Source organism: Sebastes fasciatus, chromosome 7 (assembly GCF_043250625.1).
Source record: "Sebastes fasciatus isolate fSebFas1 chromosome 7, fSebFas1.pri, whole genome shotgun sequence".
In the NCBI taxonomy this organism is placed as follows: Eukaryota; Metazoa; Chordata; class Actinopteri; order Perciformes; family Sebastidae; genus Sebastes; species Sebastes fasciatus.
In genome coordinates, this window is record NC_133801.1 from 28,960,388 (window position 1) to 29,104,566 (window position 144,179).

At 41.0% G+C, this 144,179-nt stretch overlaps 2 protein-coding genes across 11 annotated transcripts in view; both read right to left on the minus strand.

The window, feature by feature from the left end:
* Nucleotides 1–335: 335 nt before the first annotated feature.
* Nucleotides 336–105,211, minus strand: phldb1b (pleckstrin homology-like domain, family B, member 1b). 10 transcript variants are annotated; one of them, XM_074640131.1, is made up of 26 exons: nt 104,884–105,211; nt 103,729–103,830; nt 98,800–98,923; nt 96,770–96,940; nt 71,157–71,282; nt 57,512–59,007; nt 36,636–36,941; nt 34,052–34,198; nt 32,941–33,078; nt 30,945–31,073; nt 27,124–27,279; nt 25,497–25,607; nt 25,212–25,301; nt 24,662–24,796; nt 22,649–22,768; nt 21,664–21,825; nt 20,516–20,656; nt 18,218–18,334; nt 17,967–18,069; nt 16,669–16,713; nt 13,932–14,262; nt 11,371–11,461; nt 9,890–10,036; nt 8,679–8,898; nt 5,561–5,646; nt 336–801 (listed from the first exon to the last, which is right to left on the minus strand). In XM_074640131.1, exons 1-26 carry the CDS (start codon nt 104,917–104,919, stop codon nt 661–663), a joined length of 4,971 nt encoding a protein of 1,656 aa, XP_074496232.1. In that variant the 5' UTR covers nt 104,920–105,211; the 3' UTR covers nt 336–660. The 10 variants fall into 10 exon arrangements, with proteins under 10 accessions (XP_074496232.1, XP_074496235.1, XP_074496234.1 ...); XM_074640134.1 differs by lacking the exon at nt 24,662–24,796 and having other exon boundaries at nt 104,884–105,209; XM_074640133.1 differs by lacking the exon at nt 22,649–22,768 and having other exon boundaries at nt 104,884–105,209.
* A 36,616-nt stretch (nt 105,212–141,827) lies between these two features.
* arcn1b (archain 1b) overlaps nt 141,828–144,179 on the minus strand; it is a 12,586-nt gene continuing 10,234 nt past the window's right edge. The window contains exon 10 of the mRNA XM_074640144.1: nt 141,828–143,486. Within this exon, the coding sequence (XP_074496245.1) occupies nt 143,397–143,486 (90 nt within the window). The 3' untranslated portion in view covers nt 141,828–143,396. The remainder of the gene's footprint in view (nt 143,487–144,179) is intronic.

Below are 144,179 nucleotides of genomic sequence, written 5' to 3' on the forward strand. Positions count from 1 at the left end.
GACTTAATGGACTTAGAGGATGCAATGTTTTACTGTGTTTCACTGTTACGGACCAAGTGTGCTGGACTCTTGGATCATCTCCAGTCCCTGTTGACTGATATCTGTTTTTCCTCATATCTCATTCATCCATTTTTGAATAAGATTCTTTCAAATATATTTCTAAATTGATTAAACCTTTGATTGAAGATTCTTTTTAAACTCTTTCGGTCTAAACTGAGCATATAATCATGATGGAACACTCAAACAAAACATTGGCATTATGTCATTTGGCAATTTTCTCTAGAAGTAAAAAAAGAAAGAAAGGAAACAAATAATACAAAAGGTTTCAACAAACAGTGACTACAAGATCTCCATTTGGCAATATAGAAAGGCTTTTTAAAAGTCTTTGACATTTTGGTTTATATACAGATGTGTGTGTGTGTGTGTGTGTCCTCCAAGGGCTCCCTTTTTCAATCCAAACTGAATCACGTAGAAAATGTGGAGGTGAAAACATCTACATAGTAAAATCAAAAGTGTGAGATTAAAAATGAAAAGTAACAAACAAGGCGTTGTGTCCGCTGTGGACCGGAAACAGGAAGGGCCTGTAGAGTCTGTGATGGGAGAGTCCCTGCCGAAACTATCTGCTCGTCACCTGCGCTCTTCTGTTGCTGCATGTCTCTCTCAGTTCATGAACTGTGTGTATCCCTCTGCTCCTGTGACAATCACATCCATCCAGATCCTCATGGCCTCTGCCGCGGGCGCCACCATGTAGTAGAGCCGGTCGTGGGTCTTTACGCAGAAGGTCAGGGAAGGGTTCGGGCTCTGGAAGAAGCGAGAGGTAGAATCAGACCCACTGCCACGTTCACATACCACACCGACTCCCTGCTCTCTCATTGTTCTGGACCCAGAGGTCGATTTCAACCTTTTATAAACCGAAGCACATCACTGTTGTCCTACTCATCCCAACTACACTGTCCTAGCCCTAGTTTGTGCCTCAAAAAATGACGACAAAAACAGATAATTACGCATTGTTTAACAACTCTTACCGCTGTTCTGAAGGTATTTCCAGAATCCTTAAAGCTGCACATTTTTTTAATTTTTTTACTAAGAATAAAACAAATGAATGTGTAATTTGAATGATGTCACTCGTAGTGACGAACAAACGCAGAATTCTCACCGAACTGCAGTCCTACAGAGCGCCAAGACGTCTTTAGCATGTTTTCCAATTTCGGGCCTGCAACTTTACTGTTGTGATTCAGCTTCACCAATCTCATCAAGTGAGCTGGGGAACAAGTGCAGCAATTTTTTGCTAAAAAAAATATGAACTAAATCCATGCTTTGTTTTCAGCTTGTTGTGGTGCTGCCCCCAAGTGGCCAAAATAAATAAAAAAAATAAATGAATGCAGCTTTAACCCCCCCCTGCTATCCCATTCGCCTTTACAGTCTTTCAGAGGCTGTAGCAGGTTCTGATTTAGAGCAAGAGTGAAGGTCCAGATATCATACAAAACTACAAAACCATTGGGAACAAATAAGGAATCCATTGGTTCCAACTATGTCATGCTAACTTGTTGGGAAGGAGGCTAAATAACGCTCTAACGTTAGGCTAAATTTTGGCAAGGAAAAACTGGCATGGCGATTGACCTCTGACCTCAAGATATGGAAATGGAAATGGGTTTTATTTGTACGCACGAGTCTCCCCTTTACAGACATGCTCACTTTATGATAATCACATGCAGCTTGGGGCAAAAACCATGCAGTTCTTTGAAATATAGTATAAATGTGTTATTTTCGCCTATTCTAAAAGGATGTGTTTCTGCATACTGGGGTCCCTAAATTGTCTTGGAATTACATAACTTTGGTATCACTGTAAAGCTGAGACTCTTGTGGATCCAATGAGCTCAACTGTATTCATGTGTGATGATGTTAGTCCCCATAGTAGCCATTTCATTGTATTGAGACCATTTTGTCACTGTATAAAATGACCTGTGGTGACCTCTAGGATAATCACAGCCTCATGGAACTTTACAGCCACAAACTAGAGACCTAGAGCATTCAGAGGATGGATGTCTTTCCAAGGTAGATTGACAATAAGGGGGTTTCTGAGCAGTTTCAAGTGCTCGCCATCCAATCGCAGAAAAATGCAATTCCTGCAGTAATCTCAAAATGTCAAAGGTTTTTGATACCAAATCACAGCATGGCTTTTTCTATGGTGTTCCTCACGGTCTTGGTGTCTTAATGTGGTATTTTGGAGGGATTATTGATCATTTTGATCAATTCTCAAGTGGTAAAAATGGTTAAATTTAGTACCAAATCTATGTAACAAAATGGTATCAACCCAAGTCGCAACTCTGTTTCAAACAAAAATGAGAGCTAGGAATGACAGGTCTTTGCTCAGTTTGTCCGACGGGAACCAAAATGTTAGTTTTTATTATCAATTAAATTCATCTTTGTTTCCTATAGATCAAGAATTTACTTTCAATCTCTACTATATTTCTCAATATTGATGTAACTTTTTAGTATTTCATATTTTTGTTCAAAATAAGACGTTCATATTTTCCTTGTGTCATGTAAAAACAAATAAGGAGATATGCCATTTCTGGTTACCATCCAAGAGAAACAGAGGCGCAACTTGGGGGGAAAGGGTTAAAAATCTTTGATGGTTTAGAAGAGTCTTTGTGGATTCTGGAAATACTTTCAGAGCAGCATGACGTGTTGTTAAACCCCCGTCTGGGTTTTTCATAGATCACCAGGTATTTACTTTTATTTTAGAGAGAGCTGCTTAGCTCTGTGACTGGAATGTAAAGGTAATACATGAGGCACATACTGGGGTTAGTCTGGCCCTAAGAAATACAAAAGGAGATCCTGCAATTTCTTATCTGGAGCTCTAACCCCAAAAATACTGGTACTGTCAATGAATTGGTGTCAAAAACAAAGCAGTTTATCCCCGATCTGCACAGATTCATGAAAATATGGAAATGACGACAGTCCATAATGAAAAACTAAACTTTTACGGTTGTTTTCCCCGTGAAACTGAGCAAAACAACCAGACTACTGTACAATTTATGTCATCTTTACACACATGTTCCGCTCATCTGCATCACTTTTCCTCTTCTAAAAAACATCAGCTTTCTGTCAGCTAAGTGCATCAGACTTTAAAGTTTTTCTTCCTTCTGTTATGTGACATTGGAAGTGACAAGTAAAATCAAAGTTCCAGAGTTGATCAGAGCCACACAGTAAGTCAAGAGTGCGGTGCACTGCGACAGGCCATCAAACACACACACACACTGGAGATGAGGAGGCAGCGGCGGCTCGGCTTTATGTTGGAGATAAAAAACAAAATGACAAGACGTGTAAGGCTCAAGTCAAGCAGCACGCAAGCGTGGATCATAAAGAACAGAAATATGGCCAAAAACAACACCTACGGCTCTACGCAACATCACCACTTCCTCAACAGGGAAGTGTCTTTGAAAATTAGTAAAAGGCGGAGAGAGCTCAAATGGGGGTCGTACTCCTGTCGAGCCTTAAAAATGACTTCACACGACTCGAATCAGTCACGAAGTATTGTCCTTACCTGGCTTTTTTTCCTGCTCAGCCTACATCTAACAAATGAAATGTAATGAGGGTATTTCCTCTGCTTTAAGCAACTTCTAACCACTTGACTGGTTTACACTGGGAACACTGGGATGGGCAGAGGGATCAAGCAGGATCAGCAATTCAAATCACAAACTCACATGAATCAAACCAGTGCACTTGTCTGAGGTCATGAAATACACCATGCATCATCGGCCATCGAGCATGTTACCATCTTCTATTCTCTATCACAACAGAGTGCTACAGGAATGAATCCTAAAACCTGGAAAGGAGTTAGCATTTTAGCACTTCAGGTTCCCTCGTCTGGAAGTCGACGGGTTTTTTTAAATGGGTTTTTTAGTCAGATGCCTGATATAAGGTCTGTGGTTAACACAAGCTGGAGAGATTTTTGTTCTATGACATAAAATTAGGGCTGTCAAAGTTAACGCGATAATAACATGTTAACACAAACTCATTTTAAAGTGAAGATACGGGTATCATATGACACTAAAAAAACCTAAGGATTCCATTGGTACCAACCATGTCATACCAGCTTTTCACGAAGGAGGCTGAATAACGCTCCAAAATTACGCTTAATTATGGCGAGGAAAAACTGGCATGGCCATTTTCGAAAGGGTCCCTTGACCTCTGACCTCAAGATATGTGAATGAAAATGGGTTCACTGGGTACCCACGAGTCTCCCCTTTACAGACATGCCCACTTTATGATAATCACATGCAGTTTGGGGCAAGTCATAGTCAAGTCAGCACACTGACACACTGACAGCTGTTGTTGCCTGTTGGGCTGCAGTTTGCCATGTTATGATTTGAGCATATTTTTTATGCTAAATGCAGTACCTGTGAGGGTTTCTGGACAATATGTGTCATTGTTTTGTGTTGTTAATTGATTTCCAATAATAAATACATACATACATCTGCATAAAGCAATCATATTTGCTCTCTCCCATGTTGATAAGAGTATTAAATACTTGACAAATCTCCCTTTAAGGTACATTTTGAACATAAAATAATAAGATACAAAATGTGCGATTAATTTGCAATTAATTGCGATTAACTATGGACAATTGTGCGAATAATCAAGTTTAAAAATTTAAAACATTTAAAATTTTTTCCCCCAAAATGTATTTATTTTTTTTAATTTTTTGATTCTTATTTTATTCTAACGCTTAACTATTCTATTGTTATTTTTACTGCTTATTTGCACCAACAAACCAAAGCAAATTCCTAGTGTATAGTATAGTATGTGTGTACTGATACACCTGGCAAGAAATAAGATTCAGATTCTGATTAAATATATTAAGTGATTGACAGCCCTACATAAAATACATCAATAAATATCCCACTCGTGAGATTACTAAACATTATAACGCAGACTCTTCCTCCTTTACAGCCTCATTGTGTATACTCACGCTCATGCAACTGTGGTGTAGTTCATTTATAGCCAGGCCCGGTACACACAGGGAACGTCAGGCGCGCGTGGCGGCCGTAACGTTAGCTTTTTACTTCTGACGTTTGCGTTCACATTTCAAAAATCACACAAGTGGTGTTCATTTGTGGAGATTATCTTGTTGAATAAAACATGTAAGTATAATAAACGTTTGTTTTCCACAGAGCTTATTTTCTGCAATAATCCAAAACCCAATGGAAAAATCCCATTGGCTTCTTGTCGAGGGAACCCAGGGCGATGCTAACTTCCTGGTTGGCCTACAAAAATACATCATCCCTGCAGCACTCTATAGACACACAGGGTTCAGTGAGGTAAGATGGGAGAACAGAGAGCGTGATACATACACTGGTCATATTCAAGTTGAAAAATCCCTTCTGTGACAGCAGCCGGCCAAAGCAAAGGCACAAAACGGGGAGAAAAGAAGCAACAGAAATGTGCAGAAGCATGTTTTTAAATGAAACAGAATGCTGGATGAACATAAAAAACTGAAATAGATGAGAGAGAGAGAAGGATCGTTGTCAGTCAGAGTCCAGTCACGACGTACCTTTGTGGCACTGCGGAGGTGATCATAATAGACCTCTTCTATTGCCTGGAAGTAGATCACACCCTTCAGCTTGGTCTCATGTTTGTCTGTGGGAGGGAAAGCAACGTGGGTTCGGTCAAAAAATATATTAACAAAGACAGACGCATCACTTCCATGTCACCGCGAATAAGAAACAGGAGGAACACACGATACGGTCGTTAAAAAAAAACAGAAAGAAGAAATCAAACTTTGATCATGACCAATTTATGGTTTGTGATGATGGATGGAAAAAGACAACCACAGCACTTTTTCTCTGTTTTTAAACCAATGGTGCTCTCATTGTATTTTCAGACTTGACTGCATTCTTACGCTACTCTGGTACATCATTGCAGTTTGTTTCATCAGCTACTGCAGAACTGCAGTAAGGAACCGGTGGGGAACTCAACACCCCTCTCTACCTCCAGGCACAAACACTCCACAACGCCAACTTAAGAGTAGTAGGTAGAGACGCAGAAACGCTTCATTTCGAGGAATAACACTTTCCTTTTAATACGCAGCTATTATCTGCTAATGACCTCTTTAGCATTCAAATAGCCCTGCATTTGCATCTCATTCGACTGCATCTAAATTACCAAAACTCCGGCTGTGGTTGAGGTCGATTGTGAAATTAGCGGCACCCGTGGCTCGCGCTCGTCGCCTCTCATTGTTCCAAGGTCAACAGACAAGGGCAAGCGTTGCATCTCAATCAGCCTCCTCAGAGAGCGCAGCGCTGCGCGCATTCTAACTACCGCCAGAGTAATCTCAGTACACCTCCTCACCCTGGCTCACTTTCAACAAGGTACGCTTTAAGCAGCTTTAAGCAGAACCTTCAGAGGACTTCAAAGGCCTGACAGCGAACAAGTGTCCCAGAGCTCACAGCACAAGATCAAATTACACGACCGTGCACGCTACATACTACATGCGCTGCTGCTCAAGGTCTGGAGGACGCACGTTCTGCCTGTCACTCATCCACGGCGGGAAATTTCTGCCACTTTACATGTTGAATGTTTAAGCTTTTAACAACTGTAACCTCGGATATTTCCATATAGTGTGAGAATGTTTGGCACACAAAATCTCCACAAACTCACACTCACAAGTGTTACACAGCCATAATACAACAGTAAAATACAATTTACACATACATAAGGCATCAGTATTCAATAACATACTGTGAGATATATTATTAAAACACTCCAGGAGCTGTTTTTCCTGCTTTACGAGTGCTTTTAAAAGGTTAACTTCAGTATTATTCAACCCTATTTTCTCATGTATGTTCACTAAAAGTGCTTGTTTCTGCCACTGACAGGCACAGATTGTTGTTATAGGTGTCTGACACCATTGTGGAAAGGACACTACAGAGAAAAAATATGTTTTTCTTTCCCTTTCTGTTTGTTATTGTGTCTAACCAAGTCTCGCTTCAAGGAGAAGTCATCGTTCTGAAATCTCGCGTGACATCCCTGTTGTTTTAAATCATGTAAATACTCAGCTGTGACATTGAAAATCCTTTTAGATAACACTCAGCTACACTTTCTGTACTCCAAAACAACAAACTCTGACAACACCGGAACTCCTCTCTTCAACTCAAACTCACGTTTCCAACGTTGTCTTCTGGCAGCAAGTGACCTACAGTATCGCGAGATTTCAGAACGAGACTTTTTCCTTGAGCGAGACTTGTTTAGACACAATAACAAACAGAAAGGGAAAAGTAAGAAAATGGTTTTATTTTCTCTTTAGGGTCCTTTTCGTCAGACACTTAAAATAACAACCTGAGCCGGTCAGTGGCAAAAACAAGCACTGTTAGTGAACCTTATATTGACGGTGAGGAATTGCCCCGAAAGATTACATTGCAGCCCGTTTAGCGGCTGCCACCTGCAGCGCTCTCCCACCCATTTCAAAAAGTGTTGTTCTCATAAGTCACGTAGACACAAAAACATGGGGAAATATTTAAATCTATTTTGCTGATAATAACTACATACTTTTAATTAAGTGACATTTTCAATGCAGGACTTTACTTAAAAAGGTATCTTTATATTGCAGTACAAAGAGTATAGAAGCAAAGAGATGAAACTGCGGTGCTTTTTTGACAACAGACACTTTTTTCACCTTTGACCCTTCTAGCGGAGGAGGCAGTCTCCTGTTTTGCCAATATTGGTGTCGACTGGCAGTTTTGGACTTGAGAGTTTGAGGTATAAATCTTTCTTTCTGTTATTTTGTGTTATTTGTGGTGCTGGGTGCTTTATGTTTATTGTGTGTTTGTTTTATCTTTACAAAAGACCAGAGACCGAATCATCTGTCAAACAGTCCAGTTACCAGACTAACAGACTGTCATGTTGAAGAGCTAAAACAGAGAAGAGAACATCATTCTGACCTCTTCAGCAGCCTGACAGCTGAGGCCGTGAGGATGTGACTGATGGACACGCTTCACAAAGCTCTGGTTTTCATCCTGCTTCAATATGAATGTATAAGTTTGACTTTTACGAGAGAAAAAGGCTTCAAGAATGGGGACTACGTTCTCCTTAGAATAATTTTATCTCGGGCAAACCTTCCCAGCAGGGCGAGTCTTAAAGGGTTTCTTCAAAAAGACATTTTCCAAAAACAGATGGGGGGTGGGGTGGGGGGGTTTGTATCTTAATCTGGTCTGACAATACGGTACCTAACGTTTTATAAGAATGTCTCCAGAACCTTTGTGAGCTTGAGACATGGGCCTGGCCACATGAACAAAAATGTTCTACACGCTTAGGTGATAACTAGAACCATATAGGATTCTTTGGCTTTTCACCATAGAAGAACCCTTTATGGTTCCTGATAGAACCTTTTATAAAAGGTTCTACCTGAAACCCTTTCCTACCTAAAACCCAACATAAAGCGTTATACCTAGAACAATATGTGAAAGATTTTACACAGATCTTTTAACACCCATGCTTTCAACAATCATTGAAGAACTCATTCTTCCAAAAAGGGTTCTTCAGAAGCAAATGGTTCTGGGAACAAACAAAAGAAGAGCACACAGCAGCTCCCTTATGGCGTAGGGGAACACATCACAGTAACGACCCCCGCAGCACCAAATATTCAAAGAACCTTGTGTCTCAACTCTTCTTACCAACATAGTAGGAGAAGGTCCTTTTGAGGCGGTCGAAGACGAACCAGCGCTTCTTCCAGGACTTGATCTTGCCCCCCATCTTCACCAGGTAGCCCTTACACATCTTCTCTGTGAGGATGACGTGGTAGCAGGTGTCCACGCTGTGGCCCGACGACTCCACGTGGGAGCGCAGGTCGAACTCCTCCTTCCGAATGGGCAGGTAGCGAGTCATAGGACGGGCCTGGACGGAGCAGAGAATCGGACAGGAGGATAAACATATATTCGGTCTCATTTGAATTGCAAGAGTCTAAGGAATATGAATCCATTTTATGTAATTGAAACTATATTACCATGGAGGTTACAATGGAGAAGCAATAAATGTATCCTTGCCTAGTATAAAATCTAAATTTCAAAGGCAATATCATCACTAAAACAAATATCCCATAGATAATGATGCAGCTGAATGTGTTCTACTACTCTCTGACTACAACTGGGACTGTCAATTTGATGAAAAACACTAAAAAGACACCATTTATGATACAATTTATAAAGATATAATCAGATGCTTTCCATGTATACTGTATACATATTGACTTTTTACTGAAGGTTTTACTTCAAAACACTATTTATTTCCATATAGCAATGTTACAAATAATATATCAATTTCCCAAAAACATAAAATAAAATATTTAATCGCAATTAATCGCATAATTGTCCATAATTAATCGCAAATTAACTGCACAATTTATCTGTTTAAAATGTACCTTAAAGGGAGATTTATCAACATTTATCATTGGAAATTGATGGTTATGTTATGTATCAAAAATAAAATCATCCATAACCCTATTTCCACTGACTTAAAATCATCATTTTATTTGATGGCCTTGCTGCCCTGGTATTTGGCCTTTGTGCCCTAAAATGATGATCTATTATTACAGTATTTAAGTTTAAATAATGGAATATTCCGATCAAACTGCACACATAATAATATGAATATGTTTTTTTTTGTCCATGAAGAGGTTTAGTGTCCTGTGATGCTCGTATATGCAGGTTGTAATTCTGAAGGAAAACAGGAAAAAGTGTCACTTTGGTATGAAAATGGTCAAATTTACTGATATTGAATACTGGCACAGAATATTACCAAGCAGAAGCTTCACTGTTAGAGGCGAGTAAGCCGAGTCATTTTCCACTTTTTCCACCATGCAGACTCAATTATGTCTCATTTTACTGACCTGAGAGAAGTTCTTGGACCTCATCTTGACCTCCTTCTCCACGAGCTGCTGCCGGTGGAAAGTTTCATCCTGCAGTCTTTTCTCCGCCTCCTCCCTCCTCCTCCTCTCCTCCTCCAGCATCTGACGGCGAGCCATGCTCTCTCGCTCCTAGAGGAGAGAGAGAGAGAGAGAGAGAGCTTTCATTTAATATGTTTTTGATCTGTGGTGAAGGGCTTTGCAGAGCATGCATGCTCTTTTTTTCAGCTTCACATTCATACATTTATGGTTCTGCTGAGAGCTGCCGGCCACCGTGTAACTCCACCGCAGTGATTGATTCTTTAAACGCAACGCTTTGGGCTATTCGGAATATGTAATAATCAGCAACACACACGCGTTCACATACAATATGTCCATACAGACATGAAGAGACCTGAAAAGAGACAAAAAATGCAGACGCGAGGAAGAGATGCAAGGACGAATGTGAGGAGAGAGGAACTGAGGGAACACGATTTTAGAGAAATTAGATTAGTATTATACTTGAGTTGGTTCTGTTATTTGTCTGTCCACTTTGGTATAAAACTGCAGTATGTTGCGACGTGTTAACAGAGCAGTTGGATCAGCTGTCAGTCTGGTAAAAGACTTCAGTGAGTGACAGTCTTGCTCATGTCTCCTCAGACATCCCTCCTCACTCCTCAGAGCACAAATAAGAGCATTGGAACCTTCATGATGGAGGACCGTAACGATTTCCGGGTACCCCCAGTTGGAAGTTTTGATTCGACAGCCTTATAAATAAGACTTTCTGGTGTGCATGAGCTTTGTTGTAACTTCAAACAATCCTAAACGTTGAAGGGGCTGTCAATCGATTATAATATTTAATCAAGATTAATCGCATGAGTGGGAGTGGGCAAATATGCTTGCCTTATGCAAATGTATGTATTGGAAATCAATTAACAACACAAAACAATGACAAATATTGTCCAGAAACCCTCACAGGTACTGCATTTAGCATAAAGAATAAGCTCAAATCACAACATGGCAAACTCAAGCCCAACAGGCAACAACAGCAGTCAGTGTGTCAGTGGGCTGACTTGACTATGACTTGCCCCAAACTGCATGTGGTTATCATAAAGTGGGCATGTCTGTAAAGAGGAGACTCGTGGGTACCCATAGAACCCATTTTCATTCACATATCTTGAGGTCAGAGGTCAAAAGAGGATTGACGGACGCTCAGTGACGAGATCTACAGCCACAAGAGAAATGTGGGAGAAGACCCAGACAATTGATTTTGTATTTCAGTCTGAGCTTCTTCATCGGGAAACACAAAGAGATGAAGACGTTTGAGGCCAATAAAATTGAACGAAAGCCTCGAGTTGCTGTCCCGTACCTTTATTTTTTTCAAAATCACGATCAATATCGAGCCATCGACAGAATCACCGCAAGAACCCTCCATCCATCACGCGGCACGGATTCTGAATAATCAAGTTTCTCGAGTTGTTTCTTACCCGCGATTCAATGAGCCTGGCTTTCTCCATCTGCGCCTCCTTCAGCATTTTCTCCATCTCCTCGATCTTCAGCGCGTCCACTCCCATGACACTGAGGTCAAACACAACAAACAAGGTGTTAACGTTCATAATCACAGAGTGATTCAGAGACAGTACACGCTGAGCAACAACTCCTACATCTAACAGCTACATGATTGCATATCAACTCAGTTAACCTTTCACTTCAAAGTAGGGTTCAAACAATATCTGTAGGGCAAATTTGTAGACAGTCTTTGTGAATTCATTTCCCTACAGATCCAAGGGAGGCCTAGTTCTTCAGTGTTTACTCCAGATGTGTGTAAAAGCCTCTAAAAAAGCATCAAGGCGAGACATTACAGAAAAAAACATTGTTTTTCATGCACTAATCAATTGTTAGATTTTGGGCTACTTTGCTTGTCTTCTTTCAGACGAGTGGAAAGAAAACATCCAAAATACACATTTAGGTGTTTATTTTACTACACTTTGTCTATTTGTGTCACTAAATTCCTCATAAATTCAACCAAACAATACCTCTGTATCATGATACGTATCGCCAGATTATTGCCAGTGCACAGCCTCAACAGCTACTATACGAAACTACAGAAAGCCCTACAGTTCAAAACCGTATGCAGTATTTCATAACAGGCTCATAAACATGTGTACGTTCTATGGGGTGGCTTTGTAAACCACATGTAGTTATTATTTCATTTCACACAGAGTGAAACATTTTAACATATGGGAGCAAATGGGAGCAATAAGGGGAGGAGGGTGAATATTTAATATCTCTATTGTTGGGAAGTGGAACAACAACTAATTAAAAAATCATAACAAAAAGCAGCCAGAGTTACTGATCCGCTGCTGAGAAACAGTCAGAGCGCTGGCTGCTTTACCATTCTCTCCCTCCCTCCCTCCTGTCTCCACTGTGCACTCTTCATTACACAAGTCCCATTAAAGTCCGCTCAAAAAACATTACTAACGCCTTTTTTAGGGGGGAAATTTGACTCCAGAGAGCTATAAAAAGGTATGTGAACAGTAGGTGCAGCTGTGGTGAACACTGTTTTAATGCAGCATTAACAGACGGTCTACAGATTAGACGACCTGTGTGACAAAGACATTACCTGGTGGGACCAGCCCAGCTGTCTGTGTGTGTTTAAATTTAGTCTTTAGTCTTGTGTCAAAAAGTCATTTTTAGTTTTTATCATATAGTCAACCTCATCCTTTTTTTTAATCTAGTTTTGGTTGACTAAAAGTCTTCCAAGCCCCGTTGTTGTCAATAACTATGTTTAAATGGACAAAATATTCAGTTTTCTGCCCTTATTCCGAAAAGACAATATTCCCAATAAGTGTTTTACATGGCTAATGAAAATGAATATTCCACTAATATTCCCGTTTACAGGTAGCCGTGCACGTACTCCAAATAACGTAACCGGTAGCGGACTCTATTATTAAATCCATTGCTGTGGCATGCTTCACTAATTCTGCTATTTGCCACATAAGATAAGATAATAAGATAATATAATAATAATAATTAATAGTTATGTTACTGTTAACAAACCATCAATTATAATTAATAATGTTTTCTTATTATTAGTAATGCTATACTTTGCTATTTTAACAGTTTATTGTTGCACACATTATAACATTGTATAAACTATACTAAGTATTTGTTAATTATTACAAAATTATTTGTAAAACATCTATATAAACATTACATAAACAGATATTTGTAACACTTTGCTAATGGTTAATAATTGGTTTGTAAACCGTCTATAAACATTATTTGGATGGCTATTATAAAGTTGCAACTGATAATTATAATACCTTGTTAAATGGTTAATAAATACTTTGTAAAGCGTCTATAAACATTATTTAGATAGATAATCAATACTTTGTCAATGGTTAATAATTGGTTTCTGGTCCATCTATCTATGTAATGTTTATGGATGTTTTACAAACAATTTCTAAAAAGTTTAAATCGTTTAATTATTAATAATGAATACTTAATTTAGTATATCAAATGTTATAATGTGTACAACAGTAAACTGTTAATAAATACTTTTACTAATGTAACCAGAAGGTAATTGTTATCGTCTTTTATCAGCTATGATACAATATATAATTTATAAACTAATTATTTTATATTTCACAAACTAATGATAAAATAACAGAAATTATAGAATTACTAATAATTAGTAAATATTATTGATTATTATTGTATTGTTTTTTGTCAGTAAAATAACTGTTAACTAAGTTTAATTAACTATCAATTTACCATTTATAAATGATGGTTATTATAAAGTGTTACCAGAAAGAAACTCCTCAGTAAAGAAATTCAACAAGCTACGGATTATTAGGAACCTAATGGTGAAGACAATATGATGATTATACAATAGAACACAAGAGTACAAAAACTACTAAAACTCCTCCTCAAGAGAATCTGGCCTTGACTGTGTGTGTGTGTGTGTGTGTGTGTGTGTGTGTGTGTGTGTGTGTGTGTGTGTGTGTGTGTGTGTCTGCGCGCGCGCGCGCGCGCTTGTGCGTACCTGGCCATGTTATCCGGTGAGCAGGCAGAGTTGTTCCCCGTGGACACGCTGGTGTCCATGCTGTCGGAGCTTTCCAGGCTCAGGGTGTCGTAGGGCTGCTCCCCGGCTGACGGGGGCTGGTGGTGCAGGATGGAGTGATGAACCAGAGGGGGGGGGCCTACAGAGCTGTGGCCGTAGGACATGATCGGGGAGTAGGAGGGCGACGGGGAGGACGAAGTCATGAGGTGGGACTGGGAGCCGTGGAGCGCCTCCCACTGACACTGAGCCTCCACCGCCGCTCTCTGTTTGAGCTCGGCCAGACGGCGCCGCTGCTCTTCGATCACCTGATGACCTGGAGGGAGGAAAGGGGGTGGGGGAGGGTCTGATCAGTGAGTGCTCTGATCTTGAACCGAGGCGGAAGACGGAACAACGACTGAACTTTCAGCAGCTCGATCAACAAGTCAGCAGAGGTCCAGTTGAGTCCTACAGATCACCACAGTTAAACCAACATGCTACTGTAGCTACAGTGGAGGTCAACCCAAGCATCCCCAACTGAAGAACCACTTTATGCAACAACCATCACCAGCACCAGCCCACAAACTACCATACCATAAACCATGCAACACACATACAAATACACTATGTGCACTCTCATGAGGCTTTCACATCAGGGACCCGGGCCCGGATCGGAGTACACTTGACCCCAAAGTCCAGTTGGTTTGATTAGTGTATACGCTGCGAACCGGTTCGTCGATCCGTACTCAATCGGTGCATCCCTAGGTGATAAAGCAGGAAGGCAGGCGAGAGGTTCCTTAAAATATAGACAATAGTAGGCATTGGGGTTGGGCGATGTTTGTTATTTTATTTAGCTAATTTAATGGTCTGCCTCCGAAGAACAAGAGCCGCTCAGCAGGCAGAGAGCGGTGGGGGGGAAACAGAGTGCAGAGTCGGCATATTTTCACATCAAACTCTGTGAAATAAGGGTTTATTATTTTTATTATAGTGATTGTTGGAAAGGCTAACGACGACGGTTTCGGTGAGTTTCATTTTTGCTTCTGTCAAGTTTGAATGAAGTGGTTTGCGATGCTCCGCCATTAGAAACAGCTGATCTCAACATAAACAAATACACGTGGATGATGACTCAAGTGTACTAATGTGAAAGCTGAGCGGCTGGGGAGTGGAGAGAGGGGGTACAACCGGACTCAGGCACAGTACGAATCAGTCGTACCGAATATGAAAACAGTAACACAAGCTTGAGGATGATCCCGTCCTGTCACCACAAAGTTCACTATCTATCCAACTTCTCACATCTCAAATCCATGCTGCTGTGCACCTGATAACGGGCACACACACACACACACACACACACACACACACACACACACACACACACGAACATCTGGAAACAAGTGGCCAGGTCGATAACTCAAAAAGGAGGAGCTCGATGAATGCTGCACATGCAAGATTTATTCTCCACCAGCAGGAACATTCATAGAAGATTGATGGAAGAAGAAAGAGCGTTCGATGTTACAGACAAAGGAAAAGATGAAAAGAAAATGTTGGAGGGGAGAGAGGAGTTAATGACACACCAGAGATGGAGGAGACGGAGAGAGGAGGATGAAGAGAGGAGCGTTAGGCGAAGACAGGGTCTGAAATTAACAGCTGCCAAGTGTCAAGTTCTGGTAAACGTTACCTTTGATGGAGAAATCAATAAAAGGAACCTGCCAGACTGGCTTTAATTTTGGATAAGACTGGAATTTTTTAGGTACGTACAGTCTCCGGTTCCTGATTGGCTGCCTGCGATGCTCTCTGCAAAGTACTGCCATCTAATTCTCTGCTTCTCTTTTGTCTGGATGGCTAATCAGCAACATGGTAGTTTAAACGTCACTTATCTGAATGATGAATAAACACATCTAGTTTAATGAACAGGTAGAGTGACACTTTATAATAACCATCATTTATAAAAGGTAAATTTATAGTTCATTAATTTATTAAATAGTTATTTTACTGTTAAACAATGAAATGATAATTAATAATGTTTAATAATTATTAGTTATAGCTGTTTTATCATCAGTTTGTGTAATGTGAAATAATTAGTTTATGAATTATATACTGTATCATAGCTGATAAGAGACGATAAAAATTACATTCCGATTTCATTAGTACACTATTAACGGTTTATTGTTGCACAAATTATAACATTTTATATACTATATTAAGTATTTGTTAATGATTATCAAATAATTTGTAAACCTTTAAGAAATCATTTGTAAGACATTTATAAACATTACATAGATGGACCAGAAACCAATTATTACCCATTGTCAAAATATATAATAAACTAATAATAAAATAAATAATAAACAACAAATATCTGGCCAATCCATCTATGGAATGTTTATAGATGTTTTACAAACAATTTATTAAAAGTTTACAAATAACATCTTAATCATTAACAGATACTTATATATATATATATAGTATATAGAATGTTATAAAATAACTATTAACTAAGTTTAATTAACTATCAATTTACCATTTATAAATGATAGTTATTATAAAATGTAACCGACATTTGATCTAGAGATCTTTCTCTGCAGTTTTTGTGTTGGCCTTCGGCAGGAGAGTTAATTTCAGACTCTGCATGTGACGTATGGAGAGACGGTAGATAAACAAACAGGATGAATCCCACTGAACAAAAAAGAAGATAAAGCTTTAAGAAATCATCAACTCCTCCTGGACGCAGTGATCCATCTACCTGCTGAGCTTCCCTCTACGGTGATCTGTCTGGAGGTCTGGGACTCTGTGGTGCAGCAGCACAGTCAGTAAGAGACAAGTCCACAGACAGAGACAGACAGATATGAAGACAACTGGGAAGTGAAGACGCTGATAAATGTGACTAACTCAGGTTCCAACCTGAGCTAAAAACACCAGAGTGCTTTCCTCTGATCCATCGAGTCAAACAACACTAAAGCGTGAGGAAGACCACTCTCTCTACATCACAGTGATGTCACACACATACTGTACATACAGCTCCACGAGGAAGAGCAGGCAACACTTAACAATAACCAACACTAACAAGTTCATGTGCAGCACTGAAGGCGAGCACACTAATTACTACTGAATATATATGAATCAGTGTGTCTACTACAGTGTTTACGCATCATTAGAAAATGCTATAACATTGTTTTATCTACTTTATCATTAAATCTAATCATTTCTCACATGTGAGTATAATAAACGCAAATTTGTTTTAAAGCCACTAATTTCTTTAACGCATTAACACAACTTGCGATTTTTAGATTGTAGCAGTTTTAAAACTAGAGTGAAGATACTGGTATCATATGAAACTAGAAAAACCTAAAGAACCCATTGGTACCAACCATGTCATACTAGCTTGTCCAAAAGGAGGCTAAATAACGCTCCAAATTTACGCAAAATTTTGGCGAGGAAAAACTGGCATGGCCATTTTCAAAGGTGTCCCTTGACCTCTGACCTCCAGATATGTGAATGAAAATGGGTTCTATGGGTACCCACGAGTCTCCCCTTTACAGACATGCCCACTTTATGATAATCACATGCAGTTTGGGGCAAGTCATAGTCAAGTCAGCACACTGACACACTGACAGCTGTTGTTTCCTGTTGGGCTGCAGTTTGCCATTTTATGACTTGAGAATATTTTTCATGCTAAATGCAGTACCTGTGAGGGTTTCTGGACAATATCTGTCATTGTTTTGTGTTGGTAATTGATTTCCAATGATGAATATATAGAAACATTTGCATAAAGCAGCACATTTGCCCATTCCTATGTTGATAAGAGTGTTAAATACTTGACAAATCTCCCTTTAAGGTACATTTTGAACAGTGCATTTGATTAATCGTGATTACATATTTTAATCGATTGAAAGCCCTATTTACGACAAATCATTTCCCATTAATGTGTAAACAATGTAGAGTTCAGTTAGTTGTTACTGAATCATTAAATGGAAAAATGATTACTGTTTTCAGTGTTGGTTTTTTGTAAAGTGAAGCTCAGGGGCTTTCCACGTCAGTTACCTTTCTGCTGCAGAGCGAGCTGTCTCTTGATCTCAATGTCCTGCATGGTGGCAGCCAGGTTCCTGGGCAGACTGCCAGTATTGTTGGCCACCAGCAGGGGGCTCTGCCGGGTCACAGGGAACAGAAAAATATGGGGTTTAAATCATTAGCTGGGGGGGGGGTTGTGTATACGTTCTCAAAGGAGGATGTAGTATAAATTAGAGGTTGATGGCTACATCATCACACCTGTTGAGAATGAACAAACTGTCTACCTTTGAGCTTGCGTTGCGTCCCAGTGTTGCTGCTCCGTGCTGCATAGGGGATGCAGAGCCTGATTTGGGTTGATGAAGACACAGGCCTGGATCACTGTCCAGCTTAGAGCGGAACACCTGAGGGAGGACGCACACAAAGAGCATGAAGGGGTCACTTTAGATTAGGAAGTGCTGATAATATCCGGTTGTGAAGGCAGATGGAGCGCGTTACAACGATGTTAGAGGTACAAGTGAAATCCACCATGGATGACTTGCAAGCACCTGCTGGGAAACAATGGTTAAAAGCACGATTAGCATTATTCTGTGAGTGTGAGTGGTACTGAACACGGACGGTGTTAAAATAAAACGCTGGAATTAATATATCAAAGGTTCAATCAGTAGGATAAATTTCACTATCAAAGACTGGCAAAAAAAAAATATCAAAGAGCCTAAAGACAATTCACGAGTTAGGCTGCAGTTTACCGCGCACACACACACACACACACACCTGGAACAAGCACCTCGTCCCTTTCATTGAATAGCTCTTTGATCAGGCCCACTTACGTTAATGCTGCGTTCATGTACTGCGGGAGTATCTGTGTGTAATGACTTGATGTTCAAAGCAATGACTTGAAAGTGTGCACCCATTCTAACTTTATCTAAGTGGTGATTGAAGTGTTCTGTGGACTTCTTCTGCTACGGGCGATAACACTCAGCTTTATTCCAAACTTAGAACACATTAAACTGACTTCATGTTTTACAACCAAAGCAACAAAAAGACCCAGCATGCAGCTGTGTTCTGCCGTTTGTTTTCATTTGTCAGAATGAAATGAAGTTACCCTTTTTATACCTAATGGCAGTTTCTTTTTTAGTCGGAGTTGTTCATCATCTCAAAACAGAGGTGAACTGGATTTTGTAGTAGTTTCCAAGAGGCTTCAAGGGGGAAGAGTGTATTTTGATTTTAATGTGAATGCAGCTTTATTAAACACCTGATGTGTTAACATCTACAAATATTAAAACAAAATACTTATTTGGAATATTGAGTATAGCTGCGAGAAAAGCAATTACTAAGAAATGGCTTAAACCAGATAACCAAACATTAGAGAACTGGTATGATGTAATTTATGAAATATTTGTAATGGAAAGAATTACTTTCCCAATGGGGCTTCAGGAAACTAAATTTGAGGAAATTTGGAAGAAGTGAAAAAGGTATATTTCCCCAAAACGCCCTTCTTTTGTTTAATTTTTATTTTTTTTTCTAACTGTAAATTATTTGTAATATTATTTCATGTTCATGTTTTATTTTTGTGTTCTATAATTTCTTTGTGAAAAGTTGGTTTACTTTATATTTGTATCTAACTAAGTATGTTTATGTAAATATCTGTTTGAGTAAAACCAAATAAAAGGAAAAGCAAAATGAAAAAATAAATAAATAAATAAGTAAGAACCTGATGTGTCAAGACTATGGCTGTCAATCGATTAAATAATTGAATCGCGATTAATCACGATTGTTCATAGTTAATCGTGATTAATCGCATATTAATTGCACATATTTTATCTGCTCATCTGTTCAGATTTGTCAATTATTTAATACTCTTATCAACATGGGAGTGGGCAAATATGCTTGCTTTTGCAAATGTGTGTATATATTTATTATTGTAAATCAATTAACAACACAAAACAATGACAAATATTGTCCAGAAACCCTCACAGGTACTACATTTAGGATAAAAAATATGCTCAAATCATGACATGGCAAACTGCAGCCCAACAGGCAACAACAGCTGTCAGTGTGTCAGTGTGCTGACTTGACTATGACTTGCCCCAAACTGCATGTATTTATCATAAAGTGGGCATGTCTTTAAAGGGGAGACTCGTGGGTACCCATAGAACCCATTTTCATTCACATATCTTGAGGTCAGAGGTCAAGGGACCCCTTTGAAAATGGCAATGCCAGTTCTTCCTTGCCAAAATTTAGCATTGTTTGGAGCTTCATTTGGCCACCTTCACGACAAGCTAGTATGACATGGTTGGTACCAATGGATTCTTTAGGTTTTCATATGATACCAGTAGCTTCACTCTAGCTTTAAAACTGCTACAATCTAAAAATCGCAAGTTGTGTTAATGCGTTAAAGAAATTAGCTGCGTTAAAACAAATTTTGCGTTGTTATCACGTTAACTTTGACAGCCCTAGTTAAGACTTTTTTTCCATTCCTTAAACACACACAGTTGAAGCAAAGGTTGAAGGTTGGCAGAGGAACGACAGCACACACAGACAGCAGAAGAATGAGTGGGAAAGAAGAAAGAAAGGCCCTCTACCTGCAGCACATGCCTGCGGCCCGACAGTGACTTGGCCGGCAGAGGGGGAGGACAGAGCTGGCCGGAGCCAGACATCAGCTCCTGGTACCACTGCTCTAAATCTAGCTTGGGAAGGTGAGGCATACCGGCATCACACTGGTACTGGAGGAAAGCACACCGAGCAGCGGCAAAGAGAGAGAGAAGAGGAGAAAGGAAACAAAGACAGGAGATTAGAAAGCATTCAAAGACAGTACGAAGAAGGTAGAAACATTTGTTTTATACACCCTCAAAAGCTATAATTAAGTTTTTTTTATACTTTGAAAATTATTCTTAAATATCTTCAACACATTCTTGTTGTCAGCTGCATTATGCTTTACAGCCTCCAGCTCCTGCATCCCTATTTTATCTCTATTGTAATTCTATGTGCCTGCTGCAATGACCCAGTTTCTCACAAGAACGTTTAAGTTTTCATCTCATCTCTTATGTTTTACTTCACTTCAGGTGTCCTTGGAGCCAAATGCATACAGTATCTCTACAGTAAAATCTGAAAGAATAACACTAGATGTAGTTTGGTTTTCTTGTTGCCATTAATGTCGAGGGTTTTTAATACCACGGTTACAAACACCCACTGTGTTCCGTCTGAAAAAAAACATTTTAAACAGCTGATTGAGACATGCTGCTTACCTGTGTTTTATGCCCGTTTTATTTTATTTTAGCTTGTATTAACTTTCTATTCTCTTGGACTTTATTTCTTGTTTCTAATTGTATTGAAACGTCCTTTTATAATACGTTTCTTTTGCACTTTGTCTCAATGCTTTTGATGTTTTAAGTAAAGCACTTTGAATTGTATTGAGGCTGAAATGTGCTTTATAAACTTGCCTTGCCTAACATGACTATCATGCAGCTAATAGCCACGTTAAATAGATCTGTTTTGGTTTTAAGTGAAATGAAAATTTATGTTTATTTATTTAGATTTTTCTCTCATGTTTTTTTTTTCTGTTTCACAAATTTACTGGATAATTTTATTACTAAATATCTTCAAATAAAACAAGGGGAAGAAAACAAGCAGTTTTTTTGGTTGAACTGGTGACAGCTGGTACACAAATGCAGCCAAAAAGGAAGGAACGAACGAAGGAAAGAAGGAAGGAGGGAAGGAAGCCAGCACACACCTCCACAGAGAGAGAGAGGGAGGAGCCGTGAGGAGAGGGGTGGCAGGAGAAGGCGGGGTCTACGGCTCCAGACTGCAGGGGCTGGCGAAGCGGGGAAGTAGGGGACGACTCCACTTTTGGCATCCCATACATCTGATTTAACTGGCCCACTGTCACATACTCCTTCACAAAGGCAACACACACACACACACACACACACACAGACAGACAGACGGGAGAAGGGAGAGGAGAAAGACAGGAGCGAAGACATACACGTCAGCAAGACAAGCAGCAGAAGTAGTAGTCACCTTCTGCATCGTGAAGGTGTAAGGGGAGGAGGGTCATTACAACACACAACACAGGGCAACACGATTCATATCAATCACCACTACTATGCTGCCATTAACATGTTTATTCTCTAGACAAGAATACATTTCCTAAAAATTAAATAATTTCCTGTCATGTTTCTACTTTCAGCTTTCAAATACAGACAGGTTTCATCAAATATCTTGTTTTGGTACCAGTACCAAAGCTCAGGTATTGTATTGACACTGATATAAAAAAAATCCTAGCTCTACATGTAATACAACAAACGTTTTGTTTTTCAGAATAAAGTTAATAAACTAGAAGTAAAAAGTAATTTTACAGTTGCAGTTATTAATACAAAATACCAGCTTTCGGTTGCTTTAAAGCAAACCTGCATTAATCAGTCCAACCCAGAATAAACCCCTGTGTATTGCTGAAGTGATGCAGCCATAGTGTCTAAGTGTCTACTGTAAGTGAACACTGCCTTGCAGCCACAGAGGGGGGGTGAGTACAAGAAGCTGACACCAAAGGCTCATGTAGCAGAGAGCAAAGCCACCAGTACAGTCAGTTTGATTAACAGTGAACCAGCAGAGGGAGCAACATGACATGGGAATGGAAGGATGGAGAGAGACAGATGGAGGAGGAGAGTCAAGCCTGAAAGTAATCAGGAAAGAAAGAGACAGACAGGAAGTGATGGTACCTCGCGGGCGCCAGCTAATGCAGCATCTACGGCAAACGAGCGGCCGTGAGAGGCGGGCTTGCGGTTTTCATGGAGGCTGCCGCCGTACATCTTATAGACATCGGACAGCTTCATGTACTCCTGAGCACCAGCCAACAATGGTCAGACAGGATGAGAAGCCATGAGGACAACAATGCACTGTATCTCTTATGTACAGTATATGAACACACACACACACACACACACACACACAAGCACAGAGCCCATAGAGATTATGTGTTGAGAAACAAAAACAGGCCCGTGTTCAACCCGACTGTTCAAGCGCTGGTATTACAGCTGAAAGGTGCACGGTGACGACAGACACACAGGAACACACCAAGCAACAGGAAGCTCAGCTTTAGCATCACAACTGGCTGACACACAGGACGTCAGACGCGGGCACTTCGGTTGGCTGTTCCAACAACCAGTGACGTAGTGGTAAATAAGAAGATTGTGACCTCTAACCATCATAAGGTATAAACAACCTCTAAAAGGCATCGTATCATTTAGGGCTGTACCGAATAGTTGGAAGCTTCATTCATTGCGTAGGATTGTTTCCGACTCGTGTGATCCAAACATTTCCAATAACTCCAGAGCGTTTTAAAGTCCAAAAGTCAATATTTATCGAAAAATGATAGATGCTTTTTTTTCCAAAATGATCTTATGAAATATTTTGCTTTAAATCCATATTTGTTGATGTTCAGCCTTTCAGAAACAATTCAATCAATCATTTGGAGCAAGAGTCTGCAGTAGTGATCGATCCAGCGGTGGAGCCACTGTATTGAGGTCCCGCCCATACACCCTCCTGAACCAATCGTGAGCCGAGCATGGCCGCAGCTCGTTAGTGAGAAAGAATCACAGCTGTCAATCATGATGTCACACCCAATTTTTAAAGCATCAGATAACTAATTAACAGTAGCGCTGTCAATCGACTAAAACATTTAACTGCGATTAATCGCATGATTGTCCATAGTTGATCGTCTTTAGTTATTTATCTGTTCAAAATGTACCTTAAAGGGAGATTTGTCAAGTATTTAATACTCTTATCAACATGGGAGTGGGCAAATATTTAGTTATTTATTTTAGTCAATATGGTACCAATGGTTTCCTTAGGATTTCTAGTTTTATATGATGCCAGTTTCTTCAATTTAGCTTTAAAAACAACAGGCTACAACCTAAAAATCGCAAGTTGCGTTAATTCGTTGAAGAAATGAATGCCATTAAAATAGATTTGTATTAACGCGTTATTATCAACTTTGAAAGCCCTAATTAAAACCAAACTTATCAGAAAAATGATCACTTCAACAAACATCAGCGTGATAAGAACTACCTAAAATGACAGAAACCATCTTTGGGGAAAGTGTTGTATTTGACGTGTACTTTGATTTAGTTTGGCTCATGTTCCAGCCAGTAACACGGAGGAGGCGGGTCTTATGACCTATACTGCAGCCAGCCACCAGGGGGCGATCGAGATGTTCTGGCTTCACTTTTGGGGAGCTGTCATGTCGTCCATCTTTATATACAGTCTATGGTATTAATGGGGTGATCTTGCAGCAGTCTAACAGCATATTGGATTAGCCTGCTGACTACGTGCATTTATGTTGACGAAACTGACTTAATCTGACAAATTACTTTCATTCAAATTGAGGATTTTGTTGACATTCAAAGCCTCCTTCGAAAACCTCAATAGAAGCTTTGAATATAAAATAAATGCCATTCGGTACAGCCCTAATATCATTATATACTCGCCTGTCTTCCACTACATCCCTGGGCTTGGAACAGACCCAGCTTGAACTGAAAGCTACTGTGCTGGCTCCTCTTTTTAACATAGCTGTTGTAAACCCGGGCAAGCACAGTAATAAGTCACAGGTGCAATTAGAGTTCAAGTGTGACCAGGACACTAACAGTTCAATGGGTGACCTTTGAGGTGAGTTGCACAGACAGCAGGGGGGGGGGAAGCAGTGGGCTTCATGCAGGGATCATTAGTCTGGTTACCTCTGTAGGGCTGCTGGGGTACAACTGACAGAGAGGGGAGGGATGTAAGTAGGAAGGAGAGGCTCGACAGAGGGAACGCTGGGAGGAGTAGACATCCTCCAACAACAGGTCAGCCTCGCTGATATGGAGCGCTTCCTGTTTTAACAATTCAGGAATAAGTGCTTTTAATGCCTACAGAAAACAGTACGGGACACAGATACAACATCTGGTCTCCACTCAATAATGTGTGAAACAGATGTTCTGTCAATTGCACCTTCCTGTTAAAGCATCAGCTGATGTCCAATGACAACATGTCACAGTTAAACACTTAGGTAGCCCACTAATAGAGTGACCATTCAAAGATTAGTTTGCTCTACACACTAATCATCAACAACTCCACATTATAAACACACACAAAACCACCATACATCTTCACATTAGTCTGATTATGAGTTTAAGAGTTAAAGGGGTAAATGTGGTGAGGAATCAGTTATGAGTCATGAAATCTCCCTTTTTGTTGTTCAGGACAGGAGCCCTGAGTGTAAGTGTGGATTTTCAGTAGTGCTCTCACCTCTCTCATTGCAGTGGAGGACTTGGGGAAGCTCTTTCCACCCGTCAGGCAGTGGTATCTCTTCTCCAGGGCCGACAGCCTCTCCTTCTCCTGGAACATAAAGACATATGTCAGTTGTTGTCTTTAAATCTAGGCCTAAATATCAGTATTATTGTAAACTGCTCGTTTTTTTTAAATAAAGACAAAACCCAGACTCTGCAATTATCTGTATTTTTCCTTCAAAAATCACGCTTTGGGTGAAACATTATTCACTCACAGTATGAGTTTGGACTGGTTGCTAAGTACCTTATGGAGCATTTGCAGTGTGAAGGTCCGGTCTTTGGCCAGTCGCTCGCACTCCTGAGATGCCTGCAGGCTGAGCTGGTGGGCCTGGTTCTCCAGAACAGACACCTTTTCCTAAAGAAGACGATACGGAAATAATTCAATCTTCAATGCAAGCTGTGCTACGGAAGCCCTGAGAAGCAAGTGAGAAAAAACATAAATCCTGTGATCCATTTTCTAAGTCTGATCTAAATTGTTTTTCTCTCCTGCGTTTATGACTTAAAGGTCCTCTATTCGATATCCACAGCATTCATATAGCAGCAAACAAGTATTAGCTATGTAGATAAGATATAGAGGAGTAATGTCTACCCGAGCAGAGAATGAAGTCACTCTCCTTCTGAGTGTGTGTTGTAATCAGAGCTTCTTCTCGCTTTGTTTTCATAGCCGGGCCGGCCACATGTGCTTTTAGTGCATGTTCGTGCATGTTACAGCCGATACCGAACCGTCACCATGTTGAGAGCTGTGCAGAGGCAATAAAAAATGTTCCCAATCTCGCATTTAGTAGCTTTAAGAACAGGTGAAAAAAGTTTTGTCAGGATCATTTTCGTTTTTTTTTTTCTTTTTCATCTGTGAATAGGTGATTTTTTTTTTGGGGTCAGGATCATTTTTCTAGGTGTTTGTTGTTTTAATACTCATTTCGGCCACAAGAGGCTGAAGTGCACCACTACCCCATGTTCTAAATAGGACTAAAGGCATTCATGTTTTCATGCATGTGAGACTTAATTTCTCCATGCACTCTAAACACAAGGTACATATATTGTGTTTTAGCAAGTTATGTGAATTAAAACTCACCTGGTAGAAATCATGAATGCGCTTAGTACCTGTCAAAACTTTTTTTTCACCTGTTTCATTGATGAAAATTTTCCCAGCAAAACCTTTTTCTCACAACAATTTAGATCAGAAAAGGGATCGCCGGATTTTTTTTCTCAATTGCCTCTTGGGGCTTCCGTACTGGACTGTGACAATAGCACAGAAAGTACTGTATACGAGAGTGTAAGGATGAGGCAGCGGTGCAAAATGAATGCATGACTAAAATGACTGAAACTCTACAGACTTTAAAACCTCCATGTGGTAACAGCAAATCTGTGGCGGTATTTTGATGGTGTAAATAAAAGTATAAATACTGAATTTATGCCATGACGTCGCCTCTGCAGTGAGAAAATAAATAAGCAAACTGTCTCCAGATGGTTGAGGCTTGTTTGGCTGCTACCTCTCTGCCTGATGTGAGTGGTCACTGCATTATCTTTACACAGGATTCAGAAGCTCTACGTTGCTTACACAAAGTGTATACTGTAACGTATTTACCTAAGCAGAGTGCATTCCAAATGTGCTAAACATAAATGAGCAAACAAACTAACCCCACAAGACTTAATAGAAATGGTTCTCCTGCTAGTTCAGAGGTCGCACGAGTGCAACTAAAGGGAAACAAAACTACTTTTTAATTCTTAAGATTTTTGGTATGAGCACGGTCAAACTAAATAGATTCTGAATATCTGCAGGAATAATTGCCATTGGCTACTTCAACTCTTCCACAGAAACCCCATACTCTACAAACCATAAGGATATTCTGGTATCAAAGACGTTTCCTCACCTTCCTCTTGGTCACGTTGCCGTGGTACTCTGCTCTCTCCTGGAGCAGCTGCTGGCTGATGGTTTCTCTTTCCTCCTCCAGGCTGCTTTCTCTCTCCAGCTGCTGAAACTCCAAGTCCTCAAACTTTTTGGTTCCTGTTTCCAACGCCTCTCCGTCCTGATGGAGGCCCACATACAACATCAGCGGTTACATCATAAACAGAAAAAAAAAACACTATATACATTGCTCATTTGAAAGCCATCCACTATTCTCAGACGAGCGTAGTTGCTACAGTAAAGCGAAAAAAACACCTTGAGTTTTATATTTGAAATAGTTTCAAACAATTTCCCAGCATGGGTGAAGCTCTCTTTTGGGGACAAGAACAAGCACATCTTGCTCAGTCAAGCAGACAGTCATGAAGAACATGCTTCTACTGCAGGCCAGCTACTGGTGTGCGTGGTAGTTAGATGTACTGTAATATACAGGAGGCAAGGGACGGTCATTTACATAAATAAAAAAAAATCCGCACCGGAAGATTCGTGGTCAGATTTTTTTAACTTAACATTTAATTCTTCCCACATCTCTTTCACTCTGCTCTTCTACTTAAACTGCTACAGAATAAAAACCTACAATATGGGCTACTAAAATTATAGTACACATACCACATGGGAAAAACATCTATGTATATATCTGTAATCTATTTATAAAATATATGTAAATTAGGGCTGTCAAAGTTAACGCCAAAGTTTATTTTAACGCCACTAATTCCTTTAATGCATTAATGCAACTTCAGTTTTTTGGGTTGAGTGAAGATACCGTTATCATATGAAACTAGATCCCTAAGGAATCCATTGGTACCAACCATGTCATACTAGCTTATCGCGAAGGAGGATAAATAACGCTCCAAAACGTATGCTAAATTTAGGCGAGGAAAAACTGGAATGGCCATTTTCAAAGGGGTCCATTGACCTCTGACCTCCAGATATATGAATGAAAATGGGTTCTATGGGTACCCACGAGTCTCCCCTTTACAGACATGCCCACTTTATGATAATCACATGCAGTTTGGGGCAAGTCATAGTCAAGTCAGCACACTGACAACTGTTGTTGCCTGTTGGGCTGCAGTTTGCCATGTTATGATTTGAGCATATTTTTTATGCCAAATGCAGTACTTGTGAGGGTTTCTGGACAATATTTGTCATTGTTTTTTTGTTAATTTATTTTCGTATATCTGCATAAAGCAAGCATATTTGCCCACTCCCATGTTGATAAGTGTATTAAATACTTGACATATCTCCCTTTAAGGTACATTTTGAACAGATAAAAAATGCGCGATTGATCGCGATTAAATATTTAAATCAATTGACAGCCCTACTGTAAATATAAGATACTGATAAGGAAGGACCAGACAGCCTTGAACAAAGAAGTCAAAATGTCAAACACCTACAGTAGGCATTAAAGGTGTAATGTATAAGATCTGGCCAGAATTGAACTTTAAAACATTCAAAAAATTAACCAACATTATCAACAGAATGTGAAGAGGTTACAGTGTTGATGTTATCTTAAAGACATCTATGTATTGTGTTGCAGAGATATCTTCTGAAATGTGCATGCTAACCAGCTAGCCCCGGCCCATCCTGTCTTGTACTTTAGAGAGGCGACAGTGAGTCACTGTAGCATCCAGAATCTCAACAGGTTGGCTGAATTTTCTTGCCCTGCTGTTGGATTTTTTAAAAACTTTTGACTCTAAATTTAGATTGTATGGACCCAGTTGTAGAGGTGAAATGCTGCCCATTATTTGTTTAGAGCATGTGGCCAGGAATTACACATTGCACCTTTAAAAAAAGTCTTACACCATGTACCATGGGAGCAACTTGTTTAGATGTCACACCCTACCTAACCCAACAAATACATGTAGCCTAGAATAACTAACATTCTAACTAGTAAAAATGATTCATCTCTTTTCTTCAAACGGCAACATTCATTTGTATAAGAGAAGTCACAGGATGAGAGCGAGGTAAGACAGAGAATGGATCTAGTCAGGGCCTATGTTAATTGATTAGTGAGCAGTTATACAAATTATGCGAGCCATGAAAAATCACAGAAGAGATGCAGATCAGATTCACACATGCAGTGCAGCGCGATCATATCACATGGCACACATTTTACCAAAATGCATCACTGGCAGCTGAAGTGACCAGGAGCCACGTGCGTGCTCCTGGGTCGACCTGGAGGTTTCAGTAGCATGTAGGTGTGGTGTGGAGGATGGGGGAATTCCTGCAGCTTGTGGCAAAAGCACGTCTGTGAGGGACACTGAGGGAGCTTCTCATAAATACACTGAGTGTACGTGTGTGTCTGTAAAACCGTATGTAGTGGGCCCCTGCTAAAGGGTTAAAGGTGCCTTTAGCACTATATGCGATGGCATGTGCTGAGGCCTGGCACAAATACTGCACTACTGAGACAGAGAGCAGTAACTACAGAACCATTGTATGGAGGACAGATCCTGCTAAAATAAAAAATAAATGAATAAATAAATGACTCTATAAATAAATACATATGTCATTAAATGTGGCAAAAATAATATAAAAAATAAAAGCAGCCATTACTAAATTGATAAAATGTGACGTAAATTGATTTATTTATTTATCTTTGTTTTAATTCCCTTATTTATTTACTCTTCTGCTTAATTTTCCCTTTTATTTATGTATTTATATTTAACGTTTTACTTTTATTTTTCATTTTATTTATTTATTTTTGCATTTATTTTTTATTTATTTTATAGTTACTTTAAATGTACTGTAGGTTTTTATGCGATTATTTATTTCTCCAAGACTTTCCCTTTGCATTTCACCTTTTACCACTTTCACCACTTATTTATTTCTGTATTCTTTTCTTTACACATTTCTTTTTACATTTCTTTATGTATTTCTGTCTCATGTTTTCATATTAAGTGTTCAGGCTGGCTGGGAAACTGTGTGACGGATAGAAAGGTTGTAATTAGGGCCTTACCAAATGTCTTATTCTTTTTACATTCGAAGCTTCATTTTTGTGCGGGGGTTTATTTCACAACAATGGCCGGCCCGCTGTACATTATTCCTTACTTAACGTTTTGTTCTATGATATGAAATATGTCAGTAAATATCCCACTCGTGAATTTTGAAGCCTTTACGTTTCTTTAAAAAGGTGGTCGCTAACAAGTGGCTAAATGAGACTACTAAACGTCATCACGCCGACTCGTCCCCCTTTACAGCCTCGTTGTGTTTATACTCGCGCTCATGCGACCGTGTTGTAGTTTGTTTATAGCCTAACGTTAGCTTTTTACATCTGGCGATTGCATTTACTCGTGTAAGTATCATAAATGGAAAACATTTTACGCAATAATCCAAAACCCAATGGAAAAATCCCGTTGACTTTTTGTCGAGGAAACCAGGGCGATGCTAACTTCCTGGTTGGCCTACAAAAATACGTCATCCCTGCAGCACTCTATAGCCCTGTTGCTAGCTGTCTATTTGGCCTTTTATCTATCGCATACATTTACAAATTCTAAATGTTTAACGGGTGGTGTTGTACTACCAAATATTGCTTCTTCTTCTTTGAGCCAGGCCGAAGCACTTCCTCTGCAGTTTAACGCCGTGCCTGGAGGCTTGAAGGAACTGGGTTGATGCTACTCACTAAAGGGTTGGATGATGACCGTGGGGAGGTGTGTGTGTGATGATATATTGGGTCAGCTTTTGTAGTTTCAAAGGGGCAGGCTACTGCAGACTGAAGTCCGTAGGTGTGGTGGGGGGGGGGGTTTGGGAGGGAGGGGGGGTCTAGGTGCTTCTGCTGGACTGACGACCCACCCTTTTGAGCTGTTCTTGCAACTGTTCCCGCAGGGACTCGGGACAGTTATGAAGCTGGTTCTCCAACTCAGCGTAGCCCTCCTGGAGGCTCTGCAGGGCCCGGCGCTCGGCCTCAACATTAGCCCTCTCCTAGAAAGACACAACACACACCCACACACAGGATGGATGGACGAGTGGAGAGAAAGAGAGAGAGAGAGAGAGAGAGAAACACACTGCTCAAAATCCACGCCATGCAAATAAAAAGCTGTAAGATGTTAGCAACAGACATGTCGTGACAGATCTTTAGGGCTTGGCAGGGCACAGGACGTAAGTGCTGAATTGTCAAGATGTAACAACTGGCAGTCTGGGATTCACAGATGGGATTTTAAAATAGCCAGAAAAGATCATTCCAACTCTCAAGTTTTCCTAAAAACAATTCAATTAATGTAATTTTAAATAATAGATATTTGCATTCTGCGTCACTGACAAATAAATATCCTGAAAGAACCCATATATCTTCCAACAAATAAAACTTCAATAAGCTGTGAGAAAATTGGCCCTTAATTTATTCTCAGTTGCTCTTCAGTTAAAGTACAGAAACATCAAGTGTCTTTGGTGCTGCTGCAGTTCCAAGTTGAGGAATACCATCTTCACTTTGATGAGTAAAACTGAAGAGGTATTGAGAGGAGTTTTTGCTCTGAGGTAAAAGGCAGGATTCTGTCTTATGTCTTCAGAGTCGAGGAGAAGCTTTGAACAGTTCTAAGAGACACCAATGACTTATTTTTATACCGTAACGGCAAAAACCTCATTGTCAGTAGTAGAACCGCAGGTTCAGGGAGAATTTATCCTCTAATTTTTAAATAACACCCGGGGTTCCCCAACATTTCCATGCCAGATCTTGATCCAATTTCGTGAGAAGGATTTTCACATAAGATAACTCTCTGACATAATTGGGCACAAAATTCCACGACAGGTTTATAGTGTAGGAGGGGAGGAAGCACTGAGACATCGGATCAAAGCTAACTCAATGATTTATCCTCCAATAAAACAATCACAAGTGACACCTTTACATTTTGTTTGGAACTCCGTGGGACCCTCACAGAGACAGTTGGGAAACAGACAAAAACCTTTTTTGTAACAATAATTTAACAACCAAAAGTTTAAGAAACTAAGCTGGTAAATGTGCTTTCTCTTTCTTTCTTGCTACAGCTGAAGGCCCTGTCTAAATGTGTACAGATGTTTTTAAAAACGAATATAACCGTTTTTTTAAATATCTGTATACATTTAAACAGGGCCTTCAACTGTAGGGCCAAAGTGTGGTGGGTGCAGGTAAAAAGAAAACAACTATAGAGAACATGCTAGAAGTTTCCCCCGTCCACTACCAGAACCCTTATTCAAAGTCTCTTGCAGAACCCGTGCACTACAGAACCAAAGACTACAGAGCCCAAACAGCCATTGGAGGGCAGGTTTCCTGGCCCCACAGGGTCTGTCATGCAGACGGTGAAGAAACAGGTGAGCGCAGAGGATCAGAGGTACAGTAACTGTGAGTGCTGAAGAAGCAGAGAAAAGGATTAGGGGTTAATGGATTTCGGTTAGTTAGCGGAGTCCAGCTAAGGAGAACACAGACGAGACCTAAGAGCAAACCACTAAGGTGAAAACATGCAAAAGAGAATACCCAAAGAGGTAAATCTAATCCTTTATAGCCCTTTACATGGGCTTGTCTGTACCAAGCATTCTTGACTTGAAGAATTGAAAGTGTTGCACAGACAGGAATGCCGACTTATGGGAGGACACCGAACCAGTAGAGACCAGAGAAGAGTGTTTAGGAGACTGTAAAAGCACAGGCAGTGAGTGTATGTGTGTGTTTTCTCTCTTTTTTTAAGAATGTACATAACCTCAGCAAATATTTGAATCCCGTATACTTGAATATAATTTGGTGGATTCAAATAGAGCATTTAAAACGTGAGCTGTATTTATGTCCGCCCCACCCACACCCTTTGTCCACAGCTGTCTGTACCTTGTCTTTCTCCCTCTGGATGGCGTTCTCCAGCTCGTCCAGCTTGTGCTGCAGCTGATTGATGATGTCCGTTTCAGCCTCTATCTGGTCGAACTCCGCCTGCCTCTCGCCCTGCAGCAAGGCACGCTCCATCTCCGCCTGGAAGAGTGGGCCGAGACAAAGTCAGTCAGTGTTACAGGTGAGCTACCGCAGAGTAACCTGTATAGTAATGATGCTGTGATCATGAAATGATTTCTACGGAAGCCCTGAGAGGGAAGTGAGAAAAAAGAAAAATCTATTTTCTAAGTCTGATCTAAGTTGATTTTCTCTCCTGTGTTTATGACGTAAGAACAGGTGGAAAAAAAAGTGTTTTGCCAAGAAAATCCATTTAAATTATATTATTTTATTTTATGGGAAACCGATAGAGAAAAAAAAACCGTTTGCCAGGTGAAAAAAAAAGTTTGTGTTTGTTGTTTTAATAATCATTTCGGCCACCAGAGGCTGAAGTGTACCACTACCCCATGTTCTAAACAGCACTGAAAGCATTCATGTTTTCTTCCAGATTACTTTTAATTTCTCCATGCACTCTAGACACAAGGTACATATATATTGTGTGTCAGTAAGTTATGTAACATTACTGTCATGTCTTTCTTTTGGCTAGAAATGTATTTTAATTGTCGCTAATCTGCCGCCGTTACGGAAAACATGAATGCTTTCAGTCCTATTTAGAAGTAGTGGTGCACTTCAGCCTCTTGTGGCTGAAGTGAGTATTACAACAACAAACACTTAGAAAACTGATCCTGACAAAAAATAAATTCACCTGCCAAAACTTTTTTTTCCTCACCTGTTTCAGATTATTTTTTTCTTTAAGCAACTTTAAAAAAAGACTATCCTGGCAAAACTTTTTTTCACCCGTTCTTGAGTCATAAACACAGGAGAGAAATGATTTAGACATTTTTTATTTCCACTTGCTTCTAAGGGCTTCCGTAGTATTCAGCTTGTACTGCTGCTGTGGAAACTTCTCTCGCATACAGAAGTTTTAGTTGAATAAAAATGTTTTTCTTGAGTCCAGGCTGGATTTAGACTGAAGTCAAATAACATTCCAACAGTCAGCATCCACTTTCTGTACTACCTCTTGTTTGGACTCCTGGAGTTGTTGCTCCAGCTCCGTCAGCCGGCTTTTGAGCTCATCGATCCGAGAGAGAACGCGAACCCGCTCGTCTTCCAGGTAACCCAGCTCCAGACGCCCTGCGCTGCCCGAACTGGATGAGTCCTCATGCTGCAGGGAGAGAGAGAGAGAGAGAGAGAGAACATCAGGCTGTTAAGAAAGGAAGTGAAGCCAGGGGAGGAATGGAGAGACAGATGTACACACCTTTCATTACATGTCAGATACTCTATCAGTCTCTTGGACAGTGTTGTACATAATATAAAGTCTTATGGCGCATTCACACCAAGAGTGAAGCAAACTTTTCGCAAAGGGACGAATAGACTTATATTCACACTGGACAACGCAGGAGTTGAAATATTTCTTCTTAGCGAAAAATTTGTGTGACGCTGTGTCGCGAAAGCCTAACAGCGTTGAGATTCTCCTCCTGTCGTCAGAAATGGAGGAAAAAATATTGTATCTGTCTGTGGTCACCCAGAGCTACGATAGTACATCATATCTGTTCAAAGACCGGACCAAACTGTGTGTCTAAATGTATGTGTATAAACCACAGACTGTCTAAGGACGGAACAACAACGTCGCTGCCGTATTTATGCCCAGATGACTTTATGTTGAGTGTTGATGGAGCAGCTGCATAGCCTGGCACTCATCCATCCAAACTCCATTTAGAAAACTAGCATTTCAAAAGTTGTTTGCTTGTCGTCTTGCAGACAGACCTGTCAAAACATGAATTCAGACTTTTTACAAATCGGCACCATTATGTAGTTATTTCGGCATCCTTTTGATCCGTTTATCGCAATTAAATCACAGCAGAGCCTGTTTATTTCGGGTTCTTACCGCAGTAGCGACGTGTGTCTTGATAGATACAGTCAGTGCAGTGGGACTGTATGTGAATACAGCTCGCCGCCGGGTGACGTTATGAACCCAGACATGACAGCTTTGGTTTTCTGATATATCTGGGACTTCCACCACATGTACAAAGCAGCAACAGTGGTTATTTCTTCCATGGTTGATGGTGGAAATGTCAGAAAGAAAAGTTGTTGGTATCTATGGAGACAAGCATCTTCTCCTCTCCGGCGTCGCCGTTCGCTTCGCTCTCGGTGTGAATGCAACATTAGACTTATACTTGCTGTACTGTGACATTCTCATCAGATTCCACACCAGCATTCACAAATGTATTCTATGATTACCGTTATTACTTTTATACTGTTCTGTGGTTCACAGGGGAATAATTAGAGTCTCAGGTCTAAACGCAGTTTGATTTTCCCAAATGCAAAACTCTATTGTTATAAAAATGATCAGTTCTAATAATTTAAAAATGACCGGATAATGGCACAATATAGCACAGAGCAGTCTATTGGCAACTTAAATAAAAACATGCCGGCATTAAGAAACCCTTATTTGTCACAACAAACAGAGCAAGACAGAAGAAACGGACATGAGGGAGCAAACAGAAAGGAGGTGATTGATAAATGAGGGTCATGCAGGAGCCACTGTAAAAACAGAAGTCTTATTACTTAAAGGTAGCCTGTAAGCCTCCCACAGACAGCCCAAAACACCACTAAATGGGAACTTAAAAAGAGAGAAAGTAAACCGACTGTAGCTCTGTGTAGCTTTATGTATTCTACTGCAGACTTTTCCCACAAATGCAAGAAATATTTACAGGACAGTAAATGTACTGTCGAGTCATTTGTTGAGTCATGCAGCTTCATGCTTTAACCAATGTTGTCAGCCTATGTGCAGACATTACTAAACAGATTGTACAGCTTCTTCTTCTTCTTCTTCTTCTTCACCCCCGGAAGCTTGTTTTCTCGTAGGCTATCTGAGTTCAGCATTACATAACAAGCATGATGATCACATCATGTTCACATCCACGTGAAACAGTATTCTAGATAATAACAGATGTGCACCCTGACGATAGAGCGGTGCAGGGATGACGTATTTTTGTGGACCGACCAGGAAGCTAGCATCGCCCTGGGTTCCCTCCACAAAAAGACAACGGGATTGTTCCATTGGATTTGGATTATTGCAGATAATAAGCTCTGTGGCAAACAAACATTTATGATACTTACATGTTTTGTTCAGCAAGATAATCTTTACAAATGATTTTTGAAAAAGCTAACGTTAGGCTATAAACAACAATATAAAACGATATTTAGCCACTTTTTAGCAACTGACTTTTTGAAGACACATAAAGGCTTCAAAATTCACAAGTGGGATATTTATTGATGTATTTTATGTCGGAGAACAAAACGTTAAAATCTCTTAAACCCATTGACTTTCAGACAAGGGAACCTGAGGTGCTAAGATGCTAACTCATTTCCAGGTTTTTCGGACTGATTCCTGCAGCACTCTATACGGGCGATGATGAGTAGTGAACACATTCTGGTAAATTGAAACGTTCCCTTTCCTCCGGAGCCTCCTGAAGGTCCCTGAACCCCACTTTAAGAACCACTGATTTAGCAAAGCCAAGCACATTATTTGCACATGCTGGTTCCACAGTGGCATGCAGAGGGGCGTCTTTGCTGGGGAAATAAGCATTCCCTCTGACCTGTCTGTCTCCATTGTGCAGCGCTGATGCTGTGCTGAGAGCAGGAGACGTCCTCACCTCCTGATGAGTGCTCTCTGTGCTACTACACTCCTCCTTCAGGTTCTCCTCGTCGCTCTCTCTCTGTCTCTGCAGCAGGCGCAGCGCGGCCGAGGACGCCGTCCCTCCTAGGACGTTCTCCATGGACGGCCCCCGCCCCGAGCCATCTGGGAAACCCATCCTCCCTGAGCCCAGGGGGTCCAGGCCGGGGCTATCTCCTTTGTTGTATTCAGCACAGAGGTTTAGGATGGTCTCTAGTCGCTGTCGCTCCTGTGGAAACAGACACACAACCAAAGAGGGACATCAGATGAGGGTTTACTTTCCTCTTAGCAACAGAATTTGGGTCTAAAAACACACCTTCACATACTGTGATTTATAATGGATTCCAACTAGGGCTGCCAAAGTTAACGCAATAATAACGCGTTAAAGAAATTAGTGGCGTTAAAACTAATTTGCATTAACGCAACTTGCTATTTTTAGGTTATAACAAGCTCAGTTTTAAAGCTAGAGTGAAGATACAGACATCATATGAAACTAGAAAAACCTAAGGAATCCATTGGTACCAACCATGTCTTACTAGCTTACCGGCATGGCCATTTTCAAAGGGGTCCCTTGACCTCTGACCTCTAGATATGTGAATGAAAATGGGTTCTATGGGTACCCACGAGTCTCCCCTTTACAGACATGCCCACTTTATGATAATCACATGCAGTTTTGGGCAAGTCATAGTCAAGTCAGCACACTGACACACTGACAGCTGTTGTTGCCTGTTGGGCTGCAGTTTGCCATCTTATGATTTAGGCATTTGTTTTATGCTAAATGCAGTACCTGTGAGGGTTTCTGGACAATATTTGTCATCGTTTTGTGTTGTTAATTGATTTCCAATAATAGATATATACATACATTTCCATAAAGCAGCACATTTGCCCACTCCCATGTTAATAAGAGTATTAAATACTTGAGAAATCTCCCTTTAAGGAGCATTTTGAACAGATAAAAAAATGTGAGATCAATCGTGATTAACTATGGATAATCATGCGATTAATTGCGAATAAATATATTAATCGATTGACAGCCCTAATTTCAACCTGAGCCGATGTTTGAACATGTCATGTATGTGAGGACTGGAGACTCACAGGATGCTTAGATCCACAATTTAAAACAGTAAAAATCTGACTGACTAGCTGTATCCATGTTTTAATAAAGGGGCAATATTGGCTTTATATTGTAACACAATGGCATCAGATTAAATCCAGCCATGTTAGGGAATATGCCCCCTGCTATCTCATTTCCTGTCTGTGTGCTGAGCCAGTGACTGATGACAATCTGAAGGTGGCCAGCTCCGACAGAGGAGCAGAAAGCAGGCCTGATGCTGAAAGAAAACTGTTCTATATTTGAGTGAAAGAAGTACGACTGCCATCTCCCAAATATTCTATTTGACTGAGCTGAAATCAATCAGACTGATGAGAGATGAGACTAATATTGTACACATCAACATTACTGACTGAATGTATGAAACCCAATCTGGTGAATTAAGTGAGTAAAGTCTGTCTCAGTTTCAGTGAGAGCAGACATGAAGCTTGTCATGACTTCTCTCACCCCTGAAACAACGCATGCTGCATGGGAGTCAGACTCTGTGACTGGTTGTCCAGCTGTCACTATGAGGGGTCAGCCCACCTATGGGGTCCCTGGCAGAGCAGACCACCAGGGTGGCCTCTGAACTCTAAATGTCAGCTGCTGTCTGCTGCTGTACCCCTCCGCTGCAGACACAGCGTCTCGGACGACAGTTACACAGCTCTGTGAGCCTTAAAGGCACATACCAGTGTTTGGGAGATGGTCTGAGATGTTTAGTGAAAAAAAGACATCAAATTCATAAATCATTCCGTGCTCAGACTATAAATTGAATTTATAGGCCGACAGTAATATTTTAAAAAGTAAGAAAATAAGATTTGTATCTACTAGGGCTGTCAATCGATTAAAATAGTTAATCACATCTTATCGCAAATTAATCACCCATTTTTTTCTGTTCAAAATGCTCCTTAAAAGGGAGATTTGTCAAGTAATTAATACTCTTATCAACATGGGAGTGGGCAAATATGCTGCTTTATGCAAATGTATGTATATATTTATTATTGGAAATCAATTAACAACACAAAACAATGACAGATATTGTCCAGAAACCCTCACAGGTACTGCATTTAGCATAAAAAATATGCTCAAATCATAACATGGCAAACTGCAGCCCAACAGACAACAACAGCTGTCAGTGTGTCAGTGAGCTGATTTCACTATGACTTGCCCCAAACTGCATGTGATTATCATAAAGTAGGCATGTCTGTAAAGGGGAGTCTCGTGGGTACCCATAGAACCCCATTACATTCACATATCATGAGGTCAGAAGTCAAGGGACCCCTTTGAAACTGGCCATGACAGGTTTTCCTCGACAAAATTTGGCGTAACTTTGGAGCGTTATTTAGCCTCCTTCTGGACAAGCTAGTATGACATGGCTTTAAAACCCACTACAACCTAAAAATCGCAAGTTGCGTTAATGCGTTTAAAGAAATTAGTGGCGTTAAAACAAATTTGCGTTAACGCGTTATTATCATGTTAACTTTGACAGCCCTAATTTGATGGTAAAATTTCAACAAACTGAATGCTCACACGACTGGCAATTCAAACCAAATAATATCAGTCAGCTTTGAAAAACATATTGCTTGTTGTTAAAGGACAAGATATTGGAGCCAAAGAAGCACTGTGCTACTTTATGCTCTCTTTCAGGCCTGATCGGTTTCCTGTCATGTCGGAACCCTTGGCAGCAAAATTGATCCCACCCACAAATAAATGCCCTGGTGTATCTTCTCCCTCAGACTGCACCAGTGAGCACAGCTTTTCTTCTGTGGGAGCATCTGCATGATGACGAGCTACAACCCCACCATTATCTTCAACCTGTAATCTGGGACCAGTTAGCTTTCAACTGAGTGGGTGGGAGTAAAAGACCCCCTTTGGGCCGTGGAATAGTGCTGTATATATTCAAGAGAAAAGAGTCAAACTTCAAACATTTCCTGGCAGGTCTACAACTACTCATGAGCCCTCCCACTCAACATCTGCTTGAACATACATTCAGATTAGACCACTCGGCGTTCTGACGCCTGTCTCGTTTTTTTGTCAAGAAAATAGATTGAAAGCCGCCGCTATCATTGTCTCATTTGACTGCCAGACAGCCTTTAGGCTACCAAACCTGTAGGATGGATGAGTAGCAGGATCACAGACAGATTTCATACCATGAAATGTGTTTGGCCTCAACATAAATCAACTTGAAGCAGCGTCAAATTTGACGCCCGACATTCCCAAACTGTGCTCAAATTATGCTCCTAATCAACGGGAGATTTTTGCGTAGATCCCATATTTTTCAGTTTTTTTCTCATGTGGGACTTTTAAATGCCAGAGGAGTTTTTTATGTTCAAAGGTTGTTGCTGCCACAGGCATTAAAAGTCCTTGGTTTATAAGTCTCTTTAGGAGGTCTCTCTGCAGAGAGCAGGTCCCGTAGAGCTCTGAGAACTGACTGAACAACGTCAAGGTGTTAATCCAAACCTTTTTACTAGATGCCAAGCTTCCATGTGCCAGAAACAGTGAGGTTTTGGCTTGAGCAACATAATTCCACAATAGGTAAATGCAAAAAATACAAGCTTCTCTGGTTTGCCCTGGTAAATAACTAAGAAATATTTCCTAAAATATAGTGAATAGCGTCTTTCTTTTTTTTAACTAAGCCTATAAAACAGCCTATAAACATTAACCTAAAATCTGTTATCAAATATTCACTTGGACTCTGGAATAAAGAATGAAAATCTGGGTTTACTCACTCTCATGATGGACACTGTGAGAAGTTACAGCTCAAACCTTGAAATGAAGCACACGTTCGAGCCAAGACAGCTTGGCAAAAAGACAGATGGACAAATACTGGCCTTTAAAAAAGGCAGTACCACCCCCCCACCCCCTCCATGACACCACCGACACAACAAACCCCCATCCTTCAGGAGGACAACAGTGAGATAATGACAGAGCTCCACGGCAACATTCAATCATCTGCTGTTTAGAGAAGCTTCTCACACCCAAATCAATGGCTTAGTATTGATTCGTATCTGAGCTGTTTTCATGGTTAGAATACGGCAGGTGGGCAGAACAAGACACTGCTATCGTCACTTGAGCTAAACCAACAGATTTTCAAACATATGTATAACATATGTTATTTTTGTCTATTCTAAAATGATGTATTTCTTTGTATTTGAATCCATGTATCATAATATGTATCGTATCACCAGATTTTTGCCAATACACAGCCCTACTGTCGACAGTACCAGTCCGGCACGTTTTAGCTCCAGCTCTCCTGTCCTTGTCCACCTTATCATCAAATACATTGTTTGTGTCTAAAAGAAGCTGATCTGTATTATATTATTATATCAGTTGAAACAGCCTCAGTGAGCCCTGCTGTGTCATCAGGACATAAAGAGAAAAGCCAAATCACAATTCAGAAACCGCCAAGAATGTGATACACACATATAAAGCTCGGTTTAGCCGTGTTTGCTAAACGCCTCCTGGAAAGCAGCGTAGTCACACACTGTAGTAATATTTGATAACCATCTGTGAACACACACATAAACTTCCCTTTTGATGATTCACCACTAATGTCAGCTTTTTGTACACACTTTAAATAGCACCAACTGACTAGGTGCCTTCCTTGTATGTACGTACACAACAAATTAACAATGAACATTTCATATTTTCAAATAAAAGTGTGTCCTAAAAATGTTTGTTTTTTTGCTTCAAAAAGTAAAGCAATGAAACGGTAGGTAGGTTATTCTAGTTAGATTGTGTAAATCCCGTACACGGGGGTGAAAGTTCCCTAGACTCAATGTCTATCACAGGGGAGGGAGTCAAACTTCCAGACAACCGCGAGTTGGTGGAGGAATGCCTGGTTCCCAGAGTTCTCCAAGCTCCTGCCTGCATCCACCCCTAGACACCAGTTCACACATTCCACAGCCCTCCACGTCTCACCTACTGGGTGGCTCTCATACACCACTGGGTTTGATATAAAGACAGATGAAGCAGCTGCTGCTGATGGGTCTTTCAATATTTAGCTATTTCATGCCAACAAATATCAACTGAAATTCAAAATTGGTGACACAATTATAAAACTATGACTTGTGACTTGTAAAGTGAGAGTACTGTATGTAACAACAATGAAATATACAGGTCACAGCGGTCAACATATGAAAGACAGTTGTAACACCTATTAAATAGGCGTCATCAGTCGCCATAAGCCCCATAGATGTGGGTCAATAGGGGCCTACTACACCCACTAGTAGGTTTTATCATCTCATCAGGGATGAAAACACAAAACACAGGGCTTTCACCTGGTAGAACAACAATGTAGTTGTCTTTGTGTTCGTAGCTATTTCAACCCAAAACACAATGTTTTTCCATAAACCTAAAGTGTCAGTTGGCAGTATATTTTTGGCATCATTGGGCAAAAATTCCATAATAACCTTTCAGCATATTGTTATTCAAGTGTTCTGAGAGAAAACTAGACTTCTGCACCTCCTCATGGCTCTGTTTTCAGACTTTAAAAAATCTAGCCCGTGACGGGAGACTTTGACCAATCACAGGTCATGTTCCTATTGGCTGTGCTCCGGTCATGTGACCGGAACTTGGCGTTCCATCGCCAGATTTCACAATGGCGGTGGCGTCCCAAACTTTCTCATTTTACAGCTAAACCGTGCACTACAAGATGTTTCTGAAAACTTTTGAGGAGAGAAATAGGCATTAACGTAACATAATATTGATTCATATTTGATCAGCGCTGCCTAGTTTGACCGTTTGGTCGGAGTTTGCGAGTGATCGACAGCCGGCTCTCATAGACGGCAGATGGACAGCAGACCTCAGGTCAGCTCTGACTCCAGTCTGTGAAATCTTGCAGATGCCATTAGGAGCACCGGAGGACACAGAGGCGCATTATTTTTTTCAGATTACCTGTTTCATGTACTACTGTCAGGATATAGCGACCGTTTTATAAAAATAACTTTTTTAAATCATATTTGCTCCAATCTCGCCTACTTCAGCTTTAACTGTTTTTTTTTTTTTTTGTAGAGCCGTGCCGTACCATGCAGTGGATAAAGGCATTAAAGGTGTTTTATACGATATCCAGAGCGGAAGTGTAGCACCCACCCTCCAGTCCCCCCCAGGTTTACACTGTTTTACACTGCGCTGTTAGCACCGTTAGCTACGAGCTGCCGGCTCAGCTTGTCACCATGTTGAGAGCTGTGCGGAGTCAATATAAATGCTCCCAATCTCACATTTAGCACCTTTAAGTTTGCTAACAGATGCTAACATTAGCCAGACCAAGTAAGGCTTTAGTACTATAAAAGGCTGGAGTGTATTTAATAGGGAAATGGTGCGTTTAATTGCTTGTGAATTCAACATTGAATATGTAAGACGAAGATTATGCTATTTCATCTTTGAAAAGTTACATAGCGTTGCTTTAAACTCATAAATTATGGAGTATTATTTAGTCAATTGCTATCTCATTTTTGTACTGTTTTGATGGATGCAACGATGTAGCTTTATTAAACAAAATGTACTACAATAACTTTGCAGCAATTAGGAATAATCCCATTCATTCATTCCCATGTGGGCTGTAGATAGTTTTCTAATGTGACATCTCAATCTGTAAGTTTTTCCTCAGTCAGTATGGTCTCCTCACTTTACTCATTACACTTTCCTTATTTTCATCCTCCCAGCAGTCAGCATCTCTTCCTCATGTCTCCCTCTCTCCCCTGAGAAAAAGTGTCTCCTGTTTTCTCTCATGCCCTTTAATGTTTCTCCCTCCTCTTCCCCTCCTCCTCCCCTCCCCGAGCGCCCCGGGGCCATTCCCCGCCTGTGTACCTTTGATCAGAGCGGTTACTTTATAAGTGTACAGCCATATTCTTCTTTGCCGTGATCACCTACGTCACAGGCGTAAACAGAAAATCTCACACGCATAGTATTCCGAGAGTAAACCGGGAAAGTTCAACAAAGCCTTATTCTTTACATATATCTGCAGGGGCTTCGTAACCGTCTGCAAAACAAACCCCATTCACGATCAGACTCTGATCCTTGGAGAGTTCATCGTGTTCAGGTCCCAGAGGAGGAACAAACAGACGATGCTAACAAGAGATATTTTCTATTTCATTTTCTGCTGCTGCTTCTTCTTTTTTCCTCCCCCTGTGGAACACATAAGCATCAAAGCCAGGCAGGGGGAATAGGACAAGCTGACTCTCCGCGGCAGCCAACCTCTGAATAATAAGCTGGTGGTCCTCCGTGTTGATGTCACTGGCACGGATTTCAAGATGAAACTATGGAGTTGTTGCTCCCGGTGGGGGCGGCTGGCATTTAAACCGCTGAAGCTTCCTCTTCAACTGGGATCCAAGCCCTGGGGACGTCTCTCAAAGTGAGGATTGGGTTCCAATTATCACGTCAAACACTTCCAGCGTAGAGACGAGAGCATCAAAGACTAGATACAGTGATTAAAGGCTAGATGGGAGTCGTATATTCACATTCTCTAAACACTGCTGCCGATAATAAGCAGGCTTATGGCTTGATTATTGTTATAGGATAGAGATAAGACCAAGTGTGTAAGATCTGCAGTCAGTTGCATCAGCTTTGTTAAGTTAAACAATTTGCTGTGCACAAGAAATTATGAGATTAAATATCAATATCCCCCCCCCCCAAAAAAACTATAAGTCAATAGCAGCTGGTTGGTACAGTAGTGAACCGCCGTACTGTATATATCCACGTGAGACTGTTTAGCCAGAGGAGATTCAGAGAGCATAGCAGCCAGAGTAAACAGCAGTACCAAGTAAACAGTTGTCCAGCTGTCACACTGCAGGATGCACACAGCCGCCTGGAGCTCAACAGCCAGGTTACTATCCAACGAGTTCTATTTAAATTATGATGTATGTATATTATTAGTAAAACTGACTGCAAATAGCTAATTTGACTAGGGATGATAATTTTTTTCTAACCGATAACCGACCCTTGTTAACCGATTATTAACCGTTAACCGACGAGATTAGTGCGTTGCGTGCAATGGTGCTATTTTTAGTGCCTAGTAACAAGCCGCCCAGCTGCAACAGTAAGCGGATGCACAAACAGGTTAAATCCATCATTTATCGCCAGCTGCAGTGTATAAGCACAACAGACAATCGAGTCCCCAGTTCACCCGTCCGGGAGAGTTACTGTAGCAGCCATGACGCTGGGTGAATTGTCCCAGTAAGTCGCCACCGCATTATTTAGTTGAGCTGCGAGGTTGTCAGTGGTGTGTCTGCCTGGCTACTCTGTCTGCCCGGCATAGCAGGTGTCCAACAAACCGTGTGTGTTTGTGCTACGTTCACAGCTGTAGCGTTGCTGCTGGCTTTGTGTTCGCTGTTGTCAAACACGTACGGTCTGTCAGCGCTGCGTAATGTTAGCAAGTGTCCGACAGACCGTGTGTGTGTGTGGTGGCAGTGGTGAGTGTGGGGTTGTCGGTGGCGTTATGGCTGTGAACGTAGCAGTGCAATGTGTGTATTTGTCGGTGAATAAATGCTACAACTCCTCCAAGCCAACTTCCTGTATCTTACAACAGCGACTCAGACTCACTTAAGGTTGGGCTGTTAAGGTGGACCAGCTTTTCTCCTTCAATTGACAAGACACTCATAGAGCTTTTTAGCTATTTTTAAATATTTCTTTTAACCCTTTAACCGATAGCATTAATTAATTAATAACGTTTTGTTATACGACATAAAATACATAAATAAATACCCCACTCGTGAATTTTGAAGCCTTTACGTGTCTTAAAAAAGGCGAATGTTAACAAGTGGCTAAATGAGACAACTAAACGTCATGACGCCGACTCGTCCGCCTTTACGGCTGCGTTGTGATGAAGTGGTGTTCATTTGTGAAGAATATGTTGCTGAACAAAACGTGTTTGCCACAGATCTTATTTTCCGCAATAATCCAAAACCCAATGGAACAATCCCATTGGCTTCTTGTCGAGGGAACCCAGAGCGATGCTAACTTCCTGGTTGGCCTACAAAAATACGTCATCCCTGGAGCGCTCTATTGGACCTGACGATGGTGCGAGATGAAAAGTCAGGGGATCACCAAAGTTATTACAACGTATCCTGAGGGGGATATGAATGTGCGTACAAAGTTCATACAACACCATCCAATAGTTGTTGAGTTGTTTCAGTCTCAGAGGTGGACCGACCGACAGACTAACATTGCCATTCATAGAGCCGCTAGCGTGGCTAAAAATGCCAAACATTCACTGGTTTCTGCTTCTCCGATGTGATTGTCCAAAATAAGCTAAATGGAGACATCTACTTGATCTACTTGAGATGGGATTTTTTTTTTTTTTTTACTATATTCTTAGCCTGTTATACCATACTCAATTCAGTTTATCCTCATCTGACTCTCATTGTACCGTTTGCAGCATTTTGAAACTGAAACCAAAGACTTGGCTCTGACTTAAGTTTCTCCTTTCAGTTCAACCTCGTCCTCTCTTTCCCAAACAAACATATTTCTGCCTCTTTCCTCTAAAACCATCTCTGGTATCCATCATCATTATAATCACATGCCACTCCTCTGCTCCATGTCAATCTACTGCCTCAGTGAAGCCACAGCATGACTGGGTGACCTCTTGACCCCTCTCTGCAATAAGCTCAATTTTTGATAAATCATTCTGACACAGATTACCTATTTCTGTCATGTCTTCATGTCCGACAAATACATGTATTCGAGTATTCAGATAAATGTCAAACTAATTAACCAACACGGTGTTTCAGAGGATTTATTAGCTTGATAGCTTTGTTATTACCTTTTGGAGTTCAGTGGAAACAGCAGGTCCTTCTGATCATAATAACATACTTTCTGGATAATTTATACGTTTATAAAAGTCTATAAATAAAACTATTTAAAAAAATATTTTTTTGTTCTACTTAGTAGCAAAATCTAACAAAATATTCTGCTTCAATCCATATTTGTTGGCGTTTAGCCTTTCAAAAGCAACATTTTCACTCGTCAAAAACATATTTGTTCTCCCACTTGACGCACATAAAGGGTGCAAGCCACTCTAACAACACCATAAATTACACTTATTTAACCACAATAACAAAAAGTCTATTTTGGCTCCAACCCTACTATAGTAAATTAATTAATTTATTACAAAATCAGATCATATTATGCATCTGTATTCACTTGGTGAATCCTTCAAGAGGTCATCACTTTATTTAAGTTGATGAAACTGACGAGTTTTATTCATTAAAGAAAGTTGATTTAAAGAAAAAATACTAACTTATTGAATACACTGAATCAATTTATTCAAATTGAGTATTTTGTTCGAGGATTTGTATTTTTTTTAGAGTGATGACGTCGGGGGGGGGGATCAGCTTTTCTTAGATACAAGTAGGGGGGGCTTCAAGGAAAACAGGTTGGGAACAACTGGCTTAGATACCATCCTGACATTCCTAACATGTTAACTGTACTTGATGTGTTTTCACATTTATTATATATTGCAGGATTGTACTGACTTGGTTATGTCACTTTTGAATGCACCTACACAGCAAGTTTCTACCTGCCCCTCAGGTTTACTGTAGAACTGAAATTTCCATTTCACCTGCCACAATGTGAATACATGTAACAGATTTCTCAAGCTCGACTCGTAAAGCGTCCCAAGCAGGAAAGCAGTCCGAGGACCTGAAAGCTCCCCTTTGTTATTAGAGACCGACCCGGCAGAGAGCTCGTACTGTAACCGCAGCATCACATGTAGGCGACGGGCCTTTAAAAACACAGTGTGTGTATTATCTGAATCAAACCCCAAGGCCCCATCACAGGAACATCCTCCGTCTATTTAAATCCAGTCAGAGAGCAACAACTGCCAGACAGAGCTTTGTTAATATTAGCAGCAGCATCAGTTACCTTCATGAGCGCTGCCACGCTGTTGAGAAGGACCGGCTTCTCTTTAGCCAGAGCGAGCAGATATACCACGGCCTGCTCCTTGCTCGGACCTCGTCTCAGCACCGGTACAGTCCTGCTGCCACCCAGCACATGATACCGGTCCATGACACACACACACACACACACACCACAGCTCTGTAACAGGACTGGAGGATGTTGCTGCTCCCTGCGCTTCCACACAGCTCCTCCTGTACTGTAAAGTGATTTCACAACTGGCTGTGCTACTTTGGGACGGATGGAGAACAGCCTACCTCAGACCCCCCCTACCCCCCTTTCAAGGTCTTGTGAGAGGAGGTGAGGAATCTGTGTGAACAGGGGCGGAGCTAGGGATCATAATGTGCAGGGGGACTTCCTCAAGTGGGAGGCGGCTTGCTGGTTGGTTCTCAGAAAAGCAGAGGGGCTAACTTTATATACAGTACCAAGTAGAACTTTACACTGTATGCATTGCGTGCTCTTTATTCCAAATAGGCTGGTACATATAATAATAACATTTGTTTCAGCTGTTCAATTCAGAAAACTTAACACAACAGGTTTGAAAAAGGCTTTGAAGTACTTTTAGCTTCAAGTTCGGCTAAATGTGCTGCATATTTGCACATAATCTGACTTCCTGTAATTATTTCTCTTTTGACTGTTTAATAATGCAGAGAATAAGGGCGACTCTTTGAAGTGGTTTGTGACGCATTTAACATTGCTCTGCAGACAATTATATTTAATTCAATCATATCAGGGGTTTCCAGTAGTCAGTGTGAGACGAAGGTGTTACATAGCAGGAGGGAGGCCACTGAAAAAGGTCTTACCGGGATCTTTTCCTAAGTCGTTTTTGTCACGTAACTTCCGTACTTAAGTTACAGCATTTCTGGTGTTATTTATTTAGCCTAACTAAGTTTATTGCCTAACCATGTCGATCTATTCCTAAACTTAACTAAAGTAGTTTTATTTTGAAAAGACTGGAGAGGAAATTGACACGTGCGTCGTTGGACATTCGTAGGAAAACGCACAAAAAATATGTTGAATGAAAGTCGTGCTGAGCATCGTGAAAAAAAAAGGGAAATTCGTGTCTATGTACACGAATCAAGTAGATTCAATTTCGTGACTATTTCACGAACTGCCGTGAGACTGTGTTGAACATTAAGATATGACCCTTAAGTCGTAAGGAAGGATTGGAATAAAGCAGGTCAGATAATATGGTTTTGTTAGTTGTGGGTTAGAAGAAAAGACAAAGACCGTGCCTTCGTAGCGTTGTAGGACGACACTGGAAGACCGCATCATTTCACTAAGGTTTCTGTTTGTTTATGTACATACTACTATTACTACTATTACTACTACTACTACTACTACTGTTGTGAGTACTGATCCCAACTAATGTATTTATGAATTTCCTTATTATGACAAATATTGTGATGGTGTTATTAAGAATATTTAGTTTTCTCTCTAGGGAAGTACAGAAAGAATGAAAAAGTATATAAATATATTGGAGCTGCACCGATGAGAATTAATCATCACCTATTTTGATAGTCGATAAATTTTTCAAGCAAAAATGCAAAACATTCTCCAAATGTTAAATCAATTTATCGAGAAAACCAATAATGACAATAACCATTCAGATGTGTAAAGCATAAGCTTTGGCATTACAATACATTTTTTAATACCCTCAAGTTTTGTTTTTTTATTTTATGCTCCCATTAGGTATATTCTTAAAATGTGCATCTAGTGTTTCACTTCGTTCTGTGGAGACTTTAAATAAATAAATATGAAATAAGTGAAATAAATAATACATTCAGACATAATATATAGTTTAACCCTGAAATTGTGAAATAACACAAACAAATGTTGCAACTCAGCTCATTATTATGAAATGTTATTTAATCCTGCTTCTTTTTCACAATAACAGGTTTTTGGTTCATGCACTGTTTAATACCATTAAACAGTTAGACGACCCCCTCTAGTGGAGAGGTCACAACACAGCACACTGCACTACTGCACAGATTTACAGTATGAACAAAACAAGTGAGTGATTGCTTCCTCTGCTGTTTAGTATATACTCTGATGATCAATCAAACATTATGGAGGGAATAAAAGCGACACTGCATCAGTGGCACATGATGCGTTCCTAATCTGGAACTTGTTTTCAGTGGAGAAAATCCAAACGTGACATATTTGTTGGTGCCGTCTCAAGACTGGATTACTGCAGCTTTCCTTTGGGACGGGCGGGGAAACAGATTTATCGCTGTCCCAGATTAGGAGTCGACTGTCTTATGTGTTCGAGCCCGTTCAGTTTAACAGTAAAAATCAAAGCAGTCTGCCTCATGATGAAATGAAAATGGGCATTTTGATCCTGTACTCGAAACATTTATTGCTGTGTGCTTTTTTTCCTCGACAGAAAATTACAGAAAACTGTGTGCAACTCTGCAAAAACTCCCCTCCAGCGTGAATAAAGTTCCACCCGACCCGCTGGTCAGTGGGTTTGCACGGCACTCTGTATCAGTGTAGGTGCAGGGTATATTTGGCAGCCTAGGTGGGCAGTCTGGTGTCCTACAGTAGCTGGAAGATATTTGGTCGTGCTTTGTTAACCCTCTAAGACCCACAATAGACCCGTTTTTGTCTTTTTTAGGGGGGTACAGGGGGTATTTAAGGGGAGATAGCAGGTCAACAGTAGATGTCACACAGAAGTGGTGTACATCATCTGAAAGCTGAGAACCTGGAGATTAATCTGAGATGCAGCTCAGCACTGTGTGTCAAGTTGTTCTAGTCAGGGAATGGAATTCATTCATTCATTAAAATAAATTGTGAAAAGTGTTTAAGGGGCTAAGAACATTATGATGTAAGTTTGTGATGGTCATTCCCATGCTCCATTACAGTATGTCTCCTAAATTGTTGCAGCAATTTTGGGGTTGATACCATTTGTTACACAGATTTGGTGCTAAATTTAACCATTTTTTATCGCTCAAGAATTGATAAAAAATGATCAATAATCCCTCCAAAATACCACATTAAGACACCAAGACCTTGAGGAACACCATAGAAAAGCCATGCTGTGATTTGGTATCAAAACTTTTGACATTTGGAGATTTCTGCACGAAATGCATTTTTCGGTGATTAGATGGCGAGCACTTCTGTTCTGGAAACTGCTCAGAAACCCTCTTATTGTCAATCTACCTAGGACAGCCATCCATCCTCTGAATGCTCTAGGTCTTTAGTTTGTGGTTGTAAAGTTTCATGAGGCTGTGATTATCCTAGAGGTCATCACAGGTCATATTATACAGTGACAATTAGGCAATTCCAAGACTGTTTAGGGACCCCAGTATCATAAAGTGGGCATGTCTGTAAAGGGGAGACTCATGGGTATCCATAGAACCCATTTTCCTTCAAAGATTTAGCGTAAATTTGGAGCGTTATTTAGCCTCCTTCCTGACAACTATGACATGGTTGTTGGCAATGGATTCCTTAGGTTTTCTAGTTTCATATGATATCTGTACCTTCCCTCTAAAACTGCTCTAAAACGATCCTCGTTGGACAGTAGCAAGAGAGACATTTCTCCGTGTCACGCAACAGCCGACATCTGTGACATCCTGCTGGGCTGGAAAATGACAAAGCAACGCAGACACAAAGACAGACGAGGGAGGAGAGGAAAAAGAAAGATAGAGGAGACAGGGCAGAGGGGTTCAGGTTGTCGGTGGCGGCCTGCCGGATGATGATGATAAGCGCCAGAGTTGAACTTCTTTTTAAAATGCCACGAAATCAAATATCTGCCTAAGGCGAAATATTCAGAACTGAAGCCACATCCCTGATATTTCAAGGGCAATTCCACAAAAGAAACTGACTTGAGTCCAAAGATGCTCGAGTGTCTGGAGAAAGGCCTCATGTAGGCCTTTATTAAAGATGCATTAAGCAATCTGTGACCTTTCCCAACCTCCAGCAGCAGCCAGTAGCGACTGCAACAACAGATCTCCTCCTCCACAGGACTCTGCCCCCCCTCCGAGCCATCGCTACACAATCAAGCCAAGATAGCTAATTAGAGTGGAAATCAAATAGGAGTTCTTCACAAAGAGATCACTGTGTAAAATAAACTCAAAAACCCAAGTCAAAATAGTATTTTAGCTTCTTTGTCATTTGCTATTATGAGTTGAGATAGAAGCTCCCTGTAGGCCTCTTCAAAGTAATAGCAGACAAATACTGGTCTGATCCAATAAGATACAGAAAAAGAGACAAGGGAACCTACGGTGTGCTCATTCAAAAACAATGGTGTTATCCCAACTAACGTCACAGGAAAGATGAGGTCATCTTTAGCGGACAGAAGAACGGCGCGCGGGTCTTGCCACGGACGAAGCACGCTGCGACTCGGCTCATATGCCAAGTGTGTGTTTGCCAGGACAGAGCGTCAGTCAGACGGCCATGTGGAGAGAGCTGTGCCAGGCTGGACAGCTTGGATCAGATGGACACAGGACAGCAGTGTTCCCTGCAGACTGCTCTTTAGAGAGGGCTCACCTCCAGGGTCCAACAGGAAAATGTAATGAAGCAGAATTAAATCCTGTTTATGGAGTTTTCCCCTGTTGTTTAACACTGCTATTACTTAACTGAGATGGGTGTTAATGATATTGCCCACAGCTGATATTGTGATGCACATTTTTTGCACACCACCTTACCCGTGACTAAAGTATTCAGTGTTTTACATGTTGCTTTTTTCTTGTCGGGGAGGAAAAGTCTCCGCTCAAACACCGTGGGAAACGAAAACACTCAGCAGGATAATGATATAATGTGGAATCACAATGTTGCATGAGAATCTGCTCGGGTTAAAGGGACACTCCAGTGATTTAGTATAGAACTTCTGTAAAGTTAAAGACACAGAATTAAAACGTATAGATTCCCTGACCCCAGGTCTCTGCCTCAACACTGTCAAATAAAGATAAAAAAAATTATGAAAATGCTAATATAATATATGAATAAATAAAGTAGGGCTGTCGATCGATTAAAATATTTTATCGTGATTAATCGCAATTTTTTTTTTTCTGTTCAAAATGTACCTTGAAGGGAGATTTGTCGAGTATTTATTTCTCTTATCAACATGGGAGTGGGCAAAAATGCTTGCTTTATGCAAATGTATGTATACATTTATTACTGGTAATCAATTAATCTAAACTATAATCATCTTGCGATGTGATCACACCAGCCGCAACGCCAAATCGGGCCAGTGGCTTAAAGTGGGAGGGCCAATGATCCCTTCCCCACTCCCTACCCCCCTACTTCCAGCGCCCTTGCTTAGACAACACCCATCTTTGAACTTCATTTCGATCTCAAATATACCCCTGTAGAGCTTTGTGACTGTATCTTGCACAATTGCGACGCTATCGCACTGACAAAAGGTGAAAAAAATACCATTGTCACTGTCGCACCAGTGATATCTGACGTGTGTAAGGAGGCCTTCAACGTCAATATCTTGTCTGATATATCGGTGTACTGTTGCAGCACACACACATTTTATACATCATCATAAAATGTGCACTTGACATGCCAGGTACACACAAAATCAACCAACCCCTCAGTGGAGTAAATGGACAACAGTGTAAAGAGCCCAGAGGACTGTCTATAGGACTAGCTGCATCCTTCCAGCATACAGAACATCAGCACCACTGTGCACCTCGAGCATGCTGGAGTCAAAGTTAATTTCATGCACATTGTGCTGAAGACAAAACGTGAATAAAAATTGCATCACAGAAAACTTCCAATAGGAGTCAAAGCAGGAGCCAAGGACGCGTGTCGGCCGATTAGTAACAAGAAATTGCAGTGCAGAAATGCCAAACTAGGTTAGAGGTCATTTAGAGATAGTGTCACCATTACATACTTTAGCACTGACAAGATGATTTTTACACAGTAAATAGTCATGTTTAGTATGTATCCACAAAATTAAAATAATTAAAAAATAAATCTAAAGGATCGAAACAAGATTGATTGCTTACATTATGTGTTTTCTTTCTTTTCATTACTATCGGCTAATATATTGGAGTTTGATTTTTGAGAATTATCAGCCACAAAAATCAAGTATCGGTCGGCCCAACCACATCTTCATCACGTCAAACAGCCATAAACCATCCTCGAACAGATGGGGGTTACAATCTCCTCTCAATATACAACCACCTGTTATTATGTTACCAAAGTTATGTTGGTTTTTTTTTAAATAGAATAGAAATAACTATTAAATGGACAGGGTTTGACCTATATGGGGTTTCAAACTTTGACAATTATACCAATATAATTGGACTGAGACTGCCAATATAAATTTCTCTGCTTATATATTCAATATCTTGAAATCATATTTCATAAAAAGTACGGCTGTCAATCGATTAAAATATTTAATCGCACATTTTTTTATCTGTTGAAAATGTACCTTTAAGGGAGATTTGTCAAGTATTTAATACTAGTATCAACATGGAAGTGGACAAATATGCTGCTTCATTCAAATGTATATATACTGTATATTTATTATTGGAAATTAATTAACAACACAAAACAATGTCAAATATTGTCCAGAAACCCTCACAGGTACTGCATTTAGCATAAAAAATATGATCAAATCATAACATGGCAAATTGCAGCCCAACAGGCAACAACAGCTGTCAGTGTGTCAGTGTGCTGATTTGACTATGACTTGCCCCAAACTGCATGTGATTATCATAAAGTGGGCATGTCTGTTAAGAGGAGACTCGTGGGTACCCATAGAACCCATTTTCATTCACATATGGTGAGGTCAGAGGTCAAGGGACCCCTTTGAAAATGGCCAGGACAGTTTCCCCTCGCCAAAATTTAGCGCAAGTTTGGAGCGTTATTTAGCCTCCTTTCCGACAAACTGAGCCAGCTACAACCTAAAAATCGCAAGCTGCGTTGATGCTTTAAAGAAATTAGTAGCATTAATTACACGTTATTACTTCATTAACTTTGACAGCCCTAATAAAAAGTATTCAGTATTTCCCAAAGATTTCCATTAATTAGTTTGAAAAAGTCCAAATGCCACACTATACATATTTCACATTAAGCACTACACAGCAGATGGGGTATTCATCAATTATACAATGTAATTAAACTGCATATAAAACAACACCAACAGGACTAAACCCATTCCAAGTCCAACATCAGCCTGGTACACATCAGTGTATCGGTGTAGCTGTAGTCTCCCAGCAGCCTCCTCGCTGCCTCTGAGCTGTGTACTCCTGTTGATTTCACAATAACACTCTTTTCCCTGAATAAACTTCTTCCGAGACTCACTGTTCACATAACTTTGTTTTTTGGTAATCAGTTGTGTGAATGAGTAGCAGGATGTGTGTGAAGTGATGTAAATGCAGGCGCTCTGGGGCAAGAGAAATCTGTCATGACAGTGAATCAGCTGTGACTAATTACAGGCCCCGCAGCTCCAACGCCCTGCTGCCTTAAAAAGCTGTGAGTTTCTGCGTTGGAATAATACAATAACATAACACGCTGCTGAGGAATCCTGCCTCTGTGTCTCAGGCAGCCCTCGCTCGTCCCTGTATGCCTTATTTACTGGACGTGACCGTGTGTACCATGAGCTATTTGCACATATCTAAAGTCAATATTTCTCTTTGTGTGGCTGTAAGTCGTACTGGTCCAAAGGTGGTTGTGGCTTCCAATGAGAACAAAAGGTTTAAGGTTTGACTGATTTGAGTATGTGAAGGCTAATATGGGCAGTAGACGTGCAAACAGCCTGCATTATACATCACACAGAGAAATCACAACTTATTTTACAGGTGTTATTGTTGGAAGAGTGGAAAAGATTATAGATCATAATAAGTGACTTTTTACTGAACCCATCCTAATGACATTCCTTTAGGTTAGTTGTCAGTGTAACCCACCACCCACATTCACTAGTTGGGGTAGAAGTTACTGGCTTTAAATGAACAGTTAAAGGGCCAGTGTGTAGGATTTTAGAGGGATCTATTAGCCGAAATGGAATATAATATTCATAACTATGTTTTAACTAGTGTATAATCACCTGAAACTGAGGCTACATCCACGCTAATACATTTTTGTTTTAAAACGCATAACCTTTGCTACATTTATGCAGAGCGTCCACACTACTCCGGCAGTTTCGAGCCCCTAAAGCGGAGACATTTAAAAAAGTTACTGACCCCGTTTTAGAAAATGCGTCACGTGTCTTCAGGTGCTAGCGAACGAAGCCATGAAGCCGACATCTGATTACAAAGCACCCGCAACATCAGGGCGAAACAAAGTGGTATTAACATGAATCAAATTAAAATGTGTTTCTGTTTATCACTACCAAACAGGTCTGAAGTATTGAGGTTGGAAAGTTTTAGAATACAAATAGTTCCAATAGCATCTAAGAGTACAAATGGTAGTAAGCATATGTTTAATCCTGTTACCATTATGAGGGGGTGCTTGAAAATGTTTCTCCTGTGTAAAGGGTCCCTGGCCCCAAAAAGTTTCAGGACCCCTGGACTAGATGACTAGCATCTTATAAATAACAAAACATGCCAATAACTGCTGATGTCTGAGGAAACAAAACAACCGTGTTATTAATTTTGATCTACAGACCTTCCTGTCTTGATAATACCAGTAACTTGAGCAGGTCTCTCTCTCTCTGGCCTTGTAGCATTTAGCACAGCCCACTACACTGTTAAGGGTTAAACACAGTCTCATTGTATTGATCTGGCGCTGTACGCAGTGTTTTACTGCCATGCCTCTATAGGAGGTACCAGAACATGACCTGGTACACAGAGAGAGAAGGCTTGTCCTCTCAGTCTATCCAACTGAGCTGCCTTCACTCAGCCTCACACTTTAAAAAACACCCATTTTGTAATTACAAGCAGGGCAGACAAACGCCTTCTCTCAGGCAGTTACAAACACATATAAAGGCTTTTTAAAAGGACTTTGTCCCAGTAGCTTCATTCAGACTGGCAGACAAGTTCAAGATGTCTAGCGCCGCTCCCTCCCCCCCTCCCTCTGTTCAGTTTAGGAAACAACAAACAATGCGGTTGCTATGGGCTCATATGGGCGCCCCGATACCGCATGTCAGCAGCAGTTTAGACAGCCGACAGCCAAGTTACAGACAGTTCAGTGGGACGGTTTACGGGCCTGGTTGGTTGCTCCTCCTTTTCCAAACAAACATGGAGATACTGCAATTGTCCCGCTCCTCCAGGAGGACATACAAATTCAAGTTAGACCAAGCCTCTGCAATGTTTTTGAAACATTTCATGGAAAACTCTTCTAGTGATAATCATACTAATGGCATTCTTTTAGATGGTTACAAGGTGCTTGAGATACGTTTCTGACATTCCTGAAGATCCTCATTACAATCCTCCCACATCACACTGAATATGTCTTTTGTCTAACTAAATATAAAATCATATCTATGCTGACTTTTGCACTGATTTCAACCGACTCGTTCCAACAAGAAAAAACAACCAACAAACACCAAACGCCAACACTCGCGTTCCCTGAGAGTGAGTGACTGAACATATTCAGAAAAACTTGTATTTTCTTCAGCAATTGTTAAAAAAACAAGTCAACAAAAATTGCTGGCCAGTGTTAGCTAACGTGTTCCGACAATTATTCTGCCTCCACTTACGCTCCGCCCACAGAAATACGTCATCGTGTTGACTAACAGAAAAGGGGTCCATTCCCAAGATTGGTTTGGAAACTGTGTTCAGGGATGAACCTTTACGACCTGCGACATATCAAGTACCTCTGCTTCAACCTTTACGTTAAAATGGTCTAACAAGTACGTGAATGAAATGTGTTGTGTTTTTGTAAAGTAAATAACCTGGTGACGTGTGTTCCTGACTCACCAGTCTCTCCATTTCCTGCTCTCGAAGCCTCTCCTCTCTCTGTCGTCGGTGGTACTCCAGCAGCTCGTCCTCGTTGTCGCTGATCTCTGTGATGCTGTTCTTTCTCTCCCTCATCCCAGGGTGGGGTCTCCCTGCGGACATCTTCCTATGGCTCCTAGGACTGGCTACGGGGGACGAGCCCGGCAGGGAGCCCAGACTGTAAGCAGGTGACAGGGAATTCCCAAAGCTCGCCTTCCGTGCTCCCGTACCGCCGCCACCCTCCATCATCATAGAGGTAGGCGACGGACTGCGGGCTCGGATTCCCCTGTTGCAGCTCGGCTCCTCGGATGTAGATCCGGCCCTGCGCCGGAGCCTGGGACTCTCTGGGATATGCTTGCCCAGACTTGAGGGGCTCTCTGGAGTCCTCAAGGTGGGGATTGTCCCTGGGAGCGCCCCTGGGAGTACCGGCACCCCTCTCCGAGCCATGGAGGGGCTAAGAGGTGGCAGCTCTCTCATACTGCTGCTCCCTCCACTGCCGCCGTTCAGCTCCATGTTTCTCCTGGCCATGCGAGGGCTTTCAGGGGGCTGCAGCGAACGTGGATGCTGCTGGAGCGGCGACCCTTGGATAATGTGGACGATGGGGTCCAGGGGAGGCTGGAAGGCTCTGGTGGGTTGGGAAAGCTGCCTGGAGGGGCTGGAGGCTAGGAAATCAGCTAGACTGGTCTGCTCTCTGAAAGGGCTTTCAGGCCTTTCCTGGAGCACTGTGGTTGTCTTGGTCCTGGGACTGGAGGGAGACGGGGATGGACAGGTAGGGAATTTGGGAGTGAGTCTGGGGCTACTTGGCACAATGTTTCTACTACTGAGAGATTCATTAGAGGACAGAAGAGTCTGTCGGGGGCTCTCAGAACCATCTTGGCCGAGTCCTCTACGGCTTGGCTTTGGGCTTGGCGGAGCCTCTGTTAAGACCTTCCTTTGCAGCCTAGGGCTTTCCAGAACCTTCTGGCCCGCCCCAGCGCTGCTGAAGTTAGGCAGTATGGTCCGTGGCTGGGGTACAGGCGGAGGCTGGGCGGTGAAGTTGTAGCTAGAGGAGCGTACAGGCACTGGCGGCAGAGAAGAACTCTGGTCCTGGGGTCCTCCACTAGGAGACGGGCTTGTGAAGCTCCCACTACTGGCCGCTGAGGGGGAGGACAAGGGAGAGAAGGGAGGGGATGTGTTCTCATAGCTGGACCCCACGGACATAGCCCCGGGGCTGGTAGGAGGGGACAGCAGAAACCGGCCCCCTCCATTGACCATGGGCGACAGGGGGGAGTGGGTAATGGGCTGGCCTCCAGGAGACCTTTTGCCCTCCGAGGAAGAAGGCTGGGGGTCATCCATGACTAGGGAGTCCATGATATCCTGGAGGTCCTTCTCGATAGAGCTGACAATCGCACTGTGTTCAGACTGGACTCTCTCTCCAGGAGCTGGGGGAGACTGGGCTGGACCGGCCCGGTGATTCCCATTGACGAAGCTCTCCGTGTCTGAGGGAAAGAAGACAAGAAACAGCTGTCATCGGGCTTTGTTTTATAAAACAAATAATACAATGGGTAGAAAATAGAACTCAGTTCTGTTTAATCTCTTGTGCACCAGAGTCTGAATTGGGAGTCTAAATTATCCTCAAACTGAAGAATTCAAACAAACGCTTGTTGAACCAGTGTTCCGAGTCATTAAATGTCACACAGTTTACTAAACCTCAGCCTAGCAATATGTCGGAATGGCCTTTCCTTAATCCGAAGAAAATGCAGATTAGGAGTGGGTCAACAAATGTAGCCTCCTTCATATCAAGAGAGCAATCCATCGGCGGTGGGGGTCTTGATGCTGAGAGCTCAGTTGGCCCTAGCAATGAAAATGCAACATCATCTGGCAAGAAACTGCATTGGTCACTCAAATATGTAGCAGCCCACATGTCTGGTAGATTACTTGTAACGTGTGACAGTTTCATTCTACTGTTTACCTGGAAATTGTCAGATGAAGGATGAACCGATTGTTTGCGTGATAACTCTCCAGAGAAAATACTGTCTCGCAGCATTATAAAGCACTTAGTAGTGCTTGACAATGTCATTGTTTGTCTTTCTCACAGTTCTCTTTATCACTGATCTTAACACAAGTACCTCCATGACTCTCACTCTGAGAGTGTAGTACCATATTATCTATGAATTACCCATTATCTATGATAAGGTCTACTGCAAATCTGCTGAATGACCTAACCTTACTCGTCTTTCCCTGACCGATAAAGGTAGTCAAGAAGGTGATAAAACAGGCAATACAGTGCAGTGAAAATTCCACGCATTTTCAAGACTTTTTCGTATTTGACCATGTTTTTCCTTACAGAGGTGCCCACCTTGATGACTTTCCAGAACTAATTTGGGGTGCTATCATGACCGCAACAGGTCATTTATTTCTCGGTTTGGTTTGATACAAACTTTTTTGATCCCCGAGCACAATGTTGTTATTTTTACACATTACACACACAGGCCCGAAATACATACACACATGCACAAACAGGACCTATACACATGCATTAATGGAGAGACATGGACGAGCGAGGGGGCTGCCCATGGACAGGTGCCTGGCCTTTGCCCTACCAGTCCACTATCTGTACTTGGTCCATGCGGGGACTTGAACCAGCGACCCTCCGGTTCCCAAGCCAAGTCCCAAAAATGGTTAGGTTGTGGTTGTTAGGCTGGGTTATAGGTTGTTTCCATGTAGAAAATATCTTAAGAGGTTACTAGTCTGGGTTCCTGTCCAGTAAGGCTGAACAACATCTGATGCATTTGTACGACAATTCAGAAAATACATCGCAAAAGTCCCTGACCTCTCCAGAGAATGTAGTAAATTTCCTTAAACTTCATGATATTTCAGATCCTCCATGTCCAGTCGCAACCTCTTCACCCCTATATTAGATATGAGGTATGTTCAAAATCATCATAAATCCACGTTTTCCAGCCCAGTGTAGAAGCCGTGCAGACAGGTATAAGCATGAGGATGCATGAGGAGGGATTAGTGGTGAGGAAAGAAGGAAGGGAAGGATACAGCCGAGGAGATGAACAGACAGACAGGCCTGTGCATTGGATAGGGATCAGGAGAAAATGTGCCTACATAACCCAATTACTGTGTGGCCCGAAAGCAACATAGGACACGGGCCGTGTAATCTAATCTTAACCGTCCCTCTCTAATGTCAGTATAGTAGATTATTACAACAGAAACGCACGGCCACGTGGGAGATTCACCAGCATGGCCTTGAGGCAGGGATCAGAGCACAGATCGGGTTTTTATTAATGCTAAATGAAATCTGTTTAAATTGACGTGTTGTCTGTTCAAATGGAAACATGAAGATAATTGTAGCGTGGAGTCATCAGTGCAAACACTGAGAGGTAATAGAAGACATCAGAAGAATAGAGCTGTCATGTCCAATAGTGATGTAATAACATTAGAGACCATACAAGATGACTGTGGGATGGAGCAAACCATAAGACAAACATAGAACAGATCAGAATAACATAGAAGTCTCTTAGTAAAGATGATGTCAGAGGGAGATGTCCCAATAGCAAAAACTGCTCTGAAATATAGAAGCTTCACAAATAATGCATTAGCTGTGCTTGTTCAACAGAGATGGGAGCAGCTTCCTGCCTGCTCCCCTACAATATAATGACTCTGCCATTCAATGAAGCTCTGCCTTAATGACAGACTGACCACCAATTAAATCTGCTTATATTTGCATGCAGATTTGACAGCATTTAGGTCTGCAGACTGTCACAACAATTAATTGTAGCAACGCATGAATGTCACATCGTGTCTCACAGACAACAAACCGGCTTGATTGTTATGTACAGTCACAAAACGACGGGGGGTGGGGTGACAAAAATAAAAGCAACCGTTTGCTGAGGGAAAGCCCATGCAATGATGTCATAGGATACAGACTAGCGCCTCGAGAGCACCACGCCAAACTTCATTCAAAAATCTGGCAATTTAATGTTAGCTTAACTGCCGGTAAAAAACTGCGTGTCTAATATAATGTCTTATGACATTTTGTTACACGTGAGGTCCTCTACAATTCGGCATAATTCTATCGTAAATATCGTTTTAGATACTTAAATAATACGCTTGTTTCGTCTGACATCCCCTAAATGTCCCCTCATCAGAACACACAGTGATACTGTGATCCAAGCGAAACAAAATGCGATTATTCTTCTTCTGAATAACATATTTATTGATCACATGAATGCCGAATGCCGACTGTCATCCTAATAAATCGCATTAGGTATGTATTGATGCCATTCGCTGTGTGCACCTTTCCAAAAAAGCAAGTGAACGTAAAACCGACAGATTTTTTAATGGAGTTTGGCGTGTATCACTTCAGCAGTCGGGTTACTCACATGAAGGAATAAAACTGCGACCCCGGTCAGGTTTCAGTGCGGTTCACCTGCTAATATGACAACACACTGAGGCCCACATCCTCCGGACACCGGGTACAGACCGGGTAGTGTGACGGAGCCGTGCCGTGCCTGGCTCCACACACACACCGAGGGAGAGGTGATGTCTCAGCCGGGTGTTGGGGTGCTCGGCACCGCTGCTGCTGCCTACAGGACCACCGTTGTCAAGCTACTCAACACGTAACAACGCTTTTCCGGTCATATACCTTCAAAGTAAAACCATAATATAGACTCATGTTGTGACACACATAAAGTATTGATTAAACAGCCTATTTGCAACAGTGTTCTACACTGGCTTTCTGCACTATACATGTACTGTAGGCTACATTAAAAAATGATGCAAACTTGCTCAGAATAGCTCATTTAAAACACGCCGCTCTCCTCAAATGAGAAATGTTATTTTATTTTGAAGTTGAATTCGTCTCACTTCCGTTGCCATGGCTACCTTGACGCGGCTCTTCCATCTCCAGGGTGATGTGAACTACTGCGAGATTTACAGCTCTGTTTTAAAGAGTCACAGCAGTGGGTTTATGGCTTGTCATTGTTATTGTCTATAAATGTAGATTCTGTCAGTTTTATATGAGACAGGGGAGGCAAACAGCAACAAATGATCCATCTGGATAAAACAAACTGTGGCACTTTGCTCATATTTTACTGGCATGAAAAACTACATTTAGTGGATGAATTGGGAGTATATCCTACCATCATCAAAACAATACAGACTGGTGTCATTCTGTGAGCTTTTGGTGATTAGGTCTGATTACCATAGCAACACGAACAGGAACAGCATCCAGGAGGATGTGGAAAATGTTTTAAGAGTGGAAGTGGATTCCTTTAACCTAAATCAGGGGTCAGCAACCTGCGGCTCTGGAGCCACATGAGGCTCTTCAGCCTCTCTCCAGTGGCTCCCTGTGGGTTTATAAAAATGGAAATGAATAACTGTTTCTTGTTTACATTTTGATTTGTATTTATAATTGTTGTAGGTATCAAAGTACGACGGTACAACGGAGTATTAGGGCCACATTGAGGAAAAAAAAAAAATCTGAAATTTCAAGAAGAAAGTCGTAGTATTACGAAAAAAAGTCGTAATATGAAAATAAAGTCAGAAGTTTAAGTGAAAAAAAGTCGTAGTATTATGAGAATAAAGTCATAATATAAAGTAGTAATTTTATGTCTTATTTTCTTTTTTTCTCGTAAAGTTATGACTTTATCTCTTAATATTACGACTTTTTTCTCGTTAAGTTATGACTTTATTCTCGTAAAGTTATGACTTTATTCTCGTAAAGTTATGACTTTATTCTCGTAAAGTTATGACTTTATTCTCGTAAAGTTATGACTTTATTCTCTTAATATTACAGACTTTATTCTCGTAATGTTACGACTTTTTTCTTAATATGATGAATTTATTCTGGAAATCTCCAATTTGTTTTCCCTCAATGTGGTCCTAATACTAGATACTGTAAGACTTACAGTATATACTATATACTTAGACTATAAGCTTTATAAGCTGTATAATGTTTTGCGGCTCCAGACAGATTTTTTTTTGCTGACCCCTGGCCTAAATAATAGGCCTTTGCATACATAGGCTACAATAGCAATTGAAGCTGCAAACATATTTCATTTCACCATAAACGTCTTTTGAACTGCAAGAGATCAAGCTTTTGCAGCATTCAAAACCCATTACGACACATTTCAAAACCAGTGGTGGAGGAAGTATTCAGATCCTTGGTAACAATACTGCAATATAGTAATACCCCATGCAAGTAGCCCTCCAATGAAAGTGTCACTTAAGTATAAAGTATTTTTAGCAAAATGTACTTAAAGTATCAAAAGTAAAGAAAGGTGAAGTAAAAGTATTCACAAAGCAGAAAAATGTTAGATATATTATATTATTGGATTATTATGGGTGTGTGTGTGTGAGCAGCATTGTACTGTGGTAGGTCTAGTTGGTCAAGGATAAGCTATTCTTTAATTATTTTATATACTTAAAGCAGCAGTAGGCAGATTGGAGAAAATATGATTAAAAAAAGTATTTTTTATAAAACGGTCACTATATCCAGTAGTGCATGAGACAGATAATCTGAAAAAAATCATGTGCCTCTGTGTCCTCCGGTGCTCTTAATGGCATTTACAAGATTTCACAGACCGGAGGTAAACAACCAATCAGAGCCGAGCTGGAGCCTTAGCGTCTCTGATCAGCTGTCAATCATTTGCGAACTCCGATCAAACGGTCAAACTAGTCAGCGCTGATCAGTTCGCGAATGATTGACAGCTGCCTCCGTTGAACGAACAGCCAATAGGAACGCTCTCTCTGAAATGACCTGTGATTGGCCAAAGTTTCCCGTCACGGGCTAGATTTTTTTAAAGCCTGAAAACAGAGCCATGAGGAGGTGCAGAAGTCTAGTTTTCTCTCAGAACACTTGAAGTACAATATGCTGAAAGGTTATTATGGAATTTTTGCCCAATGATGAAAAAAATATACTGCCTACTGCCGCTTTAATCTGCAAAGTAACTACTGTATATTGGTCATGTAAATGTAGCCTAGTGCAGTAAAAAGTAAAATAGTTCCTTCTTAATTGTAGTGTGCAGTAGAAGTAACTTAGCATGAAATCAAAATGCATACAAGGAATTTATGTGTGTAACTTTTCCATACGAAATACTGAGTAGAGGCCTCATTGATCCAATGTGGTGAAATCTTCAGCGAAAACAGATTTTCCTCAGGGATGGAAATGTGGGTTTTAACTGGTTTGGAAATGGAAATGAAGGGGCAGGAAAGAGGTGCCGACTGCTTTCACTGGCAGAAACATTCTGTTTGTTGTCCAAAATTGTCCAGTCCTATTTTATTGATGGACACTTGTTTTCATTGCATAATATTAAAAACATCAGAGATTCCATACTGCAACCATAATAATTGCATCACACGCATTCAGCCATGCCTTTAGCACTGCTTTTTGCAGACTGTCGAGCAGCCCAGTGACAGATACAACAGCCAAATCGCAGGCAGATAAAGGCCTTTTATTCAAAAGCCAGGCTAACACACAGAGGGACGGTGGGTGGGTGCAGGAAGGGACTGGAGGTAGGAAACCCAGGGAGGGAGGGTGCAGAGATGGCAGACAGTAGAATGGAACTGGAGGTTTATAAATAGTCTCTGAAAAAGATACTGTAACTCCAGCCGTCGACCACTTTAAGTAAGCAGCTCAGAGCCACAAAGCCGTCTGCTGGTCAGGCTGAGAGGCGCAGGAAATGTCCAATCAGTGAAGAGGTGGTAGCTGAAAGATGGCTGGCTAAAGACAGCTGGTCAGTGGACCGTCACTGACCTGGCAAAGCTCGCCAAAATGAAATAACAGACAGGTGAGTGTAACCAGCATCATAAAGATACAGTAGCACTGCGGTGTTTCACATGCTCAAAAACAGAAACACAGGACGAGGACATTTAATACTGAAAACATTTTGCACAAATGTACCATAACAGGCCCATAGTGTGTCTTCAGATGAATACCTTTTAGGGATGTCAATCGATTAAATATTTAATCACAATTAATCGCATGATTGTCAATAGTTAAACGCGATTGGTCGCAAATTAATCACCTTTTGTATCTGTTCAAAATGTACCTTTAAGGGAGATTTTAAGTATTTAATACTCTTATCGACATGGGAGTGGGCAAATATGCTTGCTTTATGCAAATGTATGTTTATATTTATTACTGGAAATCAATTAACAACACAAAACAATGACAAATATTGTCCAGAAACCCTCACAGGTACTGCATTTAACATAAAAAAAATATGCTCAAATCATAACATGGCAAACTCAAGCCCACCTTTATTATTACTTGCCCAAAACTGCATGTGATTATCATAAAGGGGGCATGTCTGTAAAGGGAAGCCTCGTGGGTACCCATAGAACCCATTTTCATTCACATATCTTGAGGTCAGAGGTCAAGGGACCCCTTTGAAAATGGCCACGCCAGTTTTTCCTCGCCAATATTTAGCGCAAGTTTGGAGCGTTATTCAGCCTCCTTCGCAACAAGCTAGCATGACATGGTTGGTACCAATGGATTCTTTAGGTTTTCTAGTTTTATATGATACCAGTATCTTCACTGAGCCCGCTACAACTTGAAAATTGCAAGTTGCGTTAATGCGTTCAAGAAATTAGTGGCAAATTTGTGTTAACGCGTTATTATCGACTTAACTTTGACATCCCTGGGACCTTTATATATGCCGTGAAGATAGAAAATCTGATCCTGACAAATTCAACCTGAATGAATAAAAATGACTAAAGTCAGTGAAGGCAGCTCACTGACTGAGGTGTCAATCCAGTGGGAAGCCAGGGAGGGATCAGGTCTTTGTTAAGGTACTAGGGACCTACTGGCTGGTCCGTCTCCACTGTCCGTTCCATCTCCTCCCCAGGCCGAGACTGGGCATTGGTCATTTCAAATTGTGAGAACAGGGGGAAAATCCACCAATAAATACAGGTACATAGGTCCAGTTTCTCATTCCCATCCCCAAAAATCTGCATTGGAACATAGGGTACTGAGTTATACTTTTATAGTGTATTGCTCAAGCCCCAAAACACAGAGCTGGGCCAACATTTTGAACTGTATGTCCAATAAAATTAAAAAGACTAGAAGACCCACATGAGTGAATTATCTTTGTTCCATTATGTGTGGGGAGCCAGCCGGCTCTGCCAGAGAAGGACTCTTGTGTGCATGCTCTATGCGCCAAATCCAGAAGCTGAAAAACTCTTTTCTCTTTTTTGCCCAGTGAGCAACTTTCATTGGAACATGTTCATGGACTAATATGGTGTCCAGCTCGCTTCATCCATCCATGGTACTATCGCAGTGACAAGCTTTTATACTCCCAGCTATTTTAAGGGGTCAAGGAGTCAACATCAAAGAACTAGCGGCGATGGAGGCCGACTGTTGCGTCGCCTCCTGCCGCCTTTGTCTCGGCCAAAAAGTTGCATTCGAACACACTGCAAAGACTACAGCCAAGGGCCAGTTAGCACGTACGTTCTGCGCCTGCGTGAGAGGAAATAACTCTCCACACCAGCAGGCGGGGGTAGCCTGTATTCATCATTCAAAAAGGGAAACCAGAAGACAGAGGACGGCGGATATACGAGCCTTTGTTTTGATACGTACATGAAACAAACGGCGTTTGACGACCATTTTCACACCACTCTCACTCAACCCCTTAGCTTCATCCCAGACGACCATGTTGTGAAAATATCCGTGTATTGGAACGATCAGATGAGATGAAGATGAAAAATGACCCCTCTGTCTTTCCTCACTCCCTTTCTCTTCTCATGCACTAATTTGTTTAAGCTGAGCAGCCTAGATTGAATATCCTACTGCGAGGTCCGGTAGCAGTTGCGCTGGGAAGGTCTGATGACATTATTCTGCATAATAAGCAGCCATGTGCTTCTGTTTACAGCTGTGTGTGTCTGTGCCGGACGGAACACGTCGTGGATAGCAAAAAAAAAAAATATCAAACATGCTAGGCTTTCTGTCGGGACGTCGTGAGGCGTCCCAGACATGGCGTCAGTTGTCGTGTACTATGACACACTACATGAGTTAAAACGCTAGATTTTCGCACACGACACTCATTTGTCATTCCCGAACCAAGTCGATACCCCACGACGGCCAGGTCGGGCTTTAATCGGGCTGATGTCATGTAGTCTGAACCGGGCATTAAGGTTTTACGGCCTTATATCACCAACTGACCATAATACTGCATATCAGCAGCGTTCAGCCTCGATGTACATGTGCTATAAATTGATATCATTGTTTTATTTCAGACAGAAAAGCTGGAAAATTGATATCCTTATAAAAAAAAGTAGGTCAATTGGATTTAGCTGGGTTTGCCCTCCATAATAGCCCCGGCACTGTAATTCATACACAGATAAGAAGTGTAATTTCAAAGTGCTTCCAAGTAGATGTGACAGATATCCCCAGATTATCATGGGAGTGGTATAAACAGATTCCATCTGAAAGGCAACTCGGGAATGCATAATTGAGGGAAATGATACGTTTCTAAACAACGGAAAGCTTTTCATTACTGGCTCGGGAGGTCCACAGCAGAACAGCGTGCCTGTGTGCTATACTTATCCCCTGGTGGCAGGCAGCGTCAACAGCAAACGGAGGAAATAACAAGACGCTATGACAGATCCCTGGTAGTAGAGCTGGCCAAGGAAAGGTACGCTTACAGTTGTGTGGCTGCCAAGAGGAGCGCTCAGAACACACACATATACACACACACCCCAGCAGCTGAAAACTCTGCCTGGAGACGCCAAGAAATGAGATGCTCATAAAACATGCATGGCGTGAACTCCGGCACCAGGTCTCAGCTGGGCACCACTCAGGCTGCAGGGTTCAACGGGTACTGCATTTTAAAGGCTGATACATGACAACAACGCTGTTGTAACAGAGCTGCAAACAGGCATAACAGGCAGTTCATGCCTTCATGTAATCTAGTCATGTTCAAATATGACCTAAAGCGATGAGAAGTTTCTATTTCACAAGAAAATTAAGACACAACATGCTGAACTCACAATTAGACCTTGAAGAGTGGGTGCTGGATCCAAACGGAGAGACTATAGGACAGCATTCTAAGACTTTTAATATTGCCACAGACATTTTGGGCAAGTCGCTCTTCTTCAGCGTGTATTCTGGCAATTTCAAAATCAATATAGGCCTACACAGGTGGGGTTAATTATAGGTGACCGCAACCAGCACAGCCAATACATCCCACCACCTTTCCAGACAGAGTTACATGATGTAGAACAGTGGTTCCCAACCTGGGGTCCAGCCAAAGATCACAGGGAGTGTGCGTGGATTTGTCTGCTAATGTATAACTAAAATTATAATAACACACTTATAATAATAATTTATACAAAAGTCTGTATATAAAATTATTTAAAAAGATATATTTTTTGCTACTAAGTAGGTCACATTCTGTTTAAACTCTGTATTTCTGCACAGTGCCAGATAAAGATCAGGCTACACTAATATTATTAGAATTATACTATTTGTAGAATTCGATTCCAGTGGTGGTTGCGTAAGATTGTTTCCAACTCCTGTGAGCCAATCATTTCCAATAACTTCAGAGTTGTAAAGTCCAAAAGAGAAAAAAAATAGATGTAGTCAAATATTCTACTTTGATCCATAATTGTTGGCGTTTAGCCTTTCAAAAACATAATTTTCACTACGGTTTAAAAACTGCTCACACACTGACGAGTTATGTTCATTAAAGAAAGTTGATTTATTAAAAAGTCTAACTCATTTAATACACTGAAGCACTTTATTCAATTGGAGGATTTTGTTCGAGGATTTGTAATTTTTTTAGGGTGATGACGCCAGAAGTTATGAGGGGGGTATTCAGCTTTTCTTAGTTACGAGTAGGGGGGGCTTCAAGGAAAATAGGTTGGGAACCACTAATGTAGAATACTCAAATGTGAAAAAAAATGAAAACCGCACAAATTATATTCACTTCAAAAGAAACAAGAAAATGAAATGCTCCTCTTCCCATTGGGAATGAGGGTATCAAGGAAGTGTATCAAACACCTCCCTCTGAAGAAGGATTTTGTGGCATCTTCCCTGTCTCTATACCCATGTAGTGTTCATTCAAGCAGTGGTTCTGACTATTAAAGTGCTGAGCCACCGATGATTGATCATCATGGTTACGAATAGCAACACACTTTGACAGATCCTGGTTTTTAACTCTCATTTTGTTTTCCCAACATAATACAAATCAAATGGGTATTTGAACAGGTAGACCACAAATTTAGGGTTACTGTGATTCTGCCCCGACCTTTATGTCAACACCAGATTTCGGATGTGTGAATTGATTTAACCCGACACATCAGATGGTTTGTTACACAGAGCCATCTGAGAATCCGTCATTGAAAGCGGTTTGGAAAAGGGCAGGCATTTTCAAAAAATACTTGGCAGGTGATCGGATGAACCATCTGTCAATCAAACTCTTGCTGAAGCCAGTCGGGAGAAGAACGAAAACATCGTTTCCATTGAGAAAAGCATCCAAAAAGTGTTGTTCTTTGCTCTTCTTTCAATACAGAAATACTCTCCAGTTCTGATAGAACTGATGCTATCTATGCTGACCTCTTCAGAAGCCGCCATTGTTGTTTAGAACAGTTGTCAGTCGCCTCTCCGTGTGGTCACACATATACCTAAGCCACGCCCAGAGCTGCCAGTGATTGGCCCATGCTCTAGTTTGCTAGACACAAACACATTACTTGAAGCCTGACAATATGGATTTTCGTGTGATATGTGATCCCGGGATTCTCGTGTGATCTTGTGACATTACGAGAATCCAGCTGGTAAGAATCAATTACCTGTAATCATAGAATAGCAGTGTATACAATTATGACATGGAAAATTCCCACTAGTGATCTGAGACAGAAAATTATCGGGTTTCTTAGGCAAATCTGACTTTACTAGGTAATCACGGAAGTTGGAAGACCTCTTATAAAAGTAAGTAAGTAAATGAACTTGCAATGTGAGGGTCACTTTTCATTGTTTCTATTTCACAAGTAATATTTCTTTTGTCAGAGTGTAAAAGTCATTGAAACCAACTTGGTACATTCTTTACATGTAGGTGGTTTTACAGCTCTTACAGCAGTAGTAGTGGAAACGTATTGTCTTTAAAGCAAGAACTAATTTCTGAAAAAACAATGAATAACCAAAAGAAAATGTAATTGCATTGCAGGTAAACAGACTATTGTTAGAGCCATGTTTTGGCACAGTATTATATACCACCAAATTAATATACTGTTCTATTCCCAGCAAGCTGCCTTGTGCTTCTACACTTCCTCCACCCTTGACAGGCTATAAAAGAGGAAAAATACCAGGGGGTTTACTGCTGTGCAAACATCCACCTGTAAAATAGACTGCCCTGCTGCTCCACTTCACCGCCCGTCTGTTGGGCTCTGCAACAATCCGGCCCATTCATTCACACAGGCCAAGCTGAAACTGAAACTCCAGGAGGGAAATTGCCTTTTTAGGCTTTATTTTTCATGTGACAAAAAGGTCAGTGTGTTTTTATTCACACTGGGCCCATGTTTGTGGAAGAAGGAAACCCTGACATGATGTTAAAGATAGCACTGCTGAGTGAAAACAGGCTGCAAATACAGTACAATGCTGAATGGGTGTGTAATATGAGTATGCATGATCATACAGTACCTGGACATAGTCTGTAGTCCCCGGAGGAGATGCTTCCTCCCTGGGGCACCATGCTCTTCATCCTGAAGGCTTCTTCAGGGTGGTTGAAGCGGAAGAAGGCTGACTGGCCAAAACACAGCATACAGCCTGGAAAAACAGCAAATACATAATTTGTGTTAGCACAGGAACTTACAAAAAAGACAGCTTCAAGGAAGTAACCAAGTTTTGTGAGATTCATTGAAAGTGTATGAGTCAGTTTATCTTAAAGAGGACCTATTATGCTCATTTTCAGGTGCATACTTGTATTCTGGGTTTCTAGTAGAACATGTTTGCGTGGTTTAATGTTAAAAAAAAACACTTAATTTCTCTCATACCGGTTGTGCTGCAGCTTCTTTTTTCACTTTCTGTCTGAAACGCTCTGTTTGAGCTAATGCCCCGCCCTCTCGAAAAGCCTGCTCTGATTGGTCAGGTGGCCCATTCTGTTGTGACTTGTCAAACAAGTAAGACTTTTCGGACTCCGCTTCAGCTCCGCTCTAACTAGCTTTGCTTTAGGGCGTGTCAAACTAGCCACTAGGCAGGTATTATGCAAATGTATTACTTGGTGACATCACCGTGTTACAGAAGAAAAGGAAGGATTTCAAGCAAAGTGTTTCAGGCAGTTCAGGAGCAGTGTTTCTGTGGGGGAGAATAAGTCCTTTTGGCGTGGACTTTGGGCTTTGTAACTTTGCAGACTATTTACATGCACAAAAAACTATATAACACACTAAAGGAAAGGGGGAAAAGCATAATAGGTCCTTTTTAAAACTCAAAGAAATTTGGACCACTATCGCCCCGGTGAACTTCTGAGCACATGCTGATAATTTGTAGTTTGACATTATGGGAAATATTGCTTTCTTGCCGAGGGTTAGATGATAAGATTTGACACTACTTTAATGTCTGTATGCTAAATATGAAGCAAAAGAATCGCATTTTACAGAATGTCAAATTATTCCTTTAAGTTGACAAATGGAGCAATCATCCAAAAACAGAGACACAGAAGACTGTCGTAGTAGTCAACAGAAAGGTAAGTAGGGTGAAGAACAGGCATCAGAGTTGTTCTGACAGCATCAGGGGTGAAAGCAGTGCAAAGCACTCAAACAGGAACCAACAAGACATCGAGGCTGTGCTGACTCAGACGACACTGTGTTCACCGTCATCAACACGGTTGTACACACAAAAAAACAAAGCATGAGGGCACAGGTCACTGTATAAATGTGATGATGTTTGACACTTTGAGATGATAAACCGAGATGAGGAAAATTGCAGCCAATGTAGAAGACAAGAGAGGAGAAAAGATCTTTTAAGTATCATAAAAGTTTGGGCTTTGCACCAAAATGAGATATTCATAATTTCCACAAAAACACACATTTGTATTTGCATTTCAAAAACTAAAGATTTTTTTTCCTTTCTGGGAAGCAGGAAGCTGCATCAGAAGTGCAAATCACTTTTTAAATTAGTAAAATACCCCCCAACATCAAATGAGCCTGTCTTCTCTGGCTAAATGAAATGCCATCGGTTTACACGGATGAACTATCTGATGTGCCTCGCCCAGACATCCTGCGTCTACAGGAAATTCATCCAATTAAGGAGATAAGATGCTCTAAAAATGCTGTTTCGGGATGTATTTAAGCCCACAGTAAACAAAGTGATGACAGAGCAAATCATCTATGTAAAGGATATTCAGTTTGTTGGATGTTTCGTTAGCTATAAGGCCAGTCCATTCAGTCATAACCCATTTTAGGTTCTCAGCTGCACAGTGATCTCACTGCTATCATCTATGCCATATACTACGTACACTCCGCTGCACAATTGACCAAATGCAGAAGTTCCTCGGTTTGGTTGCTAATGAAAGGATTCTGCGATTGTCACGTTGAAGATGATGTCGCAGCAGTTTCACACCGCCTACACTGAGGGGGGTACTATCAGCAGTGGAAAACATAATACAGAAAAGGACCTCGTACCTAAAGTGAGTTGAGTCGAGCCGAACCATGCAGTGGAAATGAGGCAATAGTGGACCGTTTAGCGGCTAAAGGGCCACATATTTCCCTCAGGAGTCGGTGGCGACCAAAAACAGAGCTAAAAGGAGAGTGATTATTGGACTTAATTCATCAGGTGGACACAAACACGACTCCATATGAATGTTGCCTCCTCTCTGCTGGATGTTTAAATAAGCAACTGTTTGGCATATCTACTTTAGTTAGTGATAATATGTGAGTTTTGTGTTAATAGCTCGTTTCCGCTGCCCCAAAGGGGCTGAAAAAATCCATTATTGGTGCCAAATTTAAGTTGCTCAATGCTGCTTTGAAATGTTCCATACAGAGCAAGGTGCTCTACTGATAAAGCGCTCACAACTCTTCCAATGATTCACTATTATTCAAAGTAAAACACACATTGCGCTTGTGTGGGGATGTCCGCCCTGTCAAGAATAAAAATAAACTGCTAATGTTGTCTGTGAAGCAGCAGGCGCAGCATATTACTATAGCCATTAGTCAGGAACCGTCAGTGTTGATCCTCACACTGTTCAGGCCTGTATTCACATGACACAACCCAACCCAACAAACACTCGGTCTCTATGGCACCACCAATCGCATCCACTTACCATCCTGGTTTGAAATGTCAAAACACATAACGCACATAACTAATTCATCCCCCTTCATGTTGCCACGAGCTCGATAACAGATAAGCAATCTCACGTTTATTGCTTTCTCAATATAGCCCCATTGTCCTGCTGTGATTACGAGGGAAAGGTCTTCCGGCCCCGGGCAGAGATAAGATCCCTCCTGTCGTCAGTGGAGAACACGAGGCACAAGGTAAAGACGGAAACTTCTCCATTACACAAGAGGCTGCGGTGATGTACAACAAAGCCAGATGCCCTTTTATTTTGGACAGACACACACTGACAGCTTGGGAAGAAACCGCCTGATTACATCATGAGCTTTGGGCAAGAACACAACTGAGCGACAACGATGGAAAATAGGTGTTTGTTCAGTTTGGACAAGCGGTGTTTATATGCGGCCCATAGACTAGTTTGTCAAGTAAATATATTCCTTTCCATTTCTGCTGTTGTACTATAATATTACCCTGTACCCTGTGCACACAGTTGTGTATTCGGCACATAAATTAAGACTTCATCCGCTTGCGAAGATTTGCTGACTAGTACAGTGGTGGGGCTAAATAGCAGTTAAATTGATACTTTTTATTGGTACAATAAATGCCACATGCCCCACAGTACTTTGCTTATTTGCATTAGTATTTCTTTTTCACCATCAGTATCTGTATGTGGAATGAAGAGGCCAGTTTTTTAAATTTCCATCAGCGTTCCCGTCGGTGGTTACGACACCATCCACAACATAATTTTGGTTGGTATTTTCCGCAGTTGAAATTGTTTCTGTCGATATTTGGAAGTCTCATCAGACGGAAAATGAGTGAACCATCAGTCTGGTCATGAAAGGAAAAAATAAAAAAGATGCTGAATAGGATATTTGAAAGCAGTCATCAGGATGTTAATACCGCGGTCTGCAGAACCACGTCAGCTCAGCCACCGTGTCTTCATGCTCTCCACTTCAGCAGTCATCCGACTCCCCTCACCTAGCTCCTGTTTCCTCTGGATCCTGGCAGCAGCGCTCTGCTTCCCTCCGCCTGCCTGACTCACACTCCTACGTCTGACTTGCACTAACACGATCTCCCCCGCTGAAGATCAATTCAGCCACTTCCAAGGAAAATTCTGGTTAACAGAACGTAGCTTGAAGCGGTGTGTGAATCTGACACAGTCGTGACAAACTCGTCTCACGCTCTGAGATCTGGAGGGGTTTGGTGACAGCTCGTGGCACACTGCGTCACTTTTACTCAGCAGTTCTGTCAAACAGTGAACGTGTCTGTTAGAGGGTTTGGGGGAAACAGGTCATATTACAGGTGCAGTGATGAACCTTTCATCACTGCACCTGTAATATGACCTGTGTCAATATGAGCCTGTTATTAGGATCAAATAAAGATCATTTGTCAAGTTTTAGCATAGAAGCCTACTGTACACAATATACTGTATGCTTCCATCATCACTTGATGAATTCTGTGGACATCAATTGCTACACCCAGTTGAAGATGAATGGCTCCAGGCTCGGCCTGGGTCTCATTCACATAAACGGAGGACAGGAAATAACTCTGTATTCAGCTAATAGTGCATTTTACAACTTTTAGGACCTAATGATTTAAATAAGACGTCTCTTTTCCAATGTAAGTATATGGGGAAAAGTCTTTTTGGGCCCCAATGGCATCACGTGACCGACACGGAAGTTGCAGTGCCACCGTTTGGCCACTACAAAAATTTGCTTCAGCGCCCGGCGCTCTTCCTGGGGGCTTGGTCGTCATCTACACGCTTTACGCTACGGCGAGCATAAAGCGGATCGATTTGATTTTAAGCGGAGACAGCGCGACCGTGGCTGAAATAGACGAAAAGTTCAATGAGCGCTGTTTTCTTTGGTTGCTACAGTCTCCAAGTCTTTTCCAGCCTATACACCTATGTAGTTTTTCTGTCAACGATGCGTTCGATGTTAACATAACTCACGGGGGAGTGCAAAATGTCGCCACACCGGCGACTTCAGGGAAGCAGGAAGATATTCCAGTTCTGTTGTTTCGCTGTTTCGGTGTCTAAAATGTGCAGCTACAGGCTACCGGTAAGATACGTTGAAGTGTTGTATTTGAGCTGCAGAACACCGGTGAGATGTTGTGTCGTCTTTGAAGTGTTGTCATTTTTTTATTTCTTTGGATGCAAGCAAGTAGGCAAGGATGGAGAGAAAAATAATAAACACCGATCCTGCATTCAAAATCGGAAGCTAATTTCGATCCATTTTCGATTTAATATCTAAATCGTGACACCCCTACAATGTATTGTGGTGGTGTTTCCTTTTTGTAGTGACTGATGCTCCAGGGAGGTGCATTCATGTGCTACATAAAGACTTGACTAACAACTTCCATACACTGAGTATCTGAGAGTTACTCCCACCCAGCACCGACAGCATTGTTCAGCGTGGTGTTACTGTGTGTGTGTGTGTGTGTGTGTGTGTGTGTGTGCGTGTGTGGACATGCAGGCCACAGTGGTGCAGAGGCAAGCTGATGGATTAGGGGAGACATTTCTCCTCCTCTACACTGTTCTCTCAGCACAAACTGCTGCTGGCAGCTGACACTCACTCACTGACTGAGTCCTCCGCTGGCCCCGAGGGAGCCTGACCCTACACATCAGCAGCCTGCGGGGCCCCGGGTGTGTGTGTGGTCACTGACAGCAGAGAGCCCACCATGGGATCAGCACATGATGAGTCAGCAAAACAGAGAGCACATACTGTATATACACACAAACACATGCTGACTCTAAAAACAGTGGCAAGTGTGTACCATTATACACCGTGGTACTGTTTAGTCCTCTGACACAAAATAATGGCCCACTCAAAAACGTTCACCCAACTTTTTTACATGCAAAATAGATTTTACAACATTTTTAGGAGGTACATTTTTTTTTTTTTAAATAAATAAATGTAATATTGCTGCCCAGTGAAAACCATGCATCTCTAAATATGGTGATTTTTTTTAAACAGAAAAACTAAGGGATTGAATGTTTCTTAATAGTTTGAGAGAATTCTACTTCTTAAGCAAAATTAACTTGAAAAAATGAAAAATGAAATTATTATTTTTTTTAGTTTTGGAGATACAAATCTACAAGACTGTAGTTTTGATGCAAATTTAGCCGAGTTTGGTTTATTCTGACGGTCTATGCAGTGCTGGGCAGTATGGTTGACCTCAATATCATATTGAATATTGATAAGAACATATTTCTGTTATTCATATTTATTGCAATTATGGTAAAGCTATGCAAAATTTATATTCAATTCAATCAACTACTGTATGTCTCACTGTTATGCATTGTATCAGACAAAAGTCATCACTATAAATGAAACGCTTAGTCTATAAAATGTCAACAAGTGCTGGTAAAATACCCATCAATATTTCCCAAATCCCAAATTACGTCTCGTTTTGTCCTACCAAAAGTCCAAAACACAAAGAAAAAAGTCAGTTAAAGTTGCAAAGGTATAAAACAGAGGAAAGCAGCTCGCATTTGTGAAGCTGGAATCAGTGAAAGTTTGGAGTTTTTGCTACTATAATACTATAGTTCTAGTTGGCTAAGTAATTGTTTCAGCTCTAATGTTGACGGTTGTTAGCCTCGAGAGGATCACCGACAGGAGGTTCGGCTGAGCAAAATTGCTGAAACCAATATATTTCCCAATATTAATGAGAACATTTTTGTGATATTGGCATACAATATACGGTATCACAGTATGGTAAATAAGAGGTAAATTCCAATTGCCTCCCTGGAAAGCCTCACTGTTTACTGTTCACTCTCCTAACACCTCATTGGAACTGCTTTAAATTACTGCTGACCAAACTGAGCATTTCTTACTACGGCTGCTCCACATTTAAAGCACTCAACAAATCAACCAGGACTGAATTCTTAAGGATTGCAACTATAAAGTCAATATGTTTGCATAACCTCAGGGGTGATGCCATTTATATTGCTCCTATTTTTCTTTTCTTTATGAGCTCCAATCCTAAAATATATCTCAGCATCTAACATTCTTGATTATTTGCCCATTTACTGAGAGCAATAACTCACACATCACGGTGACATTTTCAAGGAAAACAGGCAGTAAATATAAAAAAACTGACCTTTAAAAGAGGTTTTCAATAAAAAAAACTAATTTATGGTTGAATCGCAAAGCAAAGCCGATGTCATTAGCATCAATTCATGGGCTGCATTTTCCTAATCAATCCATCTGGTTTAAGCTTTCAGTGAAACGATGTCGCTGAAGTCCATTACTGGCAGTCTCTTGATGCCAATTAGCACTCATCAATTCAGCCATTACAACAGCACACGGCTACTTATCATGATGGATCCTCCTGCAGCGAGGAGACACACTTCAGGGAGTGTCAGACAATAGATCTCGACAAAAAAAAGTGTGAATTTATGGTCCTGTGAGACACGGAGTATTTATCCAGGTCCCTGGAAGGGGTTCAGGATTATGGAGACGCTCTAAACGGGCCATGTATCACACTCAGTGAGGAGGGTTGGGATCATAAATCATGTAGTTATTCATTATAGAGCACCCACGCAGTGTTGATACAGAGAAACTGCACTGCTTCATTTCACAATTACAGGAATGAAACGTAATTAAATGGACGCACGTGGTGTAAAGTCAATAAACGGGATATGACCGATGAATGAAGAGAGAGAGAGAGGTCTGCTGGGACACTTCCATCTTGAACAAGATCACCAAATAAAAATGTTCTAGATTAGAAGGAGCCGACAGGACAGGAGCATGTCGATAGCTTATCTCGACCGTTTATGGAAGCAACGTCTGTTTCTGGTCTCAAACAGCAGTCTCCACCCAAACAACGGCGGGGTTTTCCCACCTTATCTCCGGCACTGAACAGATCTGCTGCAGACGTGCCACTCTCATATTAAACAGACTGCCGGGCGGGGGCGGTTAATGAGACCAGAGAGATGCCGAACCATAAACCACGCAGAGAAATTAACCACACCTCAAACCACTAAGTCCTTTATTTAGACTGGAAGGGCTCAAAGTGAAAGATGTTTGGGATGAGTCTATTTAACTGGCACGTCTGAATGTTGCTCAACACATTTAGAACTTTATTTTCCAGGACTCAACAGAGAGACGAAGACCCGCCTCTTCCAGTGTCCCCCATGGGCCCTTATCCCATGGTCCCATGGTAGTCCACCGGAAGGTGAGTGACTCTGCCTCTCTTTATTTGTCAGTTATCTACCCCCTTAGCTGTCCAGACATCACCTAGTTAGCGGTGACTCATGGTGATGACGTACAATACTGTACAAAGCATAACACCAACATACATTCTTTCCCGATACCGTATCAAGCACACGTCTCCCTAGGTGGCCATGGGAGAAACTCTGGTTTTAACTCGTGAGGCCTCGTCTTTAAAAGGTCACGTTGTCTCTACGGTGATCAGTCATCATGGGAGCTAATCAGCTAAGGTGACGGGGAAAGTGAACCCAGGGGTGATGGAGGTTGAGCTCTCTGGGGATCAACTTTCCCCACAGCAGAGAGGGTGGTCCTCTTTGACATTTGGAAATTAAGTTTCATAACTCGCTGTAAACCATGGTTTCAATGAAGGGAATGCAAAGCTACTTTGGGGTAAAATGAAGGACAAATGTTGAAGCGTGCGCTCTGGGTTTGATTTAGATAGAACACCACTGAATGGGCAGATCCAGATCTGCATGTTTCAGCTGTTTCTATTCAGTTTTTTAATGCTGGAACTCACAATTCTGGTCTCTGCGGGTACACAGATTTACTAAAAGCACAGGCTTATTTCTCCTCCCCATCAGCACGGTGAAAAATTAAGATCTTGGTTGTTCTGCGTATCCAGATAAAGCAGCATTAATTAATGAATTATACAACAGCGCACATATTGACTACATTATTCTAGACATCCATCAGGCTTTTTAAAGTCCCAATGAAGTGAAACACTTTGTCACTTTATGAGCTACTTTGCTGTGGTATTATGTGTACGACTATTTCTCAAGTAATGTAAAAGTAGCTACAAAATTCATTTACATCAAAGTCCAATTACTTTTACTGACAATCTGTCCTTAATCTGATGGGTACCACATGGTGCAGTTGGAGGCATAAATACAAATTCCAACCAATAAAACCAGGATTTTTGAGAGAACCTGCCCGTCCAAATAATTCAAACTGTATACTCTCCCTATATTACATCTGATTTACTGTACCTATACCATTATATAGAGAACTAAAAGGGGTACTGCAGGGATTTCTTGTATTGTGATGTGAAGGTTGTTACTGTAATAGGGGGTGTAACGATTCATCTACTACATCGATGTATTGATTTATATTCCTACGATCCAACTACATCGATAGGTACTCGGCGATAGGTACTTGTCCCAAACTGTTTGATCACTATCAGCGGTTGATCACTGTATTATTGATCTACCGTTTATATTGAAAATGAGGACAGAAGCAGCGGGTTAAACCACTGTTCATTTAACTTGAATGGAAGTTGGTTTATTCTATTTTGTGTTAAATATTGCACTGCCTTGTATTTTGAGAACTGAATCAGCGGGTCCTGCAGTTGCACTTTTTTTATTATTTGCATGTGCAGCGGTAAAACATCAGCTCAGCATTTGGCCTAACTTGGTTGGCTTTAGCTATTTAAAAACACACACACACACACACACACACACACACACACACACACACACACACACACACACACACACACACACACACACACACACACACACACACACACACACACACACACCGGTATATTCTTCTTCATCTCTTCCTTCACTCCTTCATAAGAACCCTCTGACCTGGAATAAGCACGTCAGGATTCTTCCACAAACCAGCGGTTCGGGATTAGCTTGCTCCGAGGCCGAGCTCAGCAAAACCAGCCGCGGTAGAAACTGAGATCCGTTTAATCAACGGCTGTGCTTCTGACGGGAAAATATGACACATTGCCATTTTCATAATTATAACGATGTCATATAGGAAAGGACAGGAAGTGCTGGTGAGAGGGATTGGCTTCGCAGAGAGGAGGACTGGGAGTGTGTGTGTGTGTGTGTGTGCTGTGAAATCCCCCCAAGGTAATCAGTTAGATTGATTCCCTGACCGGAGAGAGAGAGAGAGAGAGAACAATTTCTCCTCAACACTCCAGGAATGATTCGTCTAATCACAGCCTTCATCACAGTGAGTGCACTCTGAGTATCACTGCAAGAACAGCATCTCTCAGACCCACACTGGGCTCCAGAGTGAACAAGAAACAGCCAAAACCAGGAAAACCAGTATGCTTTAAAAGGTGCTACAGTAAATCATTTATTATGTCACGTTATCGACCCTTCTATCTATTAAGAGCTTTCCATATGACGCATCTTCAGGACTGAGGACACACACTGTAAAGAGCATCACTGCCTTCCCACAAGGACGCTATAACCTCATTCTCTAATGAAACTGCAGGAACACCTAAGTGGATTAGAGAGCCCATACTGTAATGCAAACAAGAAGGATTGATACAGATTGAGTCAAGGTGAAAAACTATTTATAGTACTTGTCAGTCAGCAAAATAAAAAATACACAATATGCGTCATTGTGCAGCGTAACTGTCGGAGCATCTATAAGAGGAATCGATAGTCATGGAAGCCACTGCCAAGAATTTACCTGCATTTGGCGGGTAATTTCAGACCCTGATACTAGGGTTGTAAGTTAACGCAATAACAACGCGTTAACAGAAATTTCTTCTAACGCATTAAAGCAACTTGCGATTTTTAGGTTGTAACGGGCTCAAAATGAAGATACCGGCATCATATGAAACTAAATAAACCTAAGGAATCCATTGGTACCAACCATGTCAAACTAGCTTGTCGAGAAGCAGGTCCCTTGACCTCTGACCTCATGATATGTGAATGAAAATGGGTTCTATGGGTACCCACGAGTCTCCCCTTTACATACATGCCCACTTTATGATAATCACATGCAGTTTGGGGCAAGTCATAGTCAAGTCAGCACACTGACACACTGACAGCTGTTGTTGCCTGTTGGGCTGCAGTTTGCCATGTTATGATTTGCAGTGACAGCCCTAATTTATATGATGTATATATTTGAGAAGCTGGAACCAGGCATGATTTATTGGCATTTTTACTTGATAGATTACTTCAACAATACATTGATTATCAATCTGCTGGGGGTTAATTAACTGCCACTCAACCAATCAATTAATTGATTCAGCACTGAACATCAACACAAAGAAACGCATTGCATTTTTTCAGATATCAGAAATCAGAAATTTTAAACTATAATTTTGGTAATTTTATATTAATATTTTATTATTTTAAAACTGATAATTGTATTTTATTTAGGCAAAGTTTTAACTGTGTTATTATTCACGGATTCACTGGAGAAGTTTGGAATTATGTACTCTTACTCAAAGCACTGTCATGTAAAGGACCAGTGTGTAGGATTTCGGGAGTTCTATTAGCAGAAATGGAATATAATACTCATAACTATGTTTTCATTAGTGTTTAATCACCTGAAACTAAGAATCGTTGTGTTTTCGTTAGCTTAGAATGAGCCATTTACATCTACATAGGGAGCGGATCTTCTTCATAGAGTGCGCCATGTTTCTACAGTAGCCCAGAACGGACAAACCAAACACTAGCTCTAGAGAGAGCCTTTCACGTTTTTACGTTACCTGAAGGCCACCGTAGTTCTCTGACATTGGAAAGGGAGGAGTGAGCGGAGGTACATTCAGTTGGTTGCATCTGCAACCTCACCGCTAGATGCCACTAAATCCTACAGACTGTACCTTTAAATTAAAGTATCTCTGTGGTATCAGTACTGAAATGTGGGTACGGTATTTACACCAGTGCAGAACAATTTCAAACCTCTTGATCTTGGCTCTCATTAAATGATCACTGAAATCCATCCAGTCAATTCACTTTAGAGCATTTAAACTGGAAAGCCTCCACTCAGCAGGTTTACCTATTCAATAATTAACTAATTAAAAAGTGCCTTTGTCAGCTAAATAGGTTCTAGTAACTCTTCTGTATGTGAGATTTAAGTCTTCAAATTAATTCAATAAATAAGAATTGTTTCTTTAAAATACTTAAAAGGTGAGATTTTTCTAAGCCTAGAGGTCTAGATTACACAAATAATAAAATAATGAGAAGTGAAAAAGACGGGACCTTAATGAGAAAGCATCTATTAAATCTATTTACTTAATACCAGAGCCAACCCTTGGGAGTATTCTTATGGGACCACTCAAACAGTGTTAATGCCAAATCATGCCTCAAGGGCACCGTGGCATTAAGACGAGTAGTGGTTAGCAGCCTCAACCTATCTGACATGTGTCTGCGGACCAAATATTCCATCATTTCTCTAATAACATCTCTGCGCTTTTTTTTTCCCTTCATTCTGGTATGACCACATGAAATCTTTCCAGTGTGTCGGCTTAGCCTCAAGTACATTTCCCAGAAGATTAGATCAGAGGAACCAGAGGTGGTCAGAGCGAGAACGCTTCACATGCTACCAGAGTGAGTTCATGCAGAGTCGGGACAGTTTGTTAAAGTGTTGCTTACACTTGTGATGATATGACAAAGAAATGCTGTTATATAAATACACGCTGGTAAACGGTGGCTCGGCCCTGCGGAGCAGCGCATCGTGGCCGCGTCTTCCAATCCGGCCCATGACTGCTGTCACATGTTATTCCCTCTGCACCATGCGGCCTGTCAGACGCTGTGAAAACACATTTCCTCTCATGCAACGCATGTTGACAGGACTCGTTTCATCCAGACACCAGAGCAAAAAGACCATGCAGAAAGGAAAGAAATGGGAAGAATATTGGTATTTAAGTACTGTATGCAGTACTGGGATTGTTCTTTGATATGGTTTAGCACTCTTTTCTCTTTCTGTTCAAGTATAACAGTTATCATTATCATCATGCCAACTATCTAGTCCTTCTGTTTATTCCAAGCTAACCACAATCGTGAACCGCTCCAACATTTCTGTGTACCATTTCTTGTTTTTCCGGAGAAAATCTACCAGATTCTGAGGGTTGTGGCCAGCGAAGGGATAATGGTTTGAATCTGTTTTGTTGGAGCAACTAGTGCACTAACTTGCTGTTTGTTATTTCCATGTCTTAAAGAGTGGAAAGCTGCCAGCAGAGATCCTCTTAGGTAGCCTGGTTCTAGACCACATCAGCTAGCGACGGACTTGGAGAAGTTGGAGGAAGTATACACGTGTGACTTCGTCAGGTTTTCAAAATAAGGTGTTAACAAAGGGAACTGTATATACAAAATACATATATGGAAATAAGATTGATTGGATTATATTCACCAGAAGTATAAAAAATGTAACATGTCCCTTATAAATTAGAAGGCAAATACAACTAAATTGAAAGGGAAATGTCTTTATTCTTTGATTTTGTTTTTTGGTTGCTGTGAAAAAATTAAATAAACAATTACTCACAATGACAGATTTGTTTTAATTCTCTGACTACATACTTGCTGAAATTACCGTATTCATTGAGATATTTTCCAAAGTAAAAGTCCCTAGAGGTGTATGATTCAACTTGTTCCCATGGTTTAGTGTTAAAAAACGGAACAAAAATTGCAATAAATCGTAATATCGAATCGCAATACTTAAAAATGGTAATACATATTGAATCGGCACCCAATTATCAAGACACAATAAGCTATACTGGTCATACCAGTCCAAGTCAGGCTGTAGCAGCACAACCTCCGAGAGTATTGAATTGAGCAAGGGTTCATTTTATTTCTTATGATTCAACTTTTCATTTAGTGGAGGAAGAAGGTGCAATTCCTTCTTTCAAAAGTTACACAGACTGGCTTTAAAGTGTCTTTAAATCCCACACCGAGTAGGGCCTTAACTAAAAAAAGAGCTTATAATGTATGTCCAAAGTTATTTACAGCACACAGTACAGTCTGCTCTTCTAAAAGAGCTTAGAGAAAATCTAAAAGGTGCAGTTAAAGCTTTCCATTTGATGCTATGATGAGAGCGCTACGCATACCAGCAGCAGCAGCGGAGGAAATCCTCCTTCCTACGTCCCGACTGTGATTCACAGCAGAAAATCACCGTATTATACTCTGAAGCTATGTATTTATGAAGCTTCGCTACACTTCAATCCACTCATCCTGTCAGCCAGACTGCATTCTCCTCGCCAAGTCTCTGTAGCTACTGCTACGTGTTATTTACTATCAGCTAACTGTGGAGAAACTTTGGGTCATCTTGAGACTTTACCGTTGTGCGCAACAAACAAAAGGCGTCGCCACTAAACCACCAGCCTTGGACGTCACTAAAGCGCAGAGGAGCCGCAGACAAAAGAGATGCCCAAAACTATGGCTGACGGTTGCTATGGAAAGCTGATGGTTTACAGCCTCGGCTAAGGCCAGAGTCAAACCCACCAGTTAATCAATGACTGCCTTTCGCCGAGCCAGGGGCCATCAAACACAACACGCACATACCAGAGGAAGATATGGGACTGGTTTGAAAGGAGCACACAGGGGAGGAGGAAGAGGAGGAAGAGGAGGAAGAGGAGGAGAGGTCTAACCCTACATTCCCATCATGTGGGAATAACCGTCTGAACAAATAAAAAAGGTTGGAAGAAATGACTTGGAAGAAGTGATCACATGTTCGAACCAGTCTGACGCCAGCGAGATGCCACGATGGAAGATATCTGGAGACAGCGGTTGCTTCTGGGCAGCTGCTTCACACACACATGCTTTTTGAGTTTATGTTGTGCAGCAAATTCAGTTAGAATGTGGGTCACATATAAAAAATCCAATAAATAGGTTGTGTCCTTATACTGTCCTGTCAAAGTTTTACAAACTGTGATCATAACATTTTATATGGAATAAATATATGCTTCGTGTGTGGGGTGGTTTTAAAATAATCATTCCTGATACTGGGAATATATATTTTTTGTCAGTTGCATTTTTTGTAAATTTACCAAATCACCAGCAAACCCTGAGGTCCCAAGTAACACTCACCACATCAATGCTGAGAGGGTTCAGAGGTATTTACAACGAAGCTCACATTTACGATCCCAGAAAGTGCAGTTTCATATGTAAGAGCTGTTAATAGTACTACAAAGAGTTAAACATGCATGTAGTTAACATGAAAGCAACGTGACACATGCGTTTAAAAAGCATGTGGCAAATTATTTGTGATGAAAGTATTCCAAGTGTTCTGCAACTCGAACCAACCTTAACAGGGAAAGATTTTATTAATCCAAATCAACTCTTTAAAAATCAGATTTCCAGAGAGTTAAAGTGACACTTTATAATAACCATCATTAATAAATGTCCTATTGATAGTTAATTAAACTTAGTTAATAGATATTTTACTGTTAAACAATCAAATGATAATTAATAATGTACACTATAATTATAAATATTAGCAATGCTATAATTTCTGTTTTATCATTATTTTGTGTAATATGACAATTAATTTATATATTATTTATTGTATCATAGCTAATAAGAGGCGATAACAATTACATTCTGATTACATTAGTAAACTATTTATTAACAGTTTATTGTTGTACACATTATAACATTTGATATACTTTATTTAGTATTCATTAATGGTTACCAAATGATTTGTAAACTTTTACAAAATCGATTTTAAAACATCTATAAACATTAAATAGACAAATAGACCAGGAACCAATTATTAAACATTGACAAAGTATTAACTATCTATCTAAATAACAATTATAGATGCTTTACACATTATTTATTAACCATTAACAAAGTGTTTCAAATATCTATGTATCTAATATTTATAGATGTTTTACAAACAATTTCTTAAAAGGTTTACAAAGCATTTTGTAATCATTAACAAATACTTACAAAATATAGTATATAAAATCTTATGCGTGCAACAATAAACTGTAAAATAATATAAATCATAGCATTACTAATAATTAGTTTAAATTATTAATTATAGTTTCATGGTTTGAATAACTATCAACTAAATTTGAATAGCTATCAATTTACCATTTATAAATGATGGTTAAACCCAGATTTTAAAAAGAATGGTCAAAATCAAAGCAGCAGAAGCTGATATATTCTGACTTTTAGCCTCTAGTATGAGTCAAGCTTTCAATTCCCCCTGAATCCTACATTTCCCATGATGCAACCGGTTACTTTATGTCAATGAGCTTCCTTCAGAGCCACAGGAGACATCATGAAGCTATTTTCACAGTCTGAGAAGTACCCCCTCCTGACGAGTACACTGAACGTCATGTGTAAAATCTGCGGAGTGCCCCTTTAAAACACTTAATCAGATCCCGCATGCTCACAGCATCCACATCAGACCAGATGCAGTATCCGGCAAGCTGTCAGCTGCTGTCTCTAGTGGACGCTCATCACAGTAACGTGTCGGAGGCTGGTTACCGCTTGTCCGAACAGATGTTCCCTGCCCCCCACACCCCTACACCCCCTCTCCTCCCTTTGTCAGAACAACTAAAGCCAATCTCCTGCTGTTAAACATGCTCCCAGAGGCAGATGGCTGAAGGCCGAGCATCAATAAATATTAAACCAAACTATGTGATCTACACGTGGTTTAGAGGTGCACTGTTGCTCAAAGCAGCCTAATTAATATTCTGTATGCATACAGTGTATGGATTGTGTCCTGTCCTGGGAAAATCACAAACCCAAGCCTGTCACTTACTGACTTTAAGCAGGTTTTTTTTTTTTAAATCCCTTCATTGACATGTGTTACCTATAGCTGCACATATAATACCCAAATAATAATCATAGCTTCCGCAATTCATTAAACTTGATCAGGTGTGATATTATTGTTTCCCATTTAGATTGGCTGCTCTGGTGCTTCACATCAAGGTGCTCCTTTTTCACAGGTATAGTCTCGCGTATAGACAGTATATATAGACGGGCGAGTATAGACAGGCAATGTCCCGCCCCCTTCCGCCGGACCACCATGGGACCTCATTTTTAGAAAAAGACAAATATTCTTTTGATCCCGTTTGAATTGCGCCGTGAATCACACACATGATGTTTGTCAATGTAAAAGATCATTTTGCAAGTCAAGGAAGTCTCAGTTTGTTGTAAAACTGTTGAAGTATCAGTCTGTGAAAATACATAATTAAGACTACACACCCAAAAGTCACATAAGTGACGTCTCTCTCGCTAAAGCTACGATGCCTGTGTGTTTTGTACTAGGATGTACTCACACGATCAACATGTTTCCCTGGTTCTTTCGCTTCCCGGCTGATAAAAAGACGTGTATTGTGCAAGACGAGAGATGTAGTTCACCGAGCGGTTTCACACAAAACTAAATGATACTACGACAAACTGAGACTTTCTTGACTTGCAAAATTATCTTTTAAATTGACAAACACGAACGGGATCAAAAAATGATTTGTCTCTCGCCGATGGCTACCGTACATATTTTTTTCCGAAATAAGGTCCCATGGGGTCCACCGGAAGGGGCGGGGCTTCGCCTCTCTATACTCTCCGATCAATTGTTTCGGTTATAAGCAGTTATCTGGTTAGCTTTCCCTTCTTCCTTGGTCTTTTGTTACATACAAGCTCGTCCTGTCATACATGGGCTCCATTCATGAATACATATTAACCATTAATAAAACAAATCAGGTATTGTAAGCAGTGTGGAATTCAGTACAAAGATCCTCAGTGTGAACACAACGCTGGTCCGCTAGAGACACCGGGCTATATATTTGTAGTGTTTAACCACGGCCTCATCTGGACACATTGCCGTGACCTCAGTGTAGTCGGAGGATGTACGGTCAAAGACTGTGTCAACATCAACATGCAGGAACACACACACACACACACACGGACCCGGCGTATGCACGCCAGCTGCTACCGGCTCCTTTCCTCTCTCTCTGCACCGAGATGCCCCCGTTGTCCCACGCTAACTGACCTGTGCTCTAGGCCCGCTGGGAGAACCACATCACATTCACAGCAGCCTGATGACTGTTTGCAGAGGGACCTTCTCTCTGACTCCTCACATCCTTTTTGGACAATGGGGTCAACGCAATGTGTCAGAGATGACAGATGTTGACGAGGTGTGGTGGAGGAGGAGAGAATGACCACACTTGTAGAGTAATGTGGTAGAGAACAATGGCTCAGGGAGAAGGTCCTGGTTTCGTACTGCCCATATGGCTGACTGGGACCCGCAGTACAATCTGGAAATCTATAGCAATACTCCACCTATCCGTCAAAGAGGATGAGAACTCATGGACCCAGGAGGCCTCGGAATAAGCAGAATGCATGAAAGGAAAGCTCAATTCTATTCCAGTTACCGGCCCTGGTTAGGTCACATTGGCAACCAGGAATAGCAGTGTAACAGTAGACAGACACAGTGAGGTCTGGTCATGCCAGGCTGCATGGGGGGTATCTGCAAATCTGGCAGACTTGTATATGTTTGTAGTCTATAAACAGAACTCACATGGAGGCAGTGGGTTGAAGTTAGAACTGAGTGGCTGGAGACAGCAACGTTAGAGCAGGTGTTCATGTTGCATGTGGTGACACACCAGACTCCGTTGAAAAATCCTGCAGTTTAAGGTGTTCTTGCATGTAGGCAAAATGTCCTCGCATTAAGGTGTGTTTTAAACAACTAAATAGCGTCTGAAGGATATTTCTAAACAATCGGCATTAAAAAAACGAAATTTAATCCTTAATGTAAATAAAATGTGATGTTTCTGTAATTTGCTAACACCGCTAGCTACCAACCCACTAGGGTAAACTTCACTGGACGAGTGACGAGTAAGACTACAATAAAAGTAGAATTTTTAAAAGCTGGAGTAAGTAATGTTTGGTATATGTATGCCGAATTACGTAGAACCACTTATTAACTCGCGTAAAGCCGTACATAATGTTATACTACATGTAATTTAACGATATGAGAGCACAATGTTACAATTGTAAGCTTTCTAAACGGAGTTTGGCGAAAGTGTGCGTTTTGACTGAAAACAACTCAAAATGGAACAAAAGCAATGCAAGAATATGTGTTTTCCAACATTATCAGTTAGTGGCCACAATATGAGACTAGCTAGTCACAAAAACTGAGCCTCAAGAAGCACAATGTTACTCTGTTAGCCTACTTTCCCAACCACACAGTGAGTAACTCCATCCACCGGCTCCAACTAATCACAAGTGCTGAAAGCAAACACCACAAGCACCGACATGCAACCACTGAATACCTTATTTCACTAACACACAGTAAAAACAACTTACTTTAACTCCAGTGAATGAAACTCCTCTCTCCCTCCGGTGTTTTCATCGCCTCTGCTCCTTTAAATAAAAGCCACGTGTTTCTTTTCCTCCGTTTCTTGCTCGTTATTGCTGAACAACAGTCTGAACAACAGTCTGAGCGTTTATGGGGTTTTGTCCTGACGCTCTTTTGTTATGATAATCCTAAAAGCCCCATAGACTAATATATTCTGCAGATATCTGAGTGTTCACAAAGGGGAGCTGTCTGTTTGCCCACTTGTTAAAAACACCGGTTCATCCACTGATGCGTTGGTTTATATATCCCAGTTCATTCAAACGAGCCAGTCAGTGCGGGAGTTTACAGTCATTGTTGTCTCCATTGTCTCCCTCCTCCTGCTATAGTCCCGCAGTAAAGACGCTATCTCTCAGTACTGCTCCTGGATCTCAAACAGCTGGCTCACAGTCATCTCTCAGCCCGCAGAGAGAGAGAGTCAGCCGGGCTGTCAGAGAGCAAGAAACCGGAGAGGAGGAGGAGGAGGAGGAGGAGGAGGAAAAGAAGGTGGAGATCCTGAGTCAGAGCTGTGCAATGAGAGAGAGAGACTGGAGGAGGGGGGTCTCTGGACCACGGAAGTGAACCACTGGGACACATCTTAATCCACAATTTAACTGATCAATACAAAAAAATGATTTATGGATTATGTTAATGTCAGATTGTGACCTATAGTCTACATTGTTTTGATAACATCCACTATATGCTTTAATCTGCCATGTCAATAAAGCTTTCTAACAGAGCCAGAGTGAGGGGGCATGCCAAGGTGTGTCTCTCTCTCTCTCTCTCTCTCTCTCTCTCTCACATCCCTCTTTTATCACTCTATAAAAGAACAAAGGTGAAGTATTGCCAGACATATTTGAAAGCCATAAAACACACACATTAAAGGGAGTATTCAGGATAAGTGTTCCCTCGAGGCACATTATAGCTTCCGCAGTAAATATTATGATAGTGTGATCATTTGGTTATGATAATATTTATCTTTCCCACTGACTTGAAATAGAGTCAGTGCTTTCCTACTGAAACAACAAACATATAGTGTAATAAACAAAAAGTCAGGTATGGGCTGCATGAGGTCTGTGGTGCTTTACTTAAAGGTGCAGTGTGTAGGATTTGGCACTATCTAGCGGTGAGGTTGCAGATTGCAACCAACTGAAACTTCTCCCGTGTGGCCGAGTGTGTAGGAGAACTATACGGTGGCCGACGCGAAAACGTGAAAATGCAAACGGCTCTCTCAAATCCCAGTGTTTTGTTTTTTTTCCGGTCTGGGCTACTGTAGAAAGATGGACCCGAAACACAACGATTCTTAGTTTCAGGTGATTATACACTCAAGAAAATATGAATATTATATTCCATTTCTGCCAATAAATCTCCCTAAATGCTATACACAATGTTCCATTAAGCAAAAGTAGCAGTACAACATTGTACAAATACTCTGTTCAAAGTAAAAGTCAGGCATTCTAAATGTAACTTAAAAGAAGAAAAGTATTATTGGCAAAAAAGTGTCAAAAGTACACCTTTAAAATAAAAATAGTGATGTAAAGAGTACAATATAATATTAATAGTAAATATAATGGAGTATAAGTATGAATAACATTCACGTGTCATTTGTTACAGTTAGGTTTAAAAAACAATTTAAGAAACAACATGACATGTTAGGTTATGCATAACTACGGAAAACACGTCACAAACATCACTAAAACACACGTGGCAAATTGTGGCATTCATAAGTTTTTGTGCGAGCGGGCTGGGGGACCAGTATGAGACGGTTACTATTGTAAGATACAAGTTGGTATAGAATAATGTTACTATATCGTACAGCAGAAAGTCAAACCTATGATTGACCCTGTTAAAGGAGCACTCAGGTGATTTATTACAAAACCATAAAGTAGGGAATCACAAGAGACAGATGGAGGTTTAAATCAAAGCAGCAGAGGTTGAGATATCCTGATTTTTAATCTTTTGTATGTATCAAGCTCCAAAAACCCTGAATCCCACATTTCCCATAATGCAACTCAATATCATATTTTTCTTAGACCCATCTTGCCCGGTAAATACTCAACGTATCGAGTTTATATCACTTTCTGTCAAGAGTTCTCGACACCAAGCCCACGCTGATATAACCCTGATGACATCACTATGATCTTCATCAGGGTCATTTTCACATGGGCTTGATAAAGCTCCTCCACGGCAACAGAAATCGTTTTTCAAAGGCTGAGTAGTCCCCCTAGTGACTAGTAACCGAATCTGATGTGGAAAAATTGGTGGAGTGCACCTTTAAACTTTTTGAATTATTCAAAAATAATCAATGAGTTATACATGTTTTTCCCATTTAGAGTACCTCCTACACAAACTGTATGTCTGCAAGATATTTTAGTTACAAATGTTAAATACTTGGTATCCATCATGTCATCGGTTATTACTCTGTTCACGGTGTAAACGGGTTTAGAAGTTTAGCCAGAAACTAGCTCGTCTTAATGTCCTCCTCAATTAATGTAGAGATTTTCGTCCGTGCCTCCTCTCCCTCTCGTGGACCCTCTGATAGGCTGAATCACGCCGACCAACCTTTATCCCTTTAACACATCAGATCATCCTGCTTTGAACAAACTGGCTTAGTTTTGACATGCCCTTTCATTGTTGGGATTTCCCTCCACCGGCTCTTCTGATTTATGTTGTAAATCCAAGCAGATTACAGCTAAATGCGTGTTGTTTTCATTTTGCAACAATACTGACTTGTTGCTGCTTGACTTTCTATAAATTGTAACGCTGACAAGTCGAAGCCATCACATTGCTATTTATTTTCACAGTAAAACAACAGAGTACAGATAGCATTATCTGTGATGATCTAATGTCTGATATCTTACTATGATGCATCCTCTAGGCCCTAATTCATGTGAACATTTAAGTATACTGCAATGTATTACTCATATAATAGTAGGCCTACATAGCTCATGGGAGTGGTAAATGAAATGGTGTGTAACCCATAATGTCTGATCCACTTCCTGCTGTAAAATTAGATCGGCATCACCCTGGGAAGCGATACCGCCTTGTCAACAACCAACTTCCATTACTGCGTCAGCTCTTCCAACTGTCACTCCAACTGTTCCGGGCCCCGGACAGTGAACTCAGGTTTACCCTCACAATCATTCTTCAACCTGAAACCCCCTCTGGGGCTAAAGTGGGATCTGTCTGGGGTAGGGTGGGGGGGGGCTGTATAAATAGCCCTTGGTCCCCGCTCAGGTTACCCAGCCACAGTCCAGGTTGAAATACCAAAAGACAGAGGGACACACTGACAGACAACACACATGTTCTTCTACACGTACATCACAAAGAAATGCAGATTTTATTCCATGCAGTATGTACTGTTGGTGCTATTAGCATATTGATTTGTCTACATAGACACGAATTTCACAATTTTTTGTGGTCAGCACGAAACCGGGAAGTATAGAGAGCAGCGAACGCCATATAGGGACGAGGTCAGGGTGGATGGGTGGGTCAAAAACACAGGACTTTCACCCAGGTGACCGGTGTTCATGTCCCGTGTGAAACCACAAGTCAGAGCTGATTTATTTGTCACGGAACCTCCGTACTTAAGTTCCGTCACTTCCAGAGTTATTTTAATCCAAACTACGAACTTTTCCTAAACCTAAGTAAGTAGTTTTTGTCAAGTAACTTACGTACTTACGTTACGCCACTTCTGGAGTTATTGATACCCAAACCGCAACCTTTTCTTAAACCTAACTTAGTAGCTCGTTGCCTAAGCCTAACCAAGTCGATCTCTACCTAAACCTAACTAAGTAGTTTTATTTTGAAAAGACTGATCACGTGATGCTGGACCTTCGTAGGAAAACGCACAAAAAATAAGTTTTTGAAAGTCGTGCTGAGCGTCATGAAAAAAAAGGGAAATTCATTCTGAAATGAGTACTTTCACTTTTGGTACGTTAAGTATATTCTGACTTTTGTACTTTTACTTAAGATAAGCAAAGAGATTTTGAATGCAGGACTTTTACTTGTAACAGAGTATTTCTACGCTGTGGTATTGCTACTTTTGCTTGAGTAAAAGATCTGAGTACTTCTTCCACCACTGCTCAGCAGCAGAGTCGGGGGGGGGTTCACATCCTGTGTGCAGTGTGAGTAATGCTGAGTAGTGTGCCTTTACCTCATTCTCATAACACAATGTGCTCCCTCTGAGGTATACTTCTATGAATTTCCATGACTAAATCGAAACCGTTACGTGGTCTATAGTTTTACTTCCTCTCTGATTTGTTTAAGCAGCACTGGACAGGATTGATCCCACCTTCCTAACTGATACAACATTTACAGTATTTGTCTCATATGAAGGGTTTTGTTCTGGTGTTGGTGTATTAGGAAAACTCTGCTCTGTCCCAAACTCTGTGGGGAGTAAAGCATGATACAGTGGAGAAAACAATGGTGTCCATTAAAGTTATGACCCAAACTGAGTTACATTTTAAAGGATAAGTTTAAAAAAAAATTAAAGTCGGTCTTAAAACAAATATCGGGTGTCTATACACTAAAAATATATATATAATCATATTAGGGCTGTCAAAGTTAACGTGATAATAACACGTTAATGCAAATGTGTTTTAACACCACTAATTTCTTTAACGCATTAACGCAACTTGCTATTTTTAGGTTGTTTTAGGTTATACCATGTCAAACTAGCTTGTCGAGAAGGAGGCTAAATTACACTCCAAACTTATGCTACATTTTGGCGAGGAAAAACTGGCATGGCCATTTTCAAAGGGGTCCCTTGACCTCTGACCTCAAGATATGTGAATGAAAATGGGTTCTATGGGTACCCACGAGTCTCCCCTTTACAGACATGCCCACTTTATGATAATCACATGTAGTTTGGGGAAAATCATAGTCAAGTCAGCACACTGACACACTGACAGTTGTTGTTACCTGTTGGGCTGCAGTTTGCCATGTTATGATTTGAGCATATTTATGATAAATGCAGTACCTGTCGGGGTTTCTGGACAATATTTGTCATTGTTTCGTGTTGTTAATTGATTTCCAAAAATATATTTGCATACCGCAAGCATAATTTCCCACTGCCATGTTGATAAGAGTATTAAATACAAATCTCCCTTTAAGGTACATTTTGAACAGATAAAAAAAATGTGTGATTAATTTCCGATTAATCGCGATTGACTATGGACAATCATGCAATTATTCAGCCCTAAATCATACATTATAATCACCAACTGCACTGTCAAAATAATTACCGTTGATGATTTTAATGTCCGACGTGTGCCTCTAAATAACTTGGTCCAGAATACGGGGTTAAACTGGGGATTTGTTTAAACCTGTCTGAATATTTGATTACTTGTATTGCTTCCCCTAATGGACTCCATTGTTAAGATGATGCCATGTCGGAGAGACGCCAGATCGGTGAGTAAAATGTTAAGAATGACAGCCAAAACTATTATTTCCTGTAGCTTCTGAAAGTGTGAATGCATCACATCACTTTTGTGCTTCAGCTCAGACGTGTCATAAAGCTTTGAACCGTCCAGGTTCTACCCCCGCTCGTCTGAAAACCAGCACTTAATGCAATGAGTGTGACAGCCAATGTAGATCTTACGTTCTGCTGCATTTTTGTAAAGTGACACATGCAGCACACCTCTCTTTCAAAATTCCATAATCAGAAAAATCTAAAATCTCAATCAATATATTGTTTTTTTTAAAAATCCATAAATCAGAGAGATCCTTGCAGCCACATTGTCTTGTGACTTTCTACTTTGTGGGTTTGTGTTTCTGTGTCGAGGCTCCCAGTTAACCTCCTTACTTTACCTTTAAAGCAACCCTTTACCTTTAAACTGCCGATCCCAGGGGATCATTTTAGTAAAATTCTCCACAGCGTTCGATCTAAGACCCACCCAGGCTGTAGCAGATTGAAAATCGATTCATCTCTCCCTCCGGTTTCTTTAATATCTGCACGCCTGAGCACAGCAAAGCTCACTCTGTTAACTAATTAACGCAGGAACCTCGGGCTGTTCCTAAATCAATGGCTATTTAAAAGCACAGACTGTGCATTTCATTGAACAGACCTGCTGGCTCATAGGCTGCATTTTCACTGACCAGGCAGAGAGCTCTCACAGAAACCATCATATCAATCATACAGATCAGTCCGCAGGTGAAATAAAAGTGAGCATGGCTCACATACCCCCGCTCACCGCTTGACCTCTACCAAAGTAGGGCCAAAGGTTTTGCCCTTTTGGAACTAATGGGATCAATGGGCATTAACTAATTAACTAATGGACACCCTGGACTTCTAATCCCCAAAAGGCACAACTATAGACCACACTGTCAACCACCATGCCAAATCTGAAGTTCCTAAATTAAATAGTTTACGAGTTCTGCTCTGGAAACGAATGTGTGACACACGAACGGACGGAAGGACGGACAAACGGTCCATGTTGTCTCGGGGGTATAATGATCCTTTAACGTCTGCTCATTGGTTTCTTGTAATGTCTGTTCTACACTGGAGAAAATGGAAATCCATACAAAGTAGAAGCAATAAAGTTATAAAATAAACTGAACTGCTGGTTTTAATGTCGCTGACAATCTGGTCTCCTGGACAGAAGTTACCTGAAGTTGACTGAAGTCTCTGGACTACCACCGCACTTCAGGTAAAGTGCTACCAAAGATGCAGAGACAGAAACCATCCACAGCAGAGTGCATTATGGGCCAGATGTTTGAGCCGATTCCTACCTTGTGACAGGCGGACGGGCTGTGTGACCTGGAGCCCGTCAATGGCGCAGAGGTTCCCACAGGGGTGCAGCGTGATGACCCCCGACCTGTTCTCTATGTAGCAGTGCTGGGCAGCCACTCCGGGGCCCTGGATGTTGACGTCCATGTTACCATGGCCCAGCGTGGTCCGGCCTGGGGGGGGATGGAAGAAATGTTGGAATAACATCTGAAGTGATGCAGTAAGTGTGGTCCACCTCTGATAATGTATATCAGTGATTCTCAAAGTGGGATTCAGGGACCCCCAGGGGTCGGTGTCACTCTGTCAGGGGGTCCGCGAAATTATTTTCTACGAATTATAAAATTATGCTGTATCATTTAAAAAGTGCAAATCTACAGATAGGGACTATTTGCAGCAATAAAACAAGCATATTGTGTCCTTTACTCCCACCCACGGTAGCTTTGGGCCAACAGAAACTCTGATATGATTGTGACACACAGCAAGAAGTCCATTCTTTTTAAGTTGAAGCACTTACTGACAGTCAGCTACTGACTGGTAAATTTAAATATCTGGATTTATTAGGACTATGCCAGTCTTGCTATACTGAAAGCTTTTAGGATCAATTACTTGAAGTGTGGGCTACAAATGCTGTCAAGTCCAAATAGAATTTGAATAAAATCCCCCTCTGTTTAAAAGATATATAAGTAGTATTAAAATTCAATAACATTGCAAATGTCTCCGCTGTGGGACTAATAAAGGATCATCTCATCTTATTTTATCTTAACATGATTCAAATTGAAATGTGATTCTGTTTATCACTATAAAACAGGTCTTAAGTATTTAGGTTGAAGAGTTTTAGAATACAAATAGTCTTGATGTAATGTAAGAGCACAAATGGTAGTAGAATACATTTAATCGGTGTTACGATTAAGAGGGGGTCCTTGGAAAATGTTCTCCCCTGTAAGGGGAGTCCCTGGCCCCAAACAGTTTGAGAACCCCTGCTGTAGATAACACAAAAAAGCCAATAAGGAGTTAAGATAAAATTGATTATTGTGCTTTCTTTCCATAATAAAGGTAAAATGCTATGTACACCTCTGTATTGTAATCCTACTTAAATAATTTCCTTTATAGATATCTGACACTTTTTGATGGATAATCTTTACTACAAACTTTACTTGAGCGCACTGTTTTAACCAAAGGCGACTCATGTGAGTTATCAGCATTTTAATCTTCGGTCAGAGGACGATGTTCAGACAGACTTTAACGCCCCACCGCCCCCGCCCTTGAGCAGCAGTAACAATAGTAGTGGTAATGCCCTCCAGGGCCCAGAAAAATGTCATAGGCAAGGGTAAGAAACTTTCACACACACACATAATGACTCACACACACACACACTATCCTTGCCTGGACATAACCTCTGGAATCTCCCTGCATACCAGCCTACAGAGGCACAGACAGAGACAGGAAGACCAGCAGACACACAGGTACTGATAGACTGACAGACAGACAGAAAGGGCATCATGCATGACGACAAAGAGACAGACAAGGACGAAAGATAGATATAGAGGTGATAACAGGGTCAGGTCACCAGAGATTTACTCTAAGTGTGTGTGTGTGTGTGTGTGTGTGTGTGTGTTGTTGTGTTCCTTTGTAAAAGCCTATAAATGTGATAAATCATTTTAAAATAAGGTGATTGATTGAGTCTTAACTTATAAATACCTGTTTGTTTTACAAGAAGGCAATCTGTCTGTCATATCGAGTGTCTCAAGTCAGATTTCTATTACTGGAAACTAGGGCTGTCAATCGATTAAAATGTTTAATTGCGATTAATTGCATGAGTGTGCATAGTTTTTTATTTTAGTATTTAATACTCTTATCAACATGGGAGTGGACAAATATGCTTGCTTTATTCAAATGTATGTATATATTTATTATTGGAAATCAATTAACAACACAAAACCCTTTGTATTCTGCAACACTGACATCAGTTGTTGCATCTATAGGTCCTTCTCTGAAGCTAACTGGTGTGTCGGTGCTACAGAGGATGTCTCACCCTCAGGCAGGGGCAGCAGGGTGATGGCTGTACTCAGTCGTCCACTACCCAGGCTGACCAGGTGGGGGCGCTCTGCCTGGAACTTCAGGCCCTTTCCGGTCTCAATCAGGTCCAAAGGAGTGCTCTAAAAAGGAGGTCAAAGGTCATAAATAAACTGTAAATTTACATTTATCCTGAGTTTGTGGTTTGGATAAATGAGCCTTTTTTTAACAACAGTTTGGTCGGGATACTACGCTCATTTTCAAAATTCATACTTGTCATGTTATTCTCATGGTCTAAGACTGTCCAAAAATATTAGGAAACATGAACAACTCTCTCCCAAATCCAAAAAGTGGTTAAAGAGCGTTAAAACTCAAACTTGTGATTTCATCAAGTATAAAGACTGGAACTGCTCCACAGACAATATCAAGTTTGAGACTTACTTCTCTGGTTTCTGGCTTTGAGAGAGTAACTCATGTTCACAAATATTGATTGAACTTTCCGAAGCCACGGAAATAACATATTGGAATTCTTCATGGTGGTGTTCCTCTTTAATGTACTGTTCAGATTGACAAGTGATTATAGGCCTTTTCTTTTCTTTTGCCAGGAAAATAAAAACAGTTGTGGAATATGTGGTATAATCATTATCACAGAAGGGGATTTTCCCTTTTATAGCAGTTCTACTATAAAACATAAAGTAAATTGCATAGGTATCGCACTTTTTTTTTTTACGATTTAAGAAATTGATTATTTAATGCCAGAATTGATATATTTGCTTAATTTTAGTCTATGTCTAGGTAGAAGGAAGTTACCACTTTTATTGTTGTAGTATTAGTAACGTAACGTCATATCCGTTCCGTATCTGTCACCAAAACAAACCGCAGCCGGCCAAAACGAGGAAGTAGAAAACGGCCGAGGGTCGGCGTGGATACGACCTGCACCCTCACATTTTAAATCCAAAGTGGTAAACACTACACATCCAGTAAAGTATGGAAACACTTTGGGTTTCACACATTGCAGGAAAAGCAGCGCTAGACATCATGGCTGGTCAAATCGTCCGACAGCTATAGTGCACTCATATACTGGCGTTTATGTTAAATGCATTCAAACGGCCCCGATGGAGCTGACCATGGATGTATAAAGAGAACGGAGCTGACGGGGAGAGCTGGAGACAGACTTGGAGAAGTTAGAGGAAGTATACACATGTGACAACATCCGGTTTTCAAAATAAGGTGTTAACAAAGGGAACTGTATATACAAAATATATATATGGAAATAAGACTGATTGGATTATATTCACCAGAAGTATTAAACATTACAAGTCCCTTATAAATTAAAAAGAAAATGCCACAAAGACTCCACAAAGAACACGTCAATCACAGCTTTGCAGACATTGCAACATACTGTATGTGTAGTCTACACCCCTAAACGTAAAGAGGTCACATCCTCCGTCTCTATTTGCACAACTCTGTCTGAATCGATGGCACGCGGTGAATGGGACCTAATCAGCAATCATTTCCTGTCCATTAGCGGCTCTAATTGGTTGTGCCTGACACAAACAATGTGAATATGTATTACAGGGGAGTCACAGAGGAGAGATAACACTCATATTTCTGTCCAGCACAGACTGCAGTTTTACTGCTCCACTAATGCATCAGACCTACAGAGAGAGGTTGATCCTCCACTCTGGGGATGAGAAGAGGAGTCTGAATGTCTTCACTATGGGAGGTCATTTCCATAGCTGGCTGCTCTGGCTGTTTACATATCCCTCTACACACTGAGGCAAGTGTGTGTGTGTGTGTGTGTGTGTGTGTGTGTGTGGACCCCCCCTCTCCCCCTCGTAGCTCTGCCTAAAGCACCACCGTGTGCTCTCAGCACAGCAAGGGGGAAGGGATGTCGCCATAGCAACAGCACTCCGCAATTAAGAAACATGAAGCTCCTGGAGGGCGTTCAACGAGCTAACTTGTGATGAACACTTTGCAGCACGGCGATGCCTGAACATAAAGACAATTCTGCTTTTTAGTCATCTCCTTAATGTGAAATTATACTGCCGGTGTAGAGGAGAGTTCTGGCTGCGATGCAGCAAAAATGTTTTTCTCTTTGTCTCTGCAGCTTTACCTCCCAGGGTTTGACATAAGGAAACAAATTACTTCTCCTGTTGAGTAGCATCCATTATTCCAAAGAGAGAAAAGAAAAAAAAATATTTTTGCATATCAAAGAGGAATATACACCAGGACAGCCCTCAGGACTGATGTTCCCTTCCAGCTGGGAAATATTTAAATTGAGTGATTTTGCCATGTTGACATGTTTTTAGGTCCCAGAATTTGAAAGATGAAGTTGGGAGTTGTAAAGTATTGCTTATTTTTGTATCTTATTTGGATCATATAGAATATACAGAATATTTAAACCCTGCTTGGTTGATTAAAAATACATCAAAATTAATAAATATTTCAGTCTCACAGGAACCATTTATAATTGCTTCATAGTTCAATGATTTCAATGACATTTTAATGATTTAACATCCATCAGCATACTGTGCCAGTGACAGTTGATCATTTAGCTAACTAGCTCTGTGCCTGGTGAAGTGTTAAATGATGGCTGAGGAGTCACTCGCTGGCATTTGCATTTTAAAACCTGCTGCGACTGCATCTTTTTGTCCCACTTTTGAGCCTTTACATTCCTTTATTTACTACCTGTACGCAATCATTGACTCAGCCTCTCGGCTGGTTAGCTGGCCGTGTGCGTCCTAATAGGATTATGTGATTGTGGTCGTCGCCGTCGGTGGAGTGGGGTCAAGCCTAAGAGGATTTCTGAGATAGAGACTGGCTGGGAGGCACTGGGAGGCTTACTGGGAGTGATGGGTGGAGAGGGGAGGTGCCAGTGGGGCAACACTGCAGGACTCATACTGCCTCATCTGCTGTGTGCTGCTGCTCCCATGTGGTGCACACAGCAACAGCCTGCTCCTCCGTCTGTCTGTGCATGCAGTCTGATACAGAACAGACCATTTAATGTAATGCACTGCTCCGAATTCAAATACTATTTGTCTTCAAATATATTGTATTTGATTTTTATGGTACAACTTTGAACTGATAATTTTTGTGCACTATGTATCAGAATACTTAAAGCAAAATAATTGACAACAACGCTTAAATAGATAGTAGACATGGAAAAAAAAATCTGCAACGTCCCAGTTTCCCTAAAGGAATCATTAAAGTTTAATCTCGTCTGGTTTTATCTTCCATTTCTTGCTCCCTCTAACTCCCATACGTGCAGTAGAAAACAAACACACGCTCAGCCCTCCCCTTAATGCCTGATGGGATTGTCAGACTCAGCAGGTGGGAAACTCAGACATCCAATCTCCGGGGTCTGTCTAATTACTGACTCTGGCTGAAGATTCCTGCTTTACAGCATACTGACATATGCTGTCAGGACGCGTCCCAGCTGTGCCCGACCTGACCTGCCGCCTCTTCAGTTGGGCCTTCAGCTGTATTCATCACCCATGGAGAGCTACGGTGCCAACAATCTGTCAGAGCAGCCAAATGTGGTGACATTTAACATCAGTGGATGCTGTTAGCAGAAGAAGAGAGAGCTTACTGTGTGTGTGAATGCTTCCACACTGGAAATATGGAACAAAACTGACACACTGATAACATATGACTATGTTTTTTCCTGTGATGGTCGCCATCTCAGGCTCTCTCTTTCTGATTCTTTTGTCTCTGTTTTCTCCCTCTCCATCTCCTCTCCCATCTGGGGATGCACCGATACCGGATCGGATATCGGGCCAGTACTGCCTCAAATAGCCGGATCCGGTATCGGTGACAATGGAGCTGATCTATTCAATTCAATTCAATTCTATGTTTATACACTATATGCATTTTATACTGGAATTAATTAGTTAATTTTGAAGATTCTTTTACCAAGTTGCTGGTATACGATTTATTATTTTAATAATAAATAACAATTCAATAAATATATATCTATGCATTTATTTGTTAGGAAAGCAGTATTTAAGTCAAGCCTGACATTGCCTTACACATGATCCCAGTCACTTCCACACAGCGAGGCATACAGTTTATTAATTAAACACAGGTATCGCAACGGTACCCAAAGCCCAGGTATTGCTATCGGTATCGGGACTGAAAAAGTTGGATCAGCACATACTCCCATCCACCCCCGAGGCTGAAAAATTAAGCCAACGTGGAAGTGCCAAAAACTGCAGTTCATCAAGTGGCCACTTGAGGCTGGCTCCAAAAGGGAGTCAATCCACATAGACTCCCATGTTAAAATGCCCAACGTTACAGCAGAAATAAACATGTTTACAGCCTGGTACAAATAAACGGTTTTGGTCTCTATGGGGAATTTACGCATTCATGACAACTGTACGGGGGTTGAGTTTTTATATATAACTCACCCATTTAAATTTTATTAAGGCTTAAAATTATGCATAATTAAGGGTGTGGCCACTTTGAGTGACAGGTGGGTGCCGTTACAGCCAGGAAATAACTCTGGATTCAGCTATTAGTGCGTTTTACAACTTTTAATGATTTAAATAAGGGCTATTAGAGTGTTCGTACTGGGGGGTTTATTACCTAAAAAAAAATGTCCCCAATGTAAGTCTATGGGAAAAAGTATTTTTGGGCCCAATGGCATCACATGACGAACACTGAAGTTGCAGTACCACCGTTTGGCCACTACAAAGGTTGGGATCAACGACTGGCGCTCTTCCTGGTGGTTTGGCCCCGCCGGGCATTGCTGTTCCCCAGCTCCAACTTCTATAGTCCAAGCATCACTTCACACAAAAACAAGCTGGCTACGGCCAAAATGCCAATCTCAAGGCTTGAAAACGATAGTCCACATAATCCACTTCTTACATTAAGCCTATGCTAACATCCCCCACATCCCAAAAACACACACACACACACTCACACACACACACACACTCACACTCACCTGTAACACCTGGTGGGTTTGCCGTCCAAACTCAGGCATGTTCCTGTTCAGGCGGTCCATGTCCACTGAGCTGTCCCCGGCTCCCTGCGACACATGAAGATCCTGAAGGAGGAAATGAGAGCATGGTGTTAGCCAGACATTGAGTAACAAAAGTCGTCATGGGTGACTTCATCTCTGCAGGACAACAACGGTTAGTTACAGTATCGAAATCTTGTGTGTTTCATGTCGTCGTGGTCAAAAACGTAACCATATTTAGTGGGATTTCCCCTCCTCCCCACTCCGCCTCCCCACTCTGCCTCCACACTAACGTGTCAAAGTGTGATTCATGCTGTCAGCGCACACACACACAACAGATGGTAGACAGTGTTTAGCAACACGCTCTGAGGAAGTAACACACTTAAAACACGCACACGCACTGAAATCCCTTGGTAGTTGACACATTCACTGGAAATCAGCCACCTTGGCTGCTCTCTTGTCTCTCAGTCTCTATGAAAACACACACACACACACTGTGTCCAAATCCCACAAATTCCTCCCTTCTTACTCAGTCATTTTGGGGTATTTCCATCAAGTCAGCACTGAACAAACGGCTATAAATAAATCCCCTGTCTATATTGGTTTGTGTGTTAAATGGCCAGATTCTGCATAAGGGTGAATATGTACATGTGAGAAGTCATTATATGAGATGTGAGAAGCTTGCGGTTGCGAGGAAGCACAGAAAAACCACACGGTAAGGTTAGAAAACACATAATTATAGCAATCACAGAGAAATCAGAGTGTACCCGGAGTCATTTGCATGCCTAAAATGTTGTGCAGCAGGGATGGAAAATATGTTTCTGATGTGCTCTGCCCTCCGGATAGCAAAACACTGCTGCGATATCATCATATTTGCTCTTCTGACAGACCCATGAAATGATATTCAGAGGAGTCGGCCTCGGGGAAGCCTCAAACAGTTAATCACAAAACAGCCCAGAAAATAAAAACAAATGTTGGAAACGCTTTTGTGCAATAAGAAACTCTGAGCCGGAAGGAGAAAACTTCAAAATTCTGCAAACTACAAAGTGCTTCCCCCCCTCAGGTTTTATGCTCATGTGAAATTTCCACCAACTTTTTAGTGTTAACCTGTCCTTTGTTGTCTCTAAATATAATAATTACCTTCCTCCAGTTGTCCAGCACATGCATAGCCGCCATGGCAAAGAGCTGCTCCTGGCTACTGACTCAATCCTATCAGTGTGAACTTGATTGACCAGGACACCTTTAAGACTGCAGAGTGAACTCAACACAGTTTTCCTTCAATGCGCTTCTCTCCATGAAACACAGATTGTCTCTTTGTCTTGATCTCAGCTCTTTGTCTAAAGGTACCAGTGCAGTGTCCTCCACAAAAACTCCCATTCAGGAGGTGGACCTGTTGCTGCTTGCTCCACTAAACTAAGACCTACATTCCTGACTGGCAGCAAAGTCCCAGATAACAGAGACATGTGTGTGTGTTAGTGTTTGTAAGCAGTGATCAAAAGAGTGAGGAAGAAGAAGAAAAGAGGAAGCGAGGAAGGAAGAGAGAGTGATGACTGAAGTGATTTGATAATAAATAAAGCTCAGAATAAAGTGGTGAACAAGGAGGAAGGAGGAGTTCTGTAAATACACACATGTATCCCCAATGCCTGACTGAGCAAACCACTATGAATAAACCATGAATAGTAGAATACAATATGTTTTCTATGCTGATATGTTTAATTCCAGCAGAGAGACGAAAAAAGCTGAACAGATTAAAAGCTTACTGATGCATTACACCATCGATCAACAGTCTTACTGCAGCTTAAACATTTCAATTGAGTTGCTGTGGGCTGAGTTTCAGGAAGGAAAAACTGCAACAGCAAATTTCAAAAGTCCCTTGACCTCTGACCTCAAGATATGTGAATGAAAATGGGTTCTCTGGGTACCCATGAGTCTCCACTTTACAGACATGCCCACTTTATGATAATCACATGCAGTTTTGTGTGTTATTTTCACCCATACATGTGTGATGATGTTAGTCCCCATAGTAGCAATTTCATTGTAGTGAGACCTTTTTTAAAATTTGACCTCACTGTATAAAATGACCTGTGGTGACCTCGAGGATAACCACAGCCTCATGAAACTTTACAGTCACAAACTAGAGACCTAGGGCATTCAGAAGATGGATGGCTTTTCTAGGTATACTGACAATAAGGGGGTTTCTGAGCAGTTTCAGTACAGAAGTGCTCGCCATCTAATCACCGAAAAATGCAATTCTTGCAGAAAATCTCCAAATGTCAAAAGTTTTTGATACCAAATCACAGCATGGCTTTTTCTATGGTGTTCCTCACGTTTTTTGTGTCTTAATGTGGTATTTTGGGATGGATTATCGATCATTTTTGATCAATTCTTGAATGGTAAAAAATTGTTAAAATTTAGCACCAAATCTGTGTAACAAATGGTATCAACCCCAAAACTGCTGCAACAACTTGTGAGACATAACAGAGCATGGGGATGACCATCATTTACTTTTATCATAATGTTCTAAACCCTTCTTTCACAATTTATTTCTATGAGTAAATTAATGATGATTAACTATTTCTGATTTATAACTAGAACAACTTGACACACAGTGCTGATCTGCATCTCAAATTATTGTTCAGGTTCCCAGCTTTCAGATGATGTTCACCACTTCTATGTGACATCTACTGTTGACCTGCTATCTCCCCCCAAAGAGCCCCTTAACCCCCCTAAAAAAAGACAAAAATGGGTCTATTGTGGGTCTCAGAGGGTTAACATTTGAACTGTATGATGATTTACTACCTTACTAATTATTAATAATTGTGCTAAATGTATAAGATGGTATAAAACATAGATGGATTGATATTAAAAACAAGGTGTAAGTCGGGCCTAAAACTTCAAATCTAGTAAATTGTCGACTCAAACTCACTCGCCAAATGTCAGGCGTGCAGAATCACATTAGTTTGTTCAGCCTAAACCAAATTCACGTGATTCAATTGTCAAATGGGCCTTGCCAGTAGCGAGAGTGGAGATGTTGCATATCATGAAGATAACAAATAAACAAAATTATGTTTCCATACCTCGGGTGATTTATTTTCCCAGAGGAAACAAACATTATCCCATGTAGACATCTATGATTATGCTGAACCTTCAGCTGAAACTCATGACTTTGTAAAACTCAGGATGACAGGATTTGTTTTGGACAGTTTCCGTTTGGTGTGTAACAGGATGTGACAGGGATGGGAAGCTGAGCCTCGTATCCAACTATTCACTTTGAGAAATGCACCTGCAACAAATGCAACATTAGGACGACACCACAGCTGGGCCTGAGAGGTAGCCTTTTTATCATGTTTACATTTCATGCTGGAACTGCATTGCTATTATAACTGGCCACACATTTAAATTTTGGCGATCAAAGGGGTCCCTTGACCTCTGACCTCAAGATATGTGAATGCCTTGATGCTTTTTTTCAGAGGCTTTTACACACGTCTAGAGTAAACTATGAAGAACTAGGCTTCCCTTGGATCTATAGGGAAATTAATTCACAAAGACTGTCTACAAATTTGCCCTACAGATATTGTTTGAACCCTACTTTGAAGTGAAAGGTTAACTGAGTTGATATGCAATCATGTAGCTGTTAGATGTAGGAGTTGTTGCTACTAGCGTGTACTGTCTCTGAATCACTCTATGATTATAAACCGTGTTGTTGTGTTTGACATCAGTGTCGGAGGAGTGGACGCGCTGAAGATCGAGGAGATGGAGAAAATGCTGAAGGAGGCGCAGCTGGAGAAAGCCAGACTCATTGCATCGCGGGTAAGAAACAACTCGAGAAACTTGATTATTCAGAATCCGTGCCGCGTGATGGATGGAGGGTTCTTGCGGTGATTCTGTCGATGGCTCGATATTGATCGTGATTTTAAAAAAAATAAAGGTTCGGGACAGCAACTCGAGGCTTTCGTTCAATTTTATTGGCCTCCATGTTTCAAATGTCTTCATCTCTTTGTGTTTCCCGATGAAGAAGCTCAGACTGAAATACAAAATCAATTGTCTGGTTTTCTCCCACATTTCTCCTGTGGCTGTAGTCCTCGTCACTGAGCATCCGTCAATCCTCTTTTGACCTCTGAGCTCAAGATATGTGAATGAAAATGGGTTCTATGGGTACCCACGAGTCTCCTCTTTACAGACATGCCCTCTTTATGATAATCACATGCAGTTTGGGTCAAGTCATAGTCAAGTCAGCACACTGAGACACTGACAGCTGTTGTTGCCTGTTGGGCTGCAGTTTGCCATGTTATGATTTGAGCATATTTTTTATGCTAAATGCAGTACCTGAGAGGGTTTCTGGACAATATTTGTCATTGTTTTGTGTTGTTAATTGATTTCCAATAATAAGTATATACATGCATTAGCATAAAGCAGCATATTTGTCCACTCCCATGTTGATAAGAGTATTAAATACTTGACAAATCTCCCTTTAAGGTACATTTTGAACAGATAAAAATGTGCGATAATTTGAGATTAATCGTGTTTAACTATGGATAATTATGTGATTAAATATTTTAATCGGTGGACAGCCCTAACTGATACTCAGAATCAAAACCTGCTTGGAGCCATTTCATTTTCAAGCATTTTAAAGTAACATCTCAAATTGCACCAATCAGAAATGAGACAGAGCCATGAAACTGGTAGCTAGCTAGCTAGTGTGCCGTTTCTCAGAGTTTTCAAAATACCACAGCAAGGAAAGGATAAATAGAAGTTATTGTCATTTATATTTCTCTTTATAGTTCCTTGTTTTCTGTCAAATTAAATTTTCTAAACCTCCATACTGCATGTTTGTTCCCACCACATCAAAGCCCATTTCTGTCAGACTGTGGGAGAACATCAGCAGCCTTTTCTTTCAGATCCAGAAACTCACTGGACACAAAGAAGTCTATTTCTTTCTTTCCCTCTCTCTCCCCCTCATGCCAGGGCAGAATGGCTGGCATTGTTTCCTGTTGAGCAGGCATGGATCTCTCCTCACACATGAGAGAATCCTTCTTCTTTTTTTTTCTTTTTTTTGAAGGGGTTATGAAAGCGAAGGAGGGAGGGAGGCTCACCATTTAGCTGGAATGCAAAAATGTAGAAGCAGGGAGGGAAGCCAGACAGCCTGCCAACTAGATGGTGAATAAAAATGTAGATGGGATGAATAATAGCGATGATGGAAAGAGAAAAAAAAAAAAAGTGAAATGAAATGCAGCTGCAGACAGGTTGTTTTTCAAACGGTTAACTTTTTCAGGGAACCAATCAATAGAATTGAAAACCTCAATTTTGGTCAAATGCTCATAAACATTTTAATCTTACCTGCATAACCCTCTTTTTAATATCTGCTGAAAACACACTTTAAGATCTTTAGTTGAATAAAAAAAAAAAAAAACAATACACTCAATATTTTACTTGATACTTCAAAACTTTGTCCCGTCAGGAAAGGCTGCGAAGTGATTAGAATTAACCCTCTGAGCCCACAATAGACCCATTTTAGTCTTTTTTTAGGGTGGTACATACAGGGGGTCTTTAGGGGGAGATAGCAGGTCAACAGTAGATGTCACATAGAAGTGGTGTACTTCATCTGAAAGCTGGGAACATAAATATTAATTTGAGATGCAGCTCAGCACTGTGTTTCAAGTTGGCTACATGATAGCCCTCTATGCTCTATTATGTCTCATAAGTTGCTGCAGCAATTTTGTGGTTGACACCATTTGTTACACAGATTTGGTGCTAAAGTTAACCACATTTTACCACTCAAGAATTGATAAAAAATGACCAATAATCCCTCCAAAATACCACATTAAGACACCAAGCCCTTTAGGAACACCATAGAAAAAGCCATGCTGTGATTTGGTATAAAAAAACTTTTGACATTTGGAGATTTCTGTCCTCGGTCTTTAGTTTGTGGCTGTAAAGTTTCATGAGGCTGTGATTATCCTAGATGTCACCACAGGTCATTTTATACAGTTAGGTTAAAATAAATGGTCTCAGTACAATGAAATGGCTACTATGGCGACTAACATCATCACACAGGAATACAGTTGGGCTCACTGGATCCACAAGAGTCTTAGCTTTACAGTGATACCCAATGTATGCAATTCTAAGACTGTTTAGGGACCCCAGTATGCAGAAATATTCAAACACAACATTTTAGAATAGGGTCTGTTTGGCTATATTGTAGCCAGTCATTTACAGTGAATATCACAATATAGAATATGTGTTTTCAGTTTAAAAAGTTGGCTACATACGTAGAAAGATAGCAAGTATCAGCCATCTTTTAAATGGTTACATCTCCAACTCCAGTCTGATCTTGAGCGCATAGCTGATAGGTACGCGGTTTGTTTACATGACGTAACAGAAATTCATATTTAACGGATTCAGTGTGGACAGAGAGCTCCAATGTTATTATAAAGTAAATAAAAAGACCACAAAAAGTTGTCTTGTTGATGTGTTATTCTGTCAATAAGAAGACACAACAATGTCGATATTATTCATCATTGCAATAAATTATTAGCTCTGTGGTATTATAAAAAAAAACTAAAGATAATATTTAAATCCCAACATGCATTTTTGGCTGTGGTCAGTAGGGGGTTCAATGAGCCTCCTGAACCAACACAAACTGGGAGAAATGAACTGGTCATTTAAACAGGCAAGGGGCCGTCTCAGAGAATGTGGAGATAATCAGGAATGTGAAAACAGAGCAATGGATGGCTCATGTCATACTCATCTGAGGAGAGCGTGCATATGCACATGCAATATGCTGTTATTCACCGCACAGCTACAGTGCCCCTCCACTAGCAATACAAAAGCACCATTGTTCTATTTCTTACTCGATGCCATTTCTCCAGTGATTGGATAAAATATGTCTTTGCCGAGTTCACACGTTTTGAACAAAAATACAATTCACGTTTTGTAAAATCTCTATATAGTGTAATCTTTCGAATTTTCTCACAATTTCTGTACAATTTATATACCTTTATTTGATATATTTTTAATTAGTGTGTTTTTTTGTTCTTCCTTATTTTTATTGAAGATCTTAAAAGTTTCATCTTATCCACTAACTGGACTAAGTGGAGGACAGATGCCCCAACTCCAGTTTGTTTGGAGAAGCAGACAGGAGTACAGACACGGGAGCAAAGCAATGTACTGCTGTGGACGGGGGCAGCAGCAAAATGTGTTTTAGCCACCTAAAAAAATGTGCACACTATATTTATTTAGAATATTTTCACCACTTTACCTCGCCATCAGACAGCCATTTCTGACGGGGGAACTGAAGCCGTTATCTATGCTCTCGTCAAGCCACGAGACTTGATAAAAAAAAACTGTATTTTTCCCTCGCAGAGAAAGGGAGTTACTGGTCTACCGCTACCTCGATCGGTAAGTTTGTTTGTGTTATTGTGTGACTTTGATTAGTTCATATTCAACAAAGTCACACAATAACTCAAACAAACTAACCAATCGAGGCAGCGGTAGACCAGCGACTCACGTGTTCTGCGAGATAGATTACTTAATTAATTAATTCATTAATTTCTTTCAATGGAATCTGCTGGCTTTGGCGAGAGCAAGGGAAAGCAGTGAAAATACTCTATATATAGCGTACACCGAAACCGATATAGATATTTTTAGTAATGCCTTTCTTTTGGGTTTCTAAAATAAGTTTTGCCGCTGCCCCCAGTCCACAGCAGTACATTGCTTTGCCCGTACTTCTCTTTGCTTCTCCAAGTTGGAGGCGTTGAGACGGTCATCTAATGTAGGTAATACACCGACTATGGATAAGTACCTCCTACAAAACCACTTCAAAACATACAAACTATCCCTTTAAGGTTCAAAATGCACCTAAGACCAATTTCCTTTTAATGTCAGAGGTCACTGTTCGATGTTAAAGGATAACTTCGGTATTTCTTTCAATTTTTAAAAAAAATAGGGTCCAGGTTGAAAATACTGAAGTTATCCTTTAAGAAGCAAATGTATGCCCTAAAGCTGCAAAGATCTGTGTTCTATGTGATATAACTAACACTCCTTCCAGTTAGATGTTTGCAGGTTTGAGCATGTGTTTAAAAGCTTTGGAATGAGTATGGATGCAGTCTGTAGCCACAGGCCAGACGCTTTATTTATGAGACGCTATGTGATCACAGCAGAAACACGCTGAAGTGCTGGAAACAGCAATGAGGATTTAGATGAATGGAGGGGAAGGAGGCATTGAGGGTTTGCAGGTGTGTCACAGACTTCCTTGCAAACACACCTGGCTGCTTTATAGAGGTCCACCGGACAAGAGTCTGTGTGCAAATAATGGCAAAGTCTACAACACCACTTGTAAAGATTAGACCTGAAACATCAAATAACTGTCTAGTCTTCATCCCTTAAGAAGCTCTGTTCCAAAAATACATCTATGTAACAAAAGCACGGTAAAGTAAGTCAACTTTGACTTTTGGTTTCACACGGGACACAAACAGCGGTCTCCTGCGTGAAAGTCTTGCATTTGTTTGTTCCTTACTACGTCGACTTAATTCCTTTGCTTGCGTCATAATTACTACAGCCACTAGAGGTTGACGTCTTCTTTTATTTGTATCGGTGATCACCCATGTGAATAGGGAATAGCGGCCTACTGAACTAGTGAAGTCAGTGAACAGCTGATCAGAGAGGCCGCAGTGGTGACAGTGAAGTGAACCACCGAGTTGACGACAACTACGCTCTTTACTGTAAGTAAGCGCAATAAAACCTTCGCAAGTATAAAGCCGGTAATATACGCCTGTACAACAAGCATAAACATGATGTAGAGAAACGATATTTCCATCTGCTCTGTCCTCAGTCTCGCAATATTGAGCAATGATATGTCACATCGCAGATTTTCCTCATATCGTGCAGGCCAATTCTGAACCTACTAGTAGGTGTAGCAGGCCCCATCTAACCCATAACTATGATGCTGATAACCGCTGATAACGCCCATTCAATCAGATGATAACATCCAAAGCAGGTGGTCTTTAAGCGTCAAGGAAGTGGACAGATCCAACTGAGACAGAAGACAAACTGTCATGAAGAGTTACTGACTCTATATTAGAGAGCGGATGAAGGAAGGAGGGGACAGAGAGGAGATAGCAGGATGATAGAGGAGGTATATTAGGATGGACAGGCAGCAGAAGAGCTGATACTCTGTCTTGGTTCTATCTTGTCCAGCCAGCCGCCAACACACAGCTACGCTCTGGTCTCCGACTTCTGATAATGAAGCCCGTTGGATAATCCTCCCTCTGCAGGCACATCTGTCTTTCCATCTCTTCACATTTCTCTCTGTCTGTCTGTCTTTTTTACTTCACTTGTCTCTCTCGTCATAATTCTCCCATTCCCTTATCATTTTCATGGCCTCTCTCTTTTTTCTCTCTCGCTGCCTTCTCTCTGACCTCGGTGGTTCTTTTTACACGCAACAGAGATAGAAAACAGAAACAACATGAAGGACAGGGTTGATGGAAACGTGGTTGAGAGTGGTGGATCTAAAGCTACAATTCATGTAATCATGTGAAAACAGCACAAACAGCAGCGACATAGAGTCAGGGACAAGTGTCAAGGTTTGTTTGCTGCTACTTTGTTTTTCTCTGAAGGGTGCAGCCAAAGACAAATGACACATTTTGTTTTTAGAAAGAAACCACAGAAATGCAGTAAATTGTGCCGTGGGAAGAAGGGTGGATTCACTATAGGCCCCTTGACCGTATGCTGTGTATAACTCTGCAAATCATAAGAGGTGAAGTGCCTAAAAATGTTGCTTGTGGTTGGCGGCAACATACAAAGCAAAGAATTTTGAAATCACTCCATTACAGCTGTAAAGTTCTGAGATAAGTGGGTCTTTCAGCTGAATTTACGTGGCTCAGCTGAGTGTTGCGAACTAATGGGATGACTAATGGGGTAACGGATTTGGACATCATAACAACAAAGACAAGATAGTTAAACATCTGGAAAGCACAACATGGATTCTATAAACACAGTCAGGCAGCTCAAAGCTGAATTTATGGCAGTGAGGAGGAGGCAACAAAGCTAACACACAACATATAGAGTATGTATATTATGAAACCGCAGTCCGGCAACACCCAGCAGACAGACTTTAACTGCTCTCAACTACAAAACCCTCAGACACTCACAGTTTGGTCATACTGAGAGACCTCTTTCACTCAGAGCGGAACAGGACAGGACAGATATGGAACTGAGATCAGTTGTCACTGGAAAACATGAAGGTCAGATATGTAAATCTGTGCATGCACTCAGGTATATGGCGTGAAACAGGGAATACAATTTACAACTTGTTCGAAGGAAAACAAGTAAGCAGGAACTTTTAGATTTTGTCAAAAAGTAGTATACTTCAGTGTATTCGAAATGTAATTTAAGATCCTGACAGTAGTGCATGAGACAGGTAATCTGAAAAAAATCATGTTCCTCTTTGTCCTCCGGTGCTCCTAATGGCATCTACAAGATTTCACAGACCGGAGGAAAACAAGCAGTCAGAGCTGATCTGGAGTCTGCCGTCCAGCATCCGTCCAGCATCAGTCTATGAGAGCTGGCTGTCAATCACTCACGAACTCCGATCAAACGGTCAAACTAGGCAGCGCTAATGAAATATGAATCAATATTATGTTTCTGTAATGCCTATTTCTCTCCTCAAATACCTTGTTGTGTACTGTTTAGCTGTAAAATGAGAAAGTTTGTGACCCAGCAGCCATGTTGAGATCAGTTGAGGAAATACCAAGCACCAGTCACCAGCTGGAGCACAGCCAATAGAAATGCTCTCTCTGAAATGACCTGTGATTGGTCAAAGTCTCCCGTCACAGGCTAGATTTTTGAATTACAATATGCTGAAAGGTCATTAAGGAGTTTTTTTCCTAATGATGCCAAAAAACTTGTTACCTATAGCTTTGATTTAAGGTATATTTAACATGTACGTTTGAAAAGTGTATTTCAAAATAGATGTCAGTAAGTTCAACTTCAATGTAATTCTGTAATACAAAGTGATATTCCGGTGTATAAAAAGTGTACTTTATAGTAGGTGTATTGTAAATTGTACATAAGTGTACTTTGAAAAATATTGCTAATTTAGTGCAATTATAAAAAAGTATAATTATTTTCAAGTCCCTTATAATACACAGTTAGTATGCTTTTTTAAAGTGCATTTTAATTTCACTTCTTTAGAAGCGTATTTAAGTATACTTACAAAAAATGCACTTTATTTATTGCACTTTTCACTGTATTTCAGTGTACTATTTAAACGTATATTAAATTGCAAAGATTTACTTACTTACTTAATAAATCATAAAATGACCTTTACATTAAGAAGAGGAATTCTGACTTTAAAAGTCTTGGAAGTCATTGGGAGCCCTGGAGCAGTTACTTTTTGGTGGGAGACACAGGAAGTCCATCTATGGAAGGCTGGGCGTGACAAATCACGTCCTTCAACTTTTCTCCACAATGTTTTACTACATACATACTGTATAGCAGACTACATAGGCATCAGTGCTCCTCATTCCAGTGGTGGCATCCAAACCTAAACATAGCATTTACAAGCTTTATGGGCCGATCCTCTCTGGTTGGTGGCGTCCTTAGTTGTGGTGTCTAGGCTTGAAGAGACAAATGCGACAAAAACAACAGTGACAACTTTATCTTTTGTGAGCTTTGACAGTTAAAATTATTGACCAGTTTTTCTAAAGAAGAAACTAGCTTATTAGAATAGTCTACATTTGCACATTTGCAATTACATAGATTACAATGCGATATGGGAATATCTCCTTCAAAACCTTTGTCTTTAAGCAATACATTTTTTACTCAGGCCAATGCCCGAAATCAAGACAGAGTAAGAGTTTGGGAGCAACAGGAGGAAGTGTGTGACAGATAGAGGAAGAAGATGACATACAGAGAGGCTTCATCCAGCTGTCTGAGTGTCACTATATGTAGACTTCCTGTACAGCGAGCCGAGCCAGAGACCATTTCCTGTTAGTGACACGGGCCAAGGTCGGGGTGAGCCTCTGCTGTGGGATCGGACTGACCACAACTATGATGATGTCTGTTATTATCATATCTGCTAAGACTTCTTTGTCTTATTTGAGTTCTGGTTAGTGATGGAACTTTGACTGTAGGTAAAAAGAAGGATTAAAAAAATACCTCCAGCTGATGATCATTATACACAATATCATACATTATATATTATATCATTATACTTTTTCTCACATCTTCACAAAACAGTTATTTGTATGAGTTTGATACTTGTATGATGGCTGTCCAGCGATTAAAATAGTTAATCGTGACTAATCGCAAATTAATCACATTTTTTATCTGTTCAAAATGTACCTTAAAGGGAGATTTGTCAAGTATTTAATACTTTTATCAATATGATGGGAGTGGGCAAATATGCTGCTTTATGCAAATATGTATATATTTAGTATTGGAAATCAATTAACAACACAAAACAATGACAAATATTGTCCAGAAACCCTCACAGGTACTGCATATTAACATAAAAAATATGCTCAAATCATAACATGGCAATTCAAGCTCAACAGAAATTTAGTGCAAGCTTGGAGCGTTATTTAACCTCCTTCGCAACAAGCTAGTATGACATGGTACCAATGGATCCCTTAGGTTTTCTAGTTTCATATGTCAGTATTTTCACTTTAGCTGTAAAAGGTTGCTACAACATAAAAATTGCTTGTTGTGAAGTAGTTATTAGTTTCCTGCTTGGGCCGGAGTCGATAACATTACTCGCTCCCGTCGCCGCCACTCTCTCTCCCGCGCTTCACCACTCACTTCCCACGTACACACACACTCTACACACTGGCTCTGCTCCAGATGGCTCTCGAGAGGGCCATTCACGTTTTCGTGTGGGCCAACGTAGCTCTCTGACACGCTTGGCATATGGGAGAGGCTTCAGTTGGTTGCAATCTCCTCACCTCACCGCTAGATAACGCCAGATCCTACACACTGGACCTTTAAAGTTACAGCGTTTGTTTGGGTTAGAACCAGGGTACCAGTTTCTTGTTTCAGTGCTTTTATGAATGGACTCAGTCAGTTGTCTCAAGCAAAGCTTATTCTGGCTAGAAAAGCTCCTTGGTGGCCGTCAATTCATCGGTGAAATATTTGGTGCAGATAATGAGCTTTGGTTTGGAAGCGCACTGACTAACGAGCCTGTCAGCATGGTCTTGTGCCAATCAATAAATTATGTTCCGACAACAAAACTGTGCAAAACAGTAAAATGCTCCAGAATTAAAAATAGATGGTTGAAACCGACACATTACGAAGCCAGGTTCAGAGCCTTTCAACAAAAGAAAGGTCATTCGAATCCATCAGTTTGAATGATTACCTCTACACAGTATAGTATTTTTCCACAGATAAGAACAAGCCCAACCGCCACACATTAAAATGCAAATCTATGCACAGCGAGATACCAGTGTATCCCTCATAGCCTGATAGCATGAGTAAACACACATTAATTATTCTGGCATGAAACGCTGAGCATTGGAGAGACGCCATTATCAGCCGGCAGCTAAACACACCAGCTGCCCCGTCTCTGTGTCTCGTACAGACACACACATGCACAACTCTGCACATGCACACAAACATACTGTACACAGTAGAGTGGCAGGAGATGAGAGGTTACAGAAATGAATCCCAGGACTGAATGGGAAAAAATAGGTGAAGAGAGTGAATGAATATACCTCTCATCTTCCTCAATGACTACTATTGAGATACCCTTGAGCAAGACAACTGTTTCACTGTCTAACAGTAGAAATCTGTGTGTATACAGGGCTGAAAAATAGCATGATCCTTATGGAGGATGGAACCTGTCACAATCAAAAATAAATAAATGAATAAATAAATTACTCAGTAAATAAAAAAATTAAAAAAACATGTCATTAAATGTACCAAAATAATATTAAAAATAATTAATGAATACATAATTTATGTATATATTTTATTAATTTTGAAAATGTATTTATTTTATTTTGCAAGTTTGGGGAAATAAGGGGTGAAATGTAATGTGTAATGTAATCGTGCATAAATAAATAAATATATAAATAAATACATTTAAAAATAAATAAAAAATAAATGCATAAATAAATAAATACATTTAACAATGTATAGAAATGTATACATAAATAAATAAAAGGGAAAATTAAACAGAGTAGTAAATAAATAAGGAAATTAATACAAAGATAAATAAAGAAGTAAATTAAAATAGAAATATCAATTTATGTCACATTTTTATCAATTAATTAATGGCTACATTAATTTTTAATGTTATTTTTGCTACATTTAATGGCATATGTATTTATTTATTGAGTCATTTATTTATTCATTCATTTATTTTTTTATTTTGGCAGGTTCCGTTCTCCATAGATCCTCAGGTGACTTTCCACAGATAGACATAAATATAGAAAAAAACATCATGAAAACCCGTCTGGCTATATGTTGTTGTAGTGTGCGTTTGTCATCAAAGCTGTGAGATCATCACCAACAGAGATGTGTGAAGCTGCAGCGTAGCAGTTCAGAGGATCAGAGAGCCTGTCATTATCAGATTATTGTCTCCAGTGACAGTAGAAATTATACCTCAAAGCCTCCAGGAAAGAATACTTGTCGCCACTATCCAAACCACTGTTATCCAACACAGCAAAGTGGTAACTTTGACTAAAACACTGAGCTGCAGCCGAAGGCAGAGATGACTCAGCGTTTCTCTGACCGCCTCTTTACTCAAACAGTAGGAATGGAAACAGTTGTAAAATATCTCTCTTTTTTTTTTTACTTTTTGAATAGTACACCTCTGTTTGTAACAGTAAATTATCAAACATGTGATTTATTGCCACCTCCCTACTCAGTGCAGTTGCTGATTTATTGCATTAGCTCAATATTTCCTCTTGCTGTGTTGCTGCGAGGAAGCTGTGAAAGGTTTACTCTGCTGAAAATCCATCTTTTCAGAGTATCAAATGTTAACTCCCTGTGTCCTTTCTGTAGGAGCAAGCTACAAACTTTTACAGCCATTTTTCAATACCTAAGAGGGCAAGTATTTCATACTTAAAGATGATCCAAGACTAATAATGATGACGGGTGTGCCGTCGTGCCAACAAATGCTCAGAGCCGAGGACTGATAATATAATGATAACAGTGAAGGTGATGAGAAACATGACCAGCTTAAAATATGGTTAGTCACAGTATGTATATATTATCAGGAGAGCTCAGTTGACATATGAACACATTGCTGGTAATCCATACGCAGACTGGGATTCAGGGTTTTGCAAGAACTCTTCAATTATTTTAAGTCAGTAGTTTGTTTCCACAACACATTAAAACTGCACTAATCAATATGTTCATACGAACAATCAATGAAATGACTGTGTGCAATGTGAAGAGGGACGCACAAAGTGATGAACCCACAGAAAAAATTATCACCAGACTCTGCAGTTCCCCCCTCAACTCTACAGAGAGTTCTAGCGTCTTTCAGCTCATTGTTTTGGTTTTACAGGCCGCAACTTTACTGTTTTGTTTCACTCTCACCGCTCTCGTTAGCATTATTTTCAGCAGTAGCAGGTAGCTGTTTTCAACTCTGAAAAAAACCCACATGTGCACTACCTGCCCAGCACCAAACTGAAGCTGAAAAACAAAGTTAGTTAGTGAACATAAAGGTGCAAAAAGCAAGATAAAAAGTCGGTGGAGTAGGTGGAGACCAAAACAGCTAAAAGGGGTGTGAATATTGGACTTACGTTTGTCGAGATACGACTCCAGAATGAATGCTAATGTTGCCCAGTGTCTGCTGGAACTGCAAACAGGCGACTGTTTGATAATATGTTAGCTAATTAACATGTCAAAATTACAACTTGTTGTGGAGTCCCCCCCCCCCGAATGTCCAAAAAACAGATTAATGCAGCTTTAATATTTCAGCAGTTCTTTGTCAGCAAGCAGTAAACCAAAACAAAGCCTTTACAGCATCCCTTCAGTTTGATATTACAAAAGATACATCTGTATTTCTCGACATGACAAAATATAGAAACAAGATCTGTTCAGTCACCAGTGGACAAACCCCCAGAACCTCTACGGTGCTTTGGCGGATTTACAACCTTCACAAAGTAATGAAGATTAAAAACACCTGGAATATAGTAGTGAGAGTAAATGTCATGTTTTACTTGCACCTTGAGCAAGAGGAATGAACAGGAAAACCACTGAGAATGGGGTATTCCATCGCTCAGTGCTTCCGTTGACTTTTGGCTCAGTGTTTCCTAAAGACGTGGAGCTGGACAGGCATTCCAGCCTTGCGGGGACAAAGAGACTCTTTCAACAGCAGTAATCCTCTGGAGGAGGAGTGGGAACGCTGCTGGCCTGCTGCTGCTGCTGCTGCATACTGGACTACAGGACTACAGGACCCACACTAAGGTTCACACATACACTGCAGGACCATAACACACCAGAGGGGACAGGACCATGTGTGTGTGTGGGGTCATGCAACGATAATGCTCATGTTATGGCTACTTAAGCCATAAAATGGGTCACAACTGGACATTGTTTCATTTTAAGGGGTCACTAGCCAAAGTATTGCTGTTGGGAACCACTGCCATGGTAAATTTAATCCCCATTTCAACACTCATGGTAATCTGGATAAACAGGAAGGCAATCCCGGCACTCCAAAATATCAACAAAGTAGCAACAAGGAAGAGAATACATTAAAAAGCCTTTATAGTAGTGGCAAAATCATTTAAAAAGCCAAAATGTTTCGACCACTGTAGGTCTTCATCAGGGCTCATGGTACCACTCATGGTAATTTAACATAAAAATGTTAAGTATCTTTGAGTTGGACAGTCCTAATTATGATCAGAAACGGTTTCATTTAGCATCCCAGAAACACTAAATTCCTCCACTGAAGCTTTCTGTATTAACATACCCATGCTTGTGTTTGTGCGTTAGAATGTGTAAAAAGTTTCCCGTTAACTAATACAGTAATTGATAAGTTCAGCAATAAATATGAAATAAATCAAACTATATCATATCAGACCTGACCTGACCAACAATAATAAAAGGTCAATATATTATCTAACCAATATACAAGTTTAACACACAGAAGACTACCTGTAAATCTTGGTAGAACAGGTTCACTAATGAGCCAACATCCTCCTATTTATCATCAAAACAAACCCAACAGCAGGTTCCTCTCCTATACCTCCAGCTTGAAGGAGGAGCTTTAACTTAACACACACATTCACAGTGTCACTCACCCTCCTCTCTCTCTTCTATTCAGCGTGATGCTCTCCTTCGCAACTGTCAACTCATTCAAAAGTGAGCTTCAAAAATCCATCCGTGGTTCATATTTCAATACTTCCCAAATCCACCCAGCTTAGTCGTGTGTAGGAGTGAACATTGTTGGTGGTAAACTATGAGAGAAGGGAGTGACGGCGAGGAGGTGGAGACGAGGGAATGGGAAGGGAAATTAAGGGGAGAGGAGGGGACGCTGGAGGCAGCGTGGGATATCCCTTTGAGTCATGGAAACTGATCCAGAGAGCAGACACTCTCAGACGGCCAAACAGCCCTCTGTGTCTCTTTGTATTGTCCTGTCATTCAGCCTCATTACACTGTGAGGACATTCAGCAGCTTCTGGAAACACTGACTGTATTTCCTGATGGAAAACATGCACAATATCTCTACTGAATACACACATTCTCTGTGTTGACCGTTCTCAACTCTCACGTTAATATGATGTAGAAGTTCCCTTCATTTTCCTCTGTTTGGCGGTTTCTTCTTAAAGGGACTGTTTGAAACTTTGTACACGTATAAATGTGTTTAAATCCTTTTTTAATTGCCAATATGTGAACAGGTTGTAACCTAACTTAAAAAATTAGACCTTCCGTGACTTTCTGGATTTCCTCTATCAGCCTGTAGGTTGCTTTTAATGTGAAGAATGCGGCCCGTTCTTTTCGGGAAAATCCAACGGATGTGACGTCATGCGCATTTGAGTGCCTTTAATTTCAAGCCCCCAGAAAGAGCGCCGGGCTTTGAAGCATATTTTCGTACAACTTGTGTCCGTCACGTGATGCCATATGGGCCCAAAAAGACTTTTTCCCATAGACTTACATTGGGAAAGAGACGTCAGTAACTCAGCGGAGTCATTTAACCTCCTTTAGGACCTAAATCATTAGGTCAAATGCACTAATAGCCGGATCCAGAGTTATTTCCCTTCCTCCGTTCATGTGAATGAGACCCAGACTGAGGCTGGAGCGAGTGCTGGGAGGCGGAGTTAAAGGAAACGCTACTGTGCCTGCTCTATGGGCCCAATGGATGCAGAAGATCGCTGAAAGATACGGGTACTTTATCACTCGGCAGTTGAGCCATTTTGGCTTCATGCGCCACTGAGCAGCTCTCATAGGAAGGAACGGGAGCCTGCCTCCAACGCTGTATCAGTTCTCTTTATACCCTATGCTTTATTTTCAGCTCCTGCGTGCAACCATAGCCAACGTTCGGTTAGAAATGGAGTCCGCTAACACCAACGAACGACCAGCCCCCGACCACAACTCAGAATCCAACACAAACACAGCCACGGAAGCAAAAAACAACAAAGTTATATCTGGTGAAGCCTGTCATGCAAAACAGGAATGTGACCGACGTCGGGCGGAAACTAGTGTTGCGGGAGTGTGTGTGCACGTGGGAAGTGAGTGGTGAAGTAATAGAGAGAGAGCGGAGGTGGCGAGTGTGTGAGAAATCGAGGGGGCAGCGGGTTGGTTTAGCTTTGAGAATATCAAGGGAATGTACAGTGGAAGTTGCAGAAATGTGTCTGCTGCTGAGTGAAGTGACGGGGGTTAACTCCGGAGCGAGAGACGTTATCGACTCCGGCCCAGGAGACCAAAACTACGGTGTCTCCCCTGTTCCTTCTGACCACGGTCGGGAGGCTGAAGCAGGAAAAGTTAACACTAGGATCAACATCGGCCGGGCCTTCCATTCATGGGGACCTTCGTTTGGTAAGCTAACATCACAAGCATGTGAAATATAGAGTGATATTGTGGTTATAGCTGGCTAATGTTGCTAACGTTAATCAACATGATGCTTGTCAATCATTCTTGTGTGTCGCCTCACCGTTTTGACCGATGCTCGTTCGCGCCTATGTAGTGCGACTGCCGTTGACTCAACGGCCACAGGTGTCACTGTTAACAAGCAATTTCTGATTCTTACATCGAGTCCCTTTACTTCTTACTTATACAGAATTTTAGAGATTTGATTTATTTGTCTCAATATGTCCTGCTGCTTTCACTTTATTTGAATGAATAAGATTGTATTTCTTTTTAAAATATATTTTTTCAGAACTACAATGGTCTGTTGTTGAACCCCATATTTGCTATTTATATCCAATGTTTCCTTGGAGAATCTTGCTATATTTTGCAATATCCCTGACACACCCATTAACATCATAGTGCATCAGTGTGCTCACAGAATTTCCATCCAAACAGCTAGACAGAGAGAGCTAGTGTTGTGTGTGTGCGTGTGTGTGTGTGTGTGTGTGTGTGTGTGTGTGTGTGCGTGTGTGTGTGGGAGGGGGGGGTCCAAAATAGGCCAGGTGAAGCCGAGGAGCAGCAGCCAAAACACCATGAGATCATCCTTTACCAGACTGCTGCCTCCCTGCCAAATCCTTTGTTACCATAGCAACTCCTCAGTGAAAACACTGTGTGTATCTGTTTTTGTGTACATGTGTGTGTGTGTGAGCAACTGCAGCATATGCCTTACAGTTGGTTTGACTTGTAAAATGTCATATTATAAAGCCAACAATGTCTCAGACAGTCCTTATATCAGAGCGCGAGAGGGGAAAAGCTTTTCAGAGAGCGAAGTGAAGCGAAGTGAGGTGAGCAGTCTGACGATGATTATGTCTTTGTTTTGGGATGAATCGCTGGCCTGAAGGCATGCTGCACATGAAAGACAAAGACAATGAAGGGAGGAAATGATGGGGGAGGAAAAAGAAAGGGAGAGAAATCTGCAGAGGTCATATCCCAGTCTGCAGATGACATGCGTTCTGATTGGCTGCCTGTTCTCTGTGTGAGAGCTGTTCATGCTGCAGCTGCTGGGAGAGGCAGCAGACAGTAGATTGTACAGCAGTTTGTATGAATAACAAAGTGGTGTGAGCAGTATGTCAGGACCTACAGTAACCTCTGCTCATCCTCCTCACTGATAATGTCCATCATCCCTCTCAATGTAATCCAAATCTGACCAGTGATGTAGCAACACTTATGTTTGACATTTTTAACTTTAAAGGATCACTTCAGTTTATTACAACCAGGTGTTATTTTTGTAGTTTGGGTTCTACATCAGACCGGCACATACTTCACAAAAAGTCAAGGCCACGCCCCCTTTTGGGGGATAGAAAACCGAAGATCCCATAGACTTCAATGCAATTTGACGTATGTTTGGATTGTAATTTTGACAAATTTGCATGCATTAGTTTATACAAATGGTTCTTTTATACGCATGTCTAATAATTATTGTGCGATCTTGCCGAGCGTTACCAATTAAGGTTGATCTCCACCATGTCCCTTCAGTTTTTCCCCGTCCAACACTGTGGCCGGATATTGCTTATCCAGACATCTCTACATATTTGATTGAATCACGTTAGGCTAAGTGTTGTCTGTAAATAACCAACATGTTAATAGCCAACTGTTTGATCTTTAGGCTGAGATTTAGTTGGAGACAACAGTCTGATGCTGCTATAATGTTAATGTATGACTGTATTAAGATGTGTCCTTCATCATGCCTTCAGTTTTTGCTGAATACAGTCAAGTAGTGTCACGTTAAATGAATGGACACGAACCGATCAGTAGTACACACCCTCTCCAGTTTACACGAGGAGGTCAATTACCACGCTGATAAATAACTGCCATCCAGTCGCCGATGTCGTCACTGATTGGCTCTGATGCAAATTGCCTGCATGTAATGATGCTCTGACGCCTACTCCAAATTTAGGACCAACAACTGCCAGCATTTGCTAATTTTTCCTCTATAAATGCACTCATTTCCCATGGATCTTACACTAAGCAGCCATGATGCACTGGAATTACAGGCTTATTACAGTCCTCTGGTGGTGAACATCCTACAAGGCTGCATGGCTCTCTCCAGGAAAAAAAGATGTGACTGCCCGATCACATTGAAGGTCACCAGTATCGCTATACCAGCAGAAGTGGAGCGCCCAGAGGAGGCATTAAGAGCCAACACAAGGGGAGCCAGTGAGAGAAGGGGACTGGATGGATGTTGGGTGTGGGGTTGAGCATGATGTGGCGGGGGGGTAGGGGGGTAGATAAAGTGCCTCTGTGCTGGCCTGATTATGCTCTCAACAGAAAGAGCTCACACAACAAAGGATTTATTATCACTAGCTGGAGAGTTGCTGCAGTCTGGGAACTCCGCACAGCCGTTTTCTCTGCCAGGCGCCCGAAAAATGTGGCCCAGCTCTGCTTTGGTCGGGAGGTTCAAACAACAACGAACCCTGTATGGGTCTCTCTCTCTCCATCGGTCCATAAAGCAGCCAGTGTTTCGGGGAGGGTGGGAAGACCGAGAGGCCAATGTGGCAGTGAGAGAGTGTTGCTCCATCTCTAACGTCTTTCCTCCAGGTACAGCAACACTGTCTATCTGTGCTCAGGGGTTACACCAGTTTAAAGTAGATGATTATATTTAATGGGATTACACTAATGATCGATTACTGATTGTGGGGTGCTTTTGACAAAAAAATTAGATTACTATTTGGATTATTTAAAGGGACTATTTGTAAGATTCAGAAATGCTGCTTAACAGCGACACCTGTGGCCTTGAAATCAACGAAAGTCAGCGTCGAGCTCGCGCTTGCTCGCTCTACATAGACATGAACTAGCATCGCTCAAAACAATGAGGCGTCAGACGTCAGCTAAAACCACAATATCACTCTATATTTCAACTGCTTGGCAGTAATGTTAGCTGACCAGACGAAGGTCTCTCCATGAATCAATGCTGATCCTAGTGTTGGCTTTTCCTGCTCAGCGCAGGCTTCAGCAGCGGGGCTCCTCAACGAGTTACGTTATCGCCTCCTGACTGCAGCCGAAGACACCGGCACCCGGTCGGTAACGTAACTCGTTGAGGAGCCCCGTCACTTCACAAGACACGGGAAACCTCTGTTGGTCTGGAGGAGCTGCAGCATTTATTTCTGCACAAACGTCCACTCTACATTCACTAGATATTCTCAGAGCTAAACTAACTCTTCTGCAGTGTGTAGTGAGCGCGCGTTCACGTCTAGTGGTGGAGCGAGACAGCGAGGATGCGCGTGATGTCTGAGTGAAGGAGAGCAGGCAGCGCAGACGAGGCTCCGGCCACACGCGAGCGCGCATATGCGAACGCGCATGTGTGCCGACCCGTTACATTTATACGCTTAAAAAGTTACAAACAGTCCCTTTAAAATGAGACCATGTAACGTTTTAAAGAAGACATAACATAATCATATGAAAAGTTTCATTCATAAGCAATAACCAAACCCTTACTCATTTCAATACACTGAGGGGCTTAGCTGCTCCAACCTTACTTGGTCTGATATGACCACTAGCTTGTGGCTGATGTTGGCAAACGTTAGATATTAATAGGCTACATAGTTTATAGTTGTGCTATATTTCACATCACTGCAAATAGCAAATAGCAGTGTTGCAAAAACACATTAAAGGCAAAGTAATCCTAAAGTAATGGCATTAAAGCTGCAGTAGGCAGAATATTTTTTGGCATCATTTGGCAAAAAATCCATAATAACCTTTCAGCATATTGTAATTCAAGTGTTCTGAGAGAAAACTAGACTTCTGCACTTCCTCATGACTCTGTTTTCAGGCTTTAGAAAATCTAGCCTTTTACGGGAGACTTTGACCAATCACAGGTCATTTCCGAGAGAGAGAGCGTTCCTATTGGCTGTGCTCCTGTCATGTGAGCGGTGCTTGGGATTTCCCAAGAGATCTCAACATGTCTGCCGGGTCACAAACTTTCTCATTTTACAGCTAAACCGTTCACTAGAAGATGATTCGGAAAACATTTGAGGAGAGAAATAGTCATTACAGTAACAGAATATTGATTCATATTTGATCAGCGCTGCCTAGTTTGACCGTTTGATCAGAGTTCGCGAGTGATTGCCAGCCGGCTCTCATAGACGGTTGCTGGACAGCAGATCCCAGGTCAGCTCTGACTGCTTGTTTTCCTCCGGTCTGTGAAATCTTGCAGATGCCCTTAGGAGCATCGGAGGACACAGAGGAACATGATTTTTTTACCGATTATATGTACTACTGTCAGGATATAGTGACCGTTTTATAAAAATAAAAAAAAAATTTAAATCACATTTGCTCCATTTCTACCCACTGCAGTTTTAACAATAACAAATTACATGTTAAAGCAGACATAACCAAACATTAAAGCTGTGGACTGAAAAACAAAACAATGAGCTGAAAGATGCTAAAACGCTCTGTAGAGTTGAGGGGAACTGCAGAGTCGGGTGATAATTCTCTGTGTGGGGTGGGTGAGAAAACACCATTTGTCCCCATTTTCAACATTGCAACATTTCATATTAATCTAACCGAGCTTGTTTAGTTATTATTTAGCCACAATGCCATCACCTGTAACTTGCAGACACATTCTATCCCGGGTTTGTTGGTGTTTGGCAGTAAGTTTGGTTACAGATCATACAGTATACCAGTTTTTGGTTACATTAAAACACTGACCAGCATTGTTTAGTTTAGTTAAATTATTAATTTCTTTCTCTCATACTCACCATGTGTTCCATAGACATAAGGAGGAGGCACCCAGCCACTTCCTGCTTTTATACACTGAGTGACATCATCAGTGATGTCACCGGAGCAGACCAAGTAAGGTTAATTTGGAAAAAAGTAATTTTGTGATGTATTGTGATCAGATTAACTACAAAGGTATGTGATGTAGGGATTTGTGGAAGTGTTGTACTACTAATTTTAGTGGGAAGTACCAACTAAAATGAGTTATCTCTTTTCAGAGAAGGGTCTGGGTTTCCTGGGAAAATGGTACAGCCTGCTGAAGAGTGACTCTTGTAAATTGAGGAGACTATATAAGCAGTTGTTTTGGGCTGGTACGGGGGTAGGATCTCTGCGTGTAGATGTGTGCATGTGAAGTTAGGTTACTCTAAGTTATTTGTCATGAGTTGAGTTGTATTCAGTTAAAATTCAGTCAATTAACTAATTTTTTTTGTTGGTATATATTCTGTTACACGTGTAGCATGGTGGCACTGTAAAATGAAACACCTCTTTTTCACAACCGGACAATGTTACCCTGAGTCTGCCTCCTACACTTTAAGCCACAATGTTGTTGAACTTGTTAAATATTGATTAGTGCAGCTTTAAAACTGACTTATTTAGCTCTGTATGTGATCCGTCATGCTTGCCAGACAACTGTCTCAGGCTTTACAGTGAGCAGACTCCACCTGACAAGCTCAGCTTAGACTAGTTGTGTCTGCTGCTGATAAGCAAAAGGACACACTCAACTTCCAGAGAAGGAAACAACCACAAGATCCCACACAGGACAAAGACAACGTTACTCTCCTATTGAATGAAGGCCGTGGCAGCAGCACGTCATTAATTAGGTTTGACACAAAGTTTTTTTTGCAGAGTGCATTCTTGTATTATCATAGTAAAAACACAAAACACATACGGGTATCCAACTGCCATATACATCCTCCAATCAGAACTACTGTACCAACCCCATGCTCATGGGAACCCTTACGTCATGAGTTTACATCATTTATTTAGTCACTGATAGTCGTGCTCATGTTATCATACTGTATCAAACCACTGGAAAATGTCACTCAACCTGTTATATAAAGCATTTCTATCATACAAGCCATTCTAGTTGATTATTAGACATTACTTTAACTACATCATAACTTCAAAATTAAGTTTCAAATCTTATGAATCATCACTTAATGTAATGTATTATTATTCATAAATGCAGCAAAGAAACAGATTTTGTTGGCTTTTTACCAAATCATGTGGAGATTTTGTGACATTTGGTTATTTCTGACATTAGCGTCTATACTATGAATGCATGGAAATTAATATAAATTACAACATGATACAAGAAGTATATTTAGGAAATCAGGACATAAACGGCTTTCACTGCTTTTAAATCAGTCATTCCACACAAACACACAACCTCAGCGTCTTCCATCTTAAATGTGTGAAGCTTCTACTTTACCTGGCGGAGTGGTGGGTGTGTGTGTGTGTGTTGGGTGGGGTGGTCCAGTAACACCACAGGACTAAACCAACACACTGCTGCTGCTCATAAAGACGGGGACGGGAGCATAAACTGCTGCCGGTGTTACAAAACTCCAAAACACAAAGAAAGAGACAAAACTCTGACTGGGATCCAAAGAGGAAGCTTCCTTTCTTTGTTGTGTCCTCTCTCTCTCTCTCTCTCATCAGGGTCTCTCACTCACTGCCTCTCCTCGACACACACACACACACACACATACACACACACTGTCTCTCGCTGTCATAACACACACACTGGGCTAAAGCCATGTGGCTGCTGACACACACTGTCTGGCTGCTGCTGGTCCCCTCCCTCTCACTCTCTCTTGACTCACATGCCCACTCTTTCACACTCTCTCTCTCTCTCTTGGCATTACTCACACACACACGTACACACACACACACACACACGTACACACACACACACACACACACACCTTGAACACGCGTCCGGTCAGCCTCACCCCAACGCGCGGGGACACAAGGCGTTCATTCTTTCGGATGAAGAAATGCTGTGTTGTTCATGAAAACCTGCAGAAATGTTCACCTTAAACGGGACTGGTAGTTAAACAAGGTGGTGAAAAACAGTGGAGTACAGTGAGTTACTGTTACTCTGAGCCACACTTCCCTCCGCACTGAGTCTATTCTACTCTGTTCTATTCTAATAAACATGCTTCAGTATTATTTAAAGCAGCAGTTGGCAGAATATTTTTGGCATCACTGGGCAAAAAATCCATAATAACCTTTCAGCATATTGCAAGTGTTCTGAGAGAAAACTAGACTTCTGCACCTCCTCATGGCTCTGTTTTCAGGCTTTAGAAGATCTAGCCTGTGACGGGAGACTTTGACCAATCACAGGTCATTTCAGAGAGAGAGCGTTCCTATTGGCTGTTCATTCAACGGAGGCAGCTGTCAATCACTCGTGAACTCCGATCAAACGGTCAAACTAGGCAGTGCTGATCAAATATTAATCAATATTATGTTACTGTAATGCCTATTTCTCGCCTCAAATGTTTTCAGAATCATCCTGTAGTGTACTGTTTAGCTGTAAAATGAAAGAGTTTGCTCCGGCTGGTGGGCGGTGCTTGGTATTTCCTCAGCTGATCTCAACATGGCAGCCGGGTCACACACTTTCCGAAGTGATTGATGGCTGGCTCAGAGACGACAAGGCTCCAGCTCAGTGAAATCTTGCAGATGCCATTAGGAGCACCGGAGGACACAGAGGCACATGATTTTTTATTACCTGTCTCATGCACTACTGTCAGGATATAATGACCATTTTAGAAAAATAATTGTTTTAATAATATTTGCTCCAACCTGCTTACTTCAGCTTTAATTATGGCCCTGTTACATTTAGGTGGGTCAGGGCCTTGGTATTAGGCATGTTGGCTGCTGGAATGGCTGTTAGACTAAGAAGAATGACAGCATAATTAATTTGATCAATTACACCTCTAGTGTTTACCCTAGCTATGACATGTCAAAATGGCTGTTGTGCAAAAGGCCTCTGCTCCTTGGCGAGTGTGAGGAACTCTACTGGAGGGATGAACAACATTCATCCAAAAGATATTCCCCCATTTGGTGTTTTGATGATGGTGTTGGCGAGCGCTGCCTAACACATCACTCTAAAATGTCCCATAGGGTTGAGATTTGTTGACTCATATAATTTACACACTCATCAAATTAAATAAATGACCCCTTGTGCCCTGTATGAAAGCATCTGCCTCTGCAATGTTTGTCCAGTTTATTGCGTTCTTTCTTTTGTCACCTGTCTGTGAGTCTTCATTAGATCGGGGAGTGCTGACAAGAGGCACTGGAGGATGTCGCACATCTCTGTAAAACCACAGTTGAAGTCCTGACAGAGTGTCATACACAGAAAATCAATCCTGGTCCCACATGTTGTTAGAGAACATTTCTCAATTGGTCCAGGCTGCCATGGCAGTGACCACTCTGTCGGCTCTATGCTGCAGAGAATCAACATAAATAGCATACGAGTGTCCAGACAGAGTCACAAACAAGACTGAGGTCACACAAATATGGACACAATGTACCAGAGCATTCTCTGGTGTCTGAGCTATGCACAGAAGTGAAATAATTCTGTAATAGTAACTCACATAGCTTCAAAGTAAAAGCATAAAAGTAATGCTGTGTTTCTGTCTGTCTAAGTCTACAGTGCTGTGTGCAGCCGTGTAGAACTGGATCCAACTAGCCTCTCCACTATGATATCACTAAACCCAAATTCCAGCTGAACCCACTGCATGCATCTATTGTTCAGCACACGCCTGCATGTCCTGATATGGAGAGGCTTGTGTTTTTTTTTATTATATATGGCACATGCCTAACATTCCTGTAAGGCTGGATGGGATTTATCATGATTTATATGAAGTACACTCATCATCTGTCAGCCTGAATCACACAGCTGGGCTGTGATAGAGGAAAACACCCGCATGGCTGAGACGTATTCAACCTGTTTATCCAAATGAAACTCTGCTGTTGGTTATGGCAGCTGCATGGTGGGAAATCTTCTCCGCAGACACTTGAAGCTGTACGGATTGTAACTGCTGTAATATATCAATGTGGGCTGATGGGAGTGATAATCACCACTGAAATGTCTGGCTTTCAAAACTCCCTTTCTTGCTCATTCTCAATTTACCTCCCACCATGACCACCGACCCACATTTCCAACTGCTCAGCAATGTTACAACAATGCACGACGGTCTGTTCTCAAGCTAAAATGGCTGTTATTGCTCCTGTGGTATCAGTTTGTTAACGCACATTTGTTTTAACTGGCTCAGTTTTAAAGCTAGAGTGAAAATAGAAAGCTAGGAAACCTAAGGAATCCATTGGTTTTGGAGCTTGACGTGAAGGAGGTTAAATAACGCTACAAACTTACGCTAAATTTTGGCGAGGAAAAACTGGCACGGCCGTTTTCAAAGGGGTCCCTTGACCTCTGACCTCAAGATATGTGAATGTAAATGGGTTCTATGGGTACCCACGAGTCTCCCCTTTACAGACATGATCACTTTATGATAATCACATGCAGTTTGGGGCAAGTCATAGTCAAGTCAGCACACTGACACACTGACAGCTGTTGTTGCCTGTTGGGCTGCAGTTTGCCATGTTATGATTTGAGCATATGTTTTGTATGCTAAATGCAGTACCTGTGAGGGTTTCTGGACAATATTTGTCATTGTTTTGTGTTCTTAATTGATTTCATGATACATACATCTGCATAAAGAAAGCATATTTGCCAACTCCCATGTTGATAAGAGTATTACTGTAAATACTTGACAAATCTCCCTTTTCATCACTTCCATTATTAATTCGTGAGCATTTTCATCACCTCCCTTTTCTTCAATTATTTTTTGTTACTTTTGTTACTTCCTTTGTCACCTCCCTTTCCTTAAATGATAAATGACAATTTTGTGTTGTGAAAGATGAATGATGAACGTTATGTAAAGATGGGGAAAATGATGAAACATGGCTCCGTTTTCATCATATCACGACTGTTTTAGTCAAATCGGCTTTAAAATGAATGAAACCACTTGATCATTTATCACTCCATTTTTCAATTCAAATGCATTTTCATCAATAAATTTGTGTTACTTCCGACCCCTCATACAATACAAACAAAACGGGGGCCCACTCATAAAAACATTGCTCCTTACCATTACGACTGGCCAAAAACTTCACTAGGTACCTCTTTGACCAAATTGAGGCTAAAGACTTCAGTAGAGCTTAGGGGTACTACAGAGTTGGGTGCTTTCTCACCATGAGCTACATCTTTCACATTACACATTTGATCCATTGGTAATATAATTTAAATCTATAAATCAGTGCAGACTGGCGTGGCTGGTGAACAGTGTACACCATCACAGGATTTGTACTGAGCTCGGAGTTAAAACTTCTGAGCTGAATATGTGCAAGATTTCCTTGAGCAGCTTTAATATGCATGCAATGAATATATACAAAGTGCATATAAGATTGCCTTTTACATTTCCCCTTCAGCATCTGTCTGGATGGAAAGATGCTAACCAACACGACACTGAGCCTCATAATCCGTGTTGTCGAAAGGCACCAGTAAAAAGGCACCAGACATGCAGTCACACTACGTGGACAAGCCTCCAGGTAACCACACATCACTGGGGGTCAAAGGTAAATCTCTCTTTTATGTGAACACACGCACACACACACACACACACACACACACACACACACACACACACGCCCTCACACTTAGCATAAACAGACGTCAGACACAGTAAAAGCTCCCTCTCCTTTCATCTTTAATGAAAAGCATATTTGGTTCTGCTCCCCTCCTCCCCTGCACCACACCAGCACCCACGCACCCATTCAAATCCTAACGCCTTTATAGAAACATACAGTGCAGCGCTGCAGGGCTGAGCCGAGGGAAGCGCTCATTATGAACATCAAAGGCCTCGATGGGCGCTGACTTGATCCTTTGAGATGATTGGAGTATCTCACTCAGGGAACAAAAAGCTTGGACGTCTCCGCACGGGATGGAAATTCAATTACCAAGCGATTCAGGGCCGGCAGAGGGGGAGGAATGTAAAGATTTGAAGGAAATGGGTCATCATTTTTTGCCAGGATGTGTTTGCAGTTGATGGGTGGTGGATCAGACTCCCACATGTTGCCCCTGAAGCCCGGGGGCCCTATACTGTAGGAAGCTGCAGCTCTGTTGTGGGCTCCACAATGTGCCACCAGAGAAATGTTTTATTGAACAACACTATCGCCGAGTGACTGAGTATTCCTACAATAATTTCCATGTCAATCTTCATGTCATGCTCCATCTTTCAACGCTGAAATGTTGTTCCCGTTTTTTGACAATGGCCAGCAGTGGTTTATGTAGACAAAAAGTATGGGAGTGCTGCTGTTCTGAGGGATTACTGAGAGTTTCGCTTCAGGCATCATTTCTTTATGGTGGTGTCTGAGACGCAGAGCAGGGAAACAGCAGAACACTACTGCCATCTAGTGCTGCTCAGTCAACCTGCTTCAACAACCAGTGGCAGCAGCAGTACACATATTAACCATGATGGGGGACATTGATACAGATGTACCATCCTTCCTCTGCTTCTTCTTCTTCTTTTACTGGGTTTCAATAAACAATAGATAAACTATGTTTTGATGTCAACACTTCACAGTAAAAAGGCCAACAGAGACTTTATTTCCTGCAAAGATTGAATATTTCTGATATGGATAAGAAAATGATGACGTTGTCTTTCCCTGAATCAGAGATTCTCTTGTTTCAGAACTACAAAGGTGGAGTTTGATCAGTCAAAATTAAAGACTGATATATCCACTGATATCTGTATTACCAATGAGTAACAAGAAATTGCAGTACAGAAATGCCAAATGTATGTTTGAGGTCATTTAGAGACAATTTCACCTAATATATATATATATATATATATATATACAATTTCAATGCTTGCAGCAAGGTGAAGTTCCCTTGAAATTACACTTTAAGAACAAACTTAAAAACTTAAAAAGTTTGAAGTGAACTGAAGTAAGGTAATACGTTTTAGTGATCCTTAGAAGAACTGAATACTTTAATGACTGAAAATTTTTACTGCAAAAATATCTTTCTTTTAAATTTGATTGATAAAGTGAAGTGAAGCTGGATGTTGAGGAGAGGATGGCAGACAGAATGTAGCGGGACAGTGTGAGGAGAGCTGCTGAGGACAGTTCAGTGGTCAGCTGACCTGCTGCTGTTTGAACGGTCATACAGAGGAAATTCCACATACGGATACAGAATTCATCCAATATCCTTCCTTCCTTCCGTCCGTCCATCCGTCTGTCTGTGCTCTTAATACAGACGGGTCAGGAAGTACTGTAGTAGCAGTAAATAGCCGGGTTTCCACCAAAAGTTCCCAGGACTTTTAGTCCCTGGAACTACTTTTCAAAGAACTAAAAAGTTCCTTCAGCCCACTGTTGTCTGTGTTTCCACCGCGATCCAAAGACCTGATAAGATTAGGCAAACTAGTCCACTGACATATGAAAAAGCAACATCACATGGGACAAGGACTGCTGATGGTCACAGCAGGGAAGTTCCGGTACTTTCAGAAAGTACTAGCCCCCGGCCAGGGCCTTTTGGGTTGAGATAAAAAGCCCCATAAAATCTCCTCAGAACTTAATTTAGACCATGGTCCCTACAGTCGAAACGCAATGAGTTCCTCAAAAGGTTCCTAGTTCCAGGGGAAAGTTCCTGCGGTTGAAACAGGGCTAATTTTAAACATTTTTGGTCCTTTATAGAGTGTATAGAAAAGTATAAACCATGCCTTCATGTTCTATGTAGGCCTTTATGTAGAACCATTTTCAAAGGATCTATGTGATGCTAAGAATACGTGTATCATGCTCTAATAGTTCACTTTTGCACAGTGTAAGCTACTGCATGACTTCCCGAGGTCAAGGTCAGAGACTGTTGGTGAGTTCACCTTAGACAGAGAACGCTCTAACTGCTGTGCATGATGCACTGCTGAATTTGAATTTACTATTTGTCACTTTTACTGAGGACAGAAGTGCACCTACAATGAGGAATCTCATCTGCACCATCTCACTTTGTATATTCAATAAACCATGGGGGCTTATTAGGTACATTATATATTATATCAAATCACTAAAGAAGGGCACTCAGAGAGGCCGTTTCCACAAGTGAAACATACTGCGATGCATGTATCAGCCCCATGATTCGGATCTGCTCTTTAATGTAATGAGTTCTTCCTTGGCCCATGATACATCCTTCCACCAAGCTTCATGAAAACCGGGCCAGTAGTTTTTCTGTAATCCTGCTAACAAACAGACAAACAAACCGAACCAAAAACATAACCTCATTGGCGGAGGTAAAAAGCTACTGAAGAACCCTCCACTTCTTTCTTGATTTGCTTTTGTTTACTTGCTTGCTGTCACTCTCTCTTCTAGGATACTTGCCCCTCTTCCTCACTCTCTCTCTGACACGCTGCGCGGGAAAAGCGTCACCTCTCGGTGGACGACAACAACAGCTGCCACTAACAGGTGAGAGTGTAAATGACATGAAACAACTGTGGATGACCCTCCATTCAGTCTCATTCACTATGTCCTGTGGCATCTGAACTTACAGTACGCCATCACTGCCAGTTGTGACAGTAATGACGTGATCATGGTTGGCTGCTACGTTAACAGTAATAAATGGCCCACAGTTACTCTCACACCCCCCTGCTGTGACCCCTGCAGGCTGTCTACCTCCTGCAGAGATCACAGTGGTGCACCATCATCTCTTGAGGCTGCAGGGCTCTGCTTTGTAAAGTCTCCAGACTAAATGCACTGAATAAGATAAAACGTACATGAGAGAAACAATGTTGTTGTCAATGGGTAATATTTCACACACGTAAAGCAACTGACAGCTAATGTTGAGTATTTTTGTTGTGTTCACAGTTTTATGAATATGTGTGAAGGTTCTTTTGTTCTTAACGTCTGTAAATGGCAAACTGCAGCCCAACAGGCAACAACAGCTGTCAGTGTGTCAGTGTGCTGACTTGACTATGACTCGCCACAAACTGCATGTGATTATCATAAAGTGGGCATGTCTGTAAAGGGGAGACTCATGGGTACCCATGGAACCCATTTTCATTCACATATCTTGAGGTCAGAGGTCAAGAGACCCCTTTGATAATGGACATGCCAGTTTTTCCTCGCCAAAATTTAGTTTGGAGCGTTATTTAGCCTCCTTCGCGACAAGTAATTTATCACGCTGGGATTGGCTGAGAAGCGGTACGGTGTGATTGGTCGCACTGATGGAACATAATAATATTGTAGATCATATGTTAATATTTGTGAGTGAGCAGGATGGTGGTGCAGCTGCAGAATGGAGTTAGAAAGTGAGTTGGGTTTTTTTACGTGTTTTAACAGCATTTCACTGACGTGTTTAAATTGACTACATTTGTTGAAGTAGCTGAAATAAAGTCACTGAATGCTGTTGAGCCAAGATCCAAATAGCGTAGGTGTCTATTATCATCTACTCTATTTAACCTTTAAATCACCAAACATATTATTACTGGATCAGACTGTGAGTTTACAATCATGTCTCTATATTTGAATATATTTGTAAATCTTCAACTATATTTTTCATCTTCAGTGTCTGCTCCTGTGTTTAGTCTCCATCAGAGCTGAACAAATATATTGTCGATGTAATGTAGGCTACAGTTTAATACACAGTCAGATTCCACCACTTTATCATTAAGGACATGTAAGTCTGGTAAAAAGATGAATTGATGGACAACACTGAATACAACTTTATTATATTATTGACACTTCTGTGCTCTAATTATCACCTCAGTGTCGCCACACAGACTGAGCAGCAGCTTCTCCCTTTGAACTGCAGACAGGGCCGCTACTGAAGAGCCAACATGGCTTTGTTCGGTCACATGTGGCTGGTTTTCTTAAAGGCGATGTGGATTACAGGTGGTTTTGCAGTTATTCAACATGGTTGAACTGGGTACAGAGATGGTCAGATTGGTAATCGATCATGTATTTCTTTATTATTATTTTTTTATATTTGATGTTTGGTTGTGGTATCTTTCCTCAATGCTTCACAGGGATCACATATCACTCACAGAGTGTGTTGCAGTTCTCTGATGGATGCTCTTTTCCTTTCTCTGTTTAGTTAGCGTGGTTATATTACTGCCCATGTGTTTCTCCCACATAAAGTAAAACACATCACTTCCTGTGAGCCAGAGTTTTTTGTTGTTTTTTTACCAGGAAGATGCCAGACACTACTGTGTTATCTCAAGGTTGAATTTTGAAAATGTCACATATTAGTTGTGTAAATAGAGCATGGAGACAAAACTTTACGTGTTATCCTATACGGTAGAATAATAAGTTCAGACCTGAACGGTGTGTGTGTGTGTGTATCAGGTTAGAACTTTCTCAGTTTAAAGCTGAGTGGTACTATTTCTGTAAATAGGGTTCCTATAGAAACTACACTGGTGATGGTGTGGCCTGTCATCCAACTGAATGCATCTAGTCACAACATGATGACAGTCACACACAAAAAGGTGTATTTTCCTACCTTGAATCGTACTTTCTTGAGCATCATCCTTGACTCCGGGTGAGTAGAGACGGAAACAAAGATGAGACGTTACCAAACTTTTCCAACTCCGTTCTCCATCCAGTTAAAACAGCCTTCGACGAAACTCCTATCAGTCGACCTTCTGATTCCAAATCCAGTCAAAACATCCAAACTGAATGGCCCGTGTGCTCTGCTCCTCTGCTGCTCTGCTCGCTGTGTGTTTAACATGCCAAAGACAACAGTGTCTGCCCCCGTCGCCCCGTCGCCCTGCTCTCCCCTCTCCCTCTCCCTCCTCTGAGACCCTTTACAAAGCTAATCAGCCTGCTCATTCATTCGTAACAGACACACCCTCGTTTTATGACTGGAGGGCTGCTATTAACACCCCCCTCCCATCCTCTAACAACACCCCACAGTCCAAATATGGGTGCCGGTAAGCTCTCTTGAACTCGCCCCGTCTGACCCTTTAAAGCCCCCCCCCCCACACACACTCATCTTCATCTCCCAGCATTTACCCATCTGTTGGGCCACAGCGTCTCAGCTCGCCTCATCTTCATGGCTGTTCTTCTGTCACACAGCCCATCTGTATGGAAAGATCGTATAACCCTCTCTCTGCAGTGCACTGTGCCACCCAACAAAAAGATAATTTATACTCCGATATATTCTGACATAAAATGAGATCTAATGTGACTAAAGGTGTAAGAGAGAGACTGTTTTTGACATTTGAAGAAGTGTTTGTTTGACCTTTGACCCCATGCTGCTGCAAACACAAACACATGACGAGAGCTGTAAGCCATATAAAAACCCTCTTTGTTCACAGTCACCTGCTCACTGTCAGTGGAGACACTTGTAGCGTAGGTATAACCCCAAGATATCCAAAATAATATTTGGGCGCCAGACAGGAGAAGAAGAATCAGAATTTCTACCATGCCACTTTAAAGAAAAATATTGGAAATCATTGAGATTTATCCCGGATAGCCTAAACACAACCCTTCAATTCATTTTTATCAAATTAAATCTGGCTAGATTTAATCCAAAAATTATGTAATCAAATCAAAAGTATGGGTCACACTCAAAACACATTTTACACACAAATTTCCTACTAAAGCAAGAAAAACTAAACTCAAATAATGAGTCCAACAAGAAAACCATTTATTCTTCAGATCTCAGTGTGTAGGATTTGGCGACATCTACTGGTGTGGTTGGGGATTGCAACCACCTGAATACCCCTCCGCTCACTCCTGCCTTTCAAAGACTGCTGTAACGTGAGCCGCCGAGTGCAAAAAACACAATTTACCTCGCTCAGAGTCCATCCTCACCATAATAACACTACTTTAGGAGCAACGGAAGTCAGACGGCAGCTGGCGGTACCACGGTTCTACACTCTGCGGCTCACGTTAGATTCACAAGCGTGTCAGAGAACTACGGTGCCCTGCAGGTAACATAAAAACATAAAAGGCTCTCTCTAGAGCCAGTGTTTGGTTTGGTTTGTCCGTTCTGGGCTACTGTAGAAACATGGCGGACTCAGTGAAGAGGACTCCCTGTGTAGATATGAAGGGCTCATTCTAAGCTAACGAAAACACAACGATTCTTAGTTTCAGGTGATTAAACACTAATGAAAACATAGTTATGAATATTATATTTAATTAATAGTTCCCCTGAAATTTTACACACTGGTCCTTTAAGTACATTTCCCTCCACTTGAATGAATCTTCAATTTGCACAAAAAAAATGTGTTAACACCAAAAACATTTTTTTTAAACTTGGCTGAGGTGGAAAAGTTGGTGCATCAATACAAGATAAATGAGGAGGCTGTGATCTTCCTTACATTAATACATAAACAGTACAGAAATGTCATATTTCCATCAAGCTTTCCTCTGTGTAAGCAGTTTATTACGACCCATATCTACGTTTGCTGCTAGGCGGTGACCTCCTAGTCCATGGGTCAGATCAGATATCAGTAAACCTTAAATTGTTAATAGAATCAATATAAATAAATGATAGCCTTTCCGCAGGAGCAGCTTTTCATATGTATTGGACAATTGTTATTTTCACCTATTAACGCCTTTGCATAATTTAAAAAAAGCACACAAACAGCTTATATCACATTAACAGTGATGTAATCCTGAAGCCAAAGTAACTAAAACATCTATAATGCTTGATGTAAGGGGGTTATACGCCAAAAGGGTTGTGAACCACGGTGAGTTACTAAAGGTGCCTGTACTTCAGTGGTTCTATAAAGCTCAGACATGAGTCATGCATGTAGAAACAACCTGTGGCTCACCGCTCCATGTTTAGTCTGGCTTCTGTGACCCGTACAGTTAATGCCAATGAATGACGTCTCGCGTGACCAGACAGGATGGGTCATTCTGAGAGCTTAAATCCGACTGTGACTTTGACTGTGGTTAGTCATCACATAAGACACAAAAAAATAAATAAATACCTCAAATATAAATTGAGTTCTTTCAGGAAATACATGTTTTGTATAGTTAACTCTCTGAGACCCACAAAAGACTAGTTTTTAACCTTTGTTTAGGGGGAGATAGCAGGTCAACAGTAGATGTCACATAAAAGTGGTGAACATCATCTGAAAGCTGGGAAACTGAAGATTAATCTGAGATGCTGCTCAGCACTGTGTCAAGTTGTTCTAGTCATTAATAGCCATCCCCATGCTCTACTGTGTCTCATAAGTTGTTGCAGCAATTTTGGGGTTGATACCATTTGTTACACAGAATTGGTGCTAAATTGAACCATATTTTACCACTTAAGAATTGATCAAAATTATCAATAATCCCTCCAAAATAACACATTAAAACACCAAGACCTTGAGGAACACCATAGAAAAAGACATGCCGTGATTTGGTGTCAAAAACTTTTGACATATTGAGATCTGCAAGAATTGTATTTTTTGGCGATTGGAGGTGGTGAGGTCAAAAAAAAAAAATGGTCTCATTACAATGAATGATGGGGACTAACATCATCACACATTAATACAATTGGGCTCATTGAATCCACAAGAGTCTCAGCTTTGCAGTGATACCCAATTTATGTTATTCCAAGACTGTTTAGGGACCCCAGTTACAGAAACATTCAAATACACAATTTTAGTATAGGTGAAAATAACACATTTATTTATGCGTTCATAAAACTGCATGGTTTTTACTCCAAACTGCATTTGATAATCATGAAGTGGTTACCCATAGAACCCATTTTCATTCACATATCTTGAGGTCAGAGGTCAAGTAACCCGTTTGAAAATGGCCATGCCAGTTTGTCCTCACCAAAATTTAACCCAACTTTAGAGCGTTTTTTTTATTCTCCTTTCCGACAAGCTAGCAGGACATGGTTGTTACCAACGCTCCTTGTGTTTTCTAGTTTCATATGATATCTGTACCTTCACTTTAGCTCTAAAACTGAACCTGCTAAGTCCATCGGGATCGCCCGAAAAAGTATGTATCCGAGTGGCTCATTTAGCCAGACACTGTAACTGTACCATCATGGACCATCTCTGACTGCCTCTCTCTCTTATATCATATTCAATTCTTAATCAATTTAATAATTGCAATCAACTCAATGCTAAATACCATTAAAATATAAACAAATTCTGCCTGATGGAACCAAACTCATAAAATGCCCAAAGCCAGAGAGAGCTAGCACTACAATACATTCTTGCATTATTGATGATTCCCAACTGGGTAAATTCCTGGTGCTAATTAAGTGCATTACCAACACAAAAACCCAAGTCAGACTTACATTTTCAATAATACATTTTATTCCATTAAAGATTCTTTTTTTCTAATTGTACACTGGAATGTTAAGATTCCCCTTCAGTAATTTAGTTAAAAATGCTCAATCTAGTCATTTTCAACCCCACATCCACACAACCATTGCTAAATTGAAATTTGGGGAGTACAAACGAAGAAAAGAAAAAAAAAGAAAAAAAAAAAGAAAGACAAATGTTATATCTTGAATAATGTTGATGTGCTATGAGAATGTAAGTAAAGGATGACTGGGTGGATGAACAGGGGTTGTTGTCAGCAGAGTTTACTGCGAGGGCTCCAGTAGTCTCTCTGCTTACCTTAGGATGTGAGGGGAGTGGGTCGGTCTCTGATCCCTGGTCTGTGTGTGTGTGTCTGTGTGTGTGTGTGTGTGTGTGTGTGTGTGTGTGGATTTCCACCATCACACCAGCACGCATCCACTCCGATCTCAGATCTAAAACGCTCTTGTGGGATGTTAGTTTAAGGGCTTGGATGTTGTTTCTGGGCCGCGTTCAAAGTACTTTTTTTACTCTGTGATATCTGAGGGCTGATCGCTGGATTTAAATGGACCAGAGTGAATCACGGCTTCCTGACAAAGTGAGGAGTGGTTGCAATGGTGTTACAAAAAAGATCATGAGAAAGAGTTCCACAGATGCAACGGTCAAATGTATTTTACTCGGTGACTTTGCCCCTGCAGCTGAAAAAAAACCCTTACAAAGTCCGGCTCTTCACGGTCAAAATTTCAATATCCAGATTAGTGGTAAACAATGACAAATTATACAGCGAACGGTAAAAAAATAGCAGTTAAAATTAAAGGGACGCTGATAACCGCAGACAGTACAGACAATATACTGAGCACAGAGCCATATTTTTTTGCTTTTCAGCAAAGTGTTACCTCTACAAAAACTCAAGTGTCCTCACGAGAAAGAGAAAAGAAAAAAATCATCTGAAGTGAGATACCAAATCACAATAGTTTAACGATTAAAGAGTGACAGGCTTATAATGATTGAGACTGTTACAACTCTGCAGTTATTATGGATAAGAAAAATCTGAAAAGAAAGAAAGCAAGAACCCCGTTATCAATGAACCATTGCAATGTGACTGGAGAAGAAAGGGTGTGGAGGATGCTAGACTACCAGCGCTCGCTCTAGTGGGAGGCTGATATGGTGGCCTCAGGTCCGCTCCTCGCAGGGTTTTACCGCTGGTCTCTCCTGCACCCCCCCCGCAGTCATCCTCTACTTAGCCTGAAGTCCTCTTTACAGTTCTGCTTGGCGAACACAACAGCATCAGTGTAGTTTTCTTTTTTCGTTTTCAATTAACTCTATATATAGATGATCCTCTCTCATACAAACATATAAATACACCACCGCTGCTCTGCTCCACCACAGGAAGAGGCTTTGCCAGAGGGCTGACGTAGTCCCGTCGATGTACACAGTCTCTGAAATAGTATACAGGGTGGGCAGGCAAGAAATCTTCAATCTTTCTCTGTAGCATAGATTTGGACTTTTTTTTGTTGGTGATTTTTTTTTGTTGATTTTGTTGTTTTTCTTTGAATATTTTTTACAGGATTTCGTATTTGTCGACAAGGAAGGAGGTTTCTGAGGAGAATCTAACAGAGCTGTCGCCATCGACGTAAGTCGCTTTGGTAACCTGGGGGGGAAAAAAGAAAAAAAGGAAAATGAACAGCGTGTAAGTAGTTTGTCATAAAGAACATTACTGAGCATTATCATGTGACAGTTCAACTGTTTTACTTTGTTTTGTATCCATGACATTTCTTTAACCTGAACAATACTGGGTTTATGAGGCCAATACTGTTATCAATATAAGGGAGATTCATTTTACAATGTAAAAATGAAGTGCTCTCTGGTGGACAAACTATGCAACATATTCAGTTTTTAAATTACCTCAAACCTAGTTTGATATTTATGTACTGCAATTCCTTGGTATTTATCGATCAATATATATACTGATAATGATATATCAAACTAATATCTGCCGATATAGCGGGCTGGAAAGCCAAAGTATGGAAACACTTTGGGTTTCACACATTGCAGAAACAGCAGAGCTAGACATCACGGCTAAAGCTGCATGCTAACTCTGTCATGGACAGGAAACATCATCGTATCGCGGTAACGTGCGGTGGAGCCGGCCGTCGCTCTCGTCTCCGTGGTCAAATGGGCCGACGCTACAACTGTAGAGCACCCATATACTGACATTTATGTTAAATGCATTCAAACGGCCCCGATGGAGCTGACCATGGATGTATAAAGAAAACGGAGCTGACGGGAGAGCTAGCGACGGACTTGGCGAAGTTAGCGGAAGTCGACACGTGTGACTACGTCC

Excerpts from the sequence above, each read along its gene's own strand:
- phldb1b (XM_074640131.1), bottom strand. The coding sequence starts at position 104,919 with ATGGCGGCTATGCATGTGCTGGACAACTGGAGGAAG. Across the intron at positions 21,826-22,648 it reads CATTAGCTGGCGCCCGCGAG|GAGTATGTGACAGTGGGCCA; the intron begins GTACCATCACTT and ends GCCTTTGTGAAG. Across the intron at positions 10,037-11,370 it reads CCAGGCTCATTGAATCGCGG|GAGCGAGAGAGCATGGCTCG; the intron begins GTAAGAAACAAC and ends TCTCTCCTCTAG.